The sequence below is a fragment of the Schistocerca piceifrons genome, chromosome 7 (assembly GCF_021461385.2).
Source record: "Schistocerca piceifrons isolate TAMUIC-IGC-003096 chromosome 7, iqSchPice1.1, whole genome shotgun sequence".
NCBI lineage: Eukaryota > Metazoa > Arthropoda > Insecta > Orthoptera > Acrididae > Schistocerca > Schistocerca piceifrons.
This window is the reverse complement of record NC_060144.1, coordinates 353,239,121-353,383,299: the sequence shown is the minus strand read 5'-3', so window position 1 is coordinate 353,383,299 and position 144,179 is coordinate 353,239,121. Positions and strand designations below refer to the sequence as shown.

Genomic DNA, 144,179 nt, shown 5'->3' with positions numbered 1-144,179 from the left:
CTTTCATGGAAAAGAGAGCACAAATAGACATTTCCCTTGACAGGAATTGCAAAAAAATTTTTTTAACAGGTTGGTAATTTATCTGCTAGAGTAAGTCAAGGTGAGATTTTCACTCTGCAGCGGAGTGTGCGCTGATATGAAACTATCTGGCAGATTAAAACTGTGTGCCCCACCGAGACTCGAACTCGGGACCTTTGCCTTTCGCGGGCAAGTGCTCTACCAACTGAGCTACCGAAGCACGACTCACGCCTGGTACTCACAGCTTTACTTCTGCCAGTACCTCGTCTCCTACCTTCCAAACTTTACAGAAGCTCTTCTGGTTCGCAGAAGCTGATGTTTCAAAAGTTATTCTGATCTTTTAGGTATTTACTTATGTCATAATTCCTGTAACACTGATGTATATGTTATTTCGATTCTTCTGTAAAGCCTGTATTACTACAAAAGTTATCTGTATTATTACGTTTTTAATGATGTATTTTGTACCTTTGTTATTGTATTCTTATGTTATAAAATTGTAATTGACACCAGTTCATCAAATTAAGTAACTTGTAAGTTACATTTCACTGCACATGTTTCTGTTGGTCATAGTATATGGACAATATGTGAGAAGTAGGGACTGTTAGTGCTTGCACGTGTGTTAATAATTCAGCAAGGGACTGGATAACAGCATTGTTGGTTCTAAGGACAATTCCAAAAACTTTGTGAGTGCACATGTGGTGGTTTATGGACTTGCTATATTGTCCGCAAGACTCTTCGATGGTGATTGTGCACGTGCACAGTTGCGACAGATGGCTGCTGGCCGTCTCTACAAGGACTACAGTGGGTCTGCATCTTTGATGGCCCACCAATACCATTATCTCTACAAGGACTATAGTGGGTCTGCATCTTTGATGGTCCACCAATACCGTAATCTCTACCAGGACTACAGTGGGTCTACTCTGTGATGACCTACCTACCAATATTCTTCAAAACTTCGATTGACTCGGCGGTGGGTTTGCTCTGTTGTGGCCCATTACCTGTCTGCATGTCGAGAGTCAGCACTGTCTTTCCGTTGGAAGGACAACACTACTTCTTCAAGACTGCATGGAAATCCACCACTTCTGTGTGCATTTTCTTTTACTGCTCAGACTTTGAGAAAAGCACTGCTATTTTACTGTGATGAACGATCAGGACTGTCTTTATGGACTGTGAGAAAAATTTATCTTTTGACCAACATTGTATCAATAAGTGTGCGCATATGATTTCTTTGTTATTGTAATAGTGAAATATTTTGTAACAAATATGTATTGGCCAGTGCCCAAAAGAATTTGTAAAATTTTTGTGGGGAGCATGGGGGCTATGTAAGTAGGCTGTTTAGGTTTTTATATTGGTAACGCCACGTAGCGCACTGTATGAAAATCACTGGCTGTGCTGTGTGCAGTCTGTGGCTAGTTTGCATTGTTGTCTGCCATTGTAGTGTTGGGCTGTTGGCTGTTAACAGCGCGTAGCTTTGCGCAGTCGGAGGTGAGCCGCCAGCAGTGGTGGATGTGGGAAGTGAGATGGCGGATTTTTGAGAATGGATAATCTGGAGGTGTGTCCATCAGAAACAGTAGATTTGTAAGAATGGATGTCATGAACTGCTATATATATTATGACTATTACGGTAAATACATTTTTTGTTCTCTATTAAAATCTTTCATTTGATAACTATGCCTATCAGTAGTTAGTGCCTTCCGTAGTTTGAATCTTTTATTTAGCTGGCAGTAGTGGTGCTCGCTGTTTTGCAGTAGTTCGAGTAACGAAGATTTTTCTGAGGTAAGTGATTTGTGAAACATATAGGTCAATGTAGGGATTACTGAAAGTCAGACTGCGTTGCGCCAAAAATATTGTGTGTCAGTTTAAGCACAGTCTTGTACAATTGTTCAAACGGGACGTTTCAAACCTTTCCGCCATCATTGGCTTTTACTCCACATTTAATGCTTGTGTGTGCATGATTATTATCTTTGATAGTTTTGGCTGTCTGTATATAGTGTTCTGGTTGTGTCTTGTACTTACATGAGGTTGGAAAGATGTTGTGTATTTTAAGATTTAAGTATTGGTATTAGGACTTGGAAATTTTGGGATTTTTCTCTTCGACTCACTCGTCGAAGATCGTCATAGGGAGTTTGTGCTTGTCGCGCGACATGTCATACCGAGCTAGGGAGTGGATGTGGTTATTTCCAGATGTGGAAAAGCTCTCATAGAAAGCCCTTGCCAGATATTGGAATCATTCTTTGAGGAGAGGGATTTCAGCAGCGGCGTGCAACTCGTCTCTAGGAAACCCATGGGGTAGATGCAGAGCCCTCCTGAGGGCGCCGTTCTGTAACCTCTGGAGCTTGTCCAGGTGCTGTTTCGCCTCATACGCCCAGGCAGGACACGCATATTCCGTTATTGTACGTATGAGTGATTGGTATACATTGACCCCTATCGAGGGGAGGGAGCTGGTTGTGATGAGGATGGACATTCTGACACAGACCTTCCTATGGACCACGTCTATATGGGGCTCCCACGTTAGTCTCGAGTCGAAGGTTACGCCGAGATACTTGGCGGATCTGCGCCAGGGGAGTCGGAATCCATGTAGGTGTAGGTGAAGTGGGGGGGAGGGGAGTTTGATGGGGGGGGGGGGGGGGGTCCGCGTCTCCCTCGCCTCTGGGTGATAAGCATAGCCTGTGGCTTTTCAGGAGTGATGGTGATGCGCCAGCAACAGGCACAGGTTTCTGTGTCATCTAAAACCCTTTGTAGCGTACGAATGACCATTTTCCATTTCCATTTCCGTAATTTCCATTACGAGTGTAAAAGGCTGTGTCATCAGTATACTGTGCTGTGTGCACCAGGGGGGCTGTGGGGATGTCTGCAGTGTACAGACTGTACAAAACAGGCCCCAGGACCGATCCCTGTGGCACTCCAGCTGCAATACGTCTATGTCTGTCTGCTCTCTCCTTGCTCTCTATGAAAGACAGCCTCCCAGAGGTTGCCTAAAATATGGAGTCTTTGTAATTTTGACATTTACTCCAAAAATTATGGGGTGGAGACTATAACAGGGACAAGGGGAAAGACTGGACTTGCCTGAGGAAGGCAGGATTAAATAACTGGTATATGCTAGTAAGTCTGGTGGTTTTTCTTCTTAGTCCTCGCTCTTGACACCACATCTGTGATGAATTACCAATCACAGGGCGTGAAGATGGGATGAAAATTGATCAGGGCTAGGTCTTTCTTGGAGACAATGTTGTGCAGGTTTGCGGCTGCCCAACCAAAGTCATATGGTTGGTGGGGAAGAGGGGGTTTGGGAACATCGGGAGAGGTAAACGGGTATGGAGGGAAGAGGTACGGATATGTACCGTCTCGCAGCGAGTCCGCTAGCATGTCTATCACCACCTTAGCGGCTCGCGGGTTGTCCGGCAGTGGCAGGTGGTCGTGTTTGGCAGCCTCTTTTTGAACCGTAGCACATACTCCACATTTTAGCTAACCTCTGGGAGGCTGTCACTCATAGAGAGCAAGAAGAGACAGACAGACCATTTCATGAGAACTACCTGATGATGGCGGAAGGTTTATTCGCCGAAATATCGTGGGACTTCAACGATCACATCTGGCTGGACACCCGAGAGTCCTGGAAACGAAACCAAAATAAATAATTTGCGGGAATGCAGCCAGGTGACGTTGACAACCGCCGATATTTCGAGGAGAACCACTGCCATTTTTCAAGGCGAAACTGCAGCAAGTAAGAGCTGTCCAAGGGAATTTAAAACCACGGTTTTCAGAGAAACTCCGGTAAGATAACTCTCACACACACTGTAAACAATAGCGTCATCAAAAACCAAACATGACCGACGTGAGAAGCTATCGATAGTGAAATTAATAATGAAAGGATGCGATAGCATAAACTGTGTCCCTCTTTTTTTTTGACAAGGAAGAGAGCAGGATTCGAAGCAGAATTTAAACAAAAAATACTATTTCTATTTATAAGGTTACTTGCCAATTTATTTTCAACTACTTCCTTAATAACATTATCACCATAGCTGGGAGTGCATGTCAGAATCTCCGTGTTGTATTGCATAGGATGACCAGTACGAAGACGATGTTCTGCAGTGACGGATTTCCTCGGTTGTTGTAAGCGTGTGCGCCACTTATGCTCAGTACACCGGACGTCCACAGTGCAGACAGTCTCACCAATATATGACGTGCCACAACTGCAAGAAATACGGTAGACATCCACCTAACGCAAATCGAGATCGTCCTTTACGGAACATAAAAGGACCCTGATCATAGATGGTGGTCGAAAAACAAATTTCACATCATATTTCTGCAAAGTACGATCAATCATGTTCGAAATGCTAAGTGCGTAAGGCAAAAAGATCGTAGGCTTTGGTGCTACCTCAATATTATCAACACTTATCCGATGCACAGTTGGTCAATAGCGCAACCCACTTCTGATCTGTCTCTCATTGTAACCATTCTAACTAAAGGTGACTTCGAGATGGGCTACCTCAGCTGACACTCTCAGGATCCGAGATGACATGGGCCCTGTGAAACAAGGTACGCTGAGCCGGATGGTCACAGCTATCAGTCTGCAGATACAAGTCGGTGTGAGGAGGATTCCCATAAAAGGCACGTCCCAACGTACCATACACCTTCCTCCTGACCAACAGATTAAGAGAGGAAAGACAGATATCATTTTTCAACTTCGTCCGATTGTAACATTGGTGCTCCGACTTACCGTGTAGCAAAGCACCTTGTTACTCTGTTGAGCCAAATAGAAGATCTGTGTGAGCGCTACATTAAGAAATCGGGGATGTCTTACGTCGATTAGATGGAATGTGTTTCAATGACTCTGATGTTCTAATAAGTTTTGATGTGATCTCTCTCGTCACATGTGTTCCTCTCTTTGATCCGTTACGGTTGACTGAGGATCGGTTTAGTGCTGTATTAACGAACCTATTTCGACACGTGTTGACTTCCATTTACTTTTTATTCAATGACCAGTACTACGAACAGATAGATGGAGTTGCGATGGAAAGTCCGTTGTCACCTATTATTGACAATTTGTTTATGGAAGATTTCGAGGAACTTGCCTTGGAGTATACGCCGGGAGAAATTAAGGTCTCACAGATTTGGAAGACTTTAAATCACTCAATTAAATACCGAGGTGATACACTGATAAACTTTCAGTGTTACAAGTGGCCTGGCAACGAACCGAAGTCGTGTTACTGAGAGTCCCCATATGAGGTTTCACTCCCCTGCTGACGTGGATGCGGTGGTAGAGCGAAATAATCACCAGCGATTACACCCATATCCCACCAGTTAATATTTTCTTTAGAAGAAACAAGTTTTGGTTCTATAACGATCGGTCCTCATTTTGTATTCATCTTCCTAGACTGGCGAGTTGTGATTATGAGCCAGTCTACGGAAACTACTGTTGTTACAAATGCAAGAGGTTCAAAATATGAAACCCGCAATACTATTGAAAAACAGTACTATATTTGGTCCACAATAACCAACTCTTTCCTTTACAAAATGAACTGACACGGAAATGTACTCCATTTATTTCCAAATATACACTCCTGGAAATTGAAATAAGAACACCGTGAATTCATTGTCCCAGGAAGGGGAAACTTTATTGACACATTCCTGGGGTCAGATACATCACATGATCACACTGACAGAACCACAGGCACATAGACACAGGCAACAGAGCATGCACAATGTCGGCACTAGTACAGTGTATATCCACCTTTCGCAGCAATGCAGGCTGCTATTCTCCCATGGAGACGATCGTAGAGATGCTGGATGTAGTCCTGTGGAACGGCTTGCCATGCCATTTCCACCTGGCGCCTCAGTTGGACCAGCGTTCGTGCTGGACGTGCAGACCGCGTGAGACGACGCTTCATCCAGTCCCAAACATGCTCAATGGGGGACAGATCCGGAGATCTTGCTGGTCAGGGTAGTTGACTTACACCTTCTAGAGCACGTTGGGTGGCACGGGATACATGCGGACGTGCATTGTCCTGTTGGAACAGCAAGTTCCCTTGCCGGTCTAGGAATGGTAGAACGATGGGTTCGATGACGGTTTGGATGTACCGTGCACTATTCAGTGTCCCCTCGACGATCACCAGTGGTGTACGGCCAGTGTAGGAGATCGCTACCCACACCATGATGCCGGGTGTTGGCCCTGTGTGCCTCGGTCGTATGCAGTCCTGATTGTGGCGCTCACCTGCACGGCGCCAAACACGCATACGACCATCATTGGCACCAAGGCAGAAGCGACTCTCATCGCTGAAGACGACACGTCTCCATTCGTCCCTCCATTCACGCCTGTCGCGACACCACTGGAGTGTCCAGTTGTGTAAAGGGAGATGGTACATTTTTACTGCAGTTACATGCTAATTTAGAGCATAAATGAAGATTTAACAATGGCAAAATAATTTCCAGTGAATTTATGAGAAAGTTCCCTAATGTGTCGCTTCACTCGAGCCAATTATGAGAAAAAACAAATTTTTTCTGAACTTTAGCGCTTGGTTTTAAGGCTATCAAACAGCTTTTCACACCAGAAATACAATTTGCTTTTGCCGAACCGAGACTGTTTTACACTGCTCACATATCTTATGAGTGTGCGCAGTATTATTTTCGAAAGCAGTGAGCAATACCCACTTTCCCATCGTTGAGAAACGCGGCTTGCTATAGCGCCCAGTCGGCATTTGACGTGGTGATCTGCTGCGGTAACACTGCATACGCTTAAGTTGATGATTAAACGAATGAAACAATGAAGCATAGTAATGAAGAAAATTAATTAGTTGTAAATCTGTTAATTTGTGCAGTATTTTATTACACTAAGAATGATGAAAACAGCATAACAATATGACAGTATACAGTGGCGATACTTCAGTTGTAATTTAGTAAGCTTAGCAGTGAAACTTCCTGGCAGATTAAAACTGTGTGCCCGACCGAGACTCGAACCCGAGTTCGAGTCTCGGTCGGGCACACAGTTTTAATCTGCCAGGAAATTTCATATCAGCGCACACACTCCGCTGCAGAGTGAAAATCTCATTCAAGCTTAGCAGTATTTGGTCGCAAGTTAGGCGTTTCAACTGTATAAGTCGTATTTAAGTGAAACGTACACACTGGGCTCTTTGCTTGTCGCTGAGTGTCGTTGTGGTAGTCCCTTGTAGAGCAAATGATAAATTTTCGATTGATGAAGATATATGATTTGCGAATTATTTTTCTTTGTTACACGCAACTACACCACTGCGCTGTGGGCTGTATGGTATTCTGAGAAGTAGCAACATTCAATACGTTGTAGTGCACAAGGAACTAACCGTAGTGCACTACTGCGTATTGCCACAAACTAGGTCATTCTGTTTCCATACTATTAAATATGTAGGTATTTTAAAGTATAACAGCGATGTATTTACAACCAACTGTTAATACAATTATTCTTCTAATTTTCGCATTGATGTTATAAACTTTTCTGTTTCAGCCAGCATGCATCACATCAGTGCAATTCATGTAGTGGATGTTTTATGAAACTATGTGGCAGTCAACAGTGTATCTTAATGTGACAAGATGGAACTGAAGACCTTTCTTTTGCAAATAAACTATTAGAACTCATTAACAATAAGTAGTGGTTGGCGTTCTTACCATGCGGATGCCCAGCGACGGACAGTTCTCATACACCTGAAGATGGGACTTTAAAATATCGAAATCGGTCGTGGTTTAAATAAACATTAGTACAACTGAAGCGGATCTCTCTAAACTAATTGTCATGCCTCACAGTTGCGGATGCCCTACACACCGTATCTCTTGCAACGAAAAGTTCTTTGGAGAAATATCTCTGACTGTAAACGATACATTAAATGTTGGCGATGGAATACCTTTCTCAATGAGTGTGTTTGTGAGGTCACATCAATTAAAAGTAGGTAAGTCGCAGTATTTCTGCAATCAAGTGAGGACCTATCATCTAAGACAGAGCCTAGTGAAATGAACTGACATAAACAGCTACAGAGGGCTATTAGAAATTGTCCATGTACTGAAAAATTAAAAAAGAAGCTTAATAGAAAGTGTGTATGCGTGGGTGCAAATAAGTTTAATTGTAAAACGAATGTAGTTGAAAAATCCCAGCAGCATTCTTTAATGAAAAAGGAATTGTTAGAAAAATTTAGAGAATACAGGGGTCTGATTGACCGTGAACACAGTCCATGAAATTGGGAAATACTTCTGAAAGAAACGAGATTTTTTAAATACCTTTCTTCGAAAACTTTTATGGACAGATTTACAGGGATAAATCACATTGGTTCCTGAAAAATAACAACATTTGTTTTTACGAAAGAAATGAAGGACGAAGAAGACATAATGTAGTCTGATGCTGCATTTTTGCACAAGGTCAACGCCTTAATGGCAGGCGAAGAGTGTATTGGAAGCTGTGTTTCAATACAGACCAGTCACAGTTTGAATATGAAATGGCAAGTGAACGAACTTCATCAAATGTATGAGGAAAGCATACTTATGCTGTGGTGAGATCTGTTTCATCTGTGCCGTACTCTTATACTGTCCAACTTCATAAGTCATATAATGGATTTCTCGGTACAAAGATGATCACTTAGTATCAAGAACAAAATGGACAACGCGAACCAAGTGTGGTTAACTACTTTTAACATAGGTGTTATTGCTAGCACCTCTGGTAAATCATGTTATCGGTTGGTTAAAATGTTTTCATTCCAGATGTAAAAGACAACAGAATACTGTTGCTGGAGTCTTGGATTGGGTAAACCGGAGCTTTATTTCCAGAACCTGCACAGACATAATCCTCCACGAACCACTGAATACATCCGGGCATTAGACGTCTACTCTTTCAAGCAATGTAAAGTTGTTGTCCGCAGCTATTAAGATTACATTAGAAATAAATTTACATTGAAGACATCGCAAGATACATTACATGACCGAACGAAACTTCAAATGTGTGTGAAATGGTTCAAATGGCTCTGAGCACTATAGGACTTAACTTCTGAGGTCATCAGTCCGCTAGAACTTAGAAATACTTAAACCTAACTAACCTAAGGACATCACACACATCCATGTCAGAGGCAGGATTCGAACCTGCGACCGTAGCGGTCGTGCGGTTCCAGACTGTAGCGCCTAGAATCGCTCGGCCACTCCGGCCGGCTGTGTGTGAAATCTTATGGGAATTAACTGCTGAGGTCATCAGTCCCTAAGCTTACACACTTCTTAACCTAAATTATCCTAAGGACAAACACATACACCCATGCCCGAGGGAGGACTCGAACCTCCGCCGGGACCAGCCGCACAGTCCATGACTGCAGCGCCTAAGACCGCCCGACTAATCCCGCGAGGCAATGAAACTTCGTTCGGTTGTTTATCGCCTGATGTCTTCGTCAGCTTTGAAGGACATGATTATTCATGCCTAGCAGAACTGTGGGTATGTGACGGAGGAAACTGCAGCGTATTTCAATAGTGTCCTAGAATCGATGTTACGAGTAGTAAATAGTGACTGTGGTATCAAACACTGTGAAGACTACGCTTTCATTAATTGTTTGTACTTTTCTCAAAATTCCTGCCCAGATCCTTTTGTAATAATGTCTCATTTTCACATACAACTATTATCTTATGATGCGGCAAAATATACCAGTATAGAAATGCCACTTTGTAATAAAAAAGTACAAGTCCCCATTTGTTGAGGTGTGTATCATATACTGATTGTGAACGGATATAACCTTTACATCAATAATTATGCGTGTATGTCTCTATATATGTACACTGAGTTGACAATAGTCATGGGATACCTTCTGATATCGTCTCGGACATTCTTTGGCCCGGAGTAGTGCAGCAACTAGACGTTCCATGGATTCAACAAATCGTTGGAAGTCCCCTGCAGAAATATTGAGCCATACTGCCTATATAGCCGTTCATAATTGCGAAAGCGTTGCGGGTGCAGGATTTTGTGCATGAACTGACCTCTCGATTATTTTCCATAAATGTTCGATGAGATTCATGTCGGACGATCTGGATGGCCAGATCTTTCACTGGAATTGTCCAGAATCGTCTTCAGACCAACCACGAATAATTGTGGCCCAATGACATGGCGCTTTGTCATCAAAAAAAACCAAATCGTTGTTTTGGAACACTGAATCCATAAATTACTGTAGATGGTTCCATTTCCAGTCAATAAGCGGTTCAGTTGGATCAGAGGACCCTATTCATTCCATGTCAAAACAGCCCACAACATTATAGAGCCACCACCAGCTTGCACATTGCCTTGCTGACGACTTGAGTTTATGGCTTCGTGGAGTCTGTAGCACGCTGAAACCCTACCATCAGCTCTTACGAACTGAAATCGGGACTCATGCTACCATGCCACAGATTTCTAGTAGTCTAGAGTCCAATCGATATGGTCACAAACCCAGGATAGACGCTACCGGCGACGTCGTGCTTTTAGCAAAGGCAGTCGAGTCGGTAGTCTGGTGCCATAGCCCATTAACGCCAAATTTCGCTGCACTGTGCTAACGGATACTTTCGTCGTACGCCCGACATAGATTTCTGCAGGTATTTCACACCGTGCTGCCTGTTTGTTAGCACCGACAACTCTACACACCTGTTCCCGGTCGTTATGTGAAGGCCCTCGGCTGTAGTGTTTTCCAAGGTGAGAGATAATGTCTGAAGTTTGGTATCCACGGCACTCTTGACACTGTGGGTCTCGGATATTGAATTCCCTAACGATTTCCGAAATAGAATGTCCCACGCGTCTAGCTCCAACCACCATTCCTCTTTGAAAGACTTTTAATAGGGTATTTGACTGTAAATTGTCTCAAATGATTAATTATGTCATTTTATGCTCTTGACATGCTTTTTTTCTTCTTGAATTTCAGTATTATTCTATAAAAATGGAAATGAAATTCAAGTACTTTGAAAGACAGCTAAAACGCTCAATTCGGGTCGTATGATGCCTATGAGAATTTCTTAGTAGTGAGCAAGTTCAGTGATGTTGCAGATTGTCCGTCGTCCGCTCTAAATGGGTGGAGCAGAGACAAATTAACTTAAGCAAGGATTCCACTATCAGTGTTCACAAAATTCCTTTCTATTATTAGTTAAAAGCTGTAATCGCGCTTTCCATCACTAAATAGCTAAACTGTTTGCAGAAAAAGTACGTAACAACCTCATAACTTCGGCTAACGCTCCTGTAAAACTCCTAGCCTGTGACGTCACCAGAGCATCAGTCAATAACAGAGCTTTTTCGATCACGTGACCAGATCTTGATATTTAATGATTTTAAGCTTTAATTATGTAAAAATTACAGATATTTTGTGAGAACATTGACCGCAAATGCTATGTAATTGTTGTAATCAATCAGAATAACTACAATCCGAACAATATTTTTAACACAAGAAGATAATCTATTTTCGTCGTGCGGCCATAATCACGTCGGAAACGTTTTCACATGAATCACCTGTGTACAAATGACGGCTCCGCGCGTGCACTGCCATTTTATACACTGTGTACGCGATACTGTTGCCATCTCTAGATGTGCATGTCGCTATCCCATCTCTGTCGCCTCAGTGTACGTACGTATGCATGTTAAACGACGAAAACAGATGTTCCGTTAGTGTTTTAACGGTCTTTTCCGCTATGTATTGTACAGTAATCTGGGGAATTTGTTTGTGTTAGGGATGAACACTGCCATTGGCCTGCAAAACGGAAATATGGCTGATGAATGCAAGATCTTATTGCACGAAAACTAGGCATTTCCGGAACAGAGGATCTTCACCTCTGCGTTCACCGGCTCGAAATAAGTCTGATATGTGAGTTTCATTCAAATACGACCCATACAGCAGAAACACCTAGTTGTCAGTTTCGGCTGGCGCGAGAAGGCCAGCTATCACCTCCGGAGGCAGGCGCGGTCAGTGGCTCCTATATATTGCCAGTGAGCATGACGGGATAAGCCAAAAATGGTTCAAATGGCTCTGAGCACTATGGGACTCAACTGCTGAGGTCATTAGTCCCCTAGAACTTAGAACTACTTAAACCTAACTAACCTAAGGTCATCACACACATCCATGCCCGAAGCAGGATTCGAACCTGCGACCGTAGCACAGTGGGTTGCACAAAGCTGCACTAACTAAAAGTTCATATATTTCTACAGAAGCACAACACCAAGTGAGACAATCTGAAGTTCTCTTCCCTGAAGTATCTATCAGTGTAGCCAAGACACTGAAATGTCGTATTAATATTGTATGTTATCATTTTGGTGGTACATTAGATACACCAGACAGTAGGACCACAATGACATCTCCTTCGGTCAGAGTGGTGGACAGTTTGATGTCAACACCACATTCTTGTAAAATCCATACTCTTACATCAACGTAGAATTAATGCAAAAACCAAATATGGTGCTCCATGATCATGAGGATGGACAGGACATACGGATATCGCAGTAATTGGTGGTAATTAGGTCAGAGGGTGAAGGATACATTAAGTCTTATGCTAGTCATCATTCAGAACTACATTAGTGTATCATCCAATTTGAATAATTATTAGTAATCATTGGCTAGTTACAAAGCATTTATGTAGTATTTTAGAATATTATTAAGAAATCATCTCATTGCAGTAAATATTGGCACTCGTTGGCTAGTTACAAAGTATTTATGTAGTATTATAGAATATTATTATGAAGTCATCTCATTGCAGTAATTATTTGCATATCATTTATAGAGTACTACAAAACATTATTCATAAGTCGTCTCATTTCAATAATTATTGGCACTCATTGGCCAGTTACAAAGCTTTTACGTAGTATTACAGAACATTATTTAGCATTATTCAGAAGTCATTATTCAAAACAGGTGTTATTGCGTGTAGCAACTAGTTGATAGTGACTATATTTGATATCATGCAAGTGACGTAAGACATATTAAAAATGTAAGACATTGGAACTAGTACTCAAGGTTTTTAGTCCAATAATACGTAGACATAATGGAATTAATACATCAGAAAAATTTGCATTATATTTAGGACTAGAATTATATCTTAAACTGGTAGAATTATTTAATTGTATTTTAGTAGTAGTTGGGATTAGTAATATATATATATATATATATTTTTTTTTTTTTTTTTTTTGGCTAGCAATGCACTGCGTTGGGATCAATAGTCAAGTGCTGGAGCATGAAAATATTTGCTTTTGACTGACTGCTGGAAATAAGGATTATTAACATCATTCATCATTAGTCAGCTGTAGCAATGTTATGAAACAAGTAGAGTATATGTTATCACATTCATGAATAAGAGACAACTGGGAAAAAAATAAATGCAAGTACTAGAACAGGCTTAATAACTAAGTGCTTGCAGCATATAACATAACGACATATTTCAGAAAACATTTTAATGTAATGAAAAGCTTTTCCTGGAAAAAGCACAAGGTGGATTATTAAGCTGAAAGAAGAAATATATATTATACTGAAAAGTGGTAAACTTCTAATTAACAGGTAATGACATATCTGCTAAACATGCATGTACTCTAGCTGTCCCTTTCCAAAACATTCAATCATTATACTACGCAATATACGACATACTGTCAAATAGAACAACAACAAATACTTAAATAACTACATAAACTTAATCATCTGCGAAGAAGAAAAAAAACTTCATTATTCATTACCATTTTCTTAATATAACTAGACACCATCATTCATTATCCTCTGCAAAAAATAGTTCATTGTTCATTATCTTATGTATCAGCATCATTATTTCATATATACTAAGTTTCTTACTTCTAGCATACTTAATCACTAAAATTAACATACACATCTCTGCCGCAATTACGTCATAATCTGAAAGAAAAGTAATTACTCAAGGTTGCTATGATGTGGTGTGTATAGTATATTCTTATTAATACTTGTTAATTCCGATCCATTTACTTTTCACGACTAAGTACTGCATTTTCTTTCGTTATTTCCGATGGTGGAATTACCATTTCATAGTAAACCACCGTGGTTGTTTAATTTATTTCTTTTACACGGTATTGCTTTCCGAAAATGATGAATATGGGTTAATATTTTGCATTTAATTCATATACCCATTAAATGAAAACTTGTTTCTAGTGATATGACTAAGCATACGGTATAGCATGACAGAAAAGTATTAGGTCAAAACCATAGACAATTTTCAAGTGGAGAAATGTAAACACAATATCATAATTTGGTAGCAAAAATGTAGAATAGTCAAGATATTGGGATATCATAAGGCAAAATGTCAGAGACAACTGGTGTTTGTTATATCTTAAAGATTTCATACTGCATACAGAGAAAATTCTACTTTCAATAGGAAAACCATCATACATACGTAAAAAATGGAAAATATGTACGGTCTGATATATAGTTGTTGTGGTCTTCAGTCCTGAGACTGGTTTTATGCAGCTCTCCATGCTACTCTATCCTTTGCAAGCTTCTTCATCTCCCAGTACCTACTGTAGCCTACATCCTTCTGAATCTGCTTAGTGTATTCATCTCTTGGTCTCCCTCTAAGATTTTTACGCTCCACGCTGCCCTCCAATACTAAATTGGTGATCCCTCGACGTCCCAGAACATGTCCTACCAATCGATCCCTTCTTCTTATGCCACAAGCTCTTCTTCCCCCCAATTCTATTCAATACCTCCTCATTAGTTATGTGATCTACCCATCTAATCTTCAGCATTCTTGTGTAGCACCACATTTCGAAAACTTCTATTCTCTTCTTGTGTAAACTATATAACGACAAGAAAAGCGACCAGCTAACCTTACCTTGCTGGGCACTTGCCAAGAAAAATGTGATCACCGTCAGTCACATGGATATAAGTGCATAAGTGGTCACATAATATGTAGGTTTCTCTGGAAAAACGTGCCCGGTCCGATGTATAACGACGAGAAAAGCGACCTGCTAACCTTACCTCGCCGGGCACTTGCCAGAGAAAAAATATGATCATCATCAGTTAGTGTTCATATAAATATATGGAAATGGCATTACAGTGTGATAAATCATAAAGTATATTCATTCAATAAAGGGTTTAATATTGGAAGTATGGTGATTGCCCTTGGTTTTTCTGGTTCTCCAAGTTTAGACATGTACTACACTGGGGTGAGAAATGCTGCAAATTCTATATGGACCAGCGTATAGAAGCTCAAATTTACTGCAGCTTCTGTCCTACGTGAAATTCACGGCGTGTAGAAACCTGTTTTTGCAGTCCTCTGCGGCGTTCTGCGGCACGTTTGATGTTGTTGAGCGCAATGTCAATTATATCATGGTGGCGTAGTCGACGAGATGTAGGAAGAGATACTAATTCTTTAGTTTTGTTGGGTGGTTCAACATTTTTCAGCATAACAGTCGGAGATAGCATAGTAGATTCATTTGGTATGGAGTTAATTACATCCTGGAATGAGAGTATGTGTGTGTCCCAGTCAATATGTCTTTTATGGCAGTATATTCTACATAGTTCATCAGTTACTTTCATCAATCGTTTAGAAGGGTTCGAAGAAGCGTGACACCTGGATAGATCGGAGAAATGTTTATAGCTCGTAACATACGTGTCCATATGGCAGATCGAAATTGTGGCCCATTGTCGGAAATTACTTTCGATACATGCCCTACATGAAATAGAAAATGTTTTACAAATTCATTCGAAATAGTTTTAGCAGTAGCTTTGCGTAACGGAGTGGAGGTAACAAATTTCGAAGTGAGTTAAACAGCGACAAAGACGTAACAAAATCTCTATTAGATCTGGGAATCGGTCCAAAAATGTCTACAGCGGCCATATGTCTCAATTTAATGGGTACAATGGGATGTAACGGAGGAATATGTGAAGTCGTGTCTGATTCAGCTTTCTGGCAGATTTTACATGACGCTAAAACTCGTCGAATACGTTCCTCCATGTTGGCAAAATAACAGTTCTGTCTCAGTATAAGAAAACATTTTCTGGCTCCATAATGTGCGTAACTTAAGTGAGTATACCAAATTAATTTGTTAACAAGCTCGTCAGGAATGCATCATAACCAGTTGTTGTTGTAAGGGTGAGTGCGGTAAAACAGAATGTTGTTGCGTACAGTATAATTATTTCTAATGATAATGTTATTCCTATCTTGCCAAAGGTGTTTAATTTCTTTCCATACATCGTCTTTGCTCTGCTCTTGTGTTATGTCTCGTAATAACGACGAAATGAAATTTTCAAATGCAACTTGTTGAATATACATGACGCTGAAATTTGCTTTGCAGAAGTTGGTTGCGATGTCTTGCTGATTGCTGCTGAGAGAACGGGATAGTGCGTCTGCTACAACATTTTGTGTAGCGGGAAAGTGAGCAATAGTAAAATTAAATTCCTGTAACTAAAGCTTCCATCTTCTTAACCTGACATGTGTAAATTTAGCGGAAAGTAAAAATTGTATATCTTTATTATCTGTATAAACGGTAGTATGTCTTCCACAAAAAAATGCCTATATCTGGTAAATGCCCAACAACACATAATGTTTCAAGTTCTGTAACAGAATAATTGCGTTCAGCAGGTGACAGAATGCGACTTGCAAAGGCGATGTTTTTAATTACTATAGTACCGTCTTCTTAAATTTCCTGAAAAATGTGTACGCCTAAAGCGGTGTTAGAACTGTCGGTGACAATAGAAAAATTTCTGGTAGGATCTGGGTGTGATAAAAGTGGTGCGTTCAACAAGGCTTGTTTCATATTAACAAACTCAGATTATGCTTGGCTGTCCCAGGCCCAAATAGCGTTTTTACCCGTCAACTGGCATAATCTAGGACTGCCTAAAGCAGAGTAATGAATAAATTTTACGGAAAAAGTTAATTAATCCCAGAAAGCTGAGTAATTGTTTCTTGGTCGTTGGAGCAGTAAGGTCACGTAAAGCTTGAAGTATTTCCAGGTCAGGCGCAATGTCTTCTGCTGAAATTACATGTCCAGGAAATTAAATGGATGTTTTGCCAAAGTGCGATTTGCTAAGATTAATTGTGAAATATTCCGGCCATATACACAATCTGGCAACATTGTAAGATGCGGAAGGGTCAGGAGGAACTGTTGTCTACTTACTAGATGTTATAGGATTGTGTGAGCCCGTTGTCTAGTGGTAATCGTCATGCATTCTAAACTTATAGTCGCCTGTTCTCGTCCAACTGTAATGGTTTTTTTTTTTTTTTTTTACCACATTTCGGCCCTCGTCTAAAGTTATGAGTCTGATTGAACATCGAAGATAATTCGCTTCACATTCTACCCACCAGCAATAACAAGTACTTCCGGAAACAATTTCGCAGGACAGCTTGTGGCTGCGTCGCGATCAGCAGAGCTTACACTCTAGCGTTTCCTCGCGCTGCAGCGGCTACCGGCCACCGGCCAGACGCCACCCGCCGCCTGAAATCCAGCGCCGCCCATGTGAACACGGCGCGACGCTGTCAGTGTATGTATCAAATGTCATTTTTGAATTTCAAGCTCTAGTTATCATCTTACAGTTAAGCATTGGATTTTGCATATCTGAAAATCATGAACTACCGTTAAGCATTGTAAAATTGAGTCGCAAGTGGAAAAGGTGTAACATCTGCAACACAATATTTACTTTTGGTATAACAGAGGGGTGAATGCAGAGGAGGCAGCTAGAAACATTTGAACTGTGTGTGGAGCGAGTGCTTTTTGGAAAAATATACCAGAAAAAGATATTCTTGTAGATCGTTCTGGCCTGAATGATTTTCCACATTGCGAAAGTCTCGACTACTGATATATGTTATGGATTACCATATAACCGTCATGCGACATTTGCATTCAACACGCAAAGTTCAGAAGTCTGGTGTGGGAGTAGTGCATGCTCTAATTCGAAGCAACAAAAATCAACGAAGTGACTTTTATTGAACGTCATCAGGTCGCTCATTGAGCTTTCTTATGCAGTGCTGTTACCGGTGACGAGTTATGATTCCTTTATCGTTAACTTCCTAAGAAGAAATGATAGGCTGAACCCCACTAAAAGACGTAAACTCGAGCAAAGGGTAGTGTGAACATAATATTTTACATCTCATAGCTCCAAAAATGTGTTTTGGGCTACGAATTCTGCCCGAAGGGGTGGGTACATGACAGCTGGAATTTGTTGCCAACAACTGAGACACCTTTCGGTCTCAGTGTAAGAAAATCGACCGACAAAACTACATCACCTGTGCTACTGCATGATAACTCACTGTGTTGATTTGAGAAACAAAACTATCCAGTAGATTGATAGGAAAGTCGTCTCTCAGACATTTGTATTGATAGGGAAATCCTCTCTCAAGCACTTGTCCCTCTCGTTATATACTCGTAAAATTTTATCTTTCCCGCTCTTGATCGATCAACCGTCAAGGCAATTCATTTCTAGACGAAAACACTCTTCAAACTACACTGGTTTAATGATATCGTTAGAACCACTAGGTTTCTACAGGCGTAGAATTTGTGAACTACTTTAGCATTGTCAGATTGTTTTTGACATCGTGAAAAGAAATTCTGCTGCTGATTAATTTCTCTTTGATGATTACTGTTGCGTTTAGTAAACTAATGGAAAACGCAGTTAAAATATTCACTGTACTATACAAATTAAATTCAGCTTACTACGGAAACATCACGACGGAAGTCTATCTTAATAAAGCATTGAGTGTCTGTAAGAACGATTGAGTCTATTTTAACACGAATTAGTAGGATATTACCAACTTTTGACTTCGAAAAGCTTTGTATTTACTTCATGTCCTATATCATTCGCAAATACTATGAAAATGTGGCAGTTCATAGATAAAATCATGTATTCACAACAACATAATATGTCGGCAGAAAACAAAAGTGGCATTATGAATTTTGCGGTACCGTAAGGTTTTCGCTCTGGCACTAAGAGGTACTAAAAGTAGCAAGACGAATTTTACTCGAGCGTTGTCTTACGATTCCCTTATTGAGTTTGTATCTGCCTGCTTGTAGCTCTGCTAAAAAAGAAATAAAAATCTGGCTTTCAGCGAGTCTCGAAAGGCGAACGAAAGAAGCTTGCACCTGGTAGCCACCTGAGAACTGGTTTTTTCCTAAAGTGGCTAGACATCATTTTGGGGTTGAGTTGTTGGCAAATGTCATCAGACATGTGCCGTTGGTGTAAGTGTTTCGGTGTGTTGGATTTGTACCAATGATTTTTCTATAGGATTTGTCTGTCCCAAATAGAGAGTTGAAGTTTCCCATTAGTATTTTCACGTTATATTGGTGAATTTTGCTCATAGTTTTTTCGAGTGTGTTCCAGAATTTTTCGACATTTTCGTTGTTCTTCTTGTTTTCGATGTTGGTGGGGGCATATGCATTGATGAGTGTATATTTTTTATTGGGGCTCTGAATGAGCATAGTCATAAGTCGATTGTTGATGGGTGTGATTTCTTTAACAGATTTGATGATAGATCTGTGTTCGAGAAATGCTATGCCGAAGATGGGGCGCACTTCGCTGCCTTTTGTTGTGTTTTCCTCTTGAAGATGCGATGGTTTCCGTAATGCAAGGTTTCATTGTCAGTTAGTCGTGGTTCTTGAAGGGCAAGGATGAGGATTTTTTGTCGGTCGATTTCTTATGTGAGATTATTTAGTTTTCGTGTTTGGATAAATGCATCGATGTTTAGTTTTCAAATGCATGTTTACTGCTTGTAGGGAAATTTACCAGAGATCTCCGATATTCTCTTCCGTGCTAGCCTGGACTCCCCAGAATCCGAAAATGCAGCTGCCGCCTGTCGGCAGGCGGGTTGTGTACAGCCTGGGGTAAAAAAAATGTTCAAATGTGTGTGAAATCTTATGGGACTTAACTGCTAAAGTCATCAGTCCCTAAGCTTACACACCACTTAACGTAAATTATCCTAAGGACAAACAGACACCCTTTCCCGAGGGAGAATTCGAACTTCCGCCGGGACCAGCCGACCTGGGGTAAAGTTGACTTTGCTTGCACAGTTCATGTTTGCTTGTGTTTCATTGGTTTGGCCTGGGTGATACCAGGACCACACAGGACCAGAGCGTATTAAAGCCTTTGGAAGCAAATATTTTCAGCCGAGCTCATTGAGCTAACAGACGGTAACCAGAGTACCGGTGATTTTCAGTCAGACATGTCTGGAGTTTGGGTTCAACGCAGTCCCTAAGCTTACACACCACTTAACCTAAATTATCCTAAGGACAAACAGACACCCTTTCCCGAGGGAGGATTCGAACTTCCGCCGGGACCAGCCGACCTGGGGTAAAGTTGACTTTGCTTGCACAGTTCATGTTTGCTTGTGTTTCATTGGTTTGGCCTGGGTGATACGAGGGTCGGTCAAAAAGTAATGCCTCCCATTTTTTTTCTACTTAAGTAATTAAGTTAAGTGAAAAATTTGAATTTGGCGCCATTCCTCAAACCTTCTTCTGCAATCCACTGCAGTAGTAACTTTCTGTGTCAACAGGTGGCAGCACAGCAGAAGTTTGTAAGATGGCCGACATCGATGTTCGTTTGAGACAGCGTTGTGTGATTGAATTCTTGAATGCAGAAGGTGAAACGCCCATACGCATTCATGAAAGACTGAAGAAGGTGTATGGTGTTGTGACAGTGGATGTCAGCACTGTTAGACGATGGGTTCGTCGTTGTAAGGAAGCTGAAGGGCAAACACCGTTGACTGACGAAAAGCGGAGCGGCAGGCCGGTGAGTGCAGTGACTCCACACAACATTCAGCAAGTTGATGACATCATTCGTGGTGACCGTCGGGTGACTGCAGATGAAGTGTGTCGCATTATTTCTCTTAGTAAAGGCAGTGTGATCACGATTATTAAACAATTGGGGTACTCAAAAGTTTGTGCACGGTGGGTTCCAAGAATGTTAACCGATCAGAATAAAGAGGCAAGGAAAACAATAGCCTCCCAACACTTGCAGCGCTTCCGTTTGGAGGGAGATGAGTTTCTGAAAAAAATTGTGACCGGGGACGAAACATGGGTGCATTTTTTTGAACCCGAATCAAAGAGGCAGTCAATGGAGTGGCGTCACACAAGCTCGCCGAGGAAGAAAAAATTCAAAACTGTGCGATCGGCAGGGAAAGTTATGGCAACAGTTTTCTGGGATACAGAGGGTGTGATTCTGGTTGATTTTTTGGAGCAGGGATGCACAATAAATTCTGTTCAATACGTCACAACCCTCAACAAACTTAAAGCACGTCTTCAGCGAGTTCGCCCAACAAAATCAATGGCAGATGTTCTTCTTTTGCATGACAATGCAAGACCACACACCAGTCGTCACACCTCTGACGAGATTGTCAAAATTGGATGGGAAGTTTTGCCTCATCCCCCATACAGCCCTGACCTGGCACCATCAGACTTCCATCTGTTCGGGCCACTAAAAGAAGCTCATCGTGGGATTCATTTTGAAGATGAGGAGGCCGTCAAAACATCCGTGCGTCAATGGCTTAGGAAGCAGAGCTGTGATTTTTACCGTGCTGGGATACATGCCCTTGTTCAAAGATGGACCAAAACTGTAGAGATGGGCGGAGATTACATTGAAAAATGACAAAATGATCCTCAATGTTGTGGTTTTCAACCTATGTAATTGCATTTAAATTTCCTGACAATTAAACGTAGAAAAAAAAATAGGAGGCATTACTTTTTGACTGACCCTCGTACCAGGACCACACAGGACCAGAGCGTATTAAAGCCTTTGGAAGCAAATATTTTCAGCCGAGCTCATTGAGCTAACAGACGGTAACCAGAGTACCGGTGATTTTCAGTCAGACATGTCTGGAGTTTGGGTTCAACGGATTGAGTAGCCGTTTAGAATTGTGTTAGTATTCGATTCACCCCATGTATTTGATTTCCTCAGTACCACCCATATGTGGAAGGCTTTCCCCTAACCGCCACACGGGATTATTATTATTATTATTATTATTATTATTATTATGGCTGGCCGGAGTGGCCGAGCGGTTCTAGGTGCTACAGTCTTGAACCGCGCGATCGCTACGGTCGCAGGTTCGAATCCTGCCTCGGGCATGGATGTGCGTGATGTCCTTAGGTTAGTTAGGTTTAAGTAGTTCTAAGTTCTAGGGGACTGATGACTTCAGAGGTTAACTCCCATAGTGCTCAGAGCCATTTGAACCATTTTATTACCATTGTTATGCATCAGCAAATCCGATATGGTGTATCTTCACACCACTAAAATAGATGTGTATTGTTCGATTCAATATTTCCATCACATAAATGTGGGTTATAATTACGTTGCATTGCTGCTAGTAGACATATTTCTCACTTTTTCTTAGACAGTTGCTAAATCTTACTCCATCAAAGGAATTATGTGCGCAGCATTGTTGCAATACGGACGTTCAAATTACCCGATTTCTGTCATTTCATTTCGATACCAGATCGTTCTAATCGGATTCAGCCAGTCAGTCTTAATGTGGATATCCGACTACGGCCCTCATCATATGATAGACTGGGTAAACCACATTCTTAATCGGACTGTTATCTATGACAGGGCCTGAATTCTTAAGCACTATGGAAAATACTAATACAATGTGCTTACTACAAATAAGTTATTTAAAAAGAACAGTTCATTCACAGGAGCAGAGCCCCATCCATCATAGCAGAGCAGTGCATGATTGGTTTCAGGGCCAAGAGAGGATAAAGCTGTTGCCGTTTGTTCCACGATCACCGAACATCAACCAGATAGAGAATATGTGGGCAGAGGTAACAAGGTCATTGCCATGTGGACCTACAAATGCAAGCGACCTTTGGACGAATATAGAAATCGTATGGTGGGAAGTAAACCATCACGCTACACTATCGACGACTTAATGAAATCAATGCCCCTACGCCTTCGAGAAATATTACGTAATGATGGTGGGTTGGTTGGTTACTAAAGTAGACTCGACCACAAAACCCATGTGGACAATTATCTGATAATCGGTCAAGCTTTGCTTTGTCGCAGCTCTTTAGCACACAAGTCCATTTACTTTCAGTCTCCTCCTTACAATTCTTGCAATCCAAGGTAATTGAAAAATCTCATCCACTCGACGCCAACTGAGGAATTGATTGATGCATGTGTTGTTCAACACACACTAGTCGTCAAAATCACTGGAATCAATGACTGTTTGTGTGTGTGTGTGTGTGTGTGTGTGTGAGAGAGAGAGAGAGAGAGAGAGAGAGAGAGAGAGCGAGTGTGTGTGTGTCTTCGTGTTCACGCACAATCTGAATCAAAACTACTACTAACTAGACAATGAATATTGCATCAAATATGACTGTAAAGTATTTTACTAACTGAATTTTTACCCAACCCACGTCCTGCATATTACGTTAAGTAAGTAACATGTATTAACTCCATAACATCGTTAGGAGAGACAGTGCGCTCCTGTTGTTGAAAGTAAAGTTCTATGTACTGACTTGGCAGAAAATCCTAAGAAATTTTGGTCTTACGTCAAAGCGGTAGGTGGATCAAAACAAAATGTCCAGACACACTGTGACCAAAATGGTACTGAAACAGACTAAAGGCCGAAATACTAAATGTCTTTTTCCAAAGCTGTTTCACAGAGGGAGACTGCACTGTAGTTCCTTCTTTAGATTGTCACACAGACGACAAAATGGTAGATATCGAAATAGACGACAGAGGGATAGAGAAACAATTAAAATAGCTCAAAAGAAGAAAGGCCGCTGGACCTGATGGGATACCAGTTCGATTTTACACACAGAGTACGAGAAGGAACTTGCTCCCCTTCTTGCAGCGGTGTACCGTAGGTCTCTAGAAGAGCGTAGCGTTCCAAAGGATTGGAAAAGGGCACAGGTCATCCCCGTTTTCAAGAAGGGACGTCGAACAGATGTGCAGAACTATAGACCTCTATCTCTAACGTCGATCAGTTGTAGAATTTTGGAACACGTATCATGTTCAAGTATAATGACTTTTCTGGAGACTAGAAATCTACTCTGTAGCAATCAACATGGGTTTCGAAAAAGACGGTCGTGTGAAACCCAGCTCGCGCTATTCGTCCAAGAAACTCAGAGGGCCATAGATACGGGTTCACAGGTAGATGCCGTGTTTCTTGACTTCCGCAAGACGTTCGATACAGTTCCCCACAGTCGTTTAATGAACAAAGTAAGAGCATATGGACTATCAGACCAATTGTGTGATTGGATTGAAGAGTTCCTAGATAACAGAACGCAGCATGTCATTCTCAATGGAGAGAAGTCTTCCGAAGTAAGAGTGATTTCAGGTGTGCCGCAGGGGAGTGTCGTAGGACCGTTGTTATTCACAATATACATAAATGACCTTGTGGATGACATCGGAAGTTCACTGAGGCTTTTTGCGGACTCACCGGAGGAGAAACACCCCTCTGAAGATGTCCAGCGCAGCTCTGGACGAAACGTTAGGAGCTGAAGAGTTTCATGGACCACGACCTTACATCCCGGAAGGTTTACCAGAAGATAAGCCTTATGTTATTGTGCTAATTGCGGTATGGAAAAAACGCAACAAAGACGAGTTCCCCTAGAGCAGTGAGGATATTTGCACATGTCTGTATTCAGCAATGACTGCCAGCTGCCACAACACTTCACAGAATTCATGCGACAGGCAACACAACTGTGCGTGCTCTTCCGACTTCATTCAGTAAGACGTCAGGAGATGGACGGAAACATCAAATTAACGTCACTTTCCGAGTCGTATTCAATCCAGAATGAGGTGTTATTAAGGTAGTTCAGCATTCTAGCAATTACACTTTGATAATTCCCATATAAGTATTCCGATAGCCAAAAGAACCCGTTAGTGTGAAACCATCGGGAACTGCATTAATATCAGACAGCAAGAACTTGAGACAATACGTGGACTCTTCTCTTCGCTGGGTGACCTATTACTGTTATTTAGGATTCTCTCCCTCCTAAACGTAATGCAAATGGAACTTCACATTCATGAGGCGCTTTCCGCTATTCTTGAGGAACATCAGCAACTTGTAATCACTGCGACTTACAAATATGTGATGACAATGGTACAGATTGGTCGTAGTAATGGTGGTGTTGTTGTCAAACTGCTTACAGTAACGTTAATGGCGGCGCACATAATTTAGCGCTGATTTCCTTCTTAAGTAAGGATAGTGTGGTGGCGTTGTCCCTTCTCTTTATTTGGCATCAGCTTGAGTAATCCCATTTAACGAACATAGTACTCCATTCGCGAGCTGCTAATGATACAGTATGACTAAAGAGATCATCGGGGGGGGTATTACATTAATTCTGCAGTGAATTGCTTAGCAAATAATACCCTCAGCTATGCAGCTGGAATGACTCATTACACAGGTATTCTACGTTGCACTTGCACTTGGTTAAGCGATCATTTCGCTGCAATCCTGCTTCTACTGTTCGTAAATACTTGTATACTGACCATTCGTTATTTGACTAAATAAGCGCTACAATCTGATTCGCATGTATATGACATGCATTAGTGCCGTCACAAAGCGATGACTAAGGATTGGATGCCGTTGAATTCCCGTTACATTGATGGCAAGACAAATGTTCGCAAATCACTTCTATTGCCTCAAAAAACAATTGCATCTTAAATATCGAAGGACCGACGTCCACACTGTCACAGCGCGTTGAAATACAGCAGCGACGGCAGATAAAAATTTGTGACCGACCGGGCTTCGAACTTGGACCTCCTGCTTACTAGACAGACGTGCTGAACACTGCACAATATTTTTTTTTTTAATTTGATTAGACTTTGAGCACCAGGTAGGCGGAGGCAAAGAGGGCAGGGGTCGAAGATTCGAGGCCTGACCACAATGCCTCCCCCATACCTGTCACTGAGTAACTGCATTATTCCCATGCATTCCATGTTTGTCCCCATATATGCCTTAAATTGTAGAACAAAATTGAAGTAGTAATTAAGGTAAAATAAATTACAGATTGCCGCCTCCAATGGCGTGCGTTCCTTGTAGAACATAACTTATAACAGTCAAAAGGGGGACGGAAAATACATAAACATTCATTCAGAAACATATTCACAATTTAAGTTATTATACACTGGACGCATATGAGGTTTGTAAGGAAGCCATATATTTTCCAAAAATGAAAGAAATTTCGGATCCGGAGGGGTTTTACCAAACTAGAACAGCTCTGACTTTAGAACCAACGCAAAAGCAGATTCCAGGAATAAAACAAAGTGAAAGAATAGTATTCTGCTTATAATCAATAAAACTGTCCAGTTCTTTGTAGCCCACATAAAGCAATAGACAAAAAATTTTGAAACCATTCCTTATATTTGTTATTTTTCTTCAGCTTAAAATGTTCTTCTGCAATATAAAACATGTACTCTTCTAAGTTCGAAGTTTTGTTTGTTAACACGTAAAACACAAATTGTCCCAGAAGCCACGAAAAACTGTTATTCTTTGCAGACGGGTAACATTTCCAGTTGGGTTGTAAAGCTTCAGTTGTCGGTATATGACTTTCTGCGGTTCTGTTGATAGTGCTAATTTCTTCCTATTCCAGTCCCAAATTCTGATTCTACTTTCACATAAGAAGAAGTGCGCTACAGTTTCTACAAGCCGACATTTGTCGCAATATGGAGATTGTCTCAATTTCATTTTTCATAATCGTTACGCTGTGGGTATGGCTTCGTTTACAACGTCGTACCGTACGGCACTGGTAGAATTTTATTGTTGATATTTTTCCATACGTTCATCCAGTTGTTAGTAGGTTAATTTAACTGAATTCGGTTGTGAAGAGCCGCGTGGAATTAGCCGAGCGGTCTTAGGCGTTGCAGTCATGTACTGTGTGGCTGCTCCCGGCGGAGGTTCGAGCCCTCCCTCGGGCATGGGTGTGTGTGTTTTTCCTTAGGATAATTTAGGTTAAGAAGTGTGTAAGCTTAGGGACTGATGACCTTAGCAGTTAAGTCCCATAAGATTTCACACACATTTGAACATTTTTTTTTTTCGGTTGTGAAGACGATGTCTGGTAATACAGGGTGATTCAAAAAGAATACCACAACTTTAAAAATGTGTATTTAATGAAAGAAACATAATATAACCTTCTGTTATACATCATTACAAAGAGTATTTAAAAACAAGTTCAGAGATGTTCAATATGGCCCCCTCCAGACACACGAGCATTATCAACCCGATGCTCCAACTCGTTCCACACTCTCTGTAGCATATCAGGCGTAACAGTTTGGATAGCTGCTGTTATTTCTCGTTTCAAATCATCAATGGTGGCTGGGAGAGGTGGCCGAAACACCATATCTTTAACATACCCCCATAAGAAAAAATCGCAGGGGGTAAGATCAGGGCTTCTTGGAGGCCAGTGATGACGTGCTCTGTTACGGGCTGCCTGGCGGCCGATCCATCGCCTCGGGTAGTTGACGTTCAGGTAGTTACGGACAGATAAGTGGCAATGTGGTGGCGCTCCATCCTGCTGAAATATGAATTGTTGTGCTTCTTGTTCGAGCTGAGGGAACAGCCAATTCTCTAACATCTCCAGATACTGTAGTCCAGTTACAGTAGCACCTTCGAAGAAAAAGGGACCAAAAATGTTATTGGCTGAAATGGCGAACAAATGTACAACTAAATGAAACTTTATAGCTCCCTTAATTCGCCGACAGATAGTGCTTAGCTCTGCCTTTTGTCGTTGCAGAGTTTTAAATTCCTAAAGTTGTGGTATTCTTTTTGAATCACCTTGTATAATCATAGACGGTCTTAGTGTTGGTTTGAGCTGGTGGAAGTCTTATACAGCTGCAGTCGACATAGTACTTTCTGACGTAACCTAGGCTGGCATCTACATGTGCTACATTAACAGGGGCGTTCCTATCCCCAGGATCTAACGAGAGGAACAGAAGTTTCATGATGCCTGTCTTAGTGGCATGTATTAGTTTAATAGCACGAGTTAGAAACAGTGCGTCACATCCAGATTTAACGTCTTTAGCTCCAAATCCACCGTTTTGCCTCTGCAAAGTCGCCGTGTGGAAGGATACTTTGACGATATTTTGTTTCCACACATATCAACACGCTGCAACTAGTATTTTATGTGTGGTGACCTGTGGTATCGCTAAGTCTGCTGCGACATGATATATTTTGCTAAGTATGTATGTATTTATAAACTGAACTTTCTGCAGTCGGTCTAACGATCGCATGTCATCGTCCTTCAACAAGGCTCCGATGATATTAAGTTTCCGCTCCGAATTGTTCGTAGTCATGAGCTTGGGATTCGCCCTTAACCACAATCCGAGTTGGAGTCTCTCTTCAGTTACATCTAACCAGTGCACACCTATTGCACTATTGTAAGAACCGAGATGAAGTATGTTGGATTTAAAATTTTGTAAATTTGTGGTAAGATATTATGGGACCAAGCTGCTTAGGTCATCGCTCCCTAAGCTTAATCACTACTTAATCTAACTTACGCTGTGGACAACACACACACCCATGCCGGAGGGAAAACTCGAACCTCCGAAGGTGGGCACTACCGGGACGCAGCAGCCAACCTCTCTGCGGTACCTATCTATACAGGCTCCTCGTCAGACGCGAATTCCCATCTTTGCCGCACACCACATGCGCGGCACCTCACGCCCCCCCCCCCTCCCCCCCCCCCCCCCCCCCGCCCTCGTCAATTGTTCCACGCACTCGCTCGCGGCCACACTGTATTCCCGCGAGGGTTCGGACGATGATGTGCGTCTAGCATCGAAAACTTTCGATGACCAGTCAAGACCTGAAAAATTTTACAGGATGCTTCAGGAGGAATAGTAAATTTTGTAGGAGGTGGTAGTATGGTAGTATAGACAAATTGCAGAAAAATGCCATATAACATGTGTCCAATTTTTATTGAGTACATATAGCTGGGTTCAATGCACTTTCGTTTCGTATGTTGGTTCTTACTGGACCCAGTTGTCTACACTTCTTTGAAAATGAGCTTCCAGCGTTATTGGAAGAGGTTCCTTTGACTACAAGAATGCGTACGTTCCTCCAGCATGACGAGGCTCCTGCACATTCTAGTCGTCAGGTGACGTTACCCAAGCCTAACATTTCCCGGAAGGTGGATCAATAGATATGGGCATTTTTCTTAGCCACCAAGGTCCCCGGTCTTATCTCTTTGGATATTTACCTGCAGGGATGATTTAAATATCTACAAAGAAAAAGTAAACCCAAGAGTCGATTTGATCCTTCAGATTATGAATAGAGCAGCCCTCATAAAAGAACGCGAAGACGAGCTACATGTGGTGCTATCAAGTCAAGTCAAATGTGTATTGAAGTTGGTGGGGGAATTTTTGAAAATCAACTTTGAACGTCCTCATTTGCGTTTCCTTTGAGTATCTCTGTACTCAGTACAAAGTGGACGCTTTTATTTGGAATTTTTTTATGCAATTCGTCTGTACTATCACCTTACCACCTGCTAAAATATCTGCCATTCCTCCTGAAACTTTCTGAATGTGGATATATGTGTGGTGTCCGAAAGAAAAGACACTACGAATCCGGGTTCGAACCTGGTCAGGCACAAATTTTCATCTGACGCATTTGTTCTACTTTAACGCCCATGACAGCCTGGACATCTGTCCTTCGATATTTAATTGATTAACAAGGCTGTCTATTTCGATTCGTAGTGTCTGTTCTTTCGGAAAGCCAGATTTTTATTTCTTCTGTAGCAGAACTACAAGCAGGCAGATACAAACTCAATAAGGGAATCGTAAGACAGCGCTCGAGCAAAATTCGTCTTGCTACTTTTAGTACCTCTTAGTGTCAGAGCGAAAACTTTACGGTAATGCAAAATTCATAACGCCACTTTTGTTTCCTGCCGACATTTGATGTTGTGAATACATGATTTTATCTATGAACTGCCACATTTTCATAGTACTTGCGAATGATACAGGACATGAAGTAAATACAAACCTTTTCGAAGTCAAAAGTCGGTAATATCCTACTAATTCGTGTTAAAATAGGCTCAATCGTTCTTGCAGATACTTAATGCTTTGTTAAGATAGACCCCCATTGTGATGTTTCCGTAGTAAGCTGAATTTAATTTCTATTGGTACAGTGAATATTTTAATTGCGTTTTCCATTAGTTTACTAAACGCAACAGTAATCATCAAAGAGAAATTAATCAGCAGCCGAATTTCCTATCACGATATCTAAAACAATCTGACAATGCTAAAGTAGTTTACAAATTTCGTCGCCTGTAGAAACCTACTGGTTCTAACGATATCATTAAACCAGTGTAATTTGAAGAGTATTTTCGTCTAGAAATGAATTGCCTTGACGGTTGATCGCTCAAGAGCGGGAAAGGTAAAATTTTACGAGTATATAACGAGAGGGACAAGTGCTTGAGAGAGGATTTCCCTATCAATACAAATGTCTGAGAGACGACTTTCCTATCAATCTACTGGATAGTTTGTTTCTCAAATCAACACAGTGCGTTATCACGCAGTAGCACAGGTGACGTAGTTTTGTCGGTCGATTTTCCTACACTGAGACCGAAAGGTGTCTCAGTTGTTGGCAATAAATTCCAGCTGTCATGCACCCACCCCTTCGGGCAGAATTCGTAATCCAAAACACATTTTTGGAGCTATCAGATGTAAAATATTATGCTCACACGACCCTTTGCTCGAAATTACGTTTTTTGCTGGGGCTCAGCCTTTCATTTCTTCTTAGAAAGCTAACGACAAAGGAATCATAACTCGTCACCAGTAACAGCACTGCATAAGAATGTTCAATGAGCGACCTGATGACGTTCAATAATAGTCACTTCGTTGATTTTTGTTGTTTCGAACTAGAGCATGCAGTACTCCCACTCCAGACTTCTGAACTTTGCCTGTTGAATGCAAAAAAATGAAATGATCGTATGGCATTGTCGGCCGGGAGGTCCCATGCGGGGAAGTTCGGCCGCCGTATTGCAAGTCCTCTTTAGTTGACGCCACTTCGGCGACTTGCGAGTCAATGAAGATGAAATGATGATGAACACACAACACCCAGTCATCACGAGGCAGAGAAAAATCCCTGACCCCAGCGGGAATCGAACTCGGGACCCCGTGCGCGGGAAGCGAGAACGCTACCGCAAGACCACGAGCTGCGGACTGTTGAATGCAAATGTCGCATGATGGTTAAATGGTAATCCATAACATATATCAGTAGTCGAGACTTCCGTAATGTGGAAAATCATTCATGCCAGAACGATCTTTGTTGAAACAAGAATATCTTTTTCTGGTATATTTTTTCAAAAAGCACTCGCTCCACACACAGTTCAAATGTTTCTAGCTGCCTCCTCTGCATTCACCCCTCCGTTATACCAAAAGTAAATATTGTGTTGCAGATGTTACACCTTTTTCCACTTGCGACTTAATTTTACAGTGCTTAACGGTAGTTCATGATTTTCAGGTATGCAAAATTCGATGCTTGACTGTAAGATGATAATTAGAACTTCAGATTCGAAAATGACAATTGATACATACACTGACAGCGTCGCGCCGCGTTCACCTGGGCGGCGCCGGATTTCAGGCGGTGGGTGGCGTCTGGCCGATGGCCGCTGCAGCGCGAGGAAACGTTAGAACGTAAGCTGTTTATGATCGTGACGCAGCCACGAGCTGTCCTGCGGAGTTGTTCCTGAAAGTACTTCTTATTGCTGGTGGGTAGATTGTGAAGCGAATTATCTTCGATGTTCAATCAGACTCATAACTTTAGACGAGGGCCGAAATGTGGTCATTTTGTTCGTTGTGGACGTCGCATGACATCCGTTAAAGTTCGTTTGGTGATCCTTCCACACAGTTTTTTATTAGAGAGGCCAACTTGCCAGATTGTGTATATGGCCGGACTTCTGTCAGGGGCGGTCAGTTTTATTGGCCACCTTAAGTGAACGACTCGGTCTTAGTCTCTGTGGCGGCCGGCCGGCGGTCAGTTTTTATGTCTAAGACTGTACATACATACGTATCTGTGAACAATGTGGGATGTCAGTCTATGATACGCGATGTAGAAATGACCTCTGTTCCATTAATTGCTTGTTCTTCTTCTGATAAAGCGTGCTGAAATTCGAATGCCAGTTGTACCTTTTCATCCTTTAACATCTAATAGAAACTTTGAAAGTCAATAATTGCGTCATGTTGTACCAAAACATTCGTACCTAAAATATGGTCTGTTTCCAGAATAAAATATTCACTCTGCAGCGGAGTGTGCGCTGATATGAAACTTCCTGGCAGATTAAAACTGTGTGCCGGACCTAGACTCGAACTCGGGACCTTTGCCTTTCGCGGGCAAGTGCTCTACCAACTGAGCTACCCAAGCACGACTCACGCCCCGTCTTCACAACTTTACTTCTCGCAGTACCTCGTCTCCTACCTTCCAAACTTTACAGAAGCTCTCATGCGAAACTTGCAGAACTAGCATTCCTGAAAGAAAGGATATTGCGGAGACATGGCTTGGCCACAGCCTGGGTGATGTTTCCATAATGAGATATTCACTCTGCAGCGGAGTGTGCGCGGATATAAAACTTCCTGGCAGATTGAAACTGTGTGCCCGACCGAGACTCGAAATAGGGATCTTTGCCTTTTGCGGGCAAGGGCTCTACCAACTTTTTTTTAATTATTTTTTTTTTTTATTATCTTTCGGGTCTCCTTCCTCCCCTTCAACCCGTCCTTTACGCTCGCCAAGTGTTGCCTTCTCGGCCCGGCTTCTCCGCCTTTAAAGAATGAATGTAACTTGATGATGTGGAAACACGCTTCTTCTGAACGACAAACGAAGTATGCCCCTTCTGTTGCCTTTGTTTGCAACATGGCTTGAATAAAAATAAATGTAAATTCCATTGAGAAGGCAGTCACCTAATTGTTATGGAAATGTAACTGCATTTGTAAATTTCGTTCTCCGGGCGTGGAAAAACGGAAAGAAGCAAACTCATTATTGCTGATAAGTAAAATTCTTTTCTTCAGAAAGGTAATGAATTAAAGTAGGCTTCTGCTGCTTGATTTTACACATAAATAACATAAATATGTCTTCCTGTGAAAGTAGGAGTGAAAGAAAGAAACTAAATAAAGGGTAGACACCAGTTTCATCACTGTGTCGTATGCTTCCCCCAAAAGAAAGTAATATATACGTAGAGGCCTAACTGGTTTATATTTATGATCTTCTCTGATTACTTGCTGTTGGATATCCTCCTCTTGCTACGTGAAGTACAACCTCGTACCACAAAGCATTCGTCTCATACGAGTATACGAAATGCTTCGGTGGATAATGTAAATTACGCACTTCTATTGGTTACAGTATTGTTTTAGTTGAAAAATATGCGTAGTTTTCCTTGTATTTTTTAGTACACATCAACTTTTGGTGCTCAATTGTAAGGTATACCCAGAAGTCCTCCCTATTGCTTGATTCTTTTGTTAGGATGTAATGCACCGTTTGGCCTTTCAACCAGTTGATTGCGTTTCGTTTTGTTTTAGGGTAAGGTATACTGTCAGGGTTTAAAAATGCAGCAGGCGTAACGGCGTTGGGCGTAGTTCTGCTGACGCTCGCTATCTTTTGTCTTATGTAGAGCCATATGTCTTTTACCTTGCCACACAACAATCTATGCTCTTCGGTATCTGGTATATTACATAATGTACACAGCGGTGACTCGGCCAATCGAATAGAGTGCAGTTTAGAGTTCGTCGGAATTTTCCTGTTTACAGCATAGTACCAGGTCGATCTAACATACGTTGGCACGTTCCGGCAGTGAATATTTTGCCATATTGTTTCCCAGTTATAACAAGGATACTTTTGTTCTACGTCGTTTCTGGGTTTGTCTTTCATCAAGTTATTGTAAAGTTCTTTCACTTTCATTATGTCTTTTTCAGGGATCCTTGCCTGTATGTAGCCGTATTCCACTAAAAAGTATTTCAAGTGGTATAGTCCGTTGGGTATGTGTTGGACATTTATAGGTGCACTGATGTCAGCAGGAGCTATTTCATTTAACAAATGTGCAGCAAGGGTGCCACGTGGTTCCTTCCATTGTTTGTATGTGGTTGAAAGGTATAAGGCTTGCGCTTTTTTGCTGATATCGGTGAGCTTTAACCCACCGCATTTCGTAGGGAGTATCAGAACGTCATATTTGACTTTGAAAATATGACCGCGGCCGACAAAATGTCCTAGTGCAGATGCGATACTTTTCGACAAAGGCGCAGGTGGTGGCAGAACTTGTGCTACGTAATTAAATTTGGATGTGATATATACATTTGCCAGTATTACTTTCTGAAGTTCATCGAGTTTCCTAATACTATGTGCTTGTACAGAGGCGCGTATGCTGTTAAGTAATTTTCGATAATTCGCAGCAATAGTGTGCTTGATATTTCTTTTAAAATCTATGCCGAGACATTTCATGGTTTCAAGCTTGCGTAACAGACCCTGCGTTTGCGTCCCAATTCCACGGCCGATGTTGAAAATTCCCGACTTTGTTCTATTTAGTTTTGCACCAGATGCCTGTTCATATTTTGTTACTATTTGCAGTGCGCTCTCTACTTCAGTGCCATTCACGACTAGGAAGCCAACATCATCAGCGTACGCCTTGCACACGATCTTTTCTCCATGTATTAGTAGCCCTTGTAGATGTTTCATAAGGGAGGCAAGCAGGGGCTCGATGGCGATGGCGAAGAGTGCCATTGACATTGGACACCCTTGCCTAATGGAGCTGGTGACGTCAATCGGGCGGCTAATGTGCCCATTGATGACAAATCTGGCTGAGTTGTTTGTTAATGTATTTCGTACTACTGCTATGAATCTAGGAGGGAAGCCCATTGCGCCCATGGTCCGAAGGAGAAAAGGATGATTTACCCTGTCGAATGCTTTATCAAAGTCGAGTGAGATGAGTGCACATTTTACTTTGCAGACGTCGGCCGTTGAGATTAGGTCCCTGTAATCACAAAGGGTCTGGAGAATTCTTCTATCTTTGCCCACACTTGTTTGATAAGGGCCAGTGACGCTGGTCATTGTGGTTTTCAGCCTGCGAGCGAGGATGCGGCCAAAGATTTTGTAATCACTGTTTAAAAGCGTGATTGGCCTCAGAGCGCTTACAGTTTTCATGTTGGTGGTTTTTGGCACTAACACTACGAGTCCCTCACGAAATTCTTTTGGGATGTCATTTTCAGGGCTTCGTAGTTCGTTGCAGATGAGAGTTAACTTAGCTTTTACGAGGTCACTAAATTTGCGATAAAATTCTGCCGGAATTCCGTCTGCCCCTGGAGCCTTATTTTTCATGCTTCCATATATAGCTTCTTCGACATCTTCTTCAGTCACTTCCGAGATGAGAGTTTGTGCTTCCGCGTGGCATACTTTGCCCTGGAGGTTGATCGTTAACTCGTCTTGAAGCTGTTCGTCAACTGGTTGACTAGACATTAAGGATTCAAAATGCTGTACGATTGCCTCTTTAATCTCTCTTTGCTTCGTCAGCTTCCTTCCATCATCAGTTGTTATTTCAGAGAATATCTTGCGAGACGCCCTTTTTCTTTCACGAATGACATGATAAATGGAAGTGACCTCGTGCTGTGCTATATTCTGGGCACGCGACCGTATTTGGTAGCCTTCCAGTTGTTTACGCCGAAGAGCCAAAATTTTTGCTTTAATTTTGTTAATTCTTTCGTAGTTATCCACAACTGTTGCATCGGACTTGTACAAATCCCTTAGACACTGAAAGTAGAAGTCTATAGTTGATTTGTACCAAAAGTTTTTGTCTTTTGAGTAATTTATGAAAAACCTCCGTATTTTAGGTTTGGCATGTTTCTGCCACCGGTCAGTGCCAGAGTTGTACGAGCTAAATTTGCTTTCGCACTCTCTCCATAACGTGTAAAATGCCTCCTGACAAGCTTGGTCTTCCAGATGTGACACGTTGAGCTTCCATGTGCCTCTACCTCGATAGGTCCCTTGTTTTGTCAGATTGATTGTGCATATGTACGCAGCGTGATCCGAGAAAACGGTAGGCCATATTTCGGACTGCAAAATGTGGTGTTTCAAATTATGAGTTACATATATCCTGTCTAGACGGCTCGCCGAGTGACTTGTGGTGTGGGTGAAGCCAGGGGCTGCACCGTGCATATGCTCCCATGAGTCTATTAGTCTTAGGTCATTAACTATACGTTCCAGTTCAGTACACTTGTTGAAATTGGGAGTTTGGTCTTCGGCATGCAAAACACAGTTAAAATCTCTTCCCAGGATAAGGTGTTCATATCGAGTTCCAAATAGTGGGACAACTTCTTCTTTAAACAACTCCGCTCTGCGGTGCCTGTTGCTGGATCCTGAAGGGGCATATACGTTAATGACTCGTATTTTGTTTATTGTGGCCGCTATGCCTTTACTGTTTGATAGTTTTACCACATCTTGGACTAGTATGCCCTCCTTTGCGAGCAGAGCTGTGCCCATTTCCGTTCCATGCCCTGGGTTTATAATGGCGTTGAAGCCAGGTACGTTACCGAGCTCAATGTCTGTCACTTCTTGTAAAAGGATAATGTCACTGTCAGAAGCAAATATAAAATCTTTTAAGTTCTGTAATTTAAAGGAACTACGAATCTTATTAAGGTTTACTGTAGCGATCTTGTACGCTTGTATGTCAGACATTGGTCGTTCTACTTGATCAAACTTTAAACAACATTCTTCCGTTTTGTCTCGCAAGCGTCAGCTTTAAAACTCATTTTAATAATATTCACCGGTAGCAAATGGTTCAGTGGTGTGTCCTTGGTCTTTAGAAAGTTCGCTCACGGAGACGTCTTCGTTGAAGAAATCACCCACCTTCGTGGCTGGAGTACAGTCTGTTTTAGTTTCTGAAACTTCTGTCATTTCTTCATCCGCATTGTTATGATCGCTTTCGTCTGCCCAGCTGGTTGACGTTGTCATCGTGGGTTGCACGAGTGAATCTTCAGGAGAGTGACTCGCTTCTTGAGGGTGGGTGGGTGCTTTCTTTGTTAGCTTTCCATGGACGTCCCGTTTTTCCAGCGCAGAAGGGGAACGCTCCTCAGAAACTGGTGTCGCTTTCGTGTTGCCAGCCATCTGTTGGCTTAAGCTACTACCTATTTCCTTTGCTTTTTGTCGGAGTGTAGGAGCCGTCTCCTCTGCACCTTTGCGCGCTTTTTTTTTTTTTTGGAGAATTGCCTCTCGACGGACTTTCTTCAGTATCCAAGTTAGTTTCGCTTTCCTGCAAGGTGTGTCGGTCTTCAACTTCCGGTGGATCTGCTGCCTTAACAGTTGCAGGTGCCTGTTTCGGTGGAACTTCAACTGTTTTCGTAGGTTGATGGGACTCTTGTAGGTCGTCAGCTATGACGGCACTGACATCCATCGGAATTTCAGTGTCTGGAGAATTTGTATTTGCACACGGTTCAGGGGCTGAGGAAGCAGTTGGCCGTTCGCGTGCCACGGCGGCGTAAGTTCCAGGCAGTGTTGTCATCGCCGGTGGCCTGGCGGCCTCGCCGGCCGGCAGCTGTGCAACGCGCCGCTGTATACAATCTGCGCGAACGTGCCCAGGCTTGTTACAGGCGGCACAGGTTCGCGGTTGATCGTAATAAATTACAATCCCTCTATATCCGCAGACATTGATGTACGACGGGATGTGCTTTTGTAACTCTACTCGAAGCTGCCGTAGTCCATTTAGTACTGGGAATTTATGCGCGCTTGACCATTTCTCGGCAAAGTTGCTGAGCACTTTGCCGAAGGGTGAAATTACGGCATTAATTTGGTCTGTTGAAATCTGAAAAGGCAACTCGAATATTCGAACTGTGCGAATGCCAAAACCAGCATGTGCAACGGTGACTTCACCAACGTTTCCATCTGAGTGCTTAAATTTCATGACACCTCCGGAAGACTCAACTATTTTCTCGCACAACTCGGAACTGCGCATTTTAACAAACACGACACAAGCTACAATCGACAGATGGATCCCGATTATACCATTAAAGGAGAGCTTCACAACTTCTTCTAACCAATTCTCTACTTCAAACGACTTAGGTCTGGCATATGGAGAATCAAAGGTAAGTTTCAACGTATCTTTTCGACTTGGTTGAGCCATCACTGTATACTACTCATTACTTCTCGAAGTTTTCGATAAACAGATCTTTAAGCTGCAGCAAGCGCAAGACTTACCACGCGGAAGCACAGACGGCGCAGCGCACACCACACTACGTCCTACCTCCACGCCGTCCACCGGCGAACTGACCAACTGAGCTACCCAAACACGACTCATGCCCCGTCCTCACAGCTTTACTTCTGCCAGTACCTCGTCTCCTACCTTTCAAACTTTACAGAAGCTCTCCTGCGAAACTTACAGAACTAGCACTCCTGAAAGAAAGGATATTGCGGAGACATGGCTTGGCCACAGCCTGGGGGATGTTTCCATAATGAGATATTCACTCTGCAGCGGAGTGTGCGCTGATATAAAACTTCCTGGCAGATTGAAACTGTGTTCCCGACCGAGACTCGAAATCGGGATATTTGCCTTTTGCGGGCAAGGGCTCTACCAACTGAGCTACCCAAGCACGACTCACGCCTCGTCCTCACAACTTTACTTCTCCCAGTACATCGTCACCTACATTCCAAACTTTACAGAAGCTCTCCTGCGAAACATGCAGAACTAGCATTCCTGAAAGAAAGGATATTGCGGAGACATGGCTTGGCCACAGCCTGGGGGATGTTTCCAGAATGAGATTTTCACTCTGCAGCGGAGTGTGTGCTGATATGAAACTTCCTGGCAGATTAAAACTGTGTGCCGGACCGAGACTCGAACTCTGGACCTTCGACTTTCGCGGGCAAGTGCTCTATCAACTGAGCTACCCAAGCACGACTCACGCCCCGTCCTCACAACTTTACTTCAGCCAGTACCTCATCTCCTACCTTCCAAACTTTACAGAAGCTCTCCTGCGAAACTTGCAGAACTAGCACTCCTGAAAGAAAGGATATTGCGGAGACATGGCTTGGGCACAGCCTGGGGGATGTTTCCAGTATGAGATTTTCACTCTGCAGTGGAGTGTGCGCTGATACGAAACGTCTGTTGTCAATAAGGGAACAATACAAAATTTTTTGTGGAACTATGACCCTCAATACAAAATGATAAGTGTGTCTGTAATTTTACATCTACTCCTTCACCAGATACTGCTCCTTTTACCTTAGTTTTGCCTAATGGTAACGTCAGATATGTATTGTCTTTGTTACATTCGTTGAAAAGTTTCTTCATTTATAACTTACATAGGTGATCCAGAATCGATTACTGCTGAAAACATTGATGATCCGATCTTTACTTCAATAGCAGGGTGGGAAATGTCTTTTTGTATAACTGGTTTTTCATGTAAAAGTGTGTCTCGGATGTCGTCAAAAGTAATAACATTTTCGTGAACAAGATTCTGTGTATCAAAAAGTATTGCTTACGTTGCTGGAAGATGCAACCTGTACTGTATCTAGTCAAATTCTTTCTGACGTGCTGTTATTTGCTGCAGGATGCTGTGGCATTTCGACTATTTGTACTGTTCTGTTATTCCGTCCTGACATATTAGGTTGGGGACGATATCGACTGTCTGCTTCACTCATGATAATCTGTTGTTGTGGATGATTCTGCTGCTGATAAGACGTACTGTTGTTAAATGTACGCTGAAAACTGTGCTCATTACTTTTACGTCTGTCATGGTAATACGGCGCGTGGCGATAGGAGTTTAAATGATGTGTCTTCTGTACGTAGTCATTTCCTTGGTGCTGTGCGTTACTATCTGGCGGAGCCGACGCTATATGTGTAGGCGGCGAAACATTAAAGCTTGGTTGAACTGCCGGCCGAAGTGGCCGCGCGGTTCTGGCGCTGCAGTCTGAAACCGCGAGACTGCTACGGTCGCAGGTTCGAATCCTGCCTTGGGCATGGATGTGTGTGATGTCCTTAGGTTAGTTAGGTTTAACTAGTTCTAAGTTCTAGGGGACTAATGACCTCAGCAGTTGAGTCCCATAGTGCTCAGAGCCATTTGAACCATTTGGTTGAACTTGCAAACCACATTGTTGGTTAGGTATGCCAACTGGCTGGTTTTGTTGCTGTTGTGGGGAAAACCCGCTACTGTTGGCAAAATGTGTTTGCTGTTGCTGATAATTTTGGCGATACTGATAATTAAAATTTTGTCTGTAATTAAAGTTCTGGTGGTTGTCAGTCCTGGAGCTTCTATCACCTTTGCTATTAAAATAGCGTGGCTGGTCGTAATTACTGTATGCTTGTTGGCCTTGGTCATGCTGTGAAAAATATTTGTTTATGAAGGAATAATCTGATTGTTGAACTTCTAAAATCTGTAGAAAGATCTCTAAATGCCGAAATATTTTCTTTCCGCTGTCCTGTTAAAAGTGACACTCTTAACGATCGTCTTAACTTTGAAATACATAATTGGATAAGTGCTGACTCACTGTATGGCTCACGTAAATATTTGTTTTGCTGTACCATGTGTTTAAAAAAATTGCGTGACAGTGGAAAAATTTGAGTCCTCATAATTCGGCAAATCTAATTAACTGATCCTTGATTGCGCGCTGTGTCGTCTTCGACCAATGCGCTGACAGAAAAAGCAGTGGAAAAATTTGAGTCCTTATAATTCGGCAAGCTAATTAACTGATCCTTGATTCCGCGCTGTGTCGTCTTCGACCAATGCGCTGACAGAAAAAGCATTCTTTTACCGAATAACATTGTCTCGCGATCGGTCTCATACGAGTTGCCGGTTTGACTTCCAAAAAAACTACAAATAAATTAAAGTTTGTGTGTTACGGGCCAAGTTGGTGGAAATGCTAAACTAAATTGTTGTATCCAATCCAAAGGGCAAATCTGTGTTCTATTACTTTTAAATACTTTAAATTTCCTAACGGATAGAAAGTGTTTGTAATCAAAATTATCGTCTCTGAATGTCTGAGCAGATTCAGGATTGTATGAAAATCTGTCTGTGTCTGTTCGAAATCTATGTCACGTACTCTCTGTAAATTACCTAAGTTATACTGGCTGTGTGAGTGCGACAAATGTTCAGAATGTGGCGTATACTGTGACGTTTAGAGGCTGATACATTTTTGATTTCTGTTACTTCTTGCTGTAAAGATGACAATTTTCTACGTAATGTATTATTGGACGTACCTATCTCACTGATTGTCTGCTGTATATTTTGGAATTCGGTTGTTTGATTGAACGAAACTGGTGACGTATCGTCTGATTTGGTATCATTGTTATTTTCGATAACATCAATACGACTGGCCAATTCATCAAATTTTCAGTCAGTACTTTTGCCTGATCGTCATTTTTAGTGTCACAAGCATCAATTTGTCTTTGCATTTTACGTGTAGTTCTCTTTAGTTTCTTTACGTCTGGTTTAATGGCATCGGGAGCCTGTATTAATTCCAATTGTTCAAGTCTACTGGTCACTGTCTGAAAATTTTCTATGTATTTATTTTCCAAAGTCTGAATATTAGTTTCTGTTTTTGTTTTAAGCTCGGAGATTTCACCATGCAATTCTGTGTTCAACTGTTTGATAGTTTTGATTTCGTCTGATACTGTAGCAAAGTTGTCTACGTATGTTTTTGCTTTCGTAAACAACTTACGCTTGTCTTCGTGTCTCTATGTAATAATTGTTTCCATAACCTGTTTCTTTACTTTGTTCTGTTCCTGTATGAATTTACGGTAACGCGTTTCACTTTTTTGTAGGTGGTGATTAAAACGTTCGCCCATTTGGCTGTTTTGTCGTTCAAACTTCTTGTCGACTTTCGCATCAAGAGTGCGTGAATGTTCTGCTGACATTAATTTAAACTCGTCGCGTAACTGTGTTGCGTTTTCTGAACATTGTTTAGCGACTACACTGATTTCATCTCTACGTAATTTTATTGTGGCTGCATATGAATTGCGTATCTCTTCACTACTATTCCTGGCATTTCCTCACGTAATTGTTTTTTAGTTTAATTACATTGCTCGGCAACGGCTGTAATCTGTTCAGTAAGCTGATCAATAGAAGTGTCACGTTTTTCATTAATTTGTTTAAAGTTCTCATTACTTTGTTTGATCGATCTGTTGTGTTTTTCATTCGACTGTTTGAAGCTTTCATTAAGTTGTTTGTTAGATTCATTAAGGATGTCGTGTTTTTCATTAAGTTGTTTGAAATTATTGTCGTGAAAAAGGACGTCGTGTTTTTCATTAACTTGTTTGAAATTATTGTCGTATTTTTCATTGAGTTGTAGCAATAATGCTACAACTTGATCTATGCGAAATTAGCGACTCTATTCTTTGTGCTATGTGATAGTGTATATGCAGTTATCACGTTTTGTGTAACCATTTGGTCATTGTCTGATTCATGAAAAGTTTGCTAATTGGATGTGCACTGTTGGTCACTACATCGAAATCAAATAAATCTGACGTGTTTTGAGTATATTGCTCATCCTCGTTACAAGCATTTATCTGTTCACTGTGCGAAATTTTGCAAATCAGGTGTGCCAAACTGGGCAGCGTTCATTGTAGCGGAACGTGCCGCATCATCAATTGTCGTTAAATTTACTGTGGTCATAATTGAATTTGTTTGTTCGTCATCTGGATTAAATCATTACTGGTGGTCGGCACGCACTGATTATCTGTGATTGGAGGATTATCATTATGATACTGAGTGTCGCTAGTATTATCAGTCAAACTATTCAAGTCGGCTTTTTCACTCATTACGCATTGCGATGTACTGTTAGCAGTTTTTCGCGACATTTTCGCGAGTCAAAAGTGGGCACAAAATCAAACGAAGAATGAAACAAATACAATAACAACAAAGGGAAATAAATTGCCGATGATCTGTGAAAGAAAGGAGTGACAAATTAGTAAATGCGTTGCGCCAGATGCAAACTACATTTAATATTAGGTAAATAAAGAGCACATACATAACTGACCACTTCTCAGAAATTCACAAAAAAATACGATCCTGGCTGGATGTCGCCGAGTGTAACCTCCTTACAGTTTATTTGCGTAACCTCGGAATAAAAACGTGTAACTAACGTCTCAATAAAACTGTGACTCATATATAACCTTTCAATAATTAACTGAGAATTTAAACTGGTAAATTTTGACATCAGCAGTGCTGCGTCATGGCCTCGAATGATCTTTTTGAACAAATTGAAAATTCTTACGTCATTGAAGTCGCCGGATAACGTGTATATATGTGCGCCTATAAGAAATTGTTCTGGCACAGCGCAGTGCAATGCTGGCCACTAGATTAGTTATGTATAAAAAGAAACAACTGATTTTTCTTTACGAGAATAGGGATGACCATGGATAGGAGAAATTAGTAAAAATCTTTAAATTCAAATGAATGACTGTCAAACGTTATCTTTATAAGAAAGAGTATTATTAAAAGATTTTTAAAAACATTTACATGGGACTTGATATAACAATAGTACAAAATCATCGTTCTCCGCGAGCGGCCCAACCGCCCGACTGCGAGCTACTACTACAACTGCAGCTGCCGACACTGCTCTCTGGTCTGCGATTTTATTGTACCATACATTTCGCAGGCAGCGCGTGAGCATTCCATCAAAGTTACATCTGCTCGAGTGCGCTAACAATAAATTCCTTATTCATGGACCTCTTACAACATCCTCTCCCAGGCAATTTTAAGACCTCCCTCTCCCAGATCATGACAGGGTATCTGAGATTTATTGTATTCCCGGAATGTCGACTTACACCATCTGTCCCTTCTTTTTCTGCTTCTTCTTCTTTAAGCAACTCGTCCTCCAAGAACATTGGCGATTAGTAGCATGATCTGTTGTTAGTTCAAGCCTTTTGCAACATCTACTGTATGTCCAGTCTAAACCACTGATTTATGTTCTTTAGCTAGGATAATATCCTGCGTCCTAGACCACTAGTCTCTCCTTGAAATATTAGTTAAGACAGGTTGTATTTATTATTGTGAATTATATGGCCCAAATATTCGACGTTTCTTCTCTTGATAATATTTAGAACTTCGAGACCTTTATTCATACTTTGCAATATTGGCAAGTTTGTGACTTTATCTGTCCATGATATCTTTATACTTTAATGAGAAAAATAAAATATAAATAAATATATATATATATATATATATTATTATTATTATGTGCGATTGGACCCATACGGATCACGCAAAGCTTTTCCGATTCAATTTTTTAATTCTCCAAACTTCTCTCATTCTTTCCCCATGAATTCTCTTTCTTTCCTCTGTCCATTTTGTCCCCTGTCTCTTGCAAACTTCATTCTCGGGTTGTACTTTCCAACTATTGATTTTTTGCCTGTATACATTTCTGTTTATAACTTCTGAAGAATTTATTTGTGCATTTGCTAGATCTGTTTTGGTTTCTTGTATCCAGGGTATGGTTTTCAATTTTTCAATGTATATTAAAATTTTGTGGGAGAGTCTGGGTGTTGGGAGTCTGTGGATATGACCGTAAAATTTTAGTCTTCTTTTCCGGATGTCTGCGGCGAGGTTAGATAATTTTTCTGTAGTTTTCCGAGACTGTAACCTGTATCCATCTTCCGTTCTTTTTGGGCCAAGAATCTTTCTGATAATTTTGCGTTCCTCTTTCAGGATGCCTTCCAGGTCGCCTTTTCTATGGAGTGTGAGTGTTTCGCTGGCATATAGTGCTTCGGGCTTGATTACTGTATTGTAGTGTCGTATTTTTGAGTGAATGGAGAGACACTTTTTATTGTAGATGTTGTGGGTTTTCCAGTATGCTCTTTTCAGTTTTTGCAGTCGAACTTTTTGTGCAGTTTTCTCTCCCCCTGTGGGTTCTAGGACCTCGCCTAAGTATTTAAAGAATGGAACTCTCTCAATTTGTCCATATTTTGTAGTCAGTTTTTGAGTTTCAAATTTTGAGCAGATGAATTTGGTTTTTTGGAAGGAAATTTGTAGCCCACCTTTTTCGGCGCATTCTTTGAGAATGTCTATCTGTTTAATTGCTGTGGTCTCGTTTTCTGCTAGAATGGCCACGTCATCTGCAAATGCCAAGCATGAAATTTTAATACCATCTTTAGATCTTCCTAGTTGTATAGGCTTCCAGTAATTTTGATTCTTCAGTTCTTTTTCCCATTCTCGGATGACTTTGTCTAAGACAAGGTTGAAGAGGAGTGGAGACAAGCCGTCACCTTGTCTGACGCCGGTTTTGATCAGGAAGGGCTCTGATATTTCACCCAGGAATTTTATCTTAGAAGTTGTGTTTGTGAGCGTTTCTTTGATAAGGTTTAGGGTTTTCGGATCGAGTCCTAGCTCCTCAAGGATAATAAAGAGAGATTGCCTATCGATTGAATCATAAGCCTTTGCGATATCAACAAAGGAACAAATGATCGGACTGTTTCTGACTGCTTTGTATTTTAGTGTTATCTTCAAATTGAAAATTTGTTCTGCACAGGATCGGTGAGGGCGAAAGCCAGCTTGGTATTCACCAATACTGTGTTCGAGTTGTTCTTGTGTTCGTTGAAGAAGACAAGCTGAGAGGATTTTATAAGTGACTTGGAGAAGGGAGATTCCTCGATAGTTGTTTATATCTGCCATGTCTCCCTTTTTATGCAGTGGATGAATTAGGGCGCATTTCCAATCTTCTGGTAGTTTTTCTGTCTGCCAAATGTCTGTGATGATTTGAGTGAGTTCTTTGAGGGAATTTGGTCCAAGATTTTTAAGTAGTTCTGCAGTGATATTATCTTCTCCGGATGCCTTGTTGTTTTTCAGTCTATGAATATGTCTTTGGATCTCCTCTAGTGTAGGTGGTGGGGATTCTGGATTTGTGTAGATAGCAGTTTCTTGAGGGAATCTTGAAGAAGGTTCAGGGCAATTGAGGAGTCCGGAAAAGTATCTTGCCAGCTCCTCACAATTTTCCCGATTTGTGAGCGCTAGTTTTCCATCTGGTTTTCTGAAACATAGATTTCGTGAGCCGTATCCATTGATTCTCCCAGCAAAGGTCTTATAGAAGTCTCGTACATTATAGTTACGGAAATTTTCTTCAATAGACTCACACTGTTCCTTGAGGTACTTCCTCTTGACTTGTCTGATTGTTTTTGCCACTTGTCTTCTGGTGTTGTGGAAGTGATCTAGATTTTCTGGGGATTTTTTACTGTTATACTTCAGAAAGGCTTTCTTTCTTTCTTCCAGCGCTTTTTCACATCCAGAGTCCCACCAGGGGTCTTTTGTGTTCTTTTTCAATGGGATCAGTTCTTTTGCCTTCTTTGTAATTTTTGTTCGAAATTTTTCCCAAGAGTCAGCTGGTTCCTTTTCCCACTCCTCCTTCAGATTGGTTTCTTTGATTGTTCGTGTGTCAAATTTCATCATGTGTGTTTTCTTCGGATAGAATTTTTTTGGGGTGAATTTCACTTTAATGCGTGTTAAGTAGTGGTCTGAGTCAATGTTCGCCCCTCTGCGAACTTGGACATCATGGATCTCTTTCTGTACGAAATAGGAGATGGCAATGTGGTCAATCTGATATTCGCCGATCTCTTGTATGGGGGACCTCCAGGTCTTTTGTTTTCTAGGTTTTTTTCTCAAAGATGTAGACATTATTTTTAGATTATTTTGTTGGCATAGTTCAATAAATCTCAGTCCGTTTCTGTTGGTGAATCTGTGTGCTGGATATTTTCCTACAGTTTTTTGGTGTTCTTTCTCTCTGCCAATTTGTGCATTGAAATCTCCCATTAAGATTTTGATATCATCCCGGGGAATTTTGGCCATGACATCTTCAAGTTTAGTCCAGAATTTTTCAGTTTGTAGTTGGCGTTTTTTGTTATATATATATATATATATATATATATATATATATATATATACTCCTGGAAATGGAAAAAAGAACACATTGACACCGGTGTGTCAGACCCACCATACTTGCTCCGGACACTGCGAGAGGGCTGTACAAGCAATGATCACACGCACGGCACAGCGGACACACCAGGAACCGCGGTGTTGGCCGTCGAATGGCGCTAGCTGCGCAGCATTTGTGCACCGCCGCCGTCAGTGTCAGCCAGTTTGCCGTGGCATACGGAGCTCCATCGCAGTCTTTAACACTGGTAGCATGCCGCGACAGCGTGGACGTGAACCGTATGTGCAGTTGACGGACTTTGAGCGAGGGCGTATAGTGGGCATGCGGGAGGCCGGGTGGACGTACCGCCGAATTGCTCAACACGTGGGGCGTGAGGTCTCCACAGTACATCGATGTTGTCGCCAGTGGTCGGCGGAAGGTGCACGTGCCCGTCGACCTGGGACCGGACCGCAGCGACGCACGGATGCACGCCAAGACCGTAGGATCCTACGCAGTGCCGTAGGGGACCGCACCGCCACTTCCCAGCAAATTAGGGACACTGTTGCTCCTGGGGTATCGGCGAGGACCATTCGCAACCGTCTCCATGAAGCTGGGCTACGGTCCCGCACACTGTTAGGCCGTCTTCCGCTCACGCCCCAACATCGTGCAGCCCGCCTCCAGTGGTGTCGCGACAGGCGTGAATGGAGGGACGAATGGAGACGTGTCGTCTTCAGCGATGAGAGTCGCTTCTGCCTTGGTGCCAATGATGGTCGTATGCGTGTTTGGCGCCGTGCAGGTGAGCGCCACAATCAGGACTGCATACGACCGAGGTACACAGGGCCAACACCCGGCATCATGGTGTGGGGAGCGATCTCCTACACTGGCCGTACACCACTGGTGATCGTCGAGGGGACACTGAATAGTGCACGGTACATCCAAACCGTCATCGAACCCATCGTTCTACCATTCCTAGACCGGCAAGGGAACTTGCTGTTCCAACAGGACAATGCACGTCCGCATGTATCCCGTGCCACCCAACGTGCTCTAGAAGGTGTAAGTCAACTACCCTGGCCAGCAAGATCTCCGGATCTGTCCCCCATTGAGCATGTTTGGGACTGGATGAAGCGTCGTCTCACGCGGTCTGCACGTCCAGCACGAACGCTGGTCCAACTGAGGCGCCAGGTGGAAATGGCATGGCAAGCCGTTCCACAGGACTACATCCAGCATCTCTACGATCGTCTCCATGGGAGAATAGCAGCCTGCATTGCTGCGAAAGGTGGATATACACTGTACTAGTGCCGACATTGTGCATGCTCTGTTGCCTGTGTCTATGTGCCTGTGGTTCTGTCAGTGTGATCATGTGATGTATCTGACCCCAGGAATGTGTCAATAAAGTTTCCCCTTCCTGGGACAATGAATTCACGGTGTTCTTATTTCAATTTCCAGGAGTGTATATATAATATTTATTATGTAAAAATGAATGGATGAAAATGGGGAAGAAATGGTTTTAAATATTTTTGTTATTTACTCTTTCAGTACGAACTTTGTTGTAGAACCCCCTTTTTTTTCTACATGTTGTAATAAAAATTCATTTAGACAGAATTAAGCACATTTGAAATTACGTGAACTTTAGCAACCCTCTGAAGCTGATAAATTCAAACTAACTGATTAATAACATTTATGACTTTGAAAATTATTTAAATTAAATTTTTTACGTATTTCGGCCTTGGCACATATTTTCTAGATGCAGTGGTTTTTTTTAATATTTACTGAATTCTTTCCCGGCGTTAGCTATGGAACACAAGACTGTCTCTGTTAGCATAAAATGGTTAAATATTGCCAAGCCGACCTGAACGTTTAATTATCATTGACAAAACACACTTCACTATACGTTTAAGTTATTTGCTTTAGGAATTGAAAAGAACCAACAGATTAACAACTTCAAACGTTAATTATCCGCCTATGAATGCACAAATGTAAAACCAGTAATAAAGTCAGTCAGCCTCAGGATCGCTGTAAAAGAAAAATCTTTCGTAATTCTCTGCTAATTTTACCTGCTCCCGATTTACGGGTTTGGTTAATTTTATAGCGGAACAATTTTTTAAATGTGGCGCTGCAAATCGTTCGGTCGCGGCACAGCCCAGCAACACCAACGATAATCGCTAGAAGTGCTGAAAATTCTTTAAAGAAATATTATAGATGACATGGGCAAGCTAATTTACATTAATAATACACAATTTTGATAAATTATCATGTATTTAGACCATAACAATAATTAAAATTACACACCTTTATAATTTCTCCCCTAATGGCGGCTAAAGATAGATACAGACAAAAGAAGTCTACTCATTCATATAATGCTACGTCACAGGTTCCTCTCTCTCTCAGCTCTCGAGGAAGACGACAAAGAATGCACATTATATAGCGCTATTTATATTATTGCTGATTGTGAATGTCTCTTTGTAATCTTACAACATTATTTTCCTCTGTGGCTATATTTTACATTTTTTCATCGCAGATATTAACATATTTCGTAATTACATTATGAGTATAGAAATATTGCAATCATAAATACATCGAGAATATTATTACAGAAAATATTACAATAATAACAAATGTCCTTTACACAAAATTAAATAATATTTTTTGTTAAACAATTACAGTACATACGAATTGCTTTTTTGTTGGTATGAACTGTACGTAGTGTTCTCATTACGGTACACGTTCGTAACAGGCGTGCCACAGTTAAGCATTTGCAAATGTGCACGCTTGAGTTCAGCAATTCTGTGTGTCATTTCATTTTATTAATAGTGTGTGTGCTGCCAGGGAACGTTACATTGCGTCCAGGCAGCATTTCGCAAAGAGTTTCTATACTTTGACACTATGGTGCCAGTAACGTTCTTTACAATTTTCTTTTTTATGGAATGGCTCTTTTAATTAGTCCCAGGGTTATATATGTTCATGGCTCCCCCATTTGGGCGAAGGCAGACGGGAAACCTGGGCAAAACTGTGCCGGAGCCTGGCCAACCCAGTTGGTTCATGATTAATCTTGTCTCTTTAACAGTCATTGTTTTGAAATGATTTAGCAGTTTGTCATCAACGGTTACATAACATCACAGTCACATACAGTTTAACGAAAGTTTGTTGTGTGTGTTTAACAACTCATAATTATCATTTTTGCGATATACTGCAAGGTCACTTGTCCTAGGATATATCACTTAGTTTTTTGAAATCATTTAGTACAACGTCACTTTTCATAATGTTCTCACTACCTACGTGTTACAAATCCATCTCCTACACTTGTTAGTGTTCATTTTCTCTCGTCAATCTACGGGTATACATAATAAGTGTTCAATGATTGTCAAAAACCGAGTTCATTGACATGTTATGCAGTTTATGTAAATATTTTGGAATATGTCAATAATGCTGTAGTTGGTGAGCGGTGCGGAGAGATTGTTGAGCGGTGCTCGGCGCGGCGCGTCGGCTCCGTGTAGGTCACCGCCCCCGGTGTTGGCAGCTAGGCGCGAAGAGGCGTGTGGCTGTCTGGTCTGCTACGGGTTGCTGCGGCCGCTGCATGTCTGAAGTAGCCGGATGCGCGTTGTATATCAGCTCGCCCGTGTGACATCTTCTTGTAATGCTCCAGCAAACATGCAACAAGTTCACAAACAGTGTACTATCCTTATGGGCATTTTTCCTGCTGTGGGAAAAAACACACACAGTTATTGGCAGTTATTATTCGGTAGGCCTTCACTAGTCTGGTTTGCACAATGTTTAGTTGTCACAGTAACGCGTTTTATGGGCACACAACATTTTTTCACCATGTCGTGACTTGTCATTAGTCACACGCAAGTTTTCACCTTAGAACAAAATGTATCTCTGTAGTCAATGCGCTTTCCTGGCGTCCCTTGACACACAAAGAATTTTTTTTTTATTTTTTTTGTACACACGCACAGTACAAGTTATAGTTTGACACTAGCTTGGTCCACCGTCTATTATCGGCTCAATGTTCGTGTCGTGGTAGTTCCTTGTTCATTTGCACACACGGCGATGATACAGTTTCTTATTGCTTGTTCGAAACAACCTCGTGACGTATTGCTGCAGTTTTAACAGTCACTGTCTGTCTCTGCCACACAATACTGCACTTTTGTTTAAGTTTTTTCAGTTACAATGTCCGTTGTGCAATTTTTTGTAACAGCACATTCGTAACTTCTTTGTTCGCTCTTTACCAAGGTGTGTGATAATTGCGTACATGGTAACAAATATTAAAATTTCGTATTAATTTGCCCAAAAATCATCTATATTTATGTTCGAGTAGATTTTATTTGTGCATTCCAGCCGGATTCAGGCATTTTGTTCAATAACTCCTTTGAAATTATGTCTCACTTTACTTGCAAGGTCCTACGTAACTAGTGTAGTCTCTGTAGGCTAAAATTGACTTGGACTGTATCAGGCTAGCTCTTTTTACTGATTCGAATTGCACATGCTTCAATTGAAGCTTCTTTGTGCGTAACTTTGCGTTACTTAAATTTGCAATAAGTTTGCCTCCCATGGTGCCCTCGGATCACTACTGGGTGCATTACTCTCTTTGATAATACTGGTTTGAAAATAAAGTTCTCAGGGTCTCATATTATTAATATTATTCTGGGTTCGAACCTGTCAAGCTGGCAGCTACACACACACACACACACACACACACACACACACACACACACATATATATATATATATATATATATATATATATATATATATACACTCCTGGAAATTGAAAAAAGAACACATTGACACCGGTGTGTCAGACCCACCATACTTGCTCCGGACACTGCGAGAGGGCTGTACAAGCAATGATCACACGCACGGGACAGCGGACACACCAGGAACCGCGGTGTTGGCCGTCGAATGGCGCTAGCTGCGCAGCATTTGTGCACCGCCGCCGTCAGTGTCAGCCAGTTTGCCGTGGCATACGGAGCTCCATCGCAGTCTTTAACACTGGTAGCATGCCGCGACAGCGTGGACGTGAACCGTATGTGCAGTTGACGGACTTTGAGCGAGGGCGTATAGTGGGCATGCGGGAGGCCGGGTGGACGTACCGCCGAATTGCTCAACACGTGGGGCGTGAGGTCTCCACAGTACAACGATGTTGTCGCCAGTGGTCGGCGGAAGGTGCACGTGCCCGTCGACCTGGGACCGGACCGCAGCGACGCACGGATGCACGCCAAGACCGTAGGATCCTACGCAGTGCCGTAGGGGACCGCACCGCCACTTCCCAGCAAATTAGGGACACTGTTGCTCCTGGGGTATCGGCGAGGACCATTCGCAACCGTCTCCATGAAGTTGGGCTACGGTCCCGCACACCGTTAGGCCGTCTTCCGCTCACGCCCCAACATCGTGCAGCCCGCCTCCAGTGGTGTCGCGACAGGCGTGAATGGAGGGACGAATGGAGACGTGTCGTCTTCAGCGATTAGAGTCGCTTCTGCCTTGGTGCCAATGATGGTCGTATGCGTGTTTGGCGCCGTGCAGGTGAGCGCCACAATCAGGACTGCATACGACCGAGGCACACAGGGCCAACACCCGGCATCATGGTGTGGAGAGCGATCTCCTACACTGGCCGTACACCACTGGTGATCGTCGAGGGGACACTGAATAGTGCACGGTACATCCAAACCGTCATCGAACCCATCGTTCTACCATTCCTAGACCGGCAAGGGAACTTGCTGTTCCAACAGGACAATGCACGTCCGCATGTATCCCGTGCCACCCAACGTGCTCTAGAAGGTGTAAGTCAACTACCCTGGCCAGCAAGATCTCCGGATCTGTCCCCCATTGAGCATGTTTGGGACTGGATGAAGCGTCGTCTCACGCGGTCTGCACGTCCAGCACGAACGCTGGTCCAACTGAGGCGCCAGGTGGAAATGGCATGGCAAGCCGTTCCACAGGACTACATCCAGCATCTCTACGATCGTCTCCATGGGAGAATAGCAGCCTGCATTGCTGCGAAAGGTGGATATACACTGTACTAGTGCCGACATTGTGCATGCTCTGTTGCCTGTGTCTATGTGCCTGTGGTTCTGTCAGTGTGATCATGTGATGTATCTGACCCCAGGAATGTGTCAATAAAGTTTCCCCTTCCTGGGACAATGAATTCACGGTGTTCTTATTTCAATTTCCAGGAGTATATATATATGTAATAGAAAAGACTGCACCAAAAAATATTTCAAGTTTGACACACATATAGAATATTATGCAGTACACAAACTAATCACTACTAAAATGTTTCTCCTGACTGGTCTCTGTCACAATTTAACACTACAAATAATTGCACTAATCAGGTTATCTGTGCAGACATTTAGAGCATGTGTAAGCTAACACTAATTAAAAAGAAGACATAATACAAATAATCATAAACAAAAGAGAAAGTCAATCATATTCTTATAACTAAATACTTCTACACTAGTACATTATCTCTACAGATAACACATCATTAATGTTCATTCATTTCCAAAAGAATGGTGTACCTTTTTACACATAACACATAGGACTATTAGTCATTTATTGTAGGAATATTTTCACATCCTTACGCGGATACAGTCCCCGTACTCTCCCTGATTGGGGATCTGCTAAGAGATAGCTACTATTTCCTTCTTAGACGAAGGAATGGAGTATGAGGCTCGACAGCGGGTTTTGTGAGGCTTCACCTCGATATTGTATTGATATCCCTTAACAATTCCTGGTCGTTCTGAAAATACATCTGCATAGTCAGACAATAACTGTACCAAATCCTTCTGTTGCATTGAGTTCAAATTTTCGGACTGTGATACTTTGTTCACAAGTTCGTCCTCATTTGCTTTTAATTGATCACCTTGTACGTCTGGATAATAGAGATTTTGTCCTAGAGAATGATTGTCTAAATGTGGTATCCACTGATTCCTACATTTTATGTTAATAGAATTACAATTAGGCACAGGTACCTCTTCAGATCTGAGCATGGACAATTCTATCCTCCTACCCGTGTTCATCAAACTTAATTTTCCCAAAGAAAGGTCGATTACTGCGTCCCTTTCTCGCAAAAAATCTACCCCCAAAATGCAGGCTACCTTTAAACCTTTTACTACCAGGAACGAGCACGCTATGGCTTCTCCCCCTATATGCATCTCTACCCGCACTTGGAGTTTAATTATTTGTCATTGTGCACTGATGGCTACAGTGACTTTGCAAATATTCACAGGGAAAGTCAGCATACGCTTTTCTTTCCCCGGTACTCTGAATAGGTCCATACTCATGACACTGACAGTAGCACCTGTATCTACGATTGCTTGCATATCAATATTGTTAATTTTGATCTATATTATCGTTTGTAGTTTGTCTTTGTGCTCCTTTATGCACGTGGGTGGTTCAGTTATTAATTCATGTCCCATCTGTACCCCGTCATTATACCTGAGGATACAGATTTCCGATGTTTTGTTCTGTCGGGCTGCTCTCACTCCAAACCTCACTCGACGATGGAGAGCGTATCTCGGCTGAATCTAGTTGGATTATTACTGGTGGATGGGTGTGGCTGTTCTGTGTCGCTGACCTCCACTATGTGTAGGTTGTGTTGCGTCGGCCGCCACGGTTGCGCAATTGGCGCATTTTGTGGTGGCGGTCGGTTATTGTCATATCTTTCACTGTTTTGCCGGTCCGGACTGGGCCTCTGGTTCTGTGGCCAAGTTCGGTTTGCATCGTTATAGGTATTGGTGTTCCACGGCCCCCTGGCATTTTTTCATCTACTATTGCTTGGTGGGCCTGTTTCATATCGGTCATCGAACCTCCTTTTCCGGTCATTGTTCACCGGCGGACTATTGCCGTTCCGGTCTCTACCTCTATTCCCGTTTTGTACATAATCTTGTCTCCTATTGTTTCCTCCGCCGTTTCCATTATTTGGTGGAGGCGTGTTATTTCGACCATTTCTGTAACCGTTTCCGTTACTTCTAGCCGGTTCAGAGGCTGCCTTAACATCTTCCTGAATCAGGTCAATTGAGTCCAGAACAGACAAGAAATGTTCCATGTCGTTCTCCGGTACGTGTGTAAGTTTTTCCTTTACGTGTATCGGCAAGTGTGATTTCAGAAGTCTGATCAAATCCCGGGATGAAATCTGCTCGTCCCAGTAACGGGTCTTATTAATGTATTTCTCAAAATATTTTCGCAAATTGCCTAATCGTGGAGAATACGGCTCTGGATTATATACCTCTTTCCGTAATCTCTCCTGAATACATGTTGACCAATATTTGGCCAAGAATGCCTTTTCAAATTGCTCATATGTGTCGCAACTGTCAGCTGCTTCGGTTGCCCATAATGCAGCATCTCCTTGTATGTAAGACATAACGTACTGTATTTTCTGCGTGTGACTCCAAACACTAGGCAAAATATTTCTAAATCCCTTGATAAATACTACAGGGTGAACAGATTTCTTCTCCGTTGTAAAGATCTGAAACTGTCGGTTTTTAATCAGGCTTTCTTCAGTCACTATTTTGGAGTGACATTTGTTTCACAATAAAGGATGGCAGCCAAAAACAGTTGCAGGATAGAATTTTTTTATTAAAATTCTTGACCAAGGTTTCGGTACATATAAATATACCTTCATCAGAAGTAAAACTTCCTGAATAGAAAGACACATTCATTAGAGAAGCCATATCAACGAAAGTGAGAAACAGAAGCTTAAATAACGGTGAAATTGCTAAAGTAATACAGGCACACAATCTTTAGTACTTACTAAAATTACATCATGCACTGGAGAATAATAAAACAATTATGCCAAAAGGCGTCGTCAGTAATTAAAATATCATCTCCATTTGTACAACATATGTAATGGGCACAGGATTTTTTTTTTTTCCTTTATTGAATTTCAATTCCCCCCAAAGGGGGGCGGGCTGGCAGCAGCTTAGGACGCCGCTCTGCAGCCTACAGATTTTCTGACAAAGAGCAGGAGAATAAATAATAATAAAAAACAGGCGATAAAATCGGGGACTTAGTGAGTAACAAGGTGAAAAGAAAATGGGGAAATTAAAACAAGCAACAGAGGGATGATGAAGCGAATAAAAATACATACGGAGCAGACAGGGAAAACAATAGACAGTTAAAAAACACGGCGACAGTCTGGATTCAGTTCGCAAAGTATATAAAATTCACACCCAGCGACAGCATGGTTTCTGTTCGCAACACAACACTGAATAGGCACTAGAACACAGCACGAAAAAGTCGGCAAAGGTGACACCACAGTCGAGAGCAGGTGGGGGGAAACTGGACAGGAGATGGGAAAACAAAAAGGGGGGGAAAGGAGAGTAAAAGCGAAGGGGGGGGGAACCGGGAAAGGAGCTGATGGAGGATGAGGACCCATAAGAGGGGGAGGGGGCAGACGCGACAGGGAGGGGGGTAGGCAGAGGAGAGGAATACAAAAGGACTGGGGGGGAGAAGGGAGGTAGGGAGAGCCGTAGTGGGGAGGAAACAGGACGGAAGGGGGGGGGAAGAGGGAGCCCAGGGAAAGGACAGAGGAAAGGAGGGGGAGGGAGGATCAGAGTTGATAGGAAGGATAAATGGAGGGAGAGAGGGCATCATCCGGGAGGGGGAGCTGACGGAAGCCACCTTGGGAAAGGAGATGGAGGGTGTAGAGATGGAGGGTAGGGGGGACACAACGGTGAAGACGTGGCAGGGGGCAAGGATGGGAGAGGAGAGGAGCAACCAGGGGGTGAGGGGGTTCAAGACGGCGGGAGGTGTAGAGGATGCGGATATGTTCGAGGAAGAGGAGCAGATGGGGGAAAGGAATGAGATCATAGAGGATCCGCGTGGGGGACGGGAGGCGGATACGGAAGGCGAGGTGGAGTGCATGACGCTCAAGGATCTGGAGGGACTGATAGAATTTGGGGGGGGCAGATATCCAGGCAGGACTGGCATAACAGAGGACGGGACGGATTAAGGATTTGTAGGTGTGGAGGATGGTGGAGGGGTGCAACCCCCATGTCCGGCCAGAGAGGAATTTGAGGAGGCGGAGGCGGTTGTGGGCTTTGGATTGGATGGATCGGAGATGAGGGATCCAGGTGAGGTGACGGTCAATGGTGAGGCCAAGGTAGGTGAGGGTGGGGGTGAGACGGACAGGACGTGCGCAGACAGTAAGGGAGAAATCCAGGAGCCGGAAGGAGCGAGTGGTACGACCTACGATGATTGCCTGGGTCTTGGAAGGATTGAGTTTCAGGAGCCATTGGTTACACCATGCAGCAAAAAGGTCAAGGTGATTCTGGAGAAGGCGTTGGGACCGTTGGAGGGTAGGAGCGAGGGCGAGGAATGCGGTGTCATCAGCATATTGCAAGAGGTGCACTGGAGGGGGGGGTTGGGGCATATCGGCCGTGTACAGGAGGTAGAGGAGAGGGGAGAGGACAGAGCCCTGGGGCACACCGGCAGAGGGGTAGAAGGTGCGGGAATTGGCATGATGGATGGTGACGTAGGAGGGGCGGCGGGAGAGGAAGGAGGCCACCAGACGGATGTAGTTGATAGGAAGGGCGTAGGTTTGGAGTTTAAACAGGAGACCGGGATGCCAGACACGGTCGTAGGCCTTTTCAAGGTCAAGTGAGACAAAAATGGCGGAGCGACGGGAGTTAAGCTGGAGGGAGAGGAGATGAGTGAGGTGGAGGAGTTGGTCATCAGCAGAGAAGGAAGGTCGAAAGCCACATTGGGTGTGTGGGAGGAGGTGGTTTTGGTGGAGGTGGAGATGGATGCGCCGGGAAAGGATGGATTCCAAGAGCTTGCTGAACACCGACGTGAGACAGATAGGACGATAGGAAGAGGCATCAGATGGAGGCTTATTGGGTTTGGAGAACATCAGTATACGGGAGGTTTTCCACAGGTCGGGATAGAAGCCAGTGGCAAGGATGACATTGTAGAGGGCGGCAAGGAGGGAAAGGAAGGAGGGAGGGCAGTGTTTGAGGTGGCGGTAGGTAACGCAGTCGTGGCCGGGAGCAGTGTTGCGTTTAGTGCGGAGTGTGAGGCTGATGTCCTGTGTAGTGATGGGAGTGTTAAGTGCAGATGGTGGGGTGTGGCCCAAGTACTGGAAGCTAGGAGCAAGGGGAGGAACAGAGGTATCCGTACGGTCCACGACATCAGGGAAGAGGGAATAATCAAAGTGGGGATCATCTGGGATGGAAAAAACATCAGAGAGGTGGGAGGCAAAGTGGTTGGCCTTACTGAGGTTGTCAGGAAAGGGACGGTCATTAAGGAGGAGAGGGTACTGGGGGGTGGGGCGGTGCCCAGTAAGGCGGTGGAAAGCAGACCAATACTTGGAAGAGTTGATGGGGAGCGTGGTGTTGAGGTGTGTACATGTCTGGCGCCAGGCTCGGCGTTCCTTCGCAACAAGCAGGTTGCGGATGTGTCGCTGTAATTGCCGGTGGCGGGTAAGTTTATCCCGGTCACGAGTGCGGAGAAAAGAGCGGTAGAGGCGGCGGGACTCCCGAAGGAGAAGGACGGCCTGTGGAGGCAGGGCAGGGCGGTGAGGGTGGATGGCTTTGGTGGGGATATGGGTGGCGACGGCGTCAGACAAGGTCTGGTGCAGGAAGGCAGCAGTGCGAGAGATGTCATCAGGAGACTGGAGGGTAAGGTCGTGGCTGTCAACCTGGGTGTGAATGGAATCCCGGTAGGCATCCCAGTTGGCACGGGAGTAATCATGGACAAGTTTAGGAGGGACGTCAGGGCGAGGAGTGTGGCGGGGATGGTGACCGTTAGAGATAGTGAGGAGGACAGGAGCATGGTCACTGCCAATGAGGTCAAGGACATCCGCGGTGATGCGCCCAAGAAGGTTGGGAGGGACAAGGACTACATCAGGAGTGGTGTTGGATTCAGGCCGGGTGTGCTGGGGCAGGGGAACCAGGTCTCCCTGGAGAGTGGTGAGAAACTGATGCCACCGCCGGAGGTCGGCAGGATCACGGCTGTGGATATTGAGGTCGGCGGCAATCACGTAGGTGGAGAAGGTGCGGTCAATGTGGGCCAGGAAATCGTACGGGTTGGGGGTGTGAGGGCGGACATAAATGGTGGCACAGGTGATGGTAAGGGCGGGGAAGAAGAGGCTGAGGGTGAGATGCTCGGCAGGATTGTTAAGGAGAGGTTGGGGCCGGACTGGGAGGTGCTTGAGGTGGCCTATAGCAACTCCGCCACGTGCCAGAGGGTACGGGTTATCGGTGCGATGTAGGGTGTAAGGGGCAGTGGAGACGGAGATACGGGGCTGAAGGAAGGTTTCATTGAGGACGAAGGCATCCACGCGGTGCTGACGTAGGGTGTGGAGGAAGAGGAGTTTGTGGGTGGGCAGGGAGCGAATGTTGTGGTACAGGATACGGTATGGTTGTTGTACCATGGGAGTGGAGAGTTAGACGAGGGTGGTGAGGGGGGTGAAGGTGAAGTGGGCCTGGTTGTGGGAGTAAGTGGCATAGGTGGTAAGATGGAAGATGGAACGGGCAGCGAGGGCGATTTGGGAAGAGTGTGGGAGCGCTGGAAGGGGTGGATGTTTTGGAGCACAATGGTGGTGAAACGGATGATGTCCTCAGCAGTAGGGGGAGGGCGGAGCGAGTTGTTGGGGTGGATGGGGTCATCAACAGGACGGACAGGGACGGTGAGCTCAGGGGTTACTGGTGGAGGTTTCGCTTTACACTTCGAGGAGTAGGTAGGATGGGGTTCATTACAAGTGTTGCAGGAGGGGGGAGAGGTGAGGTTGGGGCAATGCTTGAGGAAGTGGGAAGCTTTGCAGTGGGGACAAGTAGGGGGGTTCTTGCAGGCAGAGGTAACGTGGTCGTTGTAGGTGAGACAGCGTTGGCAGCGGTAGGATTGAACTGGGGAACGGGAGGGGTCCACCTTATGGCGCTGATTGTAGATGAGGGCTCCCTCGGTGAGGAGGCGGTCAATGGAGGAGGAGGATTCAGTGAATATCCGCATGAGAAAAGTCGGCCCGGCATCATTGAAGATGCGACGGGCCGAGCGGATTTCGATGTCGGGCCGGGAGTTGAGTTCCGCCAACACCTCAGCCTCCGTGATCACGGGGCTAAGCTTCGTGATCACAGCGGTGAAGGTCGGCGGACGTCGGGGAGGTTGAGGCTGACGGGGAGAGGACGGGGTGTGGTAGGGGGTGAGGGTTGCACGTTGGCCAAATTGGATACGAGGGATGCGGGAGAGGAGGTCGGTGTGGAAGGAAGCATTGGGGGATTTAATGAGGACCGAGTCCTTGCGAGGAATCAGTTGGGAGATGGGAGCATTGGGGCAGTATTTCCGGATGGCGAGAGTGAGGGAGCGGGCATCAAGGAATTGAGGGTCAGGATTGGAGAGGACAAAGGTGTGGGTGGCAGGCGTGGCGGGGGCGGGGGTCGGGGCCGCGTCCATGGGAGTGGGTGGGTCACGGGGATTGGGGGTTTTTTTGGAGGAGACTTCGGGGGAAGGGTCAGCATTCGGGCGCTTGGAAGGTTTCGTGGACACCACTGGGTGGGGAGGGGGCAGGGGGACGGGTTGCAGGGGGAGATGGCGGGGGGCAGGACCACCCTGAGCAGCGGAAGACGCAGACGGTGGGGGCGTGGGTGTCACTGAGACTGTGGAACGTCGAGCAGAGATCCATGCTGGCTTGGAGCCTGTCGGAGGTGGTGAGGGGAGCGGCGGAAAGTCTGTAGCTGTCGATGGGGCGACAGTGATAGGGGAAGAGGAGGTGGGGGTGGGTACAGCCGAAAGTGGCGCAGGGGTGGGGTGGACAGGGAGAGAAGGAAGGACGGGAAGTGGGGTGGAGGATGAGCTCCATGTGATGGTGGTTGGAGCAGCGGAGGGAGAGGTGAAAATGATAATGGTAGTGGTGGTGGGTTGGGACATGGCGGCGGCGAGCGAGAAGGGCGGCGGCGGCGGCGACCGGACGGCGGCGGCGGCGACCGGCAGGCAGGCGGCGGTGGCGACGGCGGCGGCGAGCCCCGGCAGGCGGCGACGGCGGCGGCGGCGGCGGCGGCGAGGACCGGAAGGCGGCCAAACGGCGGCGCAGACGGCGACGGCGGCGACCAGCAGGCGGCGGCGGCGGCGAGCACCGGCAGGCGGCGACCAGGCGGCGGCGGCGAGCCCCAGCAGGCGGCGACGGCGGCGGCGGCGGCGGCGGCGGCGGCGAGGACCGGAAGGCGGCGACCAAGCGGCGGCGGCGGCGGCGGCGGCGAGCACCGGCAGGCAGCACGGACGGCAAGCAGACGACACGGCAGGGAAACGGCGGGAATCTTCCACGTCGAAGGCGCACCCTGAGAGCAGCCCAGGCAGTAACACTCCTCGATGAAGAAGAGAGGGAATCCAACCCTCGAATGGGGCACAGGATCAAAGCGAACAGTTTAACAATGTTACTTCGCCTATGAACTGTTGAGACACGAGTGTGAAGGCACTAAGGTAGATTGTTTCGCCGAGAGAGGGCACTTGCATGTGCCAGACTCGCGCATATTACAATCCATAAATACATACATAAGCGCATCAAAAATCATTAAAGGTTGTGTTAATTCAAACTCTGTCTTAATAAGACTCTCGCGCATTACAGTAGTGCCCTCTCTCGTTAGATGTTCCAAGCGCAAGCTTTATCCGTTTGACACTAGGACACAGGTAAATTGGTTCTATATTTCTAGTTTACATAAATGTCTTTAATTGGCGTGATACGCTTTATTTATTAAGACAAAGTTTGAATTAACACAACCTTTAATAATTTTTGATGCGCTTATGTATGTATTTATGGATTGTAATATACGCGAGTCTGGCACATGCAAGTGCCCTCTCTCGGCGAAACAATCTACCTTAGTGCCTTCACACTCGTGTCTCAACAGTTCATAGGCGAAGTAACATTGTTAAACTGTTCGCTTTGATCCTGTGCCCATTACATATGTTGTACAAATGGAGATGATATTTTAATTACTGACGACGCCTTTTGGCATAATTGTTTTATTATTCTCCAGTGCATGATGTAATTTTAGTAAGTACTAAAGATTGTGTGCCTGTATTACTTTAGCAATTTCACCGTTATTTAAGCTTCTGTTTCTCACTTTCGTTGACACATTCGAGGGTTGGATTCCCTCTCTTCTTCATCGAAGAGTTTCACTGCCTGAGCTACTCTCAGGGTGCGCCTTCGACGTGGAAGATCCCTGCCGTATCGTCTGCTTGCCGTCACCGCCGCCGCCGCTTGGTCGCCGCCTTCCGGTCCTTGCAGCCGTCGCCGCCTGCCGGGGCTCGCCGCCCCCGCCTGGTCGCCGCCGCCGCCGCCACCGCCGCCGCCTGCCGGGGCTCGCCGCCGCCGCCGCCGCCGTCCGGTGCCGCCGCCCTGACCCTGGTCTACGGCCGTCTTCGTCTTCATCCGTCTTCGTCTTCATCCGTCTTCATCTTTGTCTGTCCCCAGTTTCTGTCCTCTCCTCTTCGTTCTGTTCGTTCTTGTTTCTCTCTCCCGTCATGTCCACCCCCACCACCACTGTCACTACTACCACCACCGCCATTGTCTATACCTCCCCTTCCGCCGCCTCCACCACTATAACTTGGTGTGCCCAGTCCCACCCCCCTCCTTCCATTCCACCTCTCCTCACTCTCCCTTCACCCTCTATCTTTGTCGCCCCCTCTCCCGCTCCTCTCGTTCTGATCCCTTCCCCCCACTCCCCCAGCCTGTCACTGCAGCTCCAGCTCAGGTGATGGCCCGTCGGGCCACTGCCCACGCCCAGCTCTCCCCGTCACCTTCGCCATCACCGCCGCCACTGCCACCGTCATCGTCATCGTCGCCGTCGCCTTCACCATCACCGTCACCGTCTCCGGCGCCGACTCCGGCCCCGGGACCTGCCCCTCCCCGCCACATTCCCGTTGTTCCCATCCCCCACACCTCCTCCACCGCCGTCAAGCGCCCCGGTGGCACCCCTGCTTCCTCTGCTTCCAAAAAGGCTGCGCCTCGTCCTCCTTCCCCCACCCATGATGCCATGGAAGTCTCCCCGCCTGTCCCTGCCCCCTCATCCTGCTCCTCTCCCCCTTCCTCCTACCACTACCTCCTCTCCCGTCCTGATCCCTCTCTCCTTGAAGCCCGGAACCTCACCCTCTTCCTTCGCCAGCATTGTCCTGGTGCCCCCATCTCCCTCCTCACTCCTCGCCGAGATTCTGTTCTCATCTCCTCCCCCAGCCCAACCCTCCATACTGACATCCTCTCCCGTCTCCCCATCACCCGTTTTGGTCCCAACGCCTCCCTTACCCCTGCTCCTTCTCCCTCTCCTACCCGCCAACCCCAACCCCCGCGTCGCCCGCCGACCCTCACCGCCGTGATCACGCGGCTCAGTCCGTCGATCACGGAGGAGGAGGTGTTGGCGGAGCTCCAGGCCCATCCCACGCTGGAGGTGCGGGCGGTCCGCCGCATTTTCAACTCGGCCGGCCCCACCCGCCTTATGCGGGTTTTCTCTGAGGACGCCCCCTCCATTGACCGTCTCCTGAAGGAGGGTGCCCTCCTCTTCCACCAGCGGTACAAGGTCGACCCTTCCCGTTCCCCTCCTCAATCCCTGTGCTGCCAGAGGTGTCTGCGCTATAATGCGCACCCCACAGCTGAGTGCCGCGAGGCCCCCACCTGCCCGCATTGTCGGCAGGCGCACTTCCTCCAGCAGTGCCCTAACCTCCAATCCCTTCCCTCCTGTAATACCTGCAATCTCCCTCATCCCACCTACTCCCAAAAGTGTAAAGCCCGACCCCCTCCAACCACTCCTGAACTCACCGTACCTGTCCGTCCTCTGGACGCCCCCACCCCTCCTGGCAATTCCCTTCGTCCCCCACCCACCGCTGAGGACATCATCAGGTTCCTCACCATCGTCCTCCAGAATGTTCATCCCTTTCAGCGCCCTCACACCCTCCAGCAGATCTCCCTTGCTGCCCGTTCCATCTTCCAACTCAAGATGTACGCCACCTACTACAACAACCAGGCCCATTTCACCTTCTCCCGTCTTGACACCCTCGTTTATATCCCAGTCATGGCGCGACAGCAACGTATCCTTTTCAACAACATCCGCTCCCTTCCCGCCAACAAAAACCTGTTCCTGCACACCCTTGCCACCCACCGCGTGGATGCCTTCCTCCTCAATGAAACCTTCCTGCAACCCCACCACACAGTCCACACTTCACCCTACCTCCTCCACCGCTCCGATAATCCCCTCCCGATTGCGCGTGGCGGAGTTGCCATTGGTCACCACCGCCAGATCCCCGTTCGGCTCCAACCTCTCCTTCCCGATCCCACCGAACACCTGATCCTTAGTCTCTTCTTCCCCAGCCTTACTGTTACCTGCGCCACCATCTATGTCCGCCCCAACGCTCCTATTCCCTTCAGCTTCCTCTCCCACGTCGATCGTACCTTTTCCTCCTACGTGATCGCCGCCGACCTCAACATCCATAGTCGTTCCGCTGCCCAGTTACGGCGATGGCATCGGTTCCTCTCCACCCTTCAAGGTGACCTCGTCCCCATCCCCCGGCATACCCGTCCTGAATCCAACTCCACTCCTGATGTTATCCTCTCCTCCCCCAACCTCCTTGGCCGCATAACGGTGGATGTCCTGGAGCCTATTGGTAGCGACCATCTCCCTGTCCTCCTCACCGTTTCAGACGGTCGTCGCCCTCGCCCCGACCCTCGTACTGACCCTCCCCCTAAGTATGTCCACGAATATTCCCGAGCCGACTGGAATGCCTACCGGGATACCTTTTCCACCCAGGTCGATAGCCACCCTCTCACCTACCACCACCCTGACGATGTCACCCATGCCGCCTCCTTTCTCCAGCGGACCTTGTCTGAGGCCGTGGAGGCCCACGTTCCTACTGTCGCCATCCACCCCCACCGTCCTACCTTACCCCCACAGGCCGTTCTCCTCCTCCGTGAATCCCGTCGTCTCTACCGTGCCTTCCTCCGCACGCGTGACCCGGACACACTACGACGCCACCGGCAACTCCAGCGACACGTTCGTAATTTGCTCGCGGCTAAGAAACGCCGGGACTGGCGACAGACATGCACCCGTTTAAATGCAACCCTACCAATCAACTCGTCCAAGTTCTGGTCGGCCTTCCGTCGCCTTACCGGAACTAAACCCTCCCCCTATTATCCTCTTCTCCATGATGATCACCCTTTCCCTGACTCCCTTAGTAAGGCCAATCACTTTGCCTCCTACCTCTCCGATGTATTTTCCGTCCCCGATGATCCCCAGTTCGATTACTCCCTCTTCCCGGATATCCGCGATCGAACTGACACCTCTTCCCCTCCCCTCGCTCCTGGCTTCCAGTACTTGGACAACATTACACACACGGAACTCAATGCCCCTATCACTACACAGGATCTCATTGCTACCCTCCGCACAAAACGCAACACCGCTCCTGGTCACGATCGTGCCACCTACCGTCACCTTCGTGAAGCTCCTGTCTCTTTCCTCTCCACCCTGGCCAGGCTCTACAATGTAGTCCTGTCCACCGGTTACTACCCCGACCTGTGGAAAACCTCCCGTATCCTCATGTTCCTTAAACCTGGCAAACCGCCGTCCGCCGTCTCCTCCTACCGTCCCATCAGCCTTACCTCGGTCTTCAGCAAGGTCCTAGAATCTATCCTCACCCGCCGCATCCACCAGCATCTCCGCCAGCACCGCCTCCTTCCCGTCACCCAGTGTGGCTTTCGGCCATCCTTCTCTTCCGACGATCTTCTCCTTCACCTCACTCATCTCCTTTCCGAACAGCTTAATTCCCGTCGCTCCGTCATCTTCCTCTCACTTGACCTCGAACGCGCTTATGACCGCGTCTGGCATTCCGGTCTCCTCTTCAAGCTCCAAACCTTTGCCCTTCCCATTAACTACGTCCGTCTGATCGGTTCCTTTCTCTCCCGCCGTCCTTCCTATGTCACCATCCATAACACCGATTCCTACACCTTTTTCCCCTCCGCCGGTGTGCCCCAAGGCTCCGTCCTCTCCCCCCTTCTGTACCTTCTGTACACGGCCGACATGCCGCCGCCGTCGCCCCCCGTCCACCTCCTCCAGTTTGCCGATGACACCGCCTTCCTCGCCCTTGCCCCCACCCTGCAACGCTCCCAACGCCTTCTCCAATCCCATCTTGACCGGTTCACCGCTTGGTGCAACCAGTGGTTGCTCAAGGTCAATCCCTCCAAAACCCAGGCGATCATTGTAGGCAAAACCACCCCTTCCTTCCGCCTCCTTGATTTCTATCTCACCGTCTATGGCCGTCCTATCGCCCTCACTCCCACCCTTAAGTACCTTGGCGTCACCCTCGACCGTCGCCTCTCCTGGACTCCCCATCTCCAGACAATCCAAGCCAAGGCACGTTCCCGACTCCGTCTCCTCAAGCTCCTTTCCGGCCGCACGTGGGGTCTGGACCCCTCCACAATCCTCCACACCTATAAATCCCTCATCCGCCCTATCCTTTGTTACGCCCATCCAGCCTGGCTCTCCGCCCCCCCTACCTTCTATAAATCCCTCCAAATCCTTGAACGCCATGCTCTCCGCCTTGCCTATCGCATCCGTCTCCCCTCCCCCACGCGGATCCTGTATGATCTCATCCCCTTCCCCCACCTCCTCCTTTTCCTTGAAAGGATACGTATCCTGTACACCTCACGTAAACTTGATCCTCCTCACCCGCTCATTTCCCCGATCCTCTCCCACCCCCGCCCGCTGCCGCGCCTGTATTCTCACGTCCCACCCGGTCTCCATCTCTCCACCCTCCATACCCTCTCCCAAGGTGGCTTCCGCCAGCTCCCTCTCCCTGATGATGTCCTCGTCCCCTCCATCTACCCCTCCTATCAACTTTGACCCTGCCCCGCCCCCCACTTCCCGTGTCCTTTCCTTTCGGCACCCTCCCTCCCTTCTCTTCTCTTCCCTTCTTTTCCGTCTCCCTGTCCCCTCCCTTCCCCCTCTTCCCCCGGGCTTCCTCTCCCCCTCCCTCCCTCCCCCCTATCTCCCCTGCCCGTGGCATCTCTGCTCTCCCCTCTCGCTCTCCCACTCCCCTTCCTCCTCCTCCTCCTCTCTTGGCAGGTCCCCGGACTCGCACACGTATAGTGAACATTCGCGCGCCGGAGATCGTCGCCTTTTGTGTCTCGTGTGTGTGACGTCATATAGTGTTTTTGGTGTCCGCCGTCCCACTCCTACGTTCACTTGTGCCATCGGACTCATCAGTGTTTTGTGCGCCGTGCCGACGTGTTTTCCGTGTTGTTATCGTCACATGTGAACGACTCCGTGTTTTTTATGTCTCTGTGACTTCTCTCTTTTGCCCGTCACTTTGTTCTTTGTCATTCACCATGTTTTATACTCTTGTAAAACGCTATGGCTGAAGAGCGGCGTAGTGTGCCGCTGCCAGCCTACCTGAGTTGTACAGGTTTTAAAATAACAATAAAGTAAAAAAAAAAAAAAACTTTCGTTGATATGGCTTCTCTAATGAATGTGTCTTTCTATTCAGGAAGTTTTACTTCTGATGAAGGTATATTTATATGTACCGAAACCTTGGTCAAGAATTTTAATAAAAAAATTCTATCCTGCAACTGTTTTTGGCTGCCATCCTTTATTGTGAAGAATTTTAACAGTTGCTGCTGCAGCCATGTTTAAATTCTTGACATTTGTTTGTTTCGCTAACATTGGTTACCTGTTCTGTCTCGCAGTCGCAATTTTTCATTGCTGTGTTTATATGCCTATCATTGTTGGACCTGGTTGGCGTCACACACGCCTGTGCGTCGCCGTGCAACAAGCTGTTTCCAGCTCCGCAAGACGATGGCTGACATTCCACTGCCACAGCGGAATGTCAGTGTGCACCGCCCTTCTTAGGTCCTGCACTTCCGCAACCGAGCCCAAGTCTCTGGCCTCAATCGCGGCGTGCACCCTCCCGTCTATTGTTTGATTAAGGTCGGTGTCTTTTGCCTCTAACCAGTTCGTAAATTCCTTTTCAATTTTGTTTGCCTGTTCGGATATTTTCTGCTCTATTGCTTGACTTGTGTCAATTTCTAATTTTTCCTTCCTGTTACCCAGTACACTGATTTCATCTACGATACTGGCGTTAGCCACCTGGATATTATCTACTCTTTCTCTCAGTTCTTGCACCGCTTTGGGTATGGTTTCATAGTTTTGTCTCAAACTAACAATCTCACTTTGCATAGCTTCCAAAGACTGCATTAACTGCAAGTCTCTCTCATGCTGGCATCGATCACGCTCTGCTTGTTTAGCATCACGTTCAGTTTCTCGTTCTGCACGCATAGCATCACGTTCTCTATCGCGTTCTGCTTGCATACGTCCAAATTAGGCTACCAATCTCTGGTCACGCTCTGCTTGTTCATGCACAAACGTAGCTTAGAAATTGAGCATGCGCTCGAACATAACTCTTAATGATTCCACTTCTGACACCTCACCACTCTCTGGTCCGTGTCTAGTGCTTGTGGGTGGCACAGTATTCCTACTTTCAATTGAATCACTGGCTGGCAGTGGCAACATTTCTTGCCCTTCTGCCCCCAGATTCTCACACTGTACTTCCTGAACTACGCCACTAACATTACTTTGTGCCCCACTTTCTAACTCGGTATCACTGCTTGCTAACTGTTGTTCATTATCCATGTTTATATTTTTCTGACTACGCAATCTAACCATAGTCAACAAAAGAAACAAAATCTGAACTAAATATCCTAACACTCAGGTTTCACTGACATAATCACACAAGAAATGGTCATTTGTTGAAACACACTTATTATATACTACGATGACTAACTACTCAAATGTCCTGTTATTTAAAAAAAAAACACTAACAACAAGCACACCACTAATGATCCGAGAACACTGCACTGAGGCTGCTTTACTACCCACAGGACAACTACACTGTAGCTTTACCTTTCGGTGATCTATCTTGGGTGCAGCTGCCCCCTGGTATTGTGGTAGGTAATTAATTTGTTGATATAATGAGCTCTCTTCTTCAGCTTGCCTCTGGGTATATAGTGTTCTCATGCAAAAATCATATACATGTATTACCACACAATATTGTTTAGGCAATACATACAATACATGAAAAAATTATTAATTGTTCTCTAACAAAGTTCGACTACAATAATTCCCTAATTATCTCATGGGTATTTTGTGGCCACTACTTATTCGGGCCCCACGTTGGGCGCCAGTTTAATGATATATAAATAAATAAATAAATAAATATATATATATATATATATATATATATATATATATATATATATATATATGTATATAATGTAAAAATAAATGGATGAAAATGGGGAAGACATGGCTTTAAATATTTTTGTTACTTACTCTTTCAGTACGAACTTTGTTGTAGAACCCCCTTTTTTTACATGTGGTAATAAAAATTCATTTAGACAGAACTAAGCACATTTAAAATTACGTGAACTTTAATAACCCTCTGAAGCTGATAAATTCAAACTAACTGAGTAATAACATTTATTACTTTGAAAATTATTTAAATTAAATTTTTTGCGTATTTCGGCCTTGGCACATATTTTCTAGATGCAGTGGGTTTATAAATATTTACTGAATTTTTTACCAGCGTTAGATATGGAACACAAGACTCTGTTAGCATAAAATGGTTAAATATTGCCAAGCCGACCTGAACGTTTAATTATCATTGACAAAACACACTTCACTATACGTTTAAGTTATTTGCTTTAGGAATTGAAAGAACCAACAGATTAACAACTTCAACGTTAATTATCCGCCTATGAATGCACAAATGTAAAACCAGTAATAAAGTCAGTCAGCCTCAGGATCGCTGTAAAAGAAAAATCTTTCGTAATTCTCTGCTAATTTTACCTGCTCCCGATTTACGGGTTTGGTTAATTTTATAGCGGAACAATTTTTTAAATGTGGCGCTGCAAATCGTTCGGTCGCGGCACTGCCCAGCAACACCAACGATAATCGCTAGAAGTGCTGAAAATTCCTTAAAGAAATATTATAGATGACATGGGCAAGCTAATTTACATTAATAATACATAATTTTGATAAATTATAATGTATTTAGACCATAACAATAATTAAAATTACACACCTTTATAATTTCTCCTCTAATGGCGGCTAAAGATAGATACAGACAAAAGAAGTCTACTCATTCATATAATGCTACGTCACAGGTTCCTCTCTCTCTCTCAGCTCTCGAGGAAGACGACAAAGAATGCACATTATATAGCGCTATTTATATTATTGCTGATTGTGAATGTCTCTTTGTAATCTTACAACATTATTTTCCTCTGTGGCTATATTTTACATTTTTTCATCGCAGATATTAACATATTTCGTAATTACATTATGAGTATAGAAATATTACAATCATAAATACATCGAGAATATTATTACAGAAAATATTACAATAATAACCAACGTCCTTTACACAAAATTAAATAATATTTTTTGTTAAACAATTACAGTACATACGAATTGCTTTTTTGTTGGTATGAACTGTACGTAGTGTTCTCATTACCGCACACGTTCGTAGCAGACGTGCCACAGTTGTTAAGCATTTGCAAATGTGCACGCTCGAGTTCAGCAATTCTTCATTTTATTAATAGTGTGTGTGCTGCCAGGGAACGTTACAATACCCTCAATACGCAACATTTCAGATGCCTCTAGTTTCTTAGCTAATACTGACCCTCAACTCCATGGAGCAGGATACTGAACACATAGTATCGAGGTAGTCGAGTGAAAAGTGTAATACTTAACGACATGGCTACTCAGAAATTTCTTCATTATCTGGAAGCACTTCTGACCTTCTCAATTCTGTAGAAATTTCTTGAGAAAATTTCCAGTTATCACTGATTTGACACTCCAAATATTTATATGGTGAAACGCTTTAGATCTTATCATTACTGAGCGTAAGAGTGTCCTGAATATCATCTCCATTTTGTTTTCTTGACGTTTATACGTTGCCAAATGGTTCTCCTCCCTGAAATAATAGTGTTTGTTAGGTCTTGCAGTTCTTCAAGCCTGGCATACTTTACATTACTGATGATAAATCTATTAACCAGCTCTCCTTGATACTTTCCATCAAGAATGTCCCGGAAACTGTTTTCAGAATAGCGTGTGGCTGCAAGGAAGGTTTCATAACTTCTTTAATACATTTTCATAGTAGATGTTGAAACGTAATATGAAGAGAATGCAGTCCTGTGGAACTGCTTTCGGAATCGATACATCTTCTGACAGCCGACTATCGATACGCACACCACCACTTTGGTCCCAGTAGAGATTTCCAATCAGCCGGATGTCACAACTATGCAAATCCTTTAAAACATTTCGGTAATCTTCAATGAAGCAATGATGAAGGCTGCATTTCGAAGACAATGGTAAGACACAACGAAAAGAGACATTATTAATCCAGCAGAGAAACGTCTGTAGAAACCAATGTTTACAGATAAAACATCCCTCTGATACTTCGTGGATTATAAAAGAAGAATCTTATACGATTTGCACTCATTTCAACAGGTATCACGAGCCAATATTTTGTTGTACGAAGTGAAATGGACTCTCGTTCTCTGGCTCTCCATGCTACTCTATCCTGTGCAAGCTTCTTCATTCCCAGTACCTACTGCAGCCTACGTCATTCTGAATCTACACTCCTGGAAATTGAAATAAGAACACCGTGAATTCATTGTCCCAGGAAGGGAAAACTTTATTGACACATTCCTGGGGTCAGATACATTACATGATCACACTGACAGAACCACAGGCACATAGACACAGGCAACAGAGCATGCACAATGTCGGCACTAGTACAGTGTATATCCACCTTTCGCAGCAATGCAGGCTGCTATTCTCCCATGGAGACGATCGTAGAGATGCTGGATGTAGTCCTGTGGAACGGCTTGCCATGCCATTTCCACCTGGCACCTCAGTTGGACCAGCGTTCGTGCTGGATGTGCAGACCGCGTGAAACGACGCTTCATCCAGTCCCAAACATGCTCAATGGGGGAGAGATCCGGAGATCTTGCTGGCCAGGGTAGTTGACTTACACCTTCTAGAGCACGTTGGGTGGCACGGGATACATGCGGACGTGCATTGTCCTGTTGGAACAGCAAGTTCCCTTGCCGGTCTAGGAATGGTAGAACGATGGGTTCGATGACGGTTTGGATGTACCGTGCACTATTCAGTGTCCCCTCGACGATCACCAGTGGTGTACCGCCAGTGTAGGAGATCGCTCCCCACACCATGATGCCGGGTGTTGGCCCTGTGTGCCTCGGTCGTATGCAGTCCTGATTGTGGCGCTCACCTGCACGGCGCCAAACACGCATACGACCATCATTGGCACCAAGGCAGAAGCGACTCTCATCGCTGAAGACGACACGTCTCCATTCGTCCCTCCATTCACGCCTGTCGCGACACCACTGGAGGCGGGCTGCACGATGTTGGGGCGTGAGCGGAAGACGGCCTAACGGTGTGCGGGACCATAGCCCAGCTTCATGAAGACGGTTGCGAATGGTCCTCGCCGATACCCCAGGAGCAACAGTGTCCCTAATTTGCTGGGAAGTGGCGGTGTGGTCCCCTACGGCACTGCGTAGGATCCCACGGTCTTGGCGTGCATCCGTGCGTCGCTGCGGTCCGGTCCCAGGTCGACGGGCACGTGCACCTTCCGCCGACCACTGGCGACAACATCGATGTACTGTGGAGACCTCACGCCCCACGTGTCGAGCAATTTGGCGGTACGTCCACCCGGCCTCCTGCATGCCCACTATACGCCCTCCCTCAAAGTCCGTCAACTGCACATACGGTTCACGTCCACGCTGTCGCGGCATGCTACCAGTGTTAAAGACTGCGATGGAGCTCCGTATGCCACGGCAAACTGGCTGACACTGACGGCGGCGGTGCACAAATGCTGCGCAGCTAGCGCCATTCGACGGCCAACACCGCGGTTCCTGGTGTGTCTGCTGTGCCGTGCGTGTGATCATTGCTTGTACAGCCCTCTCGCAGTGTCCGGAGCAAGTATGGTGGGTCTGACACACCGGTGTCAATGTGTTCTTTTTTCCATTTCCAGGAGTGTATTTAGTGTATTCATCACTTGGTCTCCCTCTATGATTTTTACCCTCCACGCGGCCCTTCAATACTAAATTGGTGATCCCTTGATGCCTCAGAATAGGCCCTACCAACTAATCACTTCTACTAGTCAAGTTGTGCCACAAATTTCTCTTCTCACCAATTCTATTCAATACCTCCTCATTAGTTATGTGATCTACCCATCTAATCTTCATCATTCTTCTGTAGCAACACATTTCGAAAGCTTGTGTTCTCTTCTTCTCTAAAATATATATCGTCCACGTTTCACTTCCATACATGGCTATACTCCACACAAATACTTTCAGAAACGACTCCTGACACTTAACTGTATAATCGATGTTAATAAATTTCTCTTCTTCAGAAACGCCTTCCTTGCCATTACCAATCTAAATTTTATATCCACTCTACTTCGACCATCATCAGTTATTTTGCTCCCCAAATAGCAAAACTCCTTTACTACTTTAAGCGTCTCATTTCCTAACGTAATTCCCGCAGCATCACCCGACTTAATTCGTCTACATTCCATTATCCTCGTTTTGCTTCTGTTGATGTTCATCTTACATCCTCCTTTCAAGACTCTGTCCATTCCGTTCAGCTGCTCATTCAGGTCCTTTGCTGTCTCTGGCAGAATTACAATGCCATCGGCGTACCTCAAAGTTTTTATTTCTTCTCCATGGATTTTAATACCTACTACGAATTTTTCTTTTGTTTCCTTTACTGCTTGCTCAATATACAGAGTGGATAACATTAGGGATAGGCTACAACCCTGTCTCACTCCCTTCCCAACCAATGCTTCCCTTTCATGCCCCTCGACTCTTATAACTGCCATCTGGTTTCTGTAGAAATTTTAAATAGCCCTTCGCTCCCTGTATTTTACCCCTGCCACCTTCAGAATTCAAAAGAGAGTATTCCAGTCAACATTGTCAAAAGCTTTCTCTACGTCTACAAATGCTACAAAAGTAGGTTTGTCTTTCCTTGATCTATTTTCTAAGATAAGTCGTAGGGGCAGTATTGCCTCGCGTGTTCCAACATTTCTACGGAATCCAAACTGATCATCCCCGAGGTCGGCCTCTACCAGTTTTTCCATTCGTCTGTACAGAATTCGTGTCAGTATTTTGCACCCGTGTCTTATTACACTGATAGTTCGGTAATTTTCACATCTGTCAACACCTGCTTTCTTTGGGATTGGAATTATTATATTCTTCTTGAAGTCGGGGGGGATTTTGCCTGTCTCATACATCTTGCTAACTAGATGGTAGAGTTTTGTTAGGCCTGGCTCTCCCAAGGCTGTCAGTAGTTCTAATGGAATGTTGCCTACTCCCGGGGCCTTGTTTCGACTTAGGTCTTTCAGTGCTCTGTCAAACTCTTCACGTAGTATCATATCTCCTATTTCATCTTCATCTACATTCTCTTCCATTTCTATAATATTGTACTCAAGAACATCGCCCTTGTATAGACCTTCTATATACTCCTTCCACCTTTCTGCTTTCCCTTCTTTGCTTAGAACTGGGCTTCCATCTGAGCTCTTGATATTCATGCAAGTGGTTCTCTTTTCTCCAAAGGTCTCTTTAAGTTTCCTGTAGGCAGCATCTATCTTACCCCTCGTGAGATAAGCCTCTACATCCTTACATTTGTCCTCTAGCCATCCCTGCTTAGCCATTTTGCACTTCCTGTCATTTTTAATTTTTGAGACGGTTGTATTCCTTTTTGCCTGCTTCATTTACTGCATTTTTATATTTTCTCCTTTCATCAATTAAATTCAATATCTCTTCTTCTGTTACTCAAGGATTTGTGTTAGCCCTCGTCTTTTTACCTACTTGATCCTCTGATACCTTCACTATTTCATCTCTCAAAGCTACCCATTCATCTTCTACTGTATTTCTTTCCTTCATTCTTGTCAATCGTTCCCTAATACTCTCCCTGAAGCTCTCTACAACCTCTGGTTCTTCAGTTTATCCAGGTCCCATCTCCTCAAATGCCCACCTTTTTGCTGTTTCTTCAGTTTTAATCTACAGTTCATAACCAATAAATTGTGGTCAGAGTCCACATCTGCCCCTGGAAATGTCTTACAATTTAAAATCTGATTCCTAAATCTCTGTCTTACCATCATATAATCTATCTGATACCTTCTAGTATCTCCAAGCTTCTTCCATGTATAAACCTTCTTTTATGATTCTTGAACCAAGTGTTAGCTATGATGAAGATACGATCTGTGCAAAATTCTACCAGGCGGCTTCCTCTTTCATTCCTTACTCCCATTCCGTATTCACCTACTACGTTTCCTTCTCTTCCTTCTCCTACTATAGAGTTCCAGTCACCCATAACTATTAAATTTTCGTCTCCCTTCACTATCTGAATAATTTCTTTTATCTCATCATACATTTAATCAATCTCTTAGTCATCTGCGGAACTAGTTGGCCTATAAACTTATACTACTGTGGTTGGCGTGGGCTTCGTATCTATCTTGGCCACTGTGGTGTCACCGCCAGACACCACACATGCTAGGTGGTAGCCTTTAAATGGGCCGCCGTTCGGTAGTATACGTCGGACCCGCGTGTCGCCACTATCAGTGATTGCAGACCGAGCGCCGCCACACGGCAGGTCTAGAGAGACTTCCTAGCACTCGCCCCAGTTGTACAGCCGACTTTGCTAGCGATGGTTCACTGCCTACTTACGTTCTCATTTGCCGAGACGACAGTTTAGCATAGCCTTCAGCTACGTCATTTGCTACGACCTAGCAAGGCGCCATTATCAGTTACTATTGATATTGTGAATCATGTACCGTCAAAACCGACGTTCATCATTAATGGATTAAAGTTAAGTATTCCACCAGCTACGTCCGTTTTTCTAAATTCTAATTTCCTTGTCATGTTACAGACCTCACGCCAGCCTGCGTGCATTTCGGCCTCCTTTAATAAAACGGTGTTGGCTCTCTTGCCAACCACAACAGCCACAATAATGCGTTCACTATGCTGTTTGTAGTAGGTTACCCGCATTACTATTTTCTTATTCATTATTAAACCTACTCCTGCATTACCCCTATTTGATTTTGTATTTGTAACCCTGTATTCACCTGACCAGAAGTCTTTTTCCTCCTGCCACCGATCTTCACTAATTCCCTCTATATCTAATTTCAAGCAATCCATTTCCCTTTTTAAATTTTCAAATCCACCTGCCCAGTTAAGTAATCTAACATTCCACCCTCCGATCTGTAGAATTCCAGTCTTGATTCTCCTGCGTTGTCCCCACCCGGAGATCCGAATGAGGGACTGTTTTACCTCCTGAATATTTTACCCAAGGGGACGCCATCATCATTTAACCATACAGAAAATCTGCATGCCCTCGGGAAAAATATGGCTGTAGTTTCTCCTTGCTTTCAACCGTTCGCAGTACCAGCACAGCAAGGCCATTTTGGTTAGTGTTACAAGTCCAGATCAGCCAATCATCCAGACTGTTGGCCCTGCAACTACTTCAAGCTTTCTTTTCCATTGACGCATTTCTAACATCTATAATACAGGAATGTGTCAATGGAAAAGAAAGCTTGAGGAAGAGAACGACTGAAGTAACACAAGTTATAAAATATATTGGCTGTACCTACTACACAGAAATGAAGGACGCAAAAGCATGTGAAGACTTGGACATCTTCTGCGAGCCAGATTGCTGGCAACCAGTTCTCAGATTAAGCACTAAAGAAAAGGATATGTATCATTTCATGTGTTCCCAAATTCTGATTTTTTGGGGGAGATTTGGACCTTTAAAACAGCAAGTTAATTTGATGTATTATGTGTGGCATCCGCTTAGTGACTCTTTCGAGTCATTGTATTTCTTTAAACAGCGTCGTGTTTCGAGAACTGACTGGGTGATGTCATGTTACTCCACAATACGCAACTCATCAGCAATATTATCTGACAGTGTTCATTCCTGGAACGACTGAAGTCGCCTTGTACAAAAAAGAGAGAGAGAGAGAGACAGAGAGAGAGACAGAGAGAGAGGTGGAGCCGCCGCCACCGGATGGCAGCACCGTCGACAACCAGGACGTGACCTTGGCTGGAGCTCGGTCTGGACGCCCTTGTAGTCGCAGTTGCCGACCCACCACGTCAGTACTCATCCGGCAGGCGGAGCGTGCGGTTCTGTGCGAGGTACGACCACCTAAACGGACAGATACATACACGAGGTTAGTTCTCTTCGAAGCCTGCACATTTTCGCTCCGTTCGCTGTTTTAACTAGAACTGTTAGTGAAAAAGCGGTATAAACTGGAAGAAAAAAACCACAACCAGTTATTTTACAACTCCTCAGTTTATGCCGCACCACAAACAGTGCTGAAATGGTTATGCTGTTTACAGTACTGCAATACGCTCCACATCACTTCGTAACTTTAGCAGAATATAACTGTGAGCTAGCTACTATATGTGTGTTGGCACTGCGTGCGATTTCCGCAGGATACATCGTTGTAAACACGGTTCTTAACACAGGAGGTGCAAGCAAAGTACGTACAAGTTCATTAATTTGTATAGCCGCGCGGGATTAGCCGAGTGGTCTAGGGCGTTCAGTCATTGACTGTGCGGCTGGTCGCGGCGGAGGTTTGAGTCCTCCCCCGGGCATGGTTGTGTGTGTTTGTCAAAAAAATGGTTCCAATGGCTCTGAGCACTATGGGACTTAACTTCTGAGGCCATCAGTCCCCTAGAACTTAGTACTTAAACCTAACTAACCTAAGGACATCACACACATCCATGCCCGAGGCAGAATTCGAACCTGCGACCGTAGCGGTCGCGCGGTTCCAGACTGTAGCGCCTAGAACCGCTCGGCCACCCCGACCGACTTGTGTTTGTCCTTAGTATAATCTAGGTTAAGTAGTGTGTAAGCTTAGGGACTGATGACCTTAGTAGTTAAGTCCCATAAGATTTCACACAAAAAAATAAAAATAATTTGTATGTGGCGGAGCATTTAGCGCGTTCAAACACACACACACACACACACACACACATACACACACACACAAATTTTACAGAAAAGCTAGAAACAGTAAAACGTGTAAAGGATAGGGTAAGCAGCAGAGGAAAGAAATTACGAGACAGGCTCACGTTACGAAAAAACTGGTCGATGGAAACAAACCGTGGAAGACTGCGTTACAACCGTTTTGGCAGCGAGACGCTGGCGGCTTCATAGCCTCGCTGTTCAAAATTTTCTGTTGAGCAGATGTCCCCCCAACCAGGGTGTCCAGAGAGCTGCAGCCATTGAAATTTGCTCCCAGGAAAGGGAGAGAGAAGTTTCACTAACTTCCGCGTCCGATCTCCGAAACTGGTACAGCAGGTAGAGGAACTAGGACTCTAGGCGCGTTGACATGGGCCATATTTTACGGCAATGTGGAGCCACAATAGTGTCGCCGGTAACATTACAATAGTGTCGCCGGTAACATTGCAGCAGTGTGCCTGCAATACGTAAGAGTATTGCTGTACAGTGGTCTTTGTTGCTGATGGAACAGGCTCTTGCATGTGTTTGCCGACGCACTTCTGAGGTTTTGCACGTATTGTCCACCGAGGTTGGAGACAGTTATGCCGGCCGGAGTGGCCGAGCAGTTCTAGGCTCTACCGTCTGGAACCGCGCGACCGCTACGGTCGCAGGTTCGAATCCTGCTTCGGGCATGGATGTGTGTGGTGACCTTAGGTTAGTTAGGTTTAAGTAGTTCTAAGTTCTACGGGACTGATGACCACAGCAGCCAAGTCCCATAGTGCTCAGAGACATTTGAACCATTTTGAGACAGTTATTCATACGTCCGGGCTGTATCTGCTTCTGTCCTTTTTTTGTACACTTTCCTTTCACTTTAAGCCTTGCTTCCTCTTTCTCACACCATCAGCGCTGCAGTGCCGAGTCATATGGAACATTATTTCGCTTCACATCGAAAGTTGGTGCGCGTAAGCAGAGGTACTCTGTGATGTCTACAGGAATGTAGAAGTGGGCGAATGAGACAACCAATAAATCCATGAATCTGATAACGTACATCTACGACCACAGCTAAGGAACACAGGAAATATGTACAAAGATCGAAATCTCAAAAAAAGTCTTATTGCTACCACCTTAGTAGAAGATCTGCAGTAGTGAATCATAATTTTATCCTACACAGATACTTATCCCAAGACATTTAATTTTTTTCATTTTTTTAGGTTGCATTTTTTTTTTTAGTCTTCGGTCTTGTGACTGGTTTGATTCGGCTGGTCACGAATTTCTGCGCCAACCTCTTTATTTCAGAGTGGCACTTGCAACCTACGTCCTCAATTATTTGCTGGAAGTATTCTGGTCTCTGTCATCCCCTACAGTTTTTACCGTCTATAGCTCCTTCTGGTACCATTCAGACTATTCCCTGATGTTTCAACACATGTCCTATCTTCCTTTATCTTCTTCTTGTCTGTGTTTTCCATGTGTTCCTTTCTTAGACGATTTTGTGGAGAAACTTCTAATTTCTTACCTTATAAGTCCACCTAATTTTCAACGTTTACCTGTAGCACCACTTCTCATACGCTTGTATTCTCTTCTTCCGGGTTCCCGCCGTGCATGTTTCGCTGACATACAGTGCTGTGCTCCAAACGTACATTCTCAAAAATTTCTGCCTCAAATTAGGGCCTACGTTTGATACTAGTTGACATCTCTTGGTCAGGAATGCTCTTTCTGCCAGTGCTAGTCTGCGTTTTACGTCCTCCTAGCTTCCTCCATCATCAATTATTTTGCTGCCTATGTAGCAGAAATCCTTAACTTCCTCTTCTTTGTGATCCCTAATTATCAAGTTAAGCAGTTTGCTATTATCATTTCTGCTACTTCTCATTTTCATCTTTCTTTGATCTACTTTCAGTCCATACTCTGTACTAATTACACTGGTCATTCTGAGCAATGTTTCCTATAATTCCTCTTCACTTTCACTGACAGCAATTTCATCAGCGTATCTTATCATTCATATCCTTTCATCCTGAATTTTAATCTCACTGCTCACCCCTCCTTTTGTTCCCGTCACTGCTTCTTCTATGTGCAGACTGAACAGTATGGGCGAAAGACTACCTCCCTCTCGTACACCCTTTTGAATGTGAACGATTCGTTCTTCGTCTTCTAGTCTTATCGTTCCCTCTTGGGACTTGTACATATTGTACATTATCCGTCTTGCACTATAGCTTACCCCTATTTTTCTTAGACTTTCGAACATCTTGCTCTGTGTTATATTGTCGAACGCTTTTTCCATGTCGACAAATCCTATGAACGTATCTTGGTTTTTCTTCAGTATTGCATCCGTTACTAACGACAATATCAGATCTGCCTCTCGGGTGCCTTTACGTTTCCTAAAGCCGAGGTTTTCGTCATTTAACACAGTTTTCTTTTCCGTTCTTCTGTATATTATTGTTGTCAACAACTTGGATGCATGAGCTGTAAAGCTGATTGTTCGACAGTTCGCACACTTATCGGATATTGCTGTCTTTTTTGTGGATGATATTTCTCCGAAAGTCTGTTGTTATGAGTCTCATATAATCTATACACCAGTGCCAACTGACGTTTTGTTACCTCTCCCCTTAATGATTTTAAAAATAATGTTGTCTATCCCTTCTGCCTTCAAAGCTCTTTAAAACTCTAATTTTTATACTGTGTCTCCCTATAGACTCCTGTTTCTTCTTCTGTCTCATCATCAGACAAGTCGTCTCCCTCATAAAGGCTTTCAATGTACTCTTTCCACCTATCCACTCTCTCCTCTGCAGTTAACAATGGAATTCCATTGAACTCTTAATGTTGCTGCCCTTGCTCCTTGCTTTTAATTTCACAGAATGGTGCTTTGGCTTTTCGATATGCTGAGTCAGTCCTTCCGACAATCATTCCTTTTTCAATTTCTTCACATTTTTCAGGCAGCCATTTCGCCTTAGGTTCCCTCCACTTCCTATTTATTTCATTCCTGTGACTTGTATTTCTGAAATTCGTTGAACATTTTTGTACTTCCTTCTTTCGTCGAACAGCTGACGTATGTTTTCTGTTACTTATGATAACTTCGTAGTAACTTTCCTGGTATCTATGTATATCTTTCCAACAACTGTGATTGCCCTTTTTAGACATCCACTCCACTTCAGCTGAAATGCCTACAGAGCTACTCATTATCGCTGTATCTATAGTCATAGAGAACTTCAAATGTATGTCTTCATTCCTTAGTACTTCCATACCCTACTTCTTTGCCATTGATTCTTCCTGACTAGTCTCTAAACTTCAGTATGAGTCTATATCTGCCACTTGGGTGCACCTTACAATCCAATATCTGATTTCGGAATCTCTGCCTGATCGTGATGTGATCTTCCTGTATCTACCACTCTTTTCCAAGCACACCTCGCCCAATTATGATTCTTGAACAGAGATTCGCTATTACTAGCTGAAATTTAGTGCAGAACTCAATTAGTCATTCTCGACTCTCATTCCTTGTACCAAGCCCATGTTATCCCGCTATTCCTTCCCCTATAACAGCATTCCAGTCCGTCACGAGTATCAGATATTCATCTTCCCTTATTAGATTTTCATTTCCGCTTATGTGCCTAATTATCTGTTCATTATGCTCATATACCTTCTCTCTCTCGTCATCGTCTGCGTGTGACGATGGCATGTGCAGCTGAACTATTTTTGTCGGTACTGAATTACTGTCGATTCTGATGAGAACATTCCTGTCACTGCTGTTCACATTCTGCCCTACATTCCTATTCATAACGAATCCTACTCCTGTTATACCATTTCTTGCTGCTGTTGGTATTATCCTAAACTCATCTGACCAGAAATCCTTGCCTTCTTTCCATTTCTCTTCACTGACATCCACTACATCTAGATTGAGCTTTAGCATTTCCGTTTTCAGACTTTCTAGCTTCGCTGCCACGTTGAAACTTCTGATATTCCACAGATCTTAGCCTTTCGTTTGTTATTCAATCTTTTTCTCATGATCACCTTATCCTTGGCTGTTCCCTCTCGGATATACGATTGGGATACTAGTCCGAATTTTTTTGCCAATGGAGACATCATCGTGACACTTTTTCAGTTACAGACCACGTGTCCTGTGCATACCCATTATGTGTCTTTAATGCAGTGATTTACGCTGCCTTCTGCATCCTCGTACCGTTGATGAATGTTGATTCTTCCGCCTTTTAGGGGGGCAATGCCCACGCACAAGGGAAAGAGAGTGCTCTGAACCTCTGTCTGCTCCTCCGCCCTGTTTGACAAACCCATTGGCAGGGTAAGGGTTACTTCTTATACCGGAAGTCTTCGGCTGCCATTACTGATGAGTTTAATTCAAAACTTAAGTCGCGGCGGGGTTCCAACCTGGACCCAGGACTTTTTGATTACCAGTCAAAGACGCTACCCCTAGAACATTAAACCATCATAAAGTTTATTACTCTGTATTTTATTGAAAGGGACTCATAATTTGTAGGTTATGCATTAGTTAATTACAATTATTAGATCGCTGATGGTATGTTATATACCAAATTAAGTACGAAATGTTCTGTTTTATATCCTGCTGCAGTCGTAAATTTTACGAGGGCTTAGTAATCTAAGGTTAAGACGTATAAACGTCTTTGAAGCTCCATCACGTGTTATGTTTGTTTGCATGGCTATCTTCCACAGCTGCTGGTATAATCTGTCTTTTTCGTCTTTAGCTTACTGCAATATTGTTCGCGTGTCGCTGTGATTAAGGTATCCTTGCACGGAAATGTGGCGCTATCCATAACTGACGCCGAGGCAGCTCTGGCCCGTGAACCATATGACAGGGGTGAACGACGGCTCCATAGATGTTTATGGCCGAATAGAGGTGCAACTGTTGAGCAACTGACCGCCCAGGTGAACCAGCGAACGTTGCTGCGTATGGACCTCATCAGCAAGCGTCTCGTTGAAGCATCTGCGCTGACTATTGTTCATCGGCAACGAGGGCTAGAATTTTCTCACCAATACCGCAACTGGACCATGTGAACCCTTAACTACAGTTTGGTTTTCCTTAGCACTATGGCATATACTAGCAGGACAATGCTACGTGCCACACAACTCTGTGTGTTTGCGCGGTTCGAAGAGCATTAGGATGAGTTTATCATACTTTCTTGGTCACCAAACTTCCCCGATTTAACCCCAATAGAGTGTCTGTAGGGCCACGTCCATCGGGCTTTTCACGCCCTGGATCATCAACCGAAAACCTAGAACAGCTGCCCACGGCGCTAGAGATGACATGTCTTCACATCCCTGTTGGTACCTCCTTCCAGAACGTCACTGACTCTCTTTTTGCACATCTCCGAGCTGCAAAAGGTAGTATTTCAGGCTTTTAAACAGTTGGTTACGTTAATGTGACTGGACAGTGTAAATGTATTGGGAAACAGGTTGCCCCACTTACGTTCTGCATCTTCATGTATACTCCGCAAGCTACCTATCGGTGTGTGACGGAGGGTACTTTGCGTACCAGTGTCGCTACTGTTTCGTGGGAAGAATGATTGCTGGTAAGCCTCCGCGTGGGCTCGAATCTCTGTAACTTTACCTTCACGGTCTTGTCACGAGAAATGTGTATGTGAAAGCAATACATTTGTTGACACTTCTAGGAATGTATGTTCTCAGAACTAACAGCAAAGCGCGCCGTGATGCAGAAACCCGCTCGTGCGGCTTCTGACACTGGAGTTGGTTCAACAACTCCGTGATACTTTCGTGCTTACTAAATGAACTTGTAACGGAACGTGCTGCTCTTCTTTGGGTCTTCCCTATTTCCTCTAGAAATCCTGTTTGATACTGATCACGTACTGACGAGCAGTATTCAAGTTTTGGTCAATAATTAACAAATCCCGCACTCATATTTCAGGAAGCTGTCACATAGGTGACTGTCTCGCCAATCATTCTGCGAGTATATCAGACTATGCAGTATCTCGAAGACTGTCTATTTTTTTTCGTGATGTCCTTCAGTTCTATCCTTGTCAACGAATGTGCGCCGACGATCCAGTTCACGTGCGTCGATCTCCAACAAATTTTACATATTCACAAGTACCTTTCCCTTTAATCCAAATAAATACAGTTTCATTTACAGATATCTTACGTCTATTACGTGTATACAAGGAAAAAGGTGAGGGTGACATGTATGTTGATTTGCCAAAGTCTTTATTTGCATTTTCACATATGTGGAATGTGCGGTAGGCTATGATGTCACGGTCGATGAAACTTTCCAGTCCCGATACATTGGGTACGCCTGTACCACCTCGTACAATTGCAACGGTTAGCCAGCCGTTGCCATGAGAAAATGTATCATTCAGATCAATACTGAAATTCAGTCTACATCCACAGAAGACAGCAGGTCCATCTAGTAGAGAGTGTGCAGCGACAGATTTTACGGTATTTTTCTTCTTGTCGGCGGCAGATGTTGTCATTTCGACGTCTTCAATTGTTTTATATATTGTCTGTCTTGGACGGCGACGATATCTTCTGTATGATCTATGTTGACAAAAAGCGTTCAAACTAAACGATATTACCACAAAATTCTATTGCAGCTGTACTCCTAGTTTAGTCACCAGTTCTTCTACGGAGGGAAGCAGGAGGAGAAAGATGCCTTAGCAGGTAGCCTCATGCGACCTTGGTTTTAAAGGTGTGAATTGGTACTCTGGTTAATCAAGGTTATTTATGAGAATGTGGGTGAAAATAAAGGGCCATACTACAACTGTATCGCCGAGCAGAGCCCATATTTAAGAAGACAATTGAAGTATATTGAAGTATATTGCTTAACACATTTACGTAAGCACGGGTAACGAATACACTACCTGATAGACAGTATCCGGACGCCTCTATGAAATGTGAAATTGATCTCCAGATGTCATGGGGGGCGGGCCCGTCGGTATAAAAGGGGGCGGGGACTGTTGCGTTATCAGCAGACAAGCAGTAGCAGCAGAATTGGTCGATCAGGATAGCTCAGAGAACGTGGACTTGTAATTGGATGTCAGCTGCGTAACAAATCCACCAGGGCTTTTAACCCTCCTAAAGTTGCCTAAATCGACTGCTGGATAATGGACGGAGACCGTCGACCATTGCAGTGTGGTTGAAAAAAATAATGTGAAATCAACGGAAGGAATCTCTCGTGGGTTCCAAAGTTCTATCAGTAGTCCAGCTAGCACAGTGCTGCGCGTCTGGTGTTAAAAAGAATGGGACACAATGATCGACCAGCTACTCATAAGCCACACATTTCTGTTGTCAGTGCTAAGCGACTTGGTGTACAAATCGGCACCACTGGACAGTGTGTCAATGGAAAATGAGGGATTCGGAGTGATGAGTCACGCAGCATCCTGTGAGAATCCATTGTAGTGCCAACAATGAAATATGGAGAGGGTGATATTACGGTAAGGGGATGTTTATCATGGTTTTGCTGTGACTGTCTTATTGCGCTTCATTCGGATTGATGTGGATACAAAAAAATGGCTCTGAGCACTATGGGACTTAACATCTGAGGTCATCAGTCCACTAGACTTAGAACTACTTAAACCTAACCGCGCTAAGGACATTACACACATCCATGCCCGAGGCAGGATTCGAACATGCCACCGTAGCGGTCGCGCGGTTCCAGACTGAAGCACCCAGAACCGCTCGGCCACAGCGGCCGGCCGATGTGAACACATTTTACAGCACTGTGTTCTTTCTACAATAGAGATAATGATTGTGTGATATGCTATATTGTTATATATTGATTATTCCTTGCTACTGTAGTGTTATATTGAAGCTGTGAGGAAGGAGGACAGGCGCTCCAAGGCGTGGAACCAGAGACGATGCTTGAGCACAGACGAAACTAGGAGAGATATTGTTACATGAAGTAAACCGTAAGGGGAGAGCCTTGCAAAAATGCAGACGCCCCCAGATGCGGCCCCAAGGCGCTAGTTACCCTTCAAGGAATTAAGATGTAACTTCATGTCGTCTAGATGCTGTGGTAGGTTGCCACCGTAGAGCTTTGTAACCAACAGGCAGGTACTAGCGTATAAAGCCAGCTTGATACCAGCCCCGAGAACAGTAACGTCACTAGGCTCACAAGAGTTTGAAAGAGAGCGAAAACGCCATAAGCTGTTGACCTAGCAGTCTCTACTCCGGGGAGCCCAAGGGGCTGGGCTAAATGACGCATAACAATAATGTTACAAGCCTTATTTGGCAGGGCAGCTACGTTTAGCTTTCAGCTGAACAATGTTGATACCAAATACGGACTTAGTGCAACTGCATTAACATCCCCGCCTTAGGAGCAGTAGAGGGGACCTAACTAAACCGTGATTGGCAGGCGCCTGCAAGAAACCTGAGAGATTGACTGGGTGGCTTTAAGTGGGTAAAACAGTGCCCCCACGCGACTCCTTAAAACCCTTGATTCCGCATTTTGGCGGAGTTCTCAGTCAGAAGATCTGGTCGCCGAATCTGCGTCCGTCGGCTCCAGCCTCGGTGCAGCTCCGCGTCAGTCTGCTCTCTCACTTGGAATGCTTCAGTGAACAGTGTCACATTCAGTACGGTTTGTTTTGCAGCTAAGTTGTTGCCTTAAGATGCTGCTAGTGTTTGCTACTGTGGTTAGCATCCACTCCTAGGACTTCTGCACTGGCTTTTGTTGTAAATGTGTTATTCGTGCTTTTTCTAACCCTAGAACTAGCCTCCAGTGTATTAGTTAGTCCTGTCTGGAATAAACAACTATTTCAAAACCTTGTTTGTCCAAGAGTCTTCACAACGAGTTCCGTACCGAGTCTCACCACCCGTATTTCTAGTAAATGCCTGTACCAGTGTTGGCTCAGATAGAAGAAAACAATCAAATGCCCTCACTGTCAATTGTCCTTCTGCCTTCTGTTCGGTACCGCTTGGCAGCGCAGACTGACCTGTAACCCCTTCTCTCCCACCTATGCCAGGACACGACAATATCAGTACACCCTGTCATAAAGCAGCTCCTCTGAGCCGATGGTCTGGGGACAATAACTTTCCTGAAATGGACTGGCCTGCTGAGAGCCCTGACCCGAATCCATTGCAACACCTTTGGTATGAGTTGGAATGTCGACTTCGCTCCAGATTCCAGTGTCCAGCATCACTGTCTTCTCTGGTTTTGGTTGTTAAGGAGAAATTAGCCGCCATTCCTCGACAGACATCCAGACGTCTTCTCGAAAGTAACTCCAGCAGAGTTCGAACCATCGCAAAGAGAAGGCTGGATGCACCCCATATTAATGTCTGTCAATAAACGCCTGGATGGTTTTGATCAGATAGTGTATTTGGCACTCCAAACACAAGAAGAAGTCACTTTCATTGATCATCAGGTTTCATAGAATAACAAATGCAGGAATGAATATTTTCAGATACGTAGAGCTTTGGCTTTGAGACAAACAAGAGAGAGAACTGTGAGCAGTGGGAAGTGTCGGTGGGACCGTGACAGTGCTACCTAGCCGTAGACGATAACACCTCTGAGTGTAACTGCAAACTTCTGGCCGGTGCTTACCAAAGTCATTTACACCTCGCGAAGGGTAAACGTCACAGTACGCTGGGGTGTTTCATGTAAGATGCAAGCACTGCGTCCACACTGCGCAGGTACCAATAGCTCCATACGCCACAGGCTGCAGTCTCCGTATGTCGCTGCGGCCATTGCTCGGACAGCATGCTAGGTGGCATATCGGTTTCTTTTTTTTATTTTTGCTCGTCCGACCTGTAAAGTGTACTTGTGTTGCTTTATTACACGGACGATGCATTTTTAAACAATAGAAAGAGTCAGAGTGACTTTGGAAGAGAGAAAATTTAAAAAAATAGATATGCAATATAAAAGAGGTTGTAATTTGTAATTTATGTAATTATGTATATTGCATTTCCTGATTGAGAAGCCGTGATATTTGCAATGTTCTTGTTAACCTACAGGCTAGGTATTATGTTGTTTGATGTCTGGAGGTACCATGACGACGCACTAGTAGGCAGTTCTTACTACTCTTCCCTTTCTGTGATGACAGCAATTATTACTTTATATTTAAATAAAATAGATATGGAATATATACATTGCTGGTCTATGAGAGATTGTAATTTCTATAATGATGTATATTACATTTCCTTGCCGATGTTCCACAGTAAAGATATTTTTGAAGATGGTTATGATAAAGGAACTTTTATAGTAATAATGAAGCTGCTGATAATTGTATGTAGCTTCATTACTGTAAGATTTTATTTGACAGAGTTATATATGTGTGCTTAGTAAAGACATTCAAATGATGTTCAGACTGAGAGTCAAATCTGAATTTTTGAATTGTTGTAAGGCTTGGTGGGTTTGGGATGATGGATATAAAATGGCACGTAAGACTGATCCACATGCTTTAGGTTTATTGAAGATACACTCTTTAACTTTTTTATATGGTTAAAATTTCATGTTTTTCTGTTTGTAGTTTCCAGTCTTCAGATAGTTCTAGCGTCTATGAATGTTCTTGTGCTAGTACGATACCCATGAATAAACATTGTCATCAATTATGTGAATGTGAATCTTATACTTTACAAACACAAAATCACGTAACACATTTGTACGATGTGTCATAGAAAACTAACGCGAATTTTTGTTTTTCTTAAAGAATTTTTGCTTATTCATCAACATCAACTTTTGTCTCCTTCAACGTAATCCCCCTCAGATATCATACAGTTGTGCCAGCGCCTTCTCCATCCTTGGAGGCTCGTACGGAATTCACCTTTCGTTGTAGTGTTCAGATCTTTCAGCAGTTTTGTTTTTATCTCATCAATTAGGCAAAATGATATCCTTTCATGGTTTGTTTCAGCTTCGGTAACAGATAGAAGCTGCAGGGGTCATGTCCTGCGAATATGGTGTCTGAGGCAAAACAAGTTTTGTTTTTGGCCAAAAAATCACGAACGAGCATTGAGGAGTGAGCGGGAGCATTATCCTAATGAAATTTCGAAAAGTGGTGTCACCACAATTCTGGTCGTTTTTTGCGGATTGCTTCACGTGAACGGGGCATAACTTCCAGGCAGTATTCCTTATTGATCGTGCGCCCACAAGGCACAAACTCATCAGGCAGTATCTCATTGCAATCGACGGTAACAGTGAGAAGAACCTCCACATGTGATCGAATTTCTCGAACTTTTTTCGGTATTGGCTCATCAGGCACTTTCCATTGGGGCGATTGGGCCTTGGTTTCGACATCATACCCGTATACCCTTGTTTCGTCGCCTGTTATAATCTTTTTTCCAGAAGTTCTGGATCATTGTTGACATCATTCAGCAATTCCTAAGCGATATGTTCGTGACATCACTTTTGGTAGAAATTCAACAGTTTCAGAAGAAACGTGCTGTTTGTACGTTTCATGCCCAAAACATCCTAAAAAATCATTCGGCATGAGCCAAAGGATATGTCAGTATCATCAGCAACCTCTCTGATGGTGGTTCGGCGATTTTCCAGAACCATTTTCTTCACTTCTTCCACATTGTCGTCAGTTATTGATGTGCTCGGATATCTGTATCGGTTGTTGTCATCAACGTCTTCTCGACCATCTTTGAAACTTTTATACTTGTCCTACTCCTAGTATATTCGCCAAAAGCCACAGTCATTTCGAATGTAGTGTTGCACTTTATTCCATTTTTCAAACAAAATTTAATACAAAATCTTTGATCCATCTTTTCGAAAGGAAAAATTTGCCGAGCACTCGAAAACACGTATGACCTTTTCGACTGTCATAAATAAACTAAATATTCAGAACAGCTGAAAGTGCGAACAGACATCAGGAACATGTGTACCAACAAGATAAATAAATTGAAAATCGTATATATAAAGCCTGCGAAATTAAAAAATTCCCGTTACTTTTTGATGACAACTCGTAAAGTGTTTACAAAAGTTGTGTGGTTTGAGAATATGGCATATCGAGTCTCCTTAACGTTTTATTTTAGTTAATGACATAATTTAAGATGACCGTAAGTTGAATGCAAGTTTTGTTTGATTTCACAAAACAGTATGTTCAGCCTTCAGTTGGTCGACGTCTTTATGACTGAAAATCTCATACCACTTTAGTCTTGCCATGCGGTTCGCCATATTACCAGCTGTGCGCTTCATGTATTGAAACATTGTAAATGGATTTATAGCATGACGCTTCTTACTAGTCATGATTATTCATGCATCTGATTAATGATGTCACATTGTAAGTATACAACAGGTCAAGAACTGTGTGTGGTATATTATAAGTGTTTTCGTATTAACTGTAGCTTTTTGTTTGTCTTTTTTCGTGGTGTGTTGATACATGAGAACGATCCATTTCTGACCGAAACGGGCTGTTTAAGAAAGTGACAATACAGCTAAATGCTAAGCCCAACTTTCCAAAACGGAGAAAATCGTTGCACCATTTATCGTTTCAGTCAACTGTGACTAAAGCATGTGTTCACAGAGCAAGGTAGTTCTTACCACCAAAAATACACGTTGGTACTGTCACAGACGCCATTGGCGGTGTTTGCTCTGGCTTTTTCCTGCATGAAATACCCGTAAGTATTTTTTCAGTGATCAATTCTCTGCGAAAAGGTTGCAGTATATGTATTGTTCACATATCTATCAGAAAATGGCTCTGAGCACTATGGGACTTAACATCTGTGGTCATCAGTCCCCTAGAACTTAGAACTACGTAAACCTAACTAACCTAAGGACATCACACACATCCATGCCCGAGGCAGGATTCGAACCTGCGACCGTAGCAGTCGCGCGGTTCCGTACTGAGCGCCTGAACCGCTAGACCACCGCGGCCGGCTATCTATCAGAAGTTACGGTCTAGTGGGAAAAGGTCGGTCCAATAATTCGTTGTGGGCTAACTATAAGCCATAATACTGTTTCCATACTACGCAGAGATTCTCAGTATAACTGATCATAATACTAACGACTACAAGTTCACGAAGCGATAAAAACAGCCACTCTTCTTCGAAAAAAGAGCTTTTCGGGATCTACTTCTTCATCATATACTGACTGCGATAGCTGCTTGCAGTACAATATCTTTGAAAATGTAGTCAGTTTGCAGAGGAGACAGTTTACAAAACACCTGTGCATCCCATCTTATAATATCGCTCAAGTGGGCTCTTCAATGTAAGCAAAAAGTATACAGACATCTTACTCGCGTAAACAAATGTTGCGAGCTTCATCGTAACCAAATAAGTACCTTAATGAAGAAAAGTAGTGCCAAAACAAGCCCTACCACAGCCCGACATTTCCTTCACAGTTAAAAAAAACATATTCAAAGAAGGGCAGCACGAACGGTCACAGATTTGACTGACTCACGCAGTGTGTCACGGGAAGAATCCGAATTGCCAGGTTCTACGAAAATACACGCGTGGGAAAAGCTTAAGGTCGGAAGTAACTATCGCATGATGTGTCGCTGTCAAGTACGAGGGTGAATCAAATGAAAACCTTAAATTTGTAATAACAAATCGAAATTTCGCGCCGTCATCCTGTAAGTTGGTAAGTGTACTACAAACAGCGTGCAGAATGGCCTGTAGATGGCAGTATAGTGCAGATGCACACATACTGTCGCAGTATCAGTATAAAGATGGCCGCCCCACTTGCGACTCGCACCAGGGAAGAACAGCGTTCTGTTAATCCGTTTTTGCGTAGTGACGCTGTGAAACCTATTGAAATTCATCAACGAATGAAAAGTCTACGAATGGAGTAGGAAGTTCGCAAATGGTGTGACTTGAGTGGAAGATGCTCCTCGTCCATGTGAGGCACGAGTTGACTCGCCGAGTGTCGAAAAACCGCCGAGTGACACTGAATGACATTGCAGTATGTTTACAGATTAGTCATGGGTCAGCACACAACATTGTGCATGATGTGCTCCAGTTTCACAAAAGTGTCTGCAAGATGGGTGCCACGGCAGCTGGCTCCTGAAATGAGAGAACGACGTGTTGATGCTTGTGAAGAACTTCTTCGGCGCTTTGAACGAGACGGTGATGGCTTCCTTGCAAGAATCGTTACTGGGGACGAAACCTGGGTTCACTTCCACCAACCGGAAACGTAGAGAGCGAGCAAGGAATGTCGGCATTCCTCATCACCAAAACCAAAGAAGTTTCGAACAGAACCATCAGCAGGGAAGGTTATGCTGTCTCTCTTTTGGGACGAAAAAGGCGTAATTTTGGAGCATTACATGCCTAGAGGGACCATTGTCACCAGTGCATCATACACAGATCTAAAAAATCATCTGCAGCCTGCAATCAAATCAAAGCTACGTGGATTGCTATCAGTAGGTGTCCTTTTGCAACATAACAATGCAAGGCCCCACACTGCCCGTACAACAGTTGCAACAATCACAGACCTGCATTTTGAGTGTCTTCCTCATCCACCATACTCACAAGACCTTGCCCCAAGTGATTTCCGTATGTTTGGACCACTCAAACACGCAATGGGAGGACAGAAGTTCCGTTCTGATGAAGAGGTACGCCACGCGGTGCATGAGTGGTTGCGTGGACTACCAAAAGAATTTTTTTCTAAAGGAATTGATGCACTTTGTAAGCGCTGGAGGACTTGCATTGAGCGTGGGGGAGATTATGTTGAAAAGTGATACAGCTTTGTACCACTTCTGCACAATAAATAATATTTTTAAAAAATACACTTCTGGACATTAAAATTGCTACACCACGAAATGACGTGCTACAGACGTGAAATTTAACCGACAGGAAGAAGATGCTGTGATATGCAAATGATTAGCTCTTCAGAACATTCACACAAGGTCGGCGCCGGTGGCGACACCTACAACGTGCTGACATGAGGAAAGTTTCCAACTGATTTCTCATACACAAACACCAGTTGACCGGCGTTGCCTGGTGAAACGTTGTTGTGATGCCCTTATGTAAGGAGGAGAAATGCGTACCATCACGTTTCCGACTCCGATAAAGGTCGGATTGTAGCCTATCGCGATTACGGTTTATCGTATCGCGGCGTTGCTGCTCGCGTTGGTCGAGATCCAGACTGTTAGCAGAATATAGAATCGGTGGGCTCAGGAGGGTAATATGGAACGCCGTGCTGGATCCCAACGGCCTCGTATCACTAGCAGTCGAGATGACAGGCATCTTATCCGCATGGCTGTAACGGATCGTGCAGTCACGTCTCGATCCCTGAGTCAACAGATGGGGACGTTTGCAAGACAAACAACCATCTGCACGAACAGTTCGACGACGTTTGCAGCAGCATGGACTATCAGCTTGGAGACCATAGCTGCGGTTACCCTTGACGCTGCGTCACAGACAGGAGCGCCTCGATGGTGTACTCAACGACGAACCTGGGTGCACGAATGGCAAAACGTCATTTTTTCGGATGAATACAGGTTCTGTTTGCAGCATCATGATGGTCGCATCCGTGTTTGGCGACATCGCGGTGAACGCACATTGGAAGCGTGTATTCGTCATCGCCATACTGGCGTTATCACCGAGCGTGATGGTATAGGGTGCCATTGGTTACACGCCTCGGTCACCTCTTGTTCGCATTGACGGCACTTTAAACAGTGGACGTTACATTTCAGATGTGTTACGACCCGTGGCTCTACCCTTCATTCGATCCCTGCGATACCCTACATTTCAGCAGGATATTGCACGATCGCATGTTGCAGGTCCTGTACGGGCCTTTCTGGATATAGAAAATGTTCGACTGCTGCCCTGGCCAGCACATTCTCCAGATCTCTCACCAATTGAAAACGTCTGGTCAATGGTGGCCGAGCAACTGGCTCGTCACAATACGCCAGTCACTCCTCTTGATAAACTGTGGTATCGTGTTGAAGCTGCATGGGCAGCTGTACCTGTATACGCCATCCAAGCTCTGTTTGACTCAATGCCCAGGCGTATCAAAGCCGTTGTTACGGCCACAGGGGGTTGTAGTATAATATATTTGTCCAATGAATACCCGTTTATCATCTGAATTTCTTCTTGGTGTAGCAATTTTAATGGCCAGTAGTGTATTTAAGGTTTCATTTGACTTACCCTCGTAACAGAGCCTGATGAAACTTGGACCAAAGCTAGAAGGAAGTGGCACAGTACAGAACAGAAGGTAACTGAAAGAAGTAAGCAATGAGACAAACAGAAACGACACTGTTATTTTAAGACAACAACTCCATTGAAGTCACCACGATTCATGACGTTCACCTGGACCATTACAGACGGCCGAAAAGGTTCTTAATGCGGTGCATGAGCACTCGGACGGCAGTGCATTGTCTGCAACGTAATGCCATGCTGGCCACAATATTGACAAAGCAGTTCTTGTTGTAGGGCGTTGCTTTACTCCACCAGTGCGCTTGACAGCTGATGGATGGTTGTTGGTGCATGTGGACGTGCTGCAATATGTCTTCCCAACGCACTTACTCGATGGGGTCTAAGTGAGGGGGACGGGCAGATGAGTCCATTTGCCGACTACCCTCTCGTTGCAAAAGCTCTTCCACCTGTCCTGTTCAATGCGGTCGCGTATTATCATCCTTTATGGATGATAATACGCAATCAGAGCCAAACGCTCTCCAGAAAAGAGGCACATGGGGTAGGAGTGCATTGTCACAATAACCTCAAATCGTGAGTGTTCCGTGTTCAAAGGTTTGGAGGCCAGTACGTCCACGCAAGGTTATGCCTCCCCACTCTGTTACATCTGGACCACGAAAATTATCATATTCGACATGCTGGACGTACCCACATACGACGAGAGATGAGAACACGTAATGCACCCCGGAACACTGTCGCACATGTTCAGAAGAAGAAAGGAAATTTTGTAGGCATTTATATCGGATAATATCGGCAGTAGTTGAGTTTTAAGTAGACATACGTCATTATAGCGGTTAAAAATGTCATAAACGTACCTTGTGGAGTGCTGCCCATCTCATTTTATCCTGACAACTAGACCGCTGTCATATAATTAACAGGTCACACAAACTATATCTGAGAAATGTATCGTTGTCCGATTCACTGTTTACCGTTAATTGTCACGGGACGTATCCCATCGACTTCAGACTGGAATGATAGCGCTGCATTGGAAAAGTATGTATCGGTGCAGTTTCCGCAAGATTTCGCGAGACTGAAGTCGGAACGCGCACTTTTCTACTACGTCCGGGTTTTGAAGTGAGATGGCCCACTGTGTGGTGGCACGCGAACGGTTTAAAACCAGCCGTCTCGGAAATGATTCCACCCTTGGCCAGAAAGCCAATGATCGTCTCGCTTTGGACGTTAGACGAAGCGCTCCGTTTCCGCATTACGACGACGGCTGCACTGTTTTCTGCGTCCCACAGACACGCTTTATACACTATGTGATCAAAGGTATCCGGACACCTGGCTGAAAATGACTTAAAAGTTCGTGGCGCCCTGCATTGGTAATGCTAGAATTCAGTATGGTGTTGCCCCACCCTTAGCCTTGATGACAGCTTCCACTCGGGCACGCACACTTTCAGTCAGATGGTTGGGTGATGGCATCCCATTCATCGCGGAGTGCTGCACTGAGGAGAGGTGTCGATATCGGTCGGTGAGGCCTGGCACGAAGTCGGTGTTCCAAAACACCCCAAAGGTGTTCTATAGGATTCAGGTTAGGACTCTGTGCAGGCCAGTCCATTAAAGGGATGTTATTGTCGTGTAACCATTCCGCCACGGGCCGTGCATTATGAACCGATGCTCGATCGTGTTGAAAGATGCAATCGCCATCCCCGAATTGCTCTTCAATAGTGGGAAGCAAGAAGGTGCTTAAAACATCACTGTAGGCCTGCGCTGTGATAGCGCCACGCAAGACAACAAGGGGTGCAAGTCCCTCCATCAAAAACACCACCGCCTCCGAATTTTGCTGTTGGCACTACACTCGCTGGCAGATAACGTTCACCGGGCATTCGCCATACCCACACCCTGTCACCGGATCTCCATATTGTGTACCGTGATTCGTCACTCCACACAACGTTTCTTCACTGTTCAGTAGTCCAATGTTTACACTCCTGTCACCAAGCGAGGCGTCGTTTGGCATTTACCGGCGTGATTGATTTATGAGCACCCGCTCGACCATTAAATCCAAGTTTTCTCACCTCCCGCCTAACTGTCATAGTACTTGCAGTGGATCCTGATGCAGTTTGAAATTCCTGTATGATGGTCTGGATAAATGTCTGCCTATTACACATTACGACCCTCTTCAACTGTAGGGGGTCTCTGTCAGTCAACAGACGAGGTCGGCCTTTACCCTTTTGTGCTGTACGTGTCCCTTCATGTTTCCACTTCGCTGTCACATCGACCTAGGACCTGGGGATGTTTAGGAGTGTGGAAATGTTGTCTATCACTTCTGCCTTATTTCATCTTAAGTTCTCCAAAGCACTCTTAAATTCTAGCTCTAATACTGGATCCCCTATCTCTTCTAAATCGATTCGTGTTTCTTCTTCCATCACATCAGACAACTCTTTCCACTGATATGGCTTTCAATGTACCTTTTCCACCTATCCGCTCTCTCCGCCGCATTTAGCAGTGGAATTCCTTTTACGCTCTTAATATTACCACCCTAGCTTTTAATTTCACCGGAGGTTGGTTTGACTGTCGTATATGCTGAGCCAGTCCTCCCGCCAATCATTTCTTTTTCGATTTCTTCACATTTTTCGTACAGCTATTCAAGTTCGTGTGGGGAAGGTATGAGTCTGGCGACATATTATCTGACTTTCGAAAAAATATCATCCACACACTTCCGAAGACTGTAAGAGCTGACAAGTGCGAGAATTATCGTACAATCATCTTAACGGATCATGCATCCAAGTTGCTGACAAGGATAATATACAGAAGAATGGAGAAGAAAATTGACGATGTGGTAGATGACGATCAGTTTGGCTCTAGGAAAGGTAAAGGCGCGAGAGAGGCAATTCTGACGTTGCGGTTAATAATGGAAGCAAGACTAAAGAAAAATCAAGACACGTTCATAGGATTTGTCGACCTGGAAAAAACATTCGATAATGTAAAATGGTGCAAGATGTACGAAATTCTGAGAAAAATAGGGGTAAGCTCTAGGGAGAGACGGGTAATACATAATATGTACAAGAGCCAAGAGTGGACGACCAAGTACGAAGTGCTCGGATTAAAAAGTGTGTAAGAGAGGGATGTAGTCTTTCTCCCCTACCGTTCAATCTGTACATCGAAGATGTAATGATGAAGATAAAAGGAAGGTTCAGGAGTGGAATTAAAATTCAATGTGAAAAGATATCAGTGATGCGATTCGCTGATGACGTTGCTATCCTGAGTGAAAGTGAAGAAGCATTACAGTATCTGCTGAACGAAATGGACAGCATTACGAGCACAGAATATGGATTGAGAGCAAATCGAAGAAAGACGAAGTTAATGAGAAGTAGCAGAAATGAGAGCAGCGAAAACTTAACATCAGTATTGATGGTCACGAAGTCGATGAAGTTAAAGAATTCCGCTACCTAGGTAGCAAAATAACCAGTGACGGACGGAGTAAGGAGGACATCAAAAGCAGACTAGCACTGACACAAGGAGCATTCCTGGCCAAGAGAAGTCAGCTAGTATCGAACATAGGCCTTAATTTGAGAAAGACATTTCGGAGAATGTAGATTTAGAGTACAGCACTGTATGGTAGTGAAACTTGGACAGTGGGAAAACCGGAACAGAAGAGAATCGAAGCATTTGAGATGTGGTGCTACAGACGAATGTTGAAAATTGGGTGGACTGATAAGGTAAGGAATGAGGAGGTTCCACGCAGAATCGGAGAGGAAAGGAGTATGAAGAAAACACTGAGAAGGAGAAGGGACACGATGGAAGAACATCTGTTAAGAGATCGGGGCATGACTTCTATGGTAGAGGAGCTGTAGAGGGCAAAAACTGTAGAGGGAGACAGAGATTGGAATACATACAGCAGATAATTGAAAATGTTGATTGCAAGTGCTGCTCTGAGATGAAGAGGTTGGCACAGGAGAGGAATTCGTGGTGGGCCGCATCAAACTAGTCAGAAGACTGAAGACTCAAAAAGAAAAGCTAATTCAGTGAAAAGGTAAGCTATTTAGGCCACATATTTTGACACTCGAAAACTCAGTCTTCAAAACTTATAGGGTGCTTCCCTCTGACACAGAATCACGAAATTTGGCAAGAAACAAGCTTCGATAGTACAAGTAAACTAAGAAAATCTGGAAAGTGTTAAATTGTAATTAAATCGTATTAAAAATTTCTTTTTGCCGTTAGAACGTACATTGCATTCATTATCCGTCGCTGCATCCATTACTGCATGCAAACATAAAAGGTAAGTTGTAGTCATGTTTTAGTAAGTAAATAAAATATATTGTATTAAATCTTCTATATATGTATAATTAAACTGAAGTTCTCTGCTCGGTTCTCCTTGTATATCCGAGCTACGTTTGCACGGAATCCTCAGTGCATGAGTCCTGCTCGCACTTCTCCAGTTTTATTTACCGTTGTTTGCGTGCAGCGCTGCGCTTCCGCATTATGATCTAGTAAACAGCCCGTATATTAACGGTTGTTACAGTATTTCGTGTTTCAGGGCCTAAGCATAATTCGGAAAATCTTCAGTTTGTTAAACGTAAACATCATGTGCAGGCTACTGAGTGACTGTATTTATGCCTTGAAAAACAATCCATAACTACATACAGGATACAGTGTGGTCATAAACAGTCTGAAGAGTTTGTAAAGGTGTTGCAGGGGAGTTTGTGCTGAGAAGTAGTTGCTAAAAAAAAGTACGTTACGTTGTGCCGTTTCCGAGTTATTTAGCATTGAAGTTAGCCAATGAGGTCGTCGCGCGCGCAAATTCAAGTACTTGCATGCGCTAAAATGTGGCAATGCACAGACATTTGTGTTTTTGAGTTACCACTTGTTCAAATGCTCATTACCAATGAAAATGTGCATTTTTCTGAAGTGTAAATTGAAGCTAGGTGAATAATAGCTAAGTTTGTTCGGTTTGAGGAAACCAAACGTAGAACACGTTTGGCGCCATTGTCTCCGGCAGGCTGCTTGAATTTGCGACCTGATTGGCCGACTCCAGTGTTAATACTCGGAAACGGCGCAACACATCGAATTTTTTTCTTAACAATTACACTCCACAACCTGTTTTATGGTGAGTAGCAGAGAGTGTGTACCACTGTCACTTTTCCACCTTCTCAGTTAAAGTCGAGAATGGTCTCGGGAACATCGTTCGCTGGCAAGCCTCCTTGTTGTTGTTGTTGTTGTTGTTGTGGTCTTCAGTCCTGAGACTGGTTTGATGCAGCTCTCCATTCTACTCTATCCTGTGCAAGCTTCTTCATCTCCCAGTACCTACTGCAACCTACATCCTTCTGAATCTGCTTGGTGTATTCATCTCTTGGTCTCCCTCTACGATGTTTACCCTCCACGCTGCCCTCCAATACTAAATTTGTGATCCCTTGATGCCTCAGAACATGTCCTACTAACCGGTCCCTTCTTTTTGTCAAGTTGTGCCACATACTCCTCTTCTCCCCAATTCTATTCAATACTTCATCATTAGTTATGTGATCTACCCATCTAATCTTCAGCATTCTTCTGTAGCACCACATTTCAAAAGCTTCTATTCTCTTCTTGTCCAAACTATTTATCGTCCATGTTTCACTTCCATACGTGGCTACACTCCATACAAATACTTTCAGAAACGAATTCCTGACACTTAAATCAATACTTGATGTTAACAAATTTCTCTTCTTCAGAAGCGCTTTCCTTGCCATTGCCAGTCTATATTTTATATCCTCTCTACTTCGACCATCATAAGTTATTTTGCCCCCCAAATAGCAAAACTCTTTTACTACTTTAAGTGTCTCATTTCCTAATCTAATTCCCTCAGCATCACCCGACTTAATTCGACTACATTCCATTATCCTCGTTGTGGTCCTCCTTGTGAGTTCGAATCTCTTAAATTTCGCCTGCATGTTCTTTCCGCGAGGTACACTAAGGAGGAAACAATATATAGCTTCAATCTTCTAGGAAAATGCCTTCAGGAACTTTTAACCACGCCTCGTTGCATAACGCCTCCCTTGTATCGTCTGTCACGGAGTTGGATGAGGATCTCTGTGACGCTAGCTTTGGCACATACTAGCCAGACCTGTAACGAAATATAGTGCTCTTTTTGGAACTACTGCAGTTCCTTTATGTATTCTATCTGGCAAAGATCCCACACTGTCGAGGAATAGTCAAGTTTCAGTTGAACGAGAGCTTTGTTAACTAGATCCTTTGTGTGTAGACGCCACTTGCTTCCATTGAATATCAGGCTGGCATTTGCTTTCCCTACAATTAGTTTTAAGTGTTTGTTCTACTTTAAATCGCTCTGTACGCATAGTCAAAGAATGGTTCAAATGGCTCTGAGCACTATGGGACTTAACATCTGAGGTCATCAGTCCCCTAGAACGTAGAACTAGTTAAACCTAACTAACCTAAGGACATCACACACATCCATGCCCGAGGCAGGATTCGAACCTGCGACCGTAGCGTAACTATCGTGTAGTTATACAACAACGCATCTTTCTACTTTGTCATTGTAAGATGGTCTGTGTTCATGTCGAGAAGTGATCACAATTATCCGGACACCCCCAAAAACATACGTTTTTAATATTAGGTGCATTGTGCTGCCACGTACTACCAGGTACTCCATATCAGCGACATCAGTAGTCATTAGACATCGTGAGAGAGCAGAATGGGGCGCTTCGCGGAACTCTCGGACTTCGGGCATTGTCAGGTGATTGGGTGTCACTTGTGTCACACGTCTGCACGCGAGATTTACACACTCCTAAACATCTCTAGGTCCACTGTTTCCGATATGATAGTGAAATGGACACGTGAAGCGGAACGTACAGCACAAAAGCGTACAGGCCGAACTCGTCTGTTGACTGACAGTGACCGCCGACAGTTGAAGAGGGTCGTAATGTGTAACAGGTAAACATCTATCCAGACCATCAAACAGGAATTCCAGACTGCATCAGGATCCACTGCAAGTACTATGACAGTTAGGCGAGAGGCGAAAAAAACTTGGATTTCATGGTCGAGCGGTTGCTCATAAACCACACATCACGCCGGTAAACGCCAAACGACGCCTTGATTGGTGTAAGGAGAGTAAATATTGGACAATTGAATGGTGGAAAAACGTTGTGTGCAGTGACGAATGACGGTACACAATGTGACGATCCGATGGCAGGGTGTGGGTATGGCGAATGCCCGGTGAACGTGATCTGCCAGCATGTGTAGTGCCAACAGTAAAATTCGGAGGCGGTGGTGTAATGGTGTGGTCGTGTTTTTCATGGACGGGGCTTGCACTCCTTGTTTTGCGTGGCACTATCACAGCACAGGCCTACATTTATGTTTTAAGCATCTTCTTGCTTCCCAGTGTTGAAGAGCACTTGGGGAATGGCTTTTTCATCTTTCAACACGATTGAGCACCTGTTCATATTGCATGGCCTGTGGCGGAGTGGTTAGACGACAATAACATCCCTGTAATGGTCTGGCCTGCACAGAGTCCTAACCTGAATCCTATAGAACACCTTTGGGGTGTTTTGGAACACCGACTTCGTGCCAGGCCTCACCGACCGATATCGACACCTCTCCTCAGTGCAGCACTCCGCGATTAATGGGATGCCATCACCCAACCATCTGATTGAAAGTGTGCCTGCCCAAGTGGAAGCTGTCATCAAGGCTAAGGGTGGGGCAACACCATACTGAATTCTAGCATTACCAATGGAGGGCGACACGATCTTTTAAGTCATTTTCAGCCAGATGTTCGGACACTTTTGATCACATTATGTATCAATACCTGCACCAAGCGTCGATTCTCTGTTTGTCTTTGTGCATTTCACTACAATTTTTCCAGCCTTTTGACTTGGCTGTGTATAAAATCATCTGTGATCCTCCCTTACGTTATCCACAAGGTCACTTATATAGTCACTGAATGATTCACAAGATTACGACACTACCGACCGTGAGGCTGATTCCTCCTGTTGGTTTTCTGGGCACATGATACGGTAAGGAAAGTACATACACTGCCTGATAATAAAAGAAAAGCACCAGGAAGTTCATCCAAGTACACACTATTGGTCGTTATTTAAATGAAGAGTTGTTCTGTGTGAGTAGTAGAACGGCCACCAGAATGTGTGGTATTCGTATGTAGCGTTGTTACCAAACCTTATACGAGGTGTGAACACGTCAGATGTTGAGTGATAACTGTGAAGGACACGGAGATGCCCCGTAATAATGTGAGAAACAGTTATCAGCGCCTGATAAAAGTTTGGAAGAGGCCTCATTGCGGATTTCATTTGGCTAACTGGACTGCTTGGGAACGTGAGACAGGCGTACTCATCCGGAAGGTTCCGATAGACCACATCTGACCATCACAAGTGAGGACTGCCGTATTGTTTACCAAGTGTATTGTAACCCCTTCACATCACGGCCTTCCATCGCGATTAGCATCATCCTAGTCTGTGTTTCACTACTGTTGGACTGGACATTGCATTTGATCTAAATACCGCCAGAATTTCCTGGTGAATCAGTGTACAATTTATATCTTTGCTCACGAGAAGCGTACTGCCCCGAGTACTTCAACTTTGGAATACGTTTCTAGTTGCCGCGCCATTTCACTCCCAAACTGTGATGCACGTTTTATTGTACCGCAGCAGAAATGCATTTGCAGGAAACTTGGAACCTTTACTGTCTTCTTCGACTTGCGGAATGGTCTTAGCATGGGACGATATGTGTAACTTTTTGAAATACCCGCGTAGAATTAATTATGCTGCAGCTGCTCTGTCTTTTGTTGTACATCTCCAAAAATGTTCAAATGTGTGTGAAATCTTATGGGACTTAACTGCTAAGGTCATCAGTCCCTAAGCTTACACACTACTTAACCTAAATTATCCTAAGGACAAACACCCCCCCCCCCCCCCCCATGCCCGAGGGAGGACACGAACCTCCGCCGGGACCAGCCGCACAGTCCATGACTGCAGCGCCTGAGACCGCTCGGCTAATCCCGCGCGGCTGTACATCTCCCAGAAGGGCCAGTGGAACTATTGACTTAAGTCAGTATTGCAGCATTCGGATGATAATGCGATACCTAAACTAATAAAAGTTGTATGTGCCACATCAATGTTAGACTGTAAAGTATATCGTACGAAAACGTTGCCTAAAATATTGTAGTATAGTTCGCTTGCAGATGATGGAAGCTACGGAGTATGCCCGAATATTATAAGACAACACTGTCATCATTCATTCCGATTCGAAATTTGCTACGACCTTAATCAAAAACATGAGGGAGGAGCACCCAAACAACCGAACAGCCTTCTTGGTAGTGATGAACGGGTGTCGAATGACTAGGAAAGGACAAAATATCGTAATTTTCTGGATAAAAACTCATACCAACATGCCAAGCAATTAAATAGGTGACATTCTTGCGAGAAAAAGTACTCAAAGTGACAAAGATGTATACTATATTATTACCATTGGGTGACTTCATCCACAATACGAACGGGTACCCGAAAAAAATGGAATTATTTTTTAAAAGCTGTATATTTGAAATTGTTTACAAAATAACCTTTCCCCTTCAAGATACTCTCCATTACAACTAATACATTTGAGCCACAGGTGCTCTCACTGTTCGAAACGTTTTTCGCAGTCGTCTTTACAAGTGGCTGACAACTCCCCCCTCGTTTTTTTCTTTACTTCTTCAATGTTGTCCTTTCATGCTCCTTTTCATGCATGGAAATAAGAAAAAGCCACACAGTCAGGTCAGGCGAGTAAGGTACGCGGGGCAGCGGAACCATGCCATTTCCAGCCAAAAACTGTCTAACAGAGATGGCTGTGTGTGCAGGGGAGTTGTGGTGGAAGAGCCAGCCTCCTGTCTGACACAAATCAGCTCTTTTTTGACGAGCATTGTTGCAAAATCTTCTTAAAACTTCCAAATATAAGGTCTGATTGACAGTCTGACCTGGGAGAACAAACCATGAGTGAACTACGCCCTTAGCATCAAAAAAGCAAATCAGCATTGGTTTGATGTTTGATTTGACTTTTTTTTGACGGGGTGACGGTGACATCTTCCATTGGCTTGACTGTTGCTTTGACATTTGACAGAAAATCTGGATCAGTTTCAAGTTGTTGTTTCAAAGCACGACATTTTTCAGCTCGACGTTCCTTATGACTGCCAGTCAGAGCCCGAGGAACAAACTAGGCAGAAAGCCTTTTCATTCCCAATTTTTTTTTTTAATTCGCTGCACCGAGCTCCAAGATAACCCACTAATCGTTGACCAGTTGTCTGTCGACGGTCTGTGAGCACAAGCTCTCGAATGTTTTCAATATTTTCGTCGATTCGGCCACTTGATGGACGTCCTGAACGAGTTTTGTCTTCGACCGATATGTCGCCAATTTTAAATCGGATAAACCATTCGTACACTATAGTTTTTCCCGTAGCGTTATCTTGATAAGCTGTTTTAACATTAAAACAGTTTCAGAAGCATTTTTACCGAGCATAAAACAGTTTCACAGCTGAACATTGTTAACTTAAACTTGCCACCATAAAAAACGAAACAAGAACAAAACAGCTCTAGCAAAAACAATCGTGCAGATGAACACAAGAAGACAGGTCGACAACACAGGCGGCACTGTAGCAATGAGTCGCGCTATATACGCCTAGCGGCAGAAATGCGTACTACACAAGCTCCGCCCACAACAACGTTATTCCTTTTTTTTCGGTATCCTCTCGTTTAACGAATATTTTTTTGAGAAATTTGGGCTAAAAGCGGAGGGCCTCGCTAGCGACAGTATTAAGACACTACGTCGACAATAATACCAGCGATACCAACCGGACCTTGGTAACGTGTATCTATCTGAGCATGGGAATTCGCCGGCCGCGGTGGCCGTGCGGTTCTGGCGCTGTAGTCCGGAACCGCGGACCGCTACGGTCGCAGGTACGAATCCTGCCTCGGGCATGGGTGTATGTGATGTCCTTAGGTTAGTTAGGTTTAAGTAGTTCTAAGTTCTAGGGGACTTAGGACTTAAGATGTTGAGTCCCATAGTGCTCAGAGCCATTTGAACCATGGGAATTCCTGCTCGTCGTTCGCCGCAAGATGGTCATCACCGTCTTCCTCCGGTGGAGAGAATGACCTGAAGCGCCAATGATCATGATGTTGAGCGACCGAAACAAATTTACAAACAAGGAAGGAAGACCTAAGTAATATTATTTTTGGCTGCGTGTATCGGACGGGCTCGCTAAGAGCACTACTGTGAAATACTAGCCGTCTGAAACATTACTTGTCGCCGTCAGCCCCTGCGCTGTTGGCATCAAGAGAACAGTACATAAAACGTTACATACCTTCAGTCGAAGCGAAACTAACTGCATATCAGATATTTGTGGACTATAAAGCAATGTTTTTAATGTTCAATCCTGACTGAGAGCGAACTTGTGACACAGGGTGATCACAAAAGAACTTCACACTTTCAAAAATTCATAGATGCGAAACGGTACGACTTCCTCGTTTCAAACCTTGATCTGGTTATACAGTATCTCTGGAAGGCACTTTAGGTATGCACGCAGTTCTTTTGTTGCAGGATGCCACAGCTAGGGAGTGCTAATGTAGAAACTAGCAAGTACACCACACAGAAAATATAGTGTCTGTAGGATTTTGGAAATGGGTGTTCGTGGGACCATAAGATGTCGCCTTTCTCGACATGTTGATTTCTGTGGGCTGCCTGAACATGGTAAATCATGAGACCGACCACGATGCAGCCCTTCTCCGTACACTGTTTATAGCAGGCATAAATGAAGACCGCTTTATGGCTCCTGGTGAATGTGTGTAAGAAATGCTCGTTGAACAGCTGTTACCGAGTCCCTTTTTGCTAACTGAGGGACACGCCAGATCTTCTGTTGTGCCGTACTTCCCATTTTCTACACTAGCACTCTACAACAATAGAATTGTGTGCATACGTAAAACCATCTTCCTAATCTACCTATTAACAGGTAAAAGGTTGAAGCGAATACCTTTTAACGTTTCGTTTCTATGATTTTTTAAAAGTGTAAAGTACTTTTGTGCTCACTCTGTATGTGTATGTTAACCTCAAGATACTATAATTGTCTCTGTTTATTATGTATGGTATTAATGAAATACCTTCAGGATTACTATGTATGTAAAGGTCTTAGGGAGGCCGAAAAGCTACAAAAACGGACCACCTTATGTCTTGGCTGAAGTAGTTTTGGGCCGAAGGTTTCCGGAAGTTAATTCTCACAGTTAAGACGTCGTTCACAGAAGTGATGGAGTACTGATGAGCTTATTGCACAACGGCCATTCCGACTCATTCTGTCAGTCGTTTAGATGACTGGAGTCACCTCACGCCCATCCAGAAGGTCAGAAGGTCCTGATGCAGTCATGGATCGAGCTTTAGTAGCAGGAGCACTACGCCACCGCCACACCGCCTGCCTGACTCCAGCCCAATATTGCTCTGCGCACCATCTATGCTCTGTGAAAACCCATGCATTTTGAAGAGTACCTTTGAAGTAGTCTTTGTGCACTTTACCCTTGCAGTAGACTAAAAATGGAGCGAAAATCTGTGAGTGGATGGATATAGATACTAAGACGAAAATTAAGACCATATGCCACTCATATACTTATTGATTCCTGTAGCGATACAGATTTCTTCGGCCTGTATTTGTAAGTAAAATTTGAATTGTCTTAGGCAACATCCAACAATGTAGGTTCATTTTATGCAGCCATCTTGAAAACAATATCTGCTACAGACTCAAGAGCCGGTTTTATATTTTTTCTGAGTAATTTTTAATTATAACGTCTCGTAGTAGTAAAACATTCTCTTTACTATTCAGTCAATGCCAGCCCACAACGTCTAATAGGTCAGCATTATGACTGTTTTACGTCACTCAGTTGCTGTACTTCGCGAGTGAGCGGATGATACAATCATTAACGTAGCCGGCCGGTGTGACCGTGCGGTTCTAGGCGCTTCAGTCTGGAACCGCGTGACCGCTACGGTCGCAGGTTCGAATCCTGCCTCGGGCATGGATGTGTGTGATGTCCTTAGGTTAGTTAGGTTTAAGTAGTTGTAAGTTCTAGGGGACTGATGACCACCGATGTTAAGACCCATAGTGCTCAGAGCCATTTGAACCATTAACGTGCTGGACTGGCATTCGAATGGATCTTTTAATTTAGGTCTTGCAAGGTTTCATTAGATGGCATAACCCTAAACGAGATTTGATGGATTCACTGCTCCACCCAATTCGACGATGCAGAACACCTGAAGAAGTAAAATCACCATCTTAAAGTCCAACCAAGTGGAAAATTTAGTGGTAAGTAATGCAGTTAATTTTTGTTCTAATGATCTAGTGGCTGACTTTACTTCTCTCTTCAGAATGGAAAACTTAATCCTTTCATGATAACTGACGGTGTATATAACAAAAAAATATCACTGATTTTTAAAAAAAAATAGAATAAACGCTGCCTTTCCAAGTGGTGAGTCAATCCAAGAACATTGTGCTGTAATGCTGTAATACAAAATTATTGGTGCTGTATATTATATGTTAGTGTTAATTTATTTCTTATTTGTACTTGCATTGAAGCGAAGAGCAAAAGTTATTTAACTTAAATGCATGAGAAACTCAAAAATTTGACTGTACCGCATTTTCATTGATATGTACCCTGCACATCCCGACACATCCTGTAATTCGTTTCCAATCATATACTTGTATTTGGGCCCTGAAAAACAGTAGGTTGAAGTATGATCATGTATAGACTGTTATCTGGCAAGAAATGAAATAACTTCTATTCAGTAGGTGTCCTACAGGTGGCAGGAACCCTCAAGTCAATAAGACAGCAATATCTACAAAGGCAGCGCCGTAACCCGTTGTCAAATTTTGTAAAAATTTATGGCCACTTAGAATAAACATTGTTTTAAGTTCTCGAAAAATCATGCCACAGGCTGTCATATAAATTAAAATACATTTGCGCCTTTTTGTCTTTCTTATTTATTGACTCGATCTTTCCAATGACCATAATATTCCAGGTGAACAATAGTTTAGTGATGCGTTTAGGGTTAACGTGGAATTATTTTAGATTAGTGGTTAAATGACTATGAAACTAACGATAAATTATCTACGTCTACATCTACATGATTACTCTGCAATTCGCATTTAAGTGCTTGGTAGAGGATTCATCGAACCACAATCATACTATCTCTCTACCATTCTACTCCCGAACAGCGCGCGGGAAAAACGAACACCTAAACCTTTCTGTTCGAGCTCTGATTTCTCTTATTTTATTTTGATGATCATTCCTACCTGTGTAGGTTGGGCTCAACGAAATATTTTCGCATTCGGAAGAGAGAGTTGGTGACTCAAATTTCGTAAATAGGTCTCGCCGCAACGAGAAACGTCTTTGCTTTAATGACTTCCATCCCAACTCGCGTATCATATCTGCCACACTCTCTCCCCTATTACGTGATAATACAAAACGAGCTGCCCTTTTTGCACCCTTTCGATGTCCTCCGTTAATCCCACCTGGTAAGGATCCCACACCGCGCAGCAATATTCTAACAGAGGACGAACGAGTGTAGTGTAAGCTGTCTCTTTAGTGGACTTGTTGCATCTTCCAAGTGTCCTGCCAATGAAACGCAACCTTTGGCTCGCCTTCCCCACAATATTATCTATGTGGTCTTCGCAACTGAAGTTGTTCGTAATTTTAACACCCAGGTACTTAGTTGAATTGATAGCCTTGAGAATTGTACTATTTATCGAGTAATCGAATTCCAACGGATTTCTTTTGGAACTCATGTGGATCACCTCACACTTTTCGTTATTTAGCGTCAACTGCCACCTGCCACACCATACAGCAACCTTTTCTAAGTCGCTTTGCAACTGATCTGGTCTTCGGATGATCTTACTAGACGGTAAATTACAGCATCATCTGCGAACAACCTAAGAGAACTGCTCAGATTGTCACCCAGGTCATTTATATAGATCAGGAACAGCAGAGGTCCCAGGACGCTTCCCTGGGGAACACCTGATATCACTTCAGTTTTACTCGATGATTTGCCGTCTATTACTACGAACTGCGACCTTCCTGATAGGAAATCACTGAGACGATACCCCATAGGCCCGCAGCTTGATTAGAAGTCGCTTGTGAGGAGCGGTGTCAAAAGCTTTCCGGAAATCTAGAAATACGGAACCAACCTGAGATCCTCTGTCGATAGCGGCCATTACTTCGTGCGAATAAAGAGCTAGCTGCGTTGCACAAGAACGATGTTTTCTGAAACCATGCTGATTACGTGTCAATAGATCGTTCCCTTCGAGGTCATTCATAATGTTTGAATACAGTATATGCTCCAAAACCCTACTGCAAACCGACGTCAATGATTTAGGTCTGTTGTTCGACGCATTACTCATACTACCCTTCTTAAACACTGGCGCGACCTGAGCAATTTTCCAATCTGTAGGTACAGATCTATCGGTGAGCGAGCGGCTGTATATGATTGCTAAGTAGGGAGCTATTGTATCAGCGTAATCTGGACCTGAAGACTTGCCCGTATCAAGCGATTTGAGTTGCTTCGCAACCCCTAAAGTATCTACTTCTAAGAAACTCATGCTAGCAGCTGTTCGTGTTTCAAATTCTGGAATATTCCATTCGTCTTCCCTGGTGAAGGAATTTCGGAAAACTGCGTTCAATAACTCCGCTTTAGCGTCACAGTCGTCGGTAACAGTACCATCGGCACTGCGCAGCGAAGGTATTGACTGCGTCTTGCCGCTTGTGTACTTTACATACGACCACAATTTCTTCGGATTTTCCACCAAATTTCGAGACAATGTTTCGTTGTGGAACCTATTAAAGGCATCTCGCATTGAAGTCCGTGCCAAAGTCGCGCGTCTGTAAATTTTAGCCAATCTTCGGGATTTCGCGTTCTTCTGAACTTCACATGCTTATGTATTAAATATGCATGTCCCAGATAGTAGTCTGAGAAGCCCAGTGGCGTGTGTGATTAATGGCTACACGTGCTTTGTAGAGCAGCGGGACCTCTCGCTTACCTTGTGCTGGTCTGCTTTCAGGGAGAGCAGCCACGATGCCCGTCGTTCTCTACCACTTCCCGGCCAGCCCGCCCTCCAGGATAGCTCTGGCGGCAGCTAAGGTTGTCGGGGTCGACGTCAACATCAAAATCGTCGATCTGTTTGCAAAGGAGCAACTCAAAGAAGAATTTGTCAAGGTACGTTGTGTAAAAGACAGACCTAACCAAGACCAGTCACAGCTCTTTCTTACGAGAATTATGTCATGTGCGTTGAAGCACTTTTATTTGGGCTATGAAGTCGTATAGAAACAAGCTGTGATGATGTGGAGCATCAATGGACAAATACATTACTACGATACTGCACTGCCTGTGTGATTCTGATTACGATGCGAAGTTCATTTGGAGATGCACGCATGTCCAAAGGAACAGGCACTATGGCGACTACAGCCGGTATGAAATACATTAAATGTATTCGCATTTGTGAATAATGACAATCATCAGCTGTAGAATGGAATGATGACAGTGAAAATCTGTGCCGGACCCGGGCTGGAAGCCAGATTTTCCGTTTATCGTGGGCGGTCGCCTTACCGTTTGGCTATTCGTGCACGACTCACTGTCAGACCCATGCGTTTACGACCTGGAATCGTACATTCATTTTGTACATTCCCGTACAGGTCAGACGCTGTACTTGAAAGTCGTCTGCCCGGTATCGGCAGAGAAATACTGCAGTGCCTATGTTACTCTGATTACAATGCCAACTTCCTGCACTGCAGTATCGTATTTCTCTGCCGATACCGGGCAAGACACTTTTAAGTAGAACGTCTGACCTGTAGGGGAATATACACAATGGATGTACGAGTTCAGGTCGTAAACGCATGGTTGACAACATATAAAAGTTTGGGTCTCGCCGTGCACGGATAGCCAAATGGTAAGGCGAACGCTCGCGATAAGCGGAAAATCCGTGTTCGAGTCCCGGTATCTACATCTACATCTACATGGATACTCTGAAAATCACATTTAAGTGCCTGGCAGAGGGTTCATCGAACCACCTTCACAATTCTCTATTATTCCAATCTCGTATAGCGCGCGGAAAGAATGAAAACGTGTATCTTTCCGTAGAGCTCTGATTTCCCATATTTTATCTTTGTGATCGTTCCTCCCTATGTAAGTCGGTGTCAACAAAATATTTTCGCATTCGGAGAAAAAAGTTGGTGATTTTCATTGTCGTCATTCCATTCTACATAAGACGGTTGTCCTCATTCGCAATTACGAATACTTTAGTGTATTTCAGTGGACAATGTTCAAGAGTACTCTACGATACACTTTAGACAGGTATGCGACGGAAAATGCGGCGCTGTGGTTCGACAGTCCTGCTTGACAGGAAATTTAAACGTAGCCAGAGTTTCACAGAAAAACAAAAACTGAACTAAAGCAAAATTAGGGCAAGGACATCCGTGCGTAAAGCTTTCAACGAATTCGAAAGTAAAAATTCTGTCGACCGACTTGAGAGAAAGTGCTAAGTTTTGGACTTACTTTATGTCAGTAAACAGGTCAGTCATCTGTCCAAACACTGTGTCCATAATAGCATCGAAACAAAGGGTGTGGCCTGAGTGGCCGAGCGTTGTAGGCGCTACAGTCTGGAGCTGCGCGACCGCTACGGTCGCTGGTTCGAACCCTGCCTCGGGCATGGATGTGTGTGATGTCCTTAGGTTAGTTAGGTTTAAGTAGTTCTAAGTTCTAGGGGACTAATAACCTCAGCAGTTACGTCCCATAGTGCTCAGAGCCATATGAACAAAAGGGTGTTCACACCCGGGGGCAAGGGAGGGCTGCGACTACTCCTCCCCCCCCCCCCACCTCCTTTCCCCAGCTCTTAAGGAAAGGAAACTTATACTGTACTCTGCTGTTATTCTTTCAAAAAAATGATTTAAAAGGCATTGGTACATAGATTTTTAACCGGGTCGGAACTGGAACTTTTTTATGGCTACTTGGAAGTCGCCATTCGTCTCCCATAATAGTAAAAGTAGTCCATAGCCCCAGGTATGTCCATCCACCCCCCTCCCACCTACAAACTATCGTATGGGCGCCCTTGATCGAAACGGAGGGTGACACAGAGGACGCCGAATAGTCAAACGTCTTTATTCAAAACTGTTTCACTGAGTAAGATCACACAGCAATTCCTTCTTTAAATTGTCGCAAGAGGTTCAAAATGATAGGTATTGGAATAAGTCAGCACGGAATAGTAAAGCAACTGAAGTCGCTCTACAGAGGAAAGGCCGCCGGACCTGATGGGAAACCAATAGGATTCACTCTCTTCTAGCAACAGTGTGCTGTAGGTCGCTGGAGGAGCGAAGCGTTCCTAATGATAGGAAAAAGGCGCCAGACATTCCCGTTTACAAGAAGGGTCATCGAACAGACACACAAAACTATAGGACTATATCTTTGACGTCGGTCGGTTGTAAAATTGTGGAACATGTTTCATGCTCGATTATTATGACATTTTTGGAGACCCAAAACCTCCTCTGTAGGAATAATCAACCTAGGTTCCGAAAACACAGAACCTGTGAAACCCAGCTCACTCTATTCGTCTACGAGACCCAGAAAGGAGTATAACAGATATTGACACTCAATTCGATGCAGTGTTCCTTGACGTGCATGGGCGTTCCGTGCAGTTCCGCACTGCCACCTAATGAACAAAATTCGAGCTTACGGAATATCAGACGGGTTGTGTGACTGGAGTCAAGTCTCTTCAAACAGAACATGTCGTTCTCGATGGGCAGATTTCTTCAGACGTAAAATTAACCTCTGGCGTACCCCAAGGCAGTGTCGTACGACCACTACTTTTCACAGTGTAACACAAATAACGTAATGTAATATAAATGAACTAGTAGGCAACATCGGAAGTTCAATAAGGTTTTTCGCGGATGATGCTGATGTCCACAGTGAAGTCCAGACGTAGCGAAATGCAAGAAGACCTGCCGAGGTTCAACGTTTGGAGCAGGGAATGGCAATTGAACCTGAACATAAGAAATGTAAGTGTTGTGTCTAGACAAGACAGCCTAGACACAATGAGAGGAAGCCGAAAGGCACGCACTAAGTTAAAGCAGGTCTGAAACAGGATACGTAATGAATGCTATAAAGAAAAGTACGTAGCTTCTGGAATACTTAACTTTAATCCATCCTTTTGGTACATCTGGAGATTGTGGCGATACAAGTGAGACTCTTTAGATACATGCAATGTTACTAATGGCGCCTTGCTAGGTCGTAGCCATTGACTTAGCTGAAGGCTATTCTAACTATCGGCTCGGCAAAGGAGCGAGGCTTCGTCAGTATAGTCGCTAGCTACGTCGTCCGTACAACTCGGGCGAGTGCTATTCCGTATCTCGAGACCTGCCTTGTGGTGGCGCTCGGTCTGCGATCACACAGTGGCGACACGCGGGTCCGACATGTACTAATGGACCGCGACCGATTTAAAACTACCACCTAGCAAGTGTGGTGTCTGGCGGTGACACCACAGTAAGGTACTCAAAGATCCATTGCTGAATGATTACACGATTGCAGAACAATCACATTCACAAAATACACTGACGGAAAAAAATGCAACACCAAGAAGGAGCTGTGCGACACAAACGAAAGTTGGTAGGCGTGTTTCTACATCTGAAAGATGATGTGTATTCCAGTTTCGCGTGTCATATTAGAGGGGCGATAGTAGCACCAATATGGGGATGCAAATCAGTTTTGCTTTAAATAATGGCTTTAACGGTCGTGAGCATATTGGCCTTTGACATAGGATGTGGCGCAATGACACGACAAATTGTTACAAATCGGCTACTTCAAGGACAGCCCCGAACCAGACGCTCTGTTGCGTCCATTCCACTGACCCCAAACCACCGCCATTTGCGACTTCAGTGGTGTCAAGCGAGAGCTCATTGGTGGGCAGAGAGGAGGTCTGTTGTGTTTTCTAATGAAAGCTGCCTCTGTTCTGCTCCAGTGATGGCCATGTATTGGTTAGGAGACCAGTTCACGGCCTTCAACCAGCCGGTCTGTGTGCTAGACACACTGGACCTACACATAGAGTTATGGTCTGGTGTATGTTTTCGTATGACAGCAGGAGCACTCTCTTGGTCATCCCCTGCAAATTTGTAAGTCAGTCTAGTGATTTGACATGTTGTGCTGCCATTCCCGAACAACGTTCCAAGAGATGTTTTCCAGCTAGATAACGCTCGCGCACATACCGCGACACGGAACTCCATCCAATAAACTGACATCCGGCACCTGCACAACACAATGCGTGTACGTTTGCATTCTTGCGTTCAACGTTCTGACGGTTACACCGGTTATTGATGTACCACGTTTTCACATTTGCAGTGGATTACCTCGCACTTACATTAAGCTATGTTTGTGTAATATTAATCACTTAAATATGTTACCTAGACAAATGTATTCTCGAAAATTCATTACTGTACCTTAATTATTGTTTGGCGTTGCGATTTTTTCCGTCACTGTATCCATGAGTACGCGTACAGAGCGATATGAAGTAGAACGAACACACACAACTTATCACCGGTGAAGCAGATGTCACACTCAGATTCCCTGGAAGAACCCTCAGGAAATACAACCCGCCCACAAAACGGGTAGCTTACAAAACCTGCGTTCAACCAATACTTGAATATCACTCGTCAGTCTCGGATCCGTATCAGATAGTACCGACAGTGATAATTGAAAAAATTCAAAGAACAACAACTCGTTTCGTTACAGGTTCATTTAGGAAGCGCGAAAGCGTCACTGAGGTGCCCAGCTATCTCCAGTGGCAGACGCTGCAAGAGAGGCGTTTTGCATCACGCTGCATTTATTGTTTGAGTTCTGAGAGCATACATTCCTAGAAGAGTCAACCCAGGATTAATGGCTATCTTTCTTCCCTCTAACTATTCCATAGCGGTATAGGAAAAGCTGGAAGAGACAGTGGTATGCAAAGTATCCTCTGCTGAACACCGTAAGATGCCATGCGGAGTATAGATGTAGATGTAGATGTCGATATTATTAGACAACTCAATGTATATTAGTGCTTGACAATTCCATTATTTGTGATGGGCGTTCAATAATTAAAATGCAACACTTTTTTTTGTCCAGTTTGGTTGAAAACATGCAGAATTTGCTGTGAGACATCGTAGAATATTCCTGCTGCAGCCCTTATAGTTTGATGAAGTTCCGATAGGTGACGCCGCAGTACGTAGCCTTCAAAATGGCGTCTGTAACGGAGATGTGTTCCAAACAGAGAGTTGTCATTGAGTTTCTTTCGGCGGAAAACCAGAGAATCGCAGTTACTCGTATGCAGTTGCAGAATGTCTACGGAGACCTAATAGTTAACAAAAGCACGGTGAGTCGTTGGGCGAGGCATCTGTTGTTATCACAGCAAGGTCGTGCAAAACTGTCGGTTCTCCCACGTGCACGTCGGCTTTGACTCCAGCAGTGTTGCAACGTGCGTATACTCTAATTCGAGGAGATAGGTGGTTCACATGTCGCTGCTCAACTGGATGCCTTTGTCAGCCTGCACATCCGAGAGGAGCTCACAAAATTTCATTGGACTCTTCTACCTCATTCACCCTACAGACTGGATCTCGCATCATCCAGCTTCCATCTTTTTGGTCCAATGAGGGATGCACTCCGTGGGAAACAGTACGCGGATGATAGGGAGGTTACTGATGGAGCAAGACGATGGCTTCAACGTTGCCCAGTACTGGTTCCATGCAGGCATACAGGCCCCTCTAGTAAGGTAGAGTAAGGCCGTCGCTTTGAACGGACCTTATGTCGAAAAATAGTGGTTTTTAGCCAGTAGAATGCGGAATAGTATGGTGTGTTGGAATCCTGATAAAACTAACCTGCTTTTGCAAAAAGAAAATGTGTTGCATTACTTATTGAACGCCACTTGTCAGACCCCTCCTTTCAAACCAAATTACTGACTACGAAACTTATCACTTAGCTCTGATCAGATTGATAATTTTCTACGAACAGTAACACGATGGTGTTCGAGGTGATGGTTTTCAAGTTTCTATTGGGTTGGCATCGTCTGTCTATTAATAAAACAACTGTGCTATTGCTGATACAAGCACCATTTTATTTTTCTTGCTATAGATATTATTATTTCTATTATTTTTGTGAAAAGGTGGATATCACCAATCTTGCGATTTCATTAACTGCGTCACCCAGTCCAGATTTCTATTTTGAGTCTTCCTGTGTTGTTCAAGACATTACATTGTCATATTTTTGTGTGTGTTTGGATGGAGCTGTATGGGCGTAAGTACTGGCTGGCGTTCCACCGGGTGCTTGTGGCCACCCGTACGACTCCCTCCATTCGACGTTGCGGTTCTGCTGTCTTCAGGCTCTGCTGAAGGTCTGATGCTGGTGAACTGTTGCAGTTGTCATGAGTTTGATATAAGAGCTTGCTGCCTGCATCGAGACATAGGTTTTTAGGGTTCCATACCTAAATCGATAGAAACAAAAGCTTTACAGTATCGCTTTGTCGTCCGTCCTTCCGTCCATCTGTCCGACTGTTAAAAACCCTTTCTCTCGGAATTGTCTAGACGTACGAATCCTATTCACCACATATGACACAACTGGCCGCCCTGTGGCAGTACCTGTCGCAAAGTCGAGGCACTGTGAAGCTGCTTCCTGTTCATAGTTTTCCAGTCAGATCCGTATGTACAGTAGGTACTGTTCGCTTTACAATTTCTCTGATTTTTCACATCTGGGTAGCAAATCCCTGGAGATCACAAGGGGTATCAAGTCTCCAGTCTTAGAGTCTGTATTTTTGTACTGATGAATGTCAGTTACGTGATATACTCTGTTTTTTAGTTCGTTCCAACATAGCTACCCTTTTCTATTGTGCGCAGTGGTCCATCGATGGTTTCTTTGAGCATTTTGTGCAGATGTGTGAAGTTCGTCGTATGGTATGGAACCAATGACGGATTGGTTGGCCTGTTCTCTTGCATCACTGCTGTGTTTGGTATTGAGTGGGTTCAAGAGCACCCATAAGCTACTTTGTAGGGGGTGGGGGGTGTAGACTGGGGATATGGAATATTTTTATTGTAATTCTTTGGAAGATGAATGACGACTTGTAAGCAGCCATAAAAATTGATGAAGTTTTCTCGGGTCTCCAGCGTTGATATCTCGCGACGCTTCGGGAAGTGTCATACTACCCATCTTCGCCGAAACATCGTGAGATATCAACGCTACCACCCGGCTGGAGACCCGAGAAACCTTCATCAATACTTTACGCCCGGAAAGCCTACAGTCAGCCATAAAAATGTGCCAGTTCCGATCATATTAAAAACCAGGAAAATACCGTCTTTTAAATAATTTTCTTGAAAGGAAAAAACCTGACTACACTATTTTTTCCTTTCGCTAGGAGCTGGGGGGAGGGGGGGTCTTTGCCCCCCCCCGGGTATGGGCGCCCTGCTTGGGATTCTGTTCACTTTTCCATTTCACGTCTTGTAGAAAGGCTTAGAAAACAGCTTGATCTGGGAACATCGTAGGTTGGGTGTTCTTGGTGCTTACTGTGGGCATGAGATTCTTCTCTGGAATCCAAGAACTGTAAAAGGTGTTTAAGTGTTGCCTGGTTTGTGCTTAGTTGAGGTAGTTGATTGGTTAACTGCTTCCATTTCATTTCCACTTGAATCTCACCGTCACTTCAGGCAATGACTAGTTGACACCCACTCATCTTCGGAATAGTTGTTGCTTCCACCTTAGCTTGTGGACTCCATCTCTAGACGACCGAATCGCTCTGTTTTTGTATAGATACATATCAGTAACCCCCCAATCTTTAAAGAATCCAACTGCCATGCACAAAACAGCTTCAAACTTCTGATTACATTACAAATGATAAAATATATTAAATACTTGATGTTATTCATGTAAGCAAGAAAAAGTTTAGAAAGTGTTTGAAATTGTGTTTGAAGTTGTTGGGTGTTGCTTAGTGCTCTTATTATAAACCGTTGGATTAATACTGTCTGGATAATTTACTCTTCATTTTGAGCAAAAGCTAGTTTCTCATGCATCTCAATATTTGTGATATTCTACTCCCTGATCTATGTGTCATACAACGATATAATTCTGCAGGTACATTCAGTGTTATGCAGCTCCCATCTGTGAAATGTGTTGCAAATAGAGTTAGTAGTTCAGAAATAGTACTTTAAAACGTGGTGCCTGATACTGAAGTTTTACTACAAGAACAGCGAAAATGTAATAAGCACTAACTTTTTCTTTCACTCATTTTGTGTGTGCATGTGCGTGTGGGGGGGGGGGGGGGGTGTCAGGGTTGGGAAATTGAGTGACAGAAAGTTCTTAAAGGTTTGAAATTGCATTTAAAGTTTGTCAGAAGTCACACTCATTCTCAAATACTGGACGAATATAGTCATAATTTACGAGTAGTATGTTAAGTGCCTCAGGGCATCTTCTAATCAGAATGCTTGTCTTACTGTGTTAAGCCTTCAGTATAAGATTATACTTCTTAATATTTAGATTATGACAGAATTTTAAATTCTTAAATCCAGACGATAGTATTGTGAAATGCTGAAAATCTAAGTTTCATTGCTCCTGTAACTGGGATGTGAACCATGAAACTTGCACTGGGTTAGTCAGTAATATAGATTCTTCATTGCTCATGGTTAGGTTAGGTTAGGTTAAATGTCAGATGCTGACTTTGTTTGGACTATCATTTGTTTTGCTGATTTTTGATGCATCTGCATTGCATCTGCCACAGGGACTTGTCTCTTACTTGTGGAGAAGAGAGCATTCTGCTACCATATCCGTAAATTCATATTAAACATTTTAAATATTTTATAGTAATAACACAATTTTATCATAATTGTATTAAAATATTTTGTACATTTTACTGTTATTATAATATTATTATTAAAACCTATGAATATGTAGGACATAAAAAACTGGGAGTTACAGCAAGTTACTGGTGGGTGGGAGTGCTTAGTCAGTTTAATACTTATGAGCTTTCACTGCTTCGTACCACCACAAGTGTTTGAAGCTTACTGAGTTTGGCGGGGACTCACTACGCCCTCCCCTCTATGTGCCAGAAGCATCAATACTTCCCTACATCATGTTACAAGGCCTCATTCAAAGCATAATGGTATTTTACACTCAGGGGAGTATAATCTTATACAGAATTTTGGTAACCAGTTAGATAACATACAGTTTCATAACAACTTTCACAACATTTCCCTTACAGCATACAAACTGTAACTATAAATATAATTTGAATATAATAGAGGGAAACATTCCACGTGGTATATAAATATAATTTGATAGAAGTAAACAATTATGTGAGTTCGATGTTTACATAGAATAAATTGTTGTTGCTGTTGTTGTAGACTTCAGCTCGGCAATAGTTTGATGCAGCACTCCATGCTAATTCATCCTGTGCAAGCCTGTTCATCTCTGCATAACTGCAGCAACATACATCTGTTTGAGACTGCATATTGTATTCAAGCCTTGGTCTCCCTCTAACACACTTCATTCCATTACCAAACTGACAATTTTTTTATGACTCAGAATGTTTCCTATCAATCGATCCCTTCTTTTAAATGAGTTGTGCCATAATTTTTTCCCCTAATTTTTTAGTACCTCCTCAAGTATTACTTGGTCTCCCAACAAATGGTTAGCATTCTTCTATAGCACCAAAATTCAAAAGTTTCCATTCTCTTCTCCTGTGAGTTCCTTACTGTCTACATTTCACTTTCATACAAAGCTACACTCTAGATAAATACACTCAAAAAAGACCTCCTAACACTTACTCTGATATTATATGCTAACAAATACATCTTATTGAGAAAGGCTTTTGCTATAGCTGTTGTGTACATAGTTCTGCGTAGTCAGCGCGTACACAACTTTCCCACTAGAGCGCGCCCCGCTACGCACAACAGCACAGGCGCAGCGCTCGTATGTCTCCGCACTACGAGATGGCGCTCTCTTAGAGATGGACCAAATTCTACTTCCGCCGATCCGCGTATTAATATGTAACGCAGCCAATGAGATTGCTGCTAACGTAGAACCTTTTTTCCCCATGGATCACACTCGTGCAGTGATACCTGAAAGCACGAGGTATTACGAGTGTACAGACCTCCGATTAGTCAGACTGCATCAGTCTGCATTAGTCTGTACCAGTCTGTAGTCAAGTTTCAGTCTGCGCCTAGTAAGATTATCATATTCCTGTACGTAGCCATGAAGAGAAATGTATAGACACTTTGTCAAGTATCAGAGATGTGAGAATAAGATTAACGTACCAAGACCATAGGAACTTCAGATTGTCAATTGTAAACAGCATCCAGAATCAAGTTACATAACATCTATGATTTTTATTATTTTAATAAATGTGTGTGAAAATTAATCAAGTTCTGTTTAAAGTTGGTCACTGTCAATCTGCTACTCTAAGTGTGCAAGTGGCATTTCTATCGTCTGACCTAATGGCAGAAGATAAACATGCCACGATAAGACCACGAGACATATTGCTGACACTCGCCTACTTCGTTAGAGCGACAAGTCAAATAATCTGATGGTGTGTGTACCAAAGGTCTTACAGTATGCACACCACAATAACCAATTTGTTTCTTATATCCTCTCTACTTCTGCCATTAACTTTTTTACTCCCAAATAGAAAATCTCTTATATTAACCCACGGTTCAGGGTGACTTTCCTGAAACCTAATCCTTTTCCTAGACCTCTCCAGTCCTCTTCCATCATCCCTCTTCCTTCTCCTTCAACCCTGCTGGCTGAAGAAGGAGCCATGGGCTCTGAAAGCAAGCCTAATTGTAACTTTCTTTCATGTGTATGTTTTGCTGCTGCTAGATTTTTTAATTTATTCAATTAAACTATTTTGTCAAAAATTGATTATTTTCGTTGTTATTTGGCCCATGTGGCCATCATTCCTTCTTACGTAACCCTCTTATCAGTCTTTGACGTCGTCTGTCTTGTTCAAACTGTCATCTGTTTTCTACCTTCTGTGCTAATCCGTTCGTTTATCTGTATCACCATATTAACCAACACTTTGCACTTACATCTTTTCTACTATGTAGATGGGTCCATTTTTATTAACATATAACAATTCTGAAACTTCCTGGCAGATTAAAACTGTGTGCCCGACCCAGACTCGAACTCGGGACCTTTCGCGGGCAAGTGCTCTACCAACTGAGCTACCGAAGCATGACTCACGTCCGGTACTCACAGCTTTACTTCTGCCAGTACCTCGTCTCCTACCTTCCGAGTTCGAGTCTCAGTCGGGCACACAGTTTTAATCTGCCAGGAAGTTTCATATCAGCGCACACTCCGCTGCAGAGTGAAAATCTCATTCTGGATATAACAATTCTGTTGTTGTTTACAAATTCCCATAGCTATTTTCTTTCCCACCCTCCACTTATATTGTTTATGCATAATTCTTTCACATTTTATTCATTTGTTTTTTGCCAAACCGCTCTCATTGGCTTCTTTAAAATTTTGTCTGCTTTCATGACTTTCCCAATCCATTTTTTTTCCCTGCCATTTTTTCGCATCATGTAGATCACCCACTCATTACTTCTTATTAACCATTGTGTATTCTCATGATTTTCGTATGAATTTTTCTGATTTTTCCAAATTTTTCCTTGCTTTTCTACCAGTTTTCTATCTTTTAGCCACTCTCTACTTATGTTTTGCCACTCCCATGATTTATAACTCTCCAAACTGTCCTCTCTTGCCATGATGAATCCCATTTCATATTACATCCATTCTTTTTGAAAACATGCTTTTGCACTATCAAAACTAAGGTCCCACATTCTGTTTCTTGAAACCTGCTTGTCCCATAAGAGTTCCTCCGAAAGGACTAACACTGAAAGTCCCTGTTTCTGGACGTAATCCTACTTTACACTGGGCTCTTTTACAGTTTCAAATGCAGCAACATCTTGCTCTAACCCAGGTAATCTGTACCTACATGTCTCATCAGCTAATTTCTACATCTACATCTACATCAATACTCCGCAAGCCACCTGACAGTGTGTGGCGGAGGGTACCTTGAGTACCTCTATCGGTTCTCCCTTCTATTCCAGTCTCGTATTGTTCATGGAAAGAAGGATTGTCGGTATGCCTCTGTGTGGCTCTAATCACTCTGATTTTATCCTCATGGTCTCTTCGCAAGATATACATAGGAGGGAGCAATATACTGCTTGACTCCTCGGTGAAGGTATGTTCTCAAAACTTCAACAAAAGCCCGTACCGAGCTACTGAGTGTCTCTCCTGCAGAGTCTTCCACTGGAGTTTATCTACCATCTCTGTAACACTTTCGCTATTACTAAATGATCCTGTAACAAAGCGCGCTGCTCTCCGTTGGATCTTCTCTATCACTTGTATCAACCCTATCTGGTACGGATCCCACACTGCTGAGCAGTATTCAAGCAGTGGGTGAACAAGCATACTGTAACCTACTTCCTTTGTTTTCGGATTGCATTTCCTTAGGATTCTTCCAATGAATCTGTCTGGCATCTGCTTTACCGACGATCAATTTTATATGATCATTCCATTTTAAATCACTCCTAATGCGTACTCCCAGATAATTTATGGAATTAACTGCTTCCAGTTGCTGACCTGGTATATTGTAGCTAAATGATAAGGGATCTTTCTTCATATGTATTCGCAGCACATTACACTTGTCTACATTGAGATTCAATTGCCATTCCCTGCACCATGCGTCAATTCGCTGCAGATCCTCCCGCATTTCAGTACAATTTTCCATTGTTACAACCTCTAGATATACCACAGCTTCATCCGAAACAAGTCTCAGTGAACTTCCGATGTTATCCATAAGGTCATTTATGTATATTGTGAATTGCAACGGTCCTACGACACTCCCCTGTGGCACACCTGAAATCACTCTTACTTCGGAAGACCTCTCTCCATTGAGAATGACATGCTGTGTTCTGTTATCTAAGAACTCTTCAATCCTATCACACAATTGTTCTGATAGTCCATATGCTCTTACTTTGTTCATTAAACGACTGTGGGGAACTGTATCAAACCCCTCGAGGAAGTCAAGAAACATGGCATCTACCTGGGAACCTGTGTCTATGGCTCTCTGAGTCTTGTGGACGAATAGCACGAGCTGGTTTTCACATGATGGTCTTTTTCGAAACCCATGTGATTCGTACAGAGTAGATTTCTAGTCTCCAGAAAAGTCATTATACTCGAACATAATACATGTTCCAAAATTCTAGAACTGATAGACGTTAGAGATATAGGTCTGTAGTTCTGCACATCTGTTCGACGTCCCTTCTTGAAAACGGGGATGACCTGTCCCTTTCCAATCCTTTGGAACGTTACGCTGTTCTAGAGACCTACGGTACACCGCTGCAAGAAGGGGGGCAAGTTCCTTCGTGTACTCTGTGTAAAATCGAACTGCTATCCCATCAGGTATAGCGGCCTTTCCTCTTTTGAGCGATTTTAATTGTTTCTCTATACCTCTGTCGTCTATTTCGATATCAACCATTTTGTCATCTGTGCGACAATCTAGAGAAGGAACTACAGTGCAGTCTTCCTCTGTGAAACAGCTTTGGAAAAAGACATTTAGTATTTTGGTCTTTAGTCTGCCATCCTCTGTTTCAGTACCATTTTGGTCCCATAGTGTCTGGACATTTTGTTTTGATCCACCTACTGCTTTGACATAAGACCAAAATTTCTTAGTATTTTCTGGAAGTCAGTACATAGAACCTTACTTTCGAATTCATTGAACGCTTCTCGCATAGCCCTCCTCACACAACATTTCACTTTGCGTAGTTTTTGTTTGTCTGCGTGGCTTTGGCTATGTTTATGTTTGCTGTGAAGTTCCCTTTGCTTCTGCAGCAGTTTTCTAACTCGGTTGTTGTACCACGGTGGCTCTTTTCCATCTCTTATGATATTGCTAGGCACATACTCATCTAACGTATATTGTACTGTGGTTTTGAACTTTGTCCACTGATCCTCAACACTATCTGTACTTGAGACAAAACTTTTGTGTTGAGCCATCAGGTGCTCTGAAATCTGCTTTTTGTAGCTTTTGCTAAACAGAAAAATCATCCTACCTTTTTTAATATTTCTATTTATGGCTGAATTCATCGATGCAGTAACTGCTTTATGATCGCTGATTCCCTATTTCCACTCCACCAGACTTCTCTCCTTATACAAAATCATATCTGCCCCTCATATTTCCTTGGATGGTATCATCCGTCAAGCCAACTCCAAACTGTAGCAACATGCCAAGATTCACCTCAAGAAACTATCTTATCTTCTCCTAAACTACCTTAACAGTAATGTTTCCCTTCATGTCCCTCTGCAGCTTTCTAAACAGCCACACCATCATCCACCACTCCTCTCCTACAAACCGAGTGTGGCTAATCTCCTTAACATCCCACAGCCTTCACCACTGCCTCCCAGACCAAGAATAAGCCATAATCACAAGAACCAGTCACAATAGTACAGTGTCCTCAACCTCTCGTCTAAAGCACTCTCCCCTCCTGATTTATCTGTATTTTCTAAGGGTCTCACTTTCATCCCTAAACCTGCATTTGATCATGTTTTCCTTCACACATAATGTCAACTGGAAACATCACTTTGTAACCTAACCCCAAAACATTTCCAACACCAGATTTGAAATTCAGCCCTGCCCTGAACAGTTCCTACAATCCATAGTGCAAAGACTTCCCTCCTGTATCAAAGATACCAACAATTTCCTAGACTGTATGAAGTCTGTGCCTGTCTCACTACCACCACACACCTTGCTTGCCAGCATTGATGCCATCTCCCTCTATGCCAGCATCCCCCACATGCATGGTCTGTCTGCTGCTAAACATTTCCTTAGTCAATGCCCTCCTGATTCCAAACCTATGATATCCTTCCTGCTCATCTTAAGCAACTTTATACTTACCAACAACTACTTCACCTTTGAGGGGTAGACATACAGACAGATTAGGGGTATGGCCATAGGAACCAGGACGTGTTCGTCCTACGCCAACCTTTCAATGGATCGCTTGGAGGGGGCTTTCCTGGGATCCATAAGTCATCAGCCCCTGGTTTGGTTTAGATACATTGATGGCATCTTTACCATGTGGACTCATGGTGAGGCTGACCTGTTAAAATTCCTGGAATCTATGAATACCTATCCCAGTTAAATTTCTCATGGGGACATTCCGAATCCCATGCCACTTTCCTTGATGCTCATCTTGTCCTTGCTGAAGGGCATCTACATACCTCTGTCCATATTAAATCTACTAACAAACAACAGTATTTACATTTTGACAGTTGCCATCCTTTCCATGTCATACGCTCCCTCCCATACAGCCTTGGCATTCGAGGCAAATGGATTTGTTTGGATGTGGACTCTTTACAGCAATACACCACCATTGTCACCTCAGCCTTCACTGGATGTAGTTACCCCACCAGCCTAATTCAAAAGCAGATTTCCTGACCATCACATTCAATCCCGGTGTTGCTAATCCCTCCAAAAAAACAACTTTGGAGCACACCACTGGTCGCTCAATATTATCCTGGGCTGCCATGTATTAATCAGCAACTTCAACAAGACCATGACTTCCTAAAATCATACCCTGAAATGAGATTCATTCTGTCTGAGATTTTACCCACTGCACCTAGAATGGCTTTCCGTCACACTCCCAGTCTCCGCAGTATTCTTGTCAGATCTGTGCTCCTTCTGCACCCATCTACCTGCCCTATGGTGCCTACCCTGTGACCATCTCCGCTGCAAAATTTGCCCTATGCATCCTCGTGCTGCCCCCTATACCAACCCTGTAACTGGCAAAATATATTCTATGGAAGGCAGAGCCGCCTGTGAAATTACACTTAATATACCAGTTGTTACGTAAACACTGTTTTATGTTTTATGCCAGCATGGCTACCACCAGATTATCAGTTAGGATGAATGAGCATAAGCAGAGGGTGTATACTGGCAACACGCAATATCCTGTTGCAGAGCATGGTCTACTACATGACAATCGTGACCTCGGAGCCTGTTTTACCACATATACCATCTAGATTCTTTCCCCAGATGCCAATTTCTCAGAACCCCGTAGGTGGGAACTAGTGCTACAACATGTCCTTGGTTCTTGTCACCCACCTGGCCTTAATTTACATTAATTTCTTCAGTCTCAATATTTCTTCACAGTAACTATTCTCTTCTTCACTCCATTTTAGTTTTCTATATCTTTAATTGTCATACCCGTCTATTTTTCACTCCCCCTCCTGCCCTGTTACCTCCCACCTCTGTTAGGTACAACTCACTTAGCCTTTCACTCTTATTAACTCATGCATGATGTTTAAGTCATAATCTGTCTTGCATAATACCCTGTCTTCCACCTTTATGCTCTCAGGTTTTCAAATCTTGCCCAATAGAATATCCAAACAATCAGTCTTATCTTCTTATTCCGTCCAGTAAGTCTCACCTAAATCGCAGTTCTGGTTGACTTTCCTGATATCGACCTCTTTTCCTAGACCTGTTCAGTCCTTTTCCTTCACCCCTCTTCCTTCCCCTTCAGCCCTTCTGCCTGAAGGAGGAGCCAAAGACTCCAGAAACTTGCCTAATTGTAACTTTCTTTTATGTGTGTGTTCAGCCACTGCTTGGTGAATAGATTTTTAATCTATATAATTAAATTATTTTGTCAAAAATTGATTGTTTTTGTTGTTATACTACCTATAGTTTGTCAGATTCTAATCTAAATCTCTCAACATCACCTGACTTAATTCGGATGCATTCCATTACCCTTTCTGATATCAATCTTGAATCTCTCTATCCATTCCGTGCAACTGCTCTTCCAAGTACTTTTCTATTTCTGCCAGAATAACAGTGTCCTCACCGAATCTCAGAGTTTTTATTTTTCCTCAAAGAACTTCAATTTCATCTTGGCTGCTATAATGTGGCCACGATGCTGTTAACAATAGCTTACCTGCATTCGAATTTTGTTATTCATTGTTAGACCTATCTTGCTCTACCCCAATTTGATTTTCAACCTAGTCATTCCACTTTTTAAATTCTCTGGCCATCCTACACATTTAAGGGATCGAAGATTTCATGCTCCAACCCGCAGAATTCCAGTTCTATTTTTGTAGTTATGACGTTCCTATGAGTAGTCCCCACCCAGAGATTCAAACAGGTGATTATCTTAACTCCAGAATATATTACCCAAGATGATACAATTATCGTTAACACAGTAAAGCTGCATGCTCTTGAGGAAAAAAAAGAAGTCTGTGATTTCATCTTGCCTTCAGCCATTCGCAGTACCAGTACAGGAAGGCCATTTGACCCATGTTACAAGATTAGATCAGTCACCCAAATGGTTGCCCCTGCAGCTGCTGGAAATGGTGCTACTCCTCTTTGTGAAGCTCTAGTTATTCTGGCCTTTCCAAAGATACTCTTCCATTCTGGTTGCACCTACTATACAGTTATCTGTGTCTGTGTGGCATCCAAGCCACTCTCAGCAAGGTCCATAGGTTATGGAGGGCTGATGATGATGAGGTCCCATACTCCGAGGAGCGTAGGGGACGACGAGGGAAACCCGCACCGTCTACTAGGCAAAGTCCTAGCAGAGGTGGTTTGCCATTGCCTTCCTCCGACCGTAATGGAGATGAATGATGATGATTAAGACGACACAACACCCAGTCATCTTGAGGCAGGGAAAATCCCTTACCCTGCTGGGAATCGAACCCAGGACCCTGTGCATGGTAAGCGAGAATGCTACTGCAAGAACATGAGCTGCAGACATGGGGAACTATAGAGTGTAATGGCAGCAACAGAAGATGTAAGAAATATACATTTGGCTAGTGTTGTTACGCTAGACTGCTCGAAATGAAGACTGCTGGGATGCTTGCAAGTACCGCACACAGCTGATGGCAGGGTTGTTCATTGGACTCTGTCCTACAAAATGTCCATTCACCAACGAAGAGCGCCGAATGTTGCACCTTAATTTTGTTTGTGTGTAATATGGAGTTTAGTACCACGGTTGTCATTTTATGTGTGATAAATATGAAAATATTGTGTTATAGGTTGGAATTCGATTGATTAGCGAAAGCCTTCACCCTGGCCTATTCGGGATACTGATTGTCACTGTTTGTTCCAGATAAATCCACAGCACACGATACCGACTATCGACGACAATGGTTTCGTCCTGTGGGACAGGTAAGGCTATGCTATTGATATTAATGGACTTCAATTCATCCTCAGCAACATCAGTTTGGTTGACAGCATTGTGTTTATTCGCAGCCATGCAATTGCCACGTACTTCGTGTCGCAGTATGGGAAGGATGACTCCTTATATCCGAAGGAGCCAAAGAAGAGGGCAATAGTCGATCAGAGAATTTACTTTGAGGCAGGGACCCTTTTCCCTCGCATGAGGGCAATTGTCGTAAGTATCCTGCTTCCATTGATGTTTGAAAGTTTCTTGGTGTGTACATTGTTCCCTGAAATGTACAGCCGAGTACCTGATGTCAGTATTTCCTGTCACAATATTTTGGCAGCAAAGTCTCCACGCCAAAATATCGTGACGAGACCTAATGACACCCAGCAGCCCATCTGAAATGTCATGGGCCATTCTGATTCTTGTTTACTGTGGTCTCTTTTTCTAATACCTGAAAAGTTGACATATTTATATGTATTGTTTAGTTTGTAGTTAAACAATTTTTACAGACGTATTAAGAAGACACTGACACAACTAACAAGGTGACATTCTCTAATTTAATAGAATGAGTGACAGTTCATATTTGCTAATAATGGTTTGTATTGGAAGTCAGTGTTATTGAAATAAGCCACTGAAAATAGTGTTTGAAGATGGTCGCATATTATTTGGACGGATTTTATGATGTATGAGGTGCAGGCCATAGGATTTCTCACTTGATTACCATGCTGATAATACTGTCAGTCATCTGTTATAGTTAATTAAATAAACTGTTAGAAACACTATTCCATTCCATCTCTTGCACTCTCCTATTACTGTTATTATTTCTGACGCCTGTGTGAGTAACAAAAATTGCAGCCTCCACTTATTGCTGGTGCATTAATGCACATCACTCAATGACATCCATATGATGTATATTCAAAAAATATTGGAGATTTTTGATTTTTGGAAAGAATTTTGTCTCTTTGTGTGATTGAATGCTACCCACTTTGAAACTGAACCCATTAGGTATTACACATTTGTACCAAGACTTTTTCAAAACCCGAAACACTTATGGAACTCTTTCTCTCAGCGATATGTTTTTAATCACATCTACGTTCGCAAAATGAAGGCACTTATCATCAAATCAACTGTCACACTTTATTATTATTGCTCAAATATCTTGAAATGACCAATGGGAACAACATACTACTAGGAAAAAATAACTTCAAGTTTTCCTTCAACTGTTTATACATGTGTAATGTGCCTTGTATACCATAACCATCCTTAAATATTCAGTTTATTTTTACATTTAATTCAGTAAATAATCTAGCCTGGCGCTACACAAAATCATTACATCATTTAGCTACAGGGTTGGACTAAAATGTGGAAACATGCAAGAAATGCATGCCTGAATATACATGCAGATGCTAGCCAAGACGGCAGGTTGCTTTGTTGTATTTGACCTGGAATGGCACTTGTGCAGTGTCTTTTCACTGAAAGTGTCAGTCGTGGTCAGAACAGAGTTCTGTATAGTTGTGAGCTCATTATGTTGGAAGTACGTGAACTCAAAGGTGGCCAAATTTTTGGTCCTTGTATGGTGGGTATCCCAAGAGTCTGGTTTTTCAAGAGGCGCCATTCCAGGATTTATACGACATGCAGAAAAAGCGGCAGAACTTCATCTGCTAAGTCATAACCAAATAAAAGTGTGTATTGAGTAATCATGATGGACGGTCATTGAAGAGAATTGTGACGAAGAATAAGAGGATAACAGATACAAAAGTCACTGCAGAACTGAATATTGCACTCATGAACCCTGTCAGCATTAAGACAACATGAAGAGGTCACACTATTGTCACCATGCATGAGGCTAATGTTAGACACTTCTTTCCCTAGCGTTTCAGACTACTGTGTGGCGGGCTATTACTCTTACAACAACAGTTTCCAAGATGATTAATACAATGTTAATCCCCCACTTGTAATAATTCTGTCACTTAGACACTTTTCTTAACACCTTCCTAGCTTTATTACTTTGTAAAGAAAATAAAACAGTCATATGAATGGCTAACATAGTCAGAGGTTGCAAGGAGGCTGGGTCATCGTTACAGTCATCAATACTGTCACCGATAATACTGCAAACAACCGAGTGTGAGCTGGTACATTATCAAGCTGAAAAAGCCACAAATCCGGCCTTTTTTCCCCCAAATTCATTCATGCAAATGCCATTGAAAATACTGATAGAGTTTGTGGCAAGGACACACGGTGCTCTATGCCATTGAAATTGAAGAGCACAGTGCCAATAAACTTCACATTTGACAGCACTTCTTGGGCATTTTTTGGTCTTGTGGATGGGGACGATTGAGCCTTAGTGTCAATGTCTTATCTGTAAACCTATGTTTCATGAGTTCTGCATATTTTTTGACTTTGTCTAATCATTCCTGATTGACTTCCATTTACTGCTTTGTATTTTTGAAACTGAAAAATTTTGGAAAATTTTGCTATTACACACTTCACACCAAAATCAGAAAAAATTCATAGCATGAGCCAAATATTACATTCGATTCATGTTGAGGGATTTGGGTGACCAATTCATTTGCTGTAATTGTTCAGAATGTTCTTCAAACCAATCATGAATAATTATGGCCTTGTGACATGGCACATTGTCATCCCTAAAAATTCCGTAACTGAACGGCAACAAATGGTCTCCAAGTAGCTGAACATAATCTTTTCCAGTCAGTGATCAGTTCAGTTGGACCAGCGGACCGAATCAGTTCCATGTAAACACAACCCTCACCATTATGGAGTCACCACCAGCATGCACAGTGTCTTGTTGACTTGGATCCATGGCTTCGTGGGGTCTGTGCCACATTCTAATCCTACCATCAGCAACTGAAGTCGGGACTCATGTGACCAGTGCATGGTTTTCCACTCGTCTAAGGCCAACCGGGGTACTGTCACGAGCTCCCGAGAGGCGCTGCAGGCCGTGCTGTTGGCAAAGGCACTGGCATCTGTCGTCTGCTCTCATAGCCCATTAACGCCAAACTTCACTGCATGTTTGTCATACATCCCACATTGGCTTCTGCTGTTGTTTCATGCAGTGATGATTGTCTGTTAGCACTGACAACTCTATGCAAACACCAGTGCTCTCTGTTGTTACGTGAAGGCTGTTGGCCACTGTGTTGTCTGTGGTGAGAGGTAATGCCAGAAATTTGGTATTATCGGCGCACTCTTGACACTGTGGCTCTAGAAATATTAAAGTCTCTTAATATTACCGAAATGGAATGTCCCATGCATGTAGCTCCAAGCTTTCAAAGTGTGTTAATTCCCATCACATGACCATTATCATGTCAGAAACCTTTTCATGTGAATTACCTTAATACAAAATGACAGCTCCGTCAATGTACCGCCCTTTGATTCGTAGTGTACGCGATACACCTATTCAAATGAAGCAAATCGGTGGCCACGAATGATGAATGTCTTTCCTCAGGAAAATCGGGTGGGGAGAGATTGGGACTATATACAATATGTGTAAGAGCCTCCCAGTGAAACTTGTGTAGTGTAGTCGAAACAGCCTTGGCATCATGTGGGCTCACATGGGAATCCCTTATACATCCTCCATAGAGTCTCGAATTCTCCCCACACGATTTCGATATTTGTGGACCCCTGGAGAAAGTCATTCATGGCCGTCGATTTGCTTCCTGTGAAGAAGTGTACATCTGGGTGCAGTCACAATGGATCTATAGCCAATCACACACTTTCCATGAAGGTACTGACCGCCTCGTGGGATAAATGTTTTAACATTTATGGCGATTACTTTTGGCGATTACTTTAGAAGTAATAAACAATTGACTTACTTTTTTCCATCTATCTCATTTTCATTTTACTGTCCTTTATATTATGGGTTCTTCGAATTTCTTATCGAAAGAACTATGATTTTGTTCACAATTTTGCCGAGTTTTTTGTCGGAGTGTTTAGTAAAAAATGGATGATATGGCCATGAGTCGATGACTGTGCTTTCTCTTTTACAGTTTCCTGTGATCTTTCTGGGCAACAAGAGTGTGGAAGCATCAGTCAAAGCAGCAGCGTATGAGGCCATTGGGTTCCTGGAGAAGTTCCTGGAAGCGACACACTGGGTGGCTGGTGACCACCTCACCATAGCAGACGTGGTGTGCGCTGTCACAGCCATCAGCATGCAGGTTGGTGCCTCTCATTGCCTTGCACTATTCTATTTATCAGTGTATTGTGTGCGTGTTAAATCTTTCCTCTAGAATCTATAGACTGGTTACAAATACAGTTTCACTGTAGCATTTCGTAAACATGTCATCCACATCCAGATTACTGGACATCAAAATTACATCACGAAGAGCGCAGCAAATAACAAAGTTTTACTTGTGTATAGAGGGTGGAAATTGTTTTAACAGACAAATTCTGGGAAGTTCCATGGGAAATTAAAACAAATATTTTTCTCTAATGTGATAATTTCAAATTCAAATGGCTCCAAGCACTATGGGACTTATCATCTGAGGTCATCAGTCCACTAGGCTTAGAACTACTTAAACCTAACTAAGCTAAGGCCATCACACAAATCCATGCCCGAGGCAGGATTCAAACCTGCAACCATAGCAACAGCGTGGTTCTGGACTGAAGTGCCTAGAACCGCTCGGCCACAGTGGCTGGCTGTGATGATTTCCTGTGAGCATTATTTAATCCGGCAGAAGATGTACTCACTGTTTAGTTGTAATGACTGATTTGTTCTTCTAACAGTTCCTATTGCACCGGAAGAGGGCATACTTTGCTCTTCAGTTGTAGTAGCTGTTTCACATTTGCGTTTAGTTGGACGTATTGACCCAGCACAGTACTTGTTTACTAATGGAGCGATACACCTGTAGAGAACACACTAATGTAGTTGGTGATTACTGCATCGTGAAGGTGTTTTCTAGAGCAAGCAATATATTTGACCTCTAGGGCGCTAGTTGTGTTGGGCCATTGAGATTTTACAGGGCATAGAGTACAGCCTTCCTCAACTCATTGATTCCGTATTCAGATGACAATCGTGTTATCAGGACCAGTGTAAGTGACAATTTCGTGAAATAATGAACCTTAATATCGATAGGCCGTGCTCTAGCTCTTGTTAAATTCTGACACTTGCCGGTAGGCTGTTTTCCTTCTTGTACAAGGCAGAAGAGATAGATATCATTCCATCAGAGTTTCTAAAATAATTGGGGGAAGTGGCAACAAAACAAATATTCGCATTGGTGTGTAGAATGTATGAGACTGGCGATATACCATCAGACTTGTGGAGAAACATCATTCACACAGTTCCAAAGACTGCAAGAGCCGACAAGTGTGAGAATTATCGTACAATCAGGTTAACAGCTCATGCGTCCAAGATGCTGACAATAATAATATACAGAAAAATGGAAATGAAAATTGCGGATGAGTTAGATGACAACCTGTTTGGCTTTAGTAAAGGTAACAGCACCAAAAAGGCAATTCTGACGTTGTGGTTGATAATGGAAGCACGCGTAAGGAAAAATCAAGACACATTCATTGGATTTGTAGACCTGGACAAAAATATTCGACAATGCAAAATGGGACAAGGTGTTCAAAATTCTGAGGAAAGTAGGGGTAAGCTGTAGGGAAAGATGGATAATATATAATATCTACAAGAACCAAGAGGGAACAATAAGACTGGAAGACCAAGAGCGAAATCCTCGGATTAAAAAGGGTGTAAGACAGGAGTGTAGTCTTTCGTCCCTACTGTTCAATCAATACATAGAAGAAGCAATGATGAAAATTAAAAAAAAATAAAAATAAAAAAAAGGTTTAAGAGTGGAATTAAAATTAAAGGTGAAACGCTATCAATGATCAGATTCTCTGATGACATTGGTGTCATCAGTGTATGTCAAGAATAACAGGATCTGCTGAATATTATGAACACTCTAAAGGGCACAGAATATGGGTCAAGAATAAATCAAATAAAGATTAAAGTAATGAGAATTAACAGAAATGAGAACAACAAGAAACTTGACATCAGAACTGGTGACCACAAAATAGATGAAGTTAAGAAATTCTGCTACCAACACAGCAACATAATCCATGATGGAGCGAGGAGGACATAAAAAGTAGACTAGCACTGACAAAGAGAAGTGTACTAGTATCAAACGTAGACCTTAATTTGGGGAAGAAATTTCTGAGGAGGAATGGTTGGAGCACAGCATTGTATGGTAGTGAAACATGAACTGTGGGAAAACTGGAAAGGATGAGAAGCGAAGCATTTGAGATGTGGTGCCACAGAAGAATGTTGAAGATCGGGTACACTGTTAAGGTAAGGAATGAGGTGGTTCTCTGGAGAAGTGGCAAGGAAAGGAATGTATAGAAAATGCTGAAAAAAAGAAGGGACAGGGTGGTAGGACATCTGTTAAGATGTTACGGAGAAACTTCCATGGTACTAAAGGGAGCTGTAGAGGCTAAAAACTGTACAGAAAGACATAGATTGGAATACATCCAGCGCATAATAGAAGACATAGCTTGCAAGAACTACTTTGATATGAAGTGGTTAACGTAGGAGAGGAATTCGTTGCTTTTTGATGGGTTTCATCAAAACACCCAGAAGACTGATGACATAATGAAAAGAAGCACCACATGATCCCCTCACTTACTACCAAGATTCTGTTGTGATTAATGAATGAGAACTCCATTTTCTTATATACAGAATGTAGACTGTGTTAATCTGTTTACTGTGTACAGGGACTGTGAAATGCTTTTTTGCATAGGCATACATGTAGTACACTTCATGCCAGTTTGACATTTGTTGAATGCCACATTCTTGAAGAATGTCTACATGTACTACACATTATGATGAAGTTACTACATAAAAATTAAACATTATTAAGCTGAAAATTTTTTCTGTACATTAGTCTCACCTTGTTTTATGGGTATTTATCTATCTAAATGTTTCATCTGTTGTGTTTCCCTTATATGTTAAAAGACTCTAACATTTCATTAATTTTTTTGGATAGAAATGTGTAATAAATGAGTGCATTAGCTATGCCATCAGACTTACAAATGCCAAAATAGTGGACTCACTGCTCAGGAATACTTGCTTTCACAATAAAAAAACCATTTGTCAAATGCAATTCCTGTTTATTCAGAGTAATTATGCCTAGCAGCCACAGTATACCACAGCATAATCCACGCCACATTTAGAAGTCAATAGATAGCTTAACTTCTGTTATCAACACACAGACACGCGCACACACACACACACACACACACACACACACAAACACAAAATCAGATTTTCAATAAATTCATAGCTACATACAGCTGTAATGAAAATCATTGCTACCTCTAATTCCTTAATTGTGAGCTTGAGCTGGGAGACACATAATTTCAAATTTTTTAAAAATTCTTGAGAAATAATAGCATTAAATAAAATCACCTTCTATTGTGAGTGATAGCTGTTATTGTACTGCACCCTATTTACTTGATTTTTGTTCAGTAGTTCATCACGTTTTCCCATTACAGAAGATCATCTAATGCAGTCATAGACGCTTTGTGTAAGATGTATGGAACGCTACAGTACCATATTTATAGCAATATATTTCTATGCTTTTGCTGTTATATCTTGAAAATTCATTCACGTTGTGTTTTTCTAGGTTATCACTTTCCAATTGTCTTTAAATTATGTTTCCTTTTCTTCTGCTGTCACAAAGACCTTTTCATATACATAATCTTGCGAACTACACTGGCTCTGCTGTTGACAAGTGGTGTAGTAAATCATTTATGAATATAAAAAAAAAACAAAAGGTGTTATATAAAGCCTCAAGTAACTCCGTAAGTAACTTTCCTATACCTGAAAAGTAACTTTTATTTCTAAGATGTGTGTCTATCATCCATTGCCTTCCAAAAAGATATAGCTGAAACCACATCATATTCCATATACAATATTTCCAGCAGCTCAATCAAAATATTTCTTGCTCACTTCTTTGTAGGAGTAAAAACACCACTTATGTTTAGGTTGACTGTTGTTGTTATGGTGGCGGCAGCGGCGGCGGCGGCGGCGGTGGTGGTGGTGGTATTGGTGGTGTTCCATCTAAAGATTGGTTTGATGGAGCATTCCATGCTACTCTATCCTGTGCAAGCCCCACTGATCTAAGAATAATTATTGCAATCTCACTCATTTGAACCTGGTTAGTCTACCAGCCTCTGACTCTCCCTCTGTATTTTTTATTCCCCTGCATACTTCCCTCCAGTACTAAACTGATAATTCCTTGATGTTTCGGAATGTCTCCTATCAAGATGTGAATTGTCAGTCTACACTACAGTGTAGACTGACAATTCACCAGTAATGTTATACAGTGAAACTTTTTGTAACATATTGGATTCGTCATGATCCTTTCCCATATCTTAAGGACTAACATACCTAATTAACTCAGGCAAGCACAATAAAGGACAAGAGGAAATTTGTTGATAAAGATGTCAGAAAGTTGCAGAAAAATGTTACGTATAATCACACAATCAAGTGCATGCCTAGAATGGAAGCAAAGAATGATGATGAACAGTTCATGTTGATTTTGTGGTGGATGATGAATTAGTTTTCAGATTTCATGGCAAATGACTGCGGGTGCAGTTGCAGCTAGTCTCTATGCATTGTGTTATGGCTTTCTTCAAACTAATACTGAAATGTTACATCCATTTTGTTGGGTGGGGCAAACTGAGAGTTTGGTTTGAGAAGATTTTTTTCAGGATTTCATTCTTGGTGTCCAAAACATAATTGAAATAGTTCTCCAACAGGACAATAAAAAATATAAAAATGCTAAGCATTGTTATAGTGTAGCATTGGAACTAAGGACAATGATTTTGGTCAAATACCAGTAAGTGACCTTTGGAGTGATGTATTACCATAGTTTCCTTCATAATGGGAAAGGCAGACGGTGAGTGCAGTTTATTAGGACTCCACAGGTTTTGCACTTTTATAGAAGAATAAACCCACAAAAGACTTGTATTGCCAATCACTGAGTATAGGTAACAACTTCTGGATCATCTATGAATGCAGAAACTTAAAAATATCTGAGAATTCCATAATTCATCTTTGGTGTGCTTTTTAATGACTGTAACTTTTATCTAACAGTGCCCATTAACATCATTTGGAAATCAATCAGTAATTATTTGTTTCCAGGCGATTGGGTTGGATTTCAGTGGCTACCCGAAGACACAAGACTGGATAGAGCGTTGTAAGAAGATCCCAGGATTCCAGGAGGCCAATGAAGAAGGTGTAAAGGCTTTTGGAGAGAAAGTCAGAAGCTCTCTGCCACCAAACCATCTGGCTCCGTAGGAGAACACTGAAAAGACTGTATAATAGATCAAGAATAATAAATCATTCTTTATTCAGTAGTGATACAGATCATTGTTTTCTGTCTTTCATTTATGAACTGTCTTAATTTACCTTGGTCATTGACCAAGAGTTGTTATTAATTTTGTTCCTTTATATAAAACTGGTGTCTTAATTGCCATATACATACACAGAAACATTGTTTCTAACACTTCCTTCATGTGTCAGTTAGGACATACAGTTTGAGAATCAGCCTGGGGCTAGGTTAATATTGGGCTTTCTTCTCTTAAAACAGCATTCTGAGCTTTATCATCATTTTGATGTCACTACTTTTAAGTTACTGACATACTAAAAATACACTACACCTGGAAAGATGATGTCTGATTACGGCATATGCCACCTGGGGATAGTATAAGTACTGATAATGGTTTTGATGTCATCTGCCAATGGATAACGTAGTAGCATAGCTACCAGGGCACCACCTTTTTGTACACTTTAATAGGGAATGCTTACAACTAGAAGGCTCAATGTGGTACATTCATATGAAGCAAGTAGGCAACCATACCATGGATATATTCTTACAACGAACTGAGTGAGTTTGAATGGAGCCAAATTGTGACCTTCCGAGTTGTGGGATAGTCCTTTTGCAGAATTGCCACATAAGTTGGACGTGCCGCATCAGTTGTGCAATGATGCTAGTATCACTGGTGTGGCATGCGGTGGCATTGTGGTATTTTACAAATCATTGGCAGGATGACAACAAAACCAATTACTTATTAGCGTAACATGAGGTCTCATTTAATCGCTGCTGCTCCTGGCTAAAGATAGTTATTCTGCTAAGGAAATCTCCACCTGTGATTGTGTAGCAATGTTGTCTGTCAAGCAGTGTAAGTTGCACTAAGTTCATGCACAAGAGTGATCTCATACAATTTACTGAACTGTTATTCAAGGTGGCAACACTTTTCCTTAAGCAAAATGAACCGTTTTTACACACAATGTCACATGTGCACAACACTAATGTATTCTTTCCTGTCAAAAATATTTCATAAAATTTTTTACAAAATAATCATGGTCCATACTTTAGCAGAGAACAATTTTATTGAGTAAGGTGCTGTTTGCACAACATTTAAAGATTATTCACAACCTAAGTCGAATTTATTATTTCTGAGTGGGTTCTGGGCCACCAATACACAATTATTATCATAAAAATTGACCATCAAGATTTGAGTATGTTTAAAACTTTGATTTAAATCTGCCACTGAAATATTTCACTAAGATGGCACCTAACATAAGACAACCACTTATGGAATCTGGTTCAGGTATTGTTTTACTATCAACAAATAATATATATTAAATCTTTTGTGTACCTTTAGTTTATGCATTAACATTTAAAAATGTTTCTCAAATTTAATCACTTATTATTCAGCATTTACCAATAATTTGCCCTGTAGATCAATAGCGTAATGGCTGCACTCCTTTGTAGCTGATCAGAAAACTTAACATTTATATATGACGAAACTCGCAATGAAATAAGACTCCAACAAAGTAGATTCTTGTCAATGACACATAAAAACTATTTTTAAAATATTAAATTAGCAACAAAATACAGTTTTTACCAACCTCAGTACTACAAGACATCAATCACGTCCAATCGTTACAACAGTTCAAACAAGGAGGATTATTCTAGAAGAATCATAGATAACGAAAGATGGAGATTTTCGCTATGTTTTTTCCATAGATTTTCTGAGACAAAGGTTTTCACAGAATATTAAATTATGTTACTGAAAATAATTATTTACTATTTTAGTAATGGTGAAGTACTTTTTTTTATTAAATCATGAGAATGTTCACTCAGATTTCACACACAATGATGTCATATTTTCTGATAAATATATGCGTGGATATTACACCACTGGGATCATTGTACTGGAATTGCAGCAGTGGCAGATTGTACATCTACCACAGCACAGATAAGAGACATTGTGAGCCCACATGCGTCAACAAGAACTGTTGCAAACTAGTTATTAGCAGTGGAACTATGGGTATGTACACCCACTCCCGCCACAGCATCAAGGTGCATGGCTTGACTGGTTCCTTCAGACTATAACATGGAAGATGAAATGGTGCACCATGGTCTTCAGAGGTGAATGCAGATTCTTTTGCACAGAAGTGATGGTCGTTTGCAGGTGCGTACTCGTAGACCTGGTGAGAACTGTGTCATACGGTGCATTTTCCCAAGACACATTAGCCTAACCAAAGGAGTGCGATAACCTACAACTCTCGCTCACCTTTTGTGTTTCTGGAGGGGACCCTAACCAGCACTTGGTACATTGTTAGATCCGTTCTTTTGCCCTTCTTGCAACAGGTTAGTGATGTGTTGTTCCATTAGGATAATGCTTGCCCGCACACTGCCTGTGAAACTCAACGTGGTCTGAAAGATGTGCATTAATTTCCGTGGGTAGCTCTATCTCTGGATTTGTCTCCAGTTGAACATGTGTGGGATATGATGGGATGAGAAGTGACTCCTGTGACTTGTCGGGCAACACCTCTTACAGAAGTACATGAACAGATCGAGCATGAATGGCGTAACGTATCCCAGGACATTATTTATCTTCTGTACAGTCAGCTGGATGCCTGAGTCAGTGCCTGCATTGTTGCCCATGGCAGTTATACCATGTACTAATAAGGGAGTTTCAGCATGGATCGATACCTGGTACCTCAGAGCCACTTCTGCTATTGATCTTTTAAATGCAATCATTTCATATACTCCATATGCATTGTTGCAAACACAAATCTTGAGCGGATTGGAAACCTCTAAATATGCATATTAATTTCTTTCTCCGTTCCAAAACTGGCAACTATGTTTGATCTAGTTTCTATAGAAATTAAAGACAATCTACATCTGCATCTACATCATACTCTGCAAGCTACCCAATGGTGTGTGGCAGAGGGTACTTTCGGTAGCACTATCTGAGCCCTCCAACACTGTTCCACTCGCGAATAGTACGTGGGAAGAATGATTGTTGGTAAGCCTCTGTATTGGCTCTCATTTCTCTGATTTTCTCCCCATGGTCAATACGTGAGATGTATGTGAGGGGAAGTAATATGTTGTCCGACTCGTCCTGAAATGTGCTGTCCTGAAATGTGCTGTCTTGAAATTTCAATAATAAATCTCTGTCTTGCACAATGCCTGTCTTGTAATGCCTGCCAGTGGAGTTTGTTTAGCATGTTCGTAACGCTCTCTTGCCAACTAAACGATCCCATGATGAAACGTGCCGCTCTTTGTTGAATCTTCTCTATCTCCTCTATCAGTCCTACCTGATAGGGGTCCCAGACATTAATGTGTCAAGTGTTGTGAGCCATGATACTCAGAAATTATTTTGTTGCACACACATGTTCATGTTACCCCATTTGACAATCCACTTGCTGAAAGACACATATAGCCGTCCAAAACATAGTATAATTTGCTTGTCTTTCAACTTCATTTCTTCATATGGAGTTTGGTTTCCAATGAAAATTCATACAAGTATTGAGTTACAATGATATACATAACATAATAACTTATAACTATGGCTGACATTGCATCCACCGCTTATACTACGAGCATAAATTTCTTAAGTTTTGAAAATCATATAATCAACTGGGTTCTGTTACTGCAGTTTGTTTTTAGCTTCAACTTATCTTCATTCACATCACATATACAAATTAATTAAATGCACATTATCATGATACAATACAATCACATTATACATTTATACTTCATTTTATAGACACGCTATTATCATTTATGGGAGCTCATTTCTTCCTTAGATAGAGGAGGGAGAAAAACATTGGAATGAGGAATAAAACATTATTCATTGCTGGCCTAACTACACTTGGCGCCACCTCCTTTGTTTGGGAGGTAAGAAGGAAATTACACACCTACTGGTTCAAAGATTTATGAGGAAATGTTACTTGTGCAGTCATTGACTAGTCACCAAGGAACTTTTGTTTCATGGAAATAATGTGTACTGACTAATCATTCACATAGTATCATGTTGTTTCTTCATGTGCTAGTGCTATTTACTTCAATTCCCATGTAGCTTAGTGTGAAATGTGACGTTTTAACCATCGTAGACTTATCTTTCTCAAATACCTAGAAATGACATTATTCAAGCTTTATGTGACGTGATAAAAATTAATTGGTTTTTGTGACATCTCATTCTTAAATGTTTATGTGTACTCTGCAGCGAATAGGTAATGATAATTGTCATGGAGATATACTGTGACGATGCATGACCTTTGTATAAATATCCTTATAACTAAATTGCTTACTCGAGGTGTGGCTTGTTTCTTCATTTGGTATCTGCTACTCTCAATGCAATTCTCTTCTTCTGCACTGTGATGATGCACTGGTTGCTGAAAGAAAAAAATTTAAAACTAACTTAAAACTAATTGTATTACGTAGCTCGGTGTCCATTAATACATTTGGTCATTGCATATGTCCACATATATTTCCATACTTTGTTTAAATATGTAGACATTTATTTATTCTGTAACCCATTATGATCATTTACTCCGCAAAGAAAATATTTGACATTTTTTTTATGGTATTTCGTCATTTGCCCTTAGCTTCCAAGTTTCGTATAATTTTTCATAATGCTTCCTTTTGCTTGTAAAATATGTTGTATAAAGCTTAGTATGTAATTTAATCTCTGTGCACATATATCAATAGTTTCCTTAGTTCTTAGTAGTAGATGTATTTGTGTAGTATTTCCGTTTACTTTGTATTTAAGTTAAGTACTTGTACATGTTGCATTCCTGTTTGGTTGCGCCTTCTGCCCGTCTGTTGCGCATGTGCACAGGTCAATACCTCCTCTCGTGCTTAAGGCTTTGCATGACTTTACTCCATCTGCAATCTTGCTGTTGTATAATTTTCATTTGCTTAGAAAGCTTATGGTAATGAGACTGTTGTATTGTACCTTGTATCAGTAACTTTCTGAGTTCTGTATCTTGCTCTCTTAATTCCAAAATTGAGGTAGAGTATACTGAATACTTTGTATTGTAAAATTTTAGAAGCTGTTCGTCCAAGTTGTCTGGTCTTATGCTTATTGGTACTATAATTTTATTGATACCTTTAGCATTGAGAACTAATCTTACGGATCCATCTGGATTATGTACTGGTAATATAGGACTACACTAGGGTGAAAATGAAGGTTATATAATTCCCCCATTTAATCATATGATTGATCTCTTCCCTTATTGGCTCTCATTTTATCCATGGAATAGCATATGACATTACGCAATGTTTTATGTGGATAAACTTCAAATTTATATTCAGTCTTCGATTACTCCAGGCTCCTTACTGAAAACATTTGCATACTTAAATAACAAGTCAGAAAGTTCTTGTTGTTGCATATCATTTAGTATCTGCGATTCTCTTAGTTTCTGCTCTACCATTTCATAAATAAACTCAGTGTTTGCTTCTTGTCCAGTATCAAATTTTTTGTGAAATATACAACCGGAAAGGAATATTGTACAGCTACATTTGACTCTGGTTTGTTTTTGTAACTTTCATCAGGTGTTTTGACTAAATCAATAGAAAAAATCTGAGCCTTTACATAAAAGTGGCATTTACCATTACCTATGTCAATCTGTGTTTTTATGTTCTAAACGCATCCATGCCAACAAGATAATTGACTATAAGTTTGTCAATTATAAGAAAATTGTACCTCACTGTAAAACGTTCAATTTGTAATGGAATAAATGCCTGAATTTAACCAGTTTAGTCTTACTGCCTGTAGCAGTTTGCACCTTGCAATTAGGACAGGAAATGTTGGGTATTTGCCTCTCTCCTTCAATTCACATAAAAATGCATTTGACATTAGGTTGGTAGTTGAACCTGTATCTAAAATTTACTGTGTGTCAATATTAAATATTTTCACCTAAATGAATGCTTGTATTTGTTCTTCCTGGGTTTTATCTGTTGTATCTAACTCATGCTGATACAAATCCTTGATGTTACTTTGTTTGTCAAACTTTATAAAACATGTTTGTAGTTTTTCATTACCCACACTCCCAGAGAGGTCAATAGCCTTGGGCTTAACTATGACCAGTTGGTGTTTTCTGACAGCATAGTGTGACTTAATTCATTACCAGGAGTAATTTCAGTTAGCTGCACTGTATGGGTACTTCACCAGTAATTTTGCTGCCCACAAGTCGGCTGCGTGCAGCATAAGGCATGGCATTGTTGCCGCGCGTCGGCCACCACTGCGGCTGACTGTTTCTGCTCATGTTCGGCATAGGGCCTCGTGATGGTGGATTGTAATTCGCTCGGGCATTGAAATTGCTCCTGTTGTCTTGAAAATTCTTTTAAATCGTTTGTTTTTTCTGTATCCGTACTCGTTACCTCTGTGTATGTAACATTGCTGTTGTGTGTACTATCTTTACTGCATGTTTGGATCATGTTTTGTTGACTGCTTTACATAACTATGTTGTTGTTGTTGTGCCTGGTTTTCTGTTGTCTATTGAGTACAGGTCTTTCCTCATAGATTAAGTCGATAGAATCAAGCATTGACAGAAAATATTTGGTGTTGTGACTAATTTTTCGGTAAATGACTTTTCAAAATTTTTGACACGTCTTGATGAAAAACACTCATAAATACTACTGAATTCTTTCTTTTATCTTCGGTAGTGAATATAGGAAACTGTCTATGTCCCAGCAAACCTTCTTCTGCAAAAATAGTTGATAGATACATGACATTTTTGGTGGTATTTATGTTGTTATTGTAGTAATTCCGGTTGGTAATTGTTCAGGTGTTGGAGTTGTGGGTATGTTTAGATTTTGCACTCTATAACTGTCAATGGTACCTGCTGTGGGACTCATGACAATTTGTGGATAAATACCGATAGGTTGTGGTTTGATCACTGTAGCCTGTGCATTATTTACCTGCATATTTTGAGGTCCAGTAATATTTTCCGTGGCTTGTAGGTTAATGTTTACCTTGTTCACGATTTCATTTA

The 144,179-nt window shown here is 43.2% G+C and overlaps 1 protein-coding gene across 1 annotated transcript; it reads left to right on the top strand.

Annotated features, from left to right (window-relative positions):
- The first annotated feature begins 76,776 nt into the window (after positions 1-76,776).
- On the top strand, positions 76,777-137,249 carry LOC124805332 (glutathione S-transferase D7-like). The gene is made up of 6 exons (XM_047265853.1): positions 76,777-76,902; positions 109,720-109,874; positions 127,808-127,866; positions 127,951-128,092; positions 131,869-132,036; positions 137,025-137,249. The coding sequence occupies exons 2-6, from the start codon at positions 109,734-109,736 to the stop codon at positions 137,178-137,180; spliced, it is 666 nt and encodes a 221-aa protein (XP_047121809.1). The 5' UTR covers positions 76,777-76,902; positions 109,720-109,733; the 3' UTR covers positions 137,181-137,249.
- The last annotated feature ends 6,930 nt before the right edge of the window (positions 137,250-144,179 follow it).

Bases quoted from the DNA above. Each gene is read 5' to 3' on its own strand.
- LOC124805332 (XM_047265853.1), top strand. From the start codon at position 109,734: ATGCCCGTCGTTCTCTACCACTTCCCGGCCAGCCCGCCCTCCAGGATA. The intron at 127,867-127,950 runs GTAAGGCTATGC...GTTTATTCGCAG, and splicing joins GGTTTCGTCCTGTGGGACAG to CCATGCAATTGCCACGTACT. The intron at 128,093-131,868 runs GTAAGTATCCTG...TCTCTTTTACAG, and splicing joins CTCGCATGAGGGCAATTGTC to TTTCCTGTGATCTTTCTGGG.